The sequence below is a fragment of the Megascapheus bottae genome, chromosome 23 (assembly GCF_031878675.1).
Source record: "Megascapheus bottae isolate mThoBot1 chromosome 23, mThoBot2.hap1, whole genome shotgun sequence".
Classification (NCBI taxonomy): Eukaryota; Metazoa; Chordata; class Mammalia; order Rodentia; family Geomyidae; genus Megascapheus; species Megascapheus bottae.
The window spans coordinates 26,972,252-27,085,671 of record NC_143531.1 but is presented as its reverse complement, the minus strand read 5'-3'; the positions used below and the strand labels follow the sequence as shown (position 1 = coordinate 27,085,671).

The window sequence follows — 113,420 nt, the reverse complement described above, 5'->3', positions numbered from 1 at the left end:
TCCAGAGATGGTGCCAGGCATGAAAGCTGTCTGAAGATCTGACGAGGTTATCAGAGACAATCAATAGAAAAGATGTAGGAGGAACCGGGTTATATCTGTGACCCCTTGTGAGTACCATGGAAGTATAGCTACACATAAAAATCCATGTCTTTAACTGGCACCATCTAGACTTCACAAATGAGAAGCTTTCTTAATACCCATCCTAATGTTTTTCTACTTTTAAGAGCTACTTGGATTTATATGTATTTTTCTATGTGAAAATGGAGGAACTCTTTATTGTTGTTCCAGTGCTCACAAAATTGGTCCTAAACTGACTTCTCTGAGAACATTCAGTGCAACAGATTTTGGCCAGAGACTTGCTCAGGCTGGCCAGGCCTTGTGTGAGGGTGGTGAGGGGTGGCTTATTTCTAGAGCAGGAAGGATGGCGGCACTGGGCTCCAGAGGAGAGCTGCCCAGGACAAGGGCATTCACCGTCCTCCTCGGGGTGATAGAAGCCAGCAGGGAATTTCTCACGACAGATGCTCACCTGACTTCTCTGTGACAAGACCAGGGAAGCTTTCATTTCCTTTTTTTTTTAAATCTATGAACCTCTCCATGCAACAATGATTAAATGAGAGTTAATGGGATTGTTAGTACACTGAGGGAAACCATGAGTTGAGTTTTTGTTTTTTCCTTCTTTGGCTTTTGATGAGAAAAGCTGAAAGTATGTAGGTAAGACCCAACTGCCACATTCCTGTGAGAGGGCAGTCCTGTGCTTTTCTTAAAGTATTTCAGTATTCAAGCAGTAGTGCTCTCTGGAGGAAAACGTCTTGCCCAGTTGGCAACTTAAATTATTTTTTTGTCTACTTTGAATAAATGAGTTTTAAGTAAATGCGGTAGTGTGAAATGTGATGTCATTTTGTTTGTGATGTTAAGTGAGCAAATAAAAAAAAGACTGTTGAACGTGTGCAAGCCTTCCTGTCTTCCCTACACCTTGTTAAAGTCACTTCAGTTCTGTCATGCAACCAGAGGATAGAACGCGGTGAATGTCCACTTCATCCCTGGCAGATCCCACGACTAGACTAGCAGCAGCCACCACGCCTCACGCCATAGCCGCCATCGCACGTGCACAGCCACCCGGCCCTGGCGTATGCCCCGACGTGCATGCGCTGGGCACTGTCAAATCCAGGTACGCACCTCGAAAGACAGCCTGTAAAAGGTATTAGCAACCCTTCATCAAACAGCAACTGAAAACCGTGGTTAGTGAATAAAAGGAAATGGTAACATTTGATTCAGTTGTTCAGTTATAATTAACATTCTTCATATTCAGTCACACAGTTCTATCCCCAGACAGTCAAATGCAGTAACTTAATTGGGCATTACAGGATGAAATGCAGTGGGGTTTTGTTGATGGGCTGGTTGTCCCTGAGGCAGCATGATGGGTCTTCCCCTGGCCTGCTCCAGCGGCCTAGGTGGTACAGTCCACGGTCTGCCTGGATTTCATCAGCTGATGTTTCAGCTGCTCAAAGCACACAAACATGATGACGTTCCAGGATCCCAGGCGCAGGAAGGAGGGCACAAATCTAGAAAAGCACATGTCACCATTGGATGAGTGCGTTTGGAATGCTCTGTATGTGTGTGTGCACGTGCGTGTGTGTCAGTTCTGGGGCTTGATTGCCCTCAGGTTTAATATATAAAGCGGGACTTTAGCCCTTTCTAACTGCAGTTGCGCACACTGTGAAACAGATGCGAACATCGGATGCCCAGAACTTTCTCAGCACCTCACTCCCCACCCCACCCGGTTACGGCCACACAGCAATTCCTGTTTCCATGCCTTTGGCCAAATGGAGCCCTATCACATTTGTCTTTTTGTGTAGGGGTTATTTTATTTAGTGCACTGTTTTCAAGGTTAATCCAGAGTGTCGTATGTCCTTCTAGTTTGAAAATCAGTATAATTACTTCAATAATAAAAGATCTGATATATCCATTTTCTGTTAATTTCATCATGTATATCATTTGTATTGATATCAATAAGGGTTAGAAGCATAGCTCAAGTAGTAGAGCATCTGCCCTAGCAAATGCAGGACCCTGAGTTCAAACACTAGTACCTCCAATACATGCATACATACATATATACATAGTATATATGGTATTTTTTTGTATGGTGCGTTTGCACCTATTTTATAAGGTCTGAAGCATTGCCTTAGGATTTTAAAGGGGCTCAGAATTTTGCTGTTTTGCTACTAGTATAGTCCTGTTGACTATAATCCATGAATTGGCTCACACTGTATTTTCTCAGGAAGGTGGTTGCAGTATAACATTTCATTATGTAAAAATGCAATCCCTGCCCAATCCTAATTTCTCAGTGGGTCCAATGCTCACCTGCACTGCCTTCTGTATCATTTTTCTAGCTAAGCAGCAATGACTTTCTCTAGTTTTGCTTTGATATGATTTTTGAAAAGGAGGCGGGATAGAGAGCTACCCTGGCTTCAATAACAGCACCATCGAAACAAAGTCTAAATGGAATTTTTAAAATAGAGCCTATTGAAATAGGAAAATCAAGTCTTCTTCCTCACCACTTTCCCTCTGGCCATCGTCGGCCCAGAGGCCTGCCTTGTGAGCACTGGTGGAAAGGGCCCCGAGTTTTAAGAAGCCTCCAGACAAGGCCAACAAAGCGTCTCCATCACAGCTATTTCCCAACACAGAGGAGTTGGTGGACTGGAGCCACTCATGTTTAGACAAAGTCATCTGTTCACTGAGGTTGGTAAGCGAAATGCCAATTGTTACTGCAAGACAGCGCCCCCAAACACCGCACGACAAACACTGGAGATCATGTCCTACCCCTTGAAGAAGGCTGAGGGCCCTTCCTTAGTCAGCATGGTCATGGCACAGCTGGGCACGCTCACGTACTGTCCAGGTGGGGAATTAATGAATCTGGTTTTCACTACATCCGCAGGGGAGGACAGAAGCGTGGCGGAGAATCCCGCGATAAGAGCTGACAGCAAGTGGCAGGGGACGTCATCTAAGAGAGGAAGGAAAGAAGTCAGTGTCAGGCTTGGGGCAGGGGTGGGGGGGTCTGTCGTTCTCGCCACCTACTGTCTCCTGTCAGGTCCCTGTAAACCTGTTGACAACAAACAGGAGGCCAGCTGCATACATAAAATGTGGTAAGAGAGGTTTCACCTGTGCTGGGAAAAAAAGCAGCAGGAGAACATGGGTAATGGATGGCAAACCCTCTGGGAAACGAACAGGCTCCTTTGTGTTCTTGGGTCCTGGCGTAATGTCTACTACGTTGGCATCATGGGAAAATGTGGCCCACGGCCGGGTATGATTGCTAAGAGGCTGCACTGCTCCCCCCCCCCCCCCAGCATCTTCCCCACTTTTCTGAATCATTCCCAGTGACTCCGAGGAATGGGTGGGCTGCTTTAAAGCCATGCTTGAAACCCTGGATGATGGGGCTGGGGAGGAGAGGCAGCCCAGCAGTAAAGCACTGCCCTAGGTTCCATCTCAGCTCTGCCTGGACCAAGCAAATGGCATGATTGAACTTGAACTACATTAAAGTCATTGTCAAGGCAGAATTGCAATGTTGGTAGATGATGTAGATTCATCCATAGTTTGTTTTTTTTGGTAGGAGAAGTGGTGATGCGCTTGTTATATAATCAGCCTTTCGGGAAAGAAGGTGGGTGGACAGATTTCCTGAACTCTGCAGTGTGAAGAACAAGATTCTAAGGAAAATTCCTGTTCTTGTATTGAATGAGAATTTATGCTAATATAAAAATGCAGTCGTATGTGGTTTTTGTTTTTGTAGCAGCCAAAAATATTGTAGGAATACTATGGTTGAGCTTTTTGTTGTAGGTGGTGGTGGGGGTGGTCATGGGGCTTGAACTCTGGGCCTGGGCAGTGTCCCTGAGCTCTTCAACTCAAGGCTCGCACTCTACCACTTGAGCCACAGCACCACTTCTGGTATTCTGGTGATTAACTGAAAATTAGAATCTCACAGACTTTGGTGCCTGGACTGGCTTTGAACTGCAATCCTCAGATCTCAGCCTCCAGAAGTAGCTATGATAAAAAACGACAGCTACCGGTACCCAGCTGATTCAGCTTTTAAAGTTGCAGTGTTTTTGCTCATCTCAAAAAGTGATACTTCATATTCAAAATTTCTTCACTTAAAAAAACGACGTGGCTCCCCAAGATGAAGGTGTAAGTGCACAGACACCTTTGGGAGGCATCTACCCGGGGAAGTTACCTGCGAGGATTTTGTTTCTCACAAAGAAATCCTTCATCAGGTCGTAGGTTACCAGCTCTGTACAGTTGATGATGACACTTCTCAGCAGATTAGGCGTGGTCCCTGGAGAGAAAACACCACGTCGGCCCAGTCTGGTGTGTGACACATGTGTGGACTGGGTGTGCGTCCATCCACCTCACGGCGAGTTACCTTTCCAAAGCGTGGAGAAGCTTTCTTTGGTTGCGATGACCCTGTAGGCATTGTAAGTGCCGGTGTAGCGAGGCTTGAGGCCGTGGAGATGGCTCTGCGCTTGCATGCGGACCTTCACCACCTCGGTGGGCTGCCCGATGAGCACTGCCACGCCTCCAGTCATCAGGCCGGCCAGGATCTTGCCTCCCAGACTTGGTGGTTCTGCGCAGAGGAAGGGAAGCCTTATCAAAACAAAACAACCCACACCCCTACAGTTCCCACGTGTTAACTTTCAGTGGTTGGTATTTTCTACCTTTCTACTTCCCTAATGTCCAGTTCGAGGTAGAGTACTTCCTAGGTGGGCTGCAAAGCGTTGATTGAAGTGATTTGAACATCGTCTGTGGTTAGCTGTGGGACTCAGCCTCCCTTTGCCATGGCACCATGCCAGCTCCGCTCCCTCCTACACACCCTGGCAGTGTCCACTGGAGGAGTGGTCTTAGGGAGAGCCCGGGGAGGAATCACCTCCATAGGGGTTTCAAAAATTGGACTGGGAGTTTGGCCTAGTGGTAGAGTGCTTGCCTAGCATGCACAAAGACCAGGGTTCAAATCCTGGGTACCACATGCATAGAAAAAAGCCAGAAGTGGTGCTGAGGCTCAAGTGGTAGAACTGTAGCCTTGAGAAAGTCCAAGGACAGTGCTCAAGTCCTGAGCTCAAGGCCCAGGACTGGCACACACACACACACACACACACACACACACACACACACACACAAAGCAAAAATTAACTCGCACACTTCTTTTTCTTTCTAGACAGAAAGGCTCCAATTTGAGGAAGGGAACATCTCGAGGGCTGGTTTTGTTTTGTTTGTGCCAATTTGTGTGACAACTGGGAGATGGGGTTGGGGGCACTGGGGATGGAACCCAGGACCGTGTCCACATTAGGTAAGAGCTCTACCACTGAGCTACCACCCCGCCTGGCTCACTCTCCCCTCTGAGTCCCCTCTACCCCCGGTACTGGGGTTGAGCTCGAGGTCTAAGCACGTGCTCTCTCACTGGAGCCACTCAAGCTCTTCTCTGCGTTAGTAAAAATGGCCTGGCATACCCCTCTCCCCACACCACCACCCGCCAATTCCGTGCCCTCCATATAGCAGGGCTGAGGGGCAAGGACGCCTCACGACCTTCTGGTCCTGGGCGGCCTCCCTCGGGGACCCTCCCCGCCTCCCCGCCAAGTAAGCGGGCTCCAGGCAGGGTACAGTGTAGGCTGGGCTGGGGGCACAGGGCTGGGCTCAGGGGCGCAGGGCTGACCTGAAGGGCGCAAGGCTGGGCTGGAGGGCGCAAAGCTGGGCTGGGGGTGCAGGGCAGAGCTCGGGGGCGCAGGGCTGGGCTGGGGGCACAGGGCTGGGCTGGAGGGCGCAGGGCTGGTCTCAGGGGCGCAAGGCTGGGCTGATGGGCGCAAGGCTGGGCTGGATGGAGGGCGCAGGGCTGGGCTGAGGGCGCAGGGCAGAACTCGGGGGCGCAGGGCTGGGCTGGATGGAGGGCGCAGGGCTGGGCTGAGGGCGCAGGGCAGAGCTCGGGGGCGCAGGGCTGGGCTGGGGGGGCGCAGGGCTGGGCTGGGTCCGGGCGCGCTCACGGTCGGGGGAGGACGCGAAGTACTCCTGGGCCGTCTCGTAGAGGCCGATGCGCAGGGAGGCGGAGCTGATCTGCCGCTGGATGCCGGCCGGCAGCCCGCTGTACAGCTTCCCGGGGCCTTCCGTCCTGGCCAGCGTGGTGATCGTGCCCAGGACGCCCTTGTACTGGATGCCGCTGGACGTCGGGCTCTCGCCTTGGATCTGGGGGTGCAGCGGGAGCGGCCGTGGGGAGGAGGAGGCGCCTCGCCTTGCTCCTCTTCCTGACTCCCTCCTCCCCGGTCCTCCCGACCCTGCGGCTTATCTGGGGCAGGGGGAGGGGCAGCACTTTCCGGTCCCGTCCCGAGACCATCACACTCTTTAAAAAGAAGTATTCAAGTGGCCGCGGGCTCCCCGCGCTCGAGTGGCGAGACCGACGGCGGGACCGGTGGCTGGCGCGCGCGGCGCCCTCTGCGCCCAGGCCCCGCGCACCTGCAGGCGGACTTTGGCGGTGTCCAGCGGGAAGGTGACGATGTCCGCCAGGCAGGCGGACGCCCCGGCCGAGAAGATCTGGACGCCCATGGTCGCGTGCTCCTCGGGGGCCGCGGCCGGCGAGCCCGCCATCCTGGCTCGGGCGCGGAGTTCGCGTCCCCGCCCTGCGCTCTGCCCGGCCCGGGGCGCTCGGGTCGGTCCTCTCCCCACGCGGCGCCCTCGGCTGCGGAGTCCTTTATCTCCGGCGGGCGGGAGCGGGGCGTGGGAACGGCAGGGGCGGGTCCCGGGGCGGGATGGGGGGGCTCCTGTGAACCCCACGCCCTCCCCCGCCCCAGGCCAGGTCTGTGAACATTCAGCCGTCCAGGCCCTGTGAGCACTGTGAGCCTCTCAGCTCCCGGGCCCTGCTTCCCTGCAAGAAGGAGTCCTGGAGACCCAGCGCTGGGACAGAACTCCGGACCCACGACGTGGGGAGGAGGAAGGCAGTGCCCTCCGCAGGCGGAGAAGCGCAGCGCCACGGCGGGGCGAGGCACGGGTGGGAAGCGGGGTTCGCAGGTGGCAGCCATGCGTCCTGTGCGCCTCAGGTGCTGGGGTGGGTGATGGGAAGGGGACAGGGACACGGAGTGGGACGTTGGCAAGAAAACACACGAAGACCACCTCCTGAAAAGCCAGGCTGGGTGTGGGTTCGTGTGCTCACCGCCTCACTTTACACCCCGTCCCGGGGTCCCCCCCCCCCCCCGCCCCGCAATGGCACTTGTAACTTAACACAGCTTGAAAAAGGATTGCATGCAGACTCAGAGTTTGGGGCCGTGACTCTTCGTCTAGTTGCTGTCAGGGACGTGTTTCCACAGACAAGAAGACGACAGGTGTGAGCTTAGAATGAACTCGTCACAAACGTGAAGTTGGGGTTCCCAGGATGAGCTACCCCGACAGAGGCAAGCCCCTTGGGTTTGGTTCTGTTTGGGTGACTTCCGGGAATGCAGCTGTGGTGGGGTTACCAGGTTGTAGCTATGGCAGTGTGTTATAATATTATTCTATTATGGCTGCAGAGGTGGAGACTCAACGATGACAGGACCAGAATTTACAAGCGGCATCACTCCGTGCTGGCTCCAGCAGTCCTATGGCACGTTCACCCCTGATTGTCACCTGAACCCTTCTTCTTCAGCCCCCACAGTACTTCTGCCCGAAGTGGTTTTAATTTTATATTCTCCTTTCCCATTCCTTTTCAACTACTAAATTCAGACTGGACACAAAAGACAAGAATGATCTCAACTTTCAAGAGCAATAGTGTATTTTGGAATTACTTTTATTTTTGGTAAGAAAATGCCAGATGTGATGCATATAGACAGAAAGCAGATAGTAAATTGCTATGGTGCTTTACAAAAACAAGATATTCCTGTGGCGTTTCTAAGACTAAAATATTATCTTTAAGTAGTTGTACAAAGGAGGTACTATTTCACAAAGCAGTTTATGAATACAATATGCCTTCAACATGCTCAGCCCTTTGATCCACCCTTTTCTTTAAATTTCCCTTTTGGTCTATATACAATGAATTATTATTTTTTGCCAGTCCTGGGCTTGAGCTCAGGGCCTGAGCACTGTCCTTGGACTTTCTCAAGGCTAGAGTTCTACCACTTGAGCCACAGCACTACTTCTGGCTTTTTTTTTTTTTTTATGTATGTGGTACTGAGGAATTGAACCCAGGTCTTTGTACATGCTAGGCAAGCCCTCTACCACTAGGCCACACCCCCAGCCCTTACAATGAATTCTTGACCGCATTCTCTCCCCTGCTACTGATTTATCTATGCTTCTCCCCTTGGCCCCACTCTCCCTTTTACAAGTACCCATACCCTGGTGCTTATTTTATTGGCCTTTGACTTGGTCTTTTTAAATAATTGCACTGCTTGAGCTCCCTCTTGCTCTTAATTACAGAATCACTAAACATTCATACATTCATACTATCCCGTGCTCCTGGCAGACTCCCTCCTGCTGTGGCCAGCAGGACAAGGCACAGCTGATGCTTACCTGTCTTTCAAGGATGTGCCATAAAAGTCCTTGCAGCTGCTTCTGGGGCCACTGGAACGCTTGCACTTGGAGTCCCGTCCATCCCGTCCATCCCTCTTCACCAAGGTTTCAGTGCAGATAGCCTGTACAAGCACACCTCCCTCTATATTCCCACCGGCCACGGAAGAGCTAGCACTAAGTCATTCCCCTCAATGTCAGTGGGGCAGAACTAAGTCTTACCCAAGTTCCTCGGATGGGAGGCATGCATGCATGTTTGTATGTATCTGGAATCCCAGCACTTGGGATGCTTAGACAGAGAGATTTGGGAGGTGTAGAGGTTTTACATTTGTAGTGTAAGAGGAACATTTGTGAAGAAGCAGGGTGCACTAAGAGCTGTTTTTGTTTCCCGGTTTTAAAGGCAGAATATGACAACCTAGGGGAAGGAGAGGAGAACTATTAAACAGAGGAAGAAATAAAAGAAAAAACAACGCAGCTCAGTTACAAAATAGGCACGGCACTGTGTGTCTAGCTCAAGTGGTAGAGCACTTGCCTAGAGTGGACAAGGCCCTGGGTTTAACGTGAGTGAGACAGGGAGAGAGAGAAGGGAGAGAGAGAGGAAAAGAAGGAGGCAAGGGAGTGGAGAAGGGAGGAGAGAGGAAGAGAAATGGTTTCAGTCCAGAGCAGGTGTGGGCAGACTGGGAGTGAGGACGTGGGAAAGATGAAGACTTGCTTCAGAAAGTAAGGAAGAAGTGTAGCATGGCTGCTGGGGTATCATGTCAGCCTGGGTGTGGTCAGGACCGAGTTCTCTACAGCATGGCCAGCCTGCATTGGTGGCGGCTGGATGTGGCGATGTGCAAGATACAACGCTGTCCTTGAAAGGTCAGAGGAGGAGAGCATGGTGAAGGTCAGACAGAACCCAAGTTGAAGACAGAAAAGGCTGCGGACTACAAGGGGCCAGCTGACCTTGCAGGCGGGGAGGGACGCTGGGGAGTAGGAGAAAGTTTGTCTCAGGTTGGGGAGAGCAGTAGGGGAGACGGTGGCAGCCCCAAAGGGTCAGACTTCTGCTCTCCTGGCACAGAGAAGTAGAAAGGTGAGGCTGAGTGCAGTGTGAGCAAGGGTGACAGAGGAGGAGACCAGTGCACAAGTCCCGGCTTTCTCCTTTAAAATGTGGAATGACGTTTGCAGAAGCCTGCCCAAACTGTGGCCATTCAGGGATGCCTGAGGACACTGTCCTCAGTGGAACGCCATAGCCAGAGGGTGCCCTGTACTCTCCCACGTCTCCTTAGTCACAGGACGAGTGCTATGGTGTGGCTCTGCAGACAAATCCTCAAATGACAGAAGGAATGATTTCTGGGAAACACAATACAAACTTTAAAAAGTGGGAGGGGGAAATATAGTTAAATCACTCATGGAGAAGGATACATCTTTCACCTACCAAATTTATATCGGGGGGCCCTATCGCTGCTGTAGTTGTTACAATGGTTACCAATATTATTGCACATTTTAATGTAATATTATGCACATTATGAAATAAGCTATAAAAAGTATAAATTTAAACTCACGGATGTTAGAAATGTAATCATGCCATCTTACTGGTGCCATTATAAATTGGCACACTGAAAACAATCGGAAATATGCATGAGCTAAGAAAATGTCTACATCATTTGATCCCAAATTTCACTTCCAGATTTCTACTCAAAAAGAGGCACATGTGGTGGAATGCTTATTAGACCGTCCTGCTTCACTTAGAGGGAGCCATGGTCCGCCTGGTGGGCAGGCTGTCTGAGGAGCTTCACATTTAATGGTCCATGGATATCCAAGGTGAGGAACTGGGAAAGAGTGGGGGAAAGAGCAGGGGGAAGACTAGACCAGGTCCTGGGATCCAGCCCTTGTCCTGAGAAGAGGGACCAGTAAACCCCGCGTTAAAGAGAAAATCCTCCAATTTGCTTCTGAGTCAGAAACATATATATGTATGTAAATATATCTATATGTATTATATATAAAGGCTATTACGTAACATATAGGCAGTTTGTCTAGCCGCCTCAGACCTTGGTGGGAGAGATAAGAAGATTCATTTACTGTGCTTTGGGGATCTGAACTCGGAGCTTTGGGGCCCCTGTTGGGCAGATGCTTCACCGCTTGGCCCCCACCAGGCCTGGAATCATGGCTGCAGGCTGGCGGGGGGCAGGTAGAGACTGGAAGCGGAGAGGAGGTCGGCAGATGGCCGGGTGGACTGCGCTGCCCTCCAGTCCTGATTGGGGAAGCGTGGAGTGGACTGTGTGCCCGCCGCCCCGTGCGCAATGGGGAGCGAGCAGGGAAAGCAGGCCCGGCCATTGAGCCCCAACCCCCGACCGGCCACACGGGGAGGAGGCGCCTGGCCCCGGCCTGAGGCTTGTGTCCTGCGGGGCGGGGAGCGGGGGGCGGGGCTGGGATGGGGACATGGTGGCGGCCGGAGGTGGCGCAGACCGTGGGCGCATGGACGCCCAGCGCCCGGCCTGGCCGCGGGGCCGTGGTGAAAGGTGAGGGGCTGCAGCCAGCCATCGGGGCGGCACTGGGCGAGGGAGCAAAGGCCAGCGGGGTGACCTGGAAAGGCCTCGGGCCGGCTGCGTCCTGGCCCTGGCTGGGGTCCAGGCCCCGCGCACGGGTGAGGACGCAACTTCGCTCCCACGTTCCAAGCATTTGGAATTGTAATGTTGTTTCTAAAACAAAGCAGTGTCAAGAAAAAAAAAGTGTACACTCGTTCAGGAAAGTTCCCTAGGAAAATTTCTTCTTAAGAGGAACGTGTAGGAGCCAGTGGTGTTAAGGCTCTCCTGTAATCTCAGAGGCAGAAGAAGGTCATGAGTTTGAGATCAGAATGGAATATAACACACACACACACACACACACACACACACACACACACACACACACACAGTGAAAAATTGCACTTCAAACATAAGAATACCTTTATTTCATGTAGTTCACAAACTTTACCACTAAAGAAAATACTAAAATATAAACTACTAGACATATATACAAGATTGGTTGTTTTTTTTGGCAACTTGCAGACAAAGGAAAACGCTGATAGATTTTATAAGGCCAAAATCCAAAGCTTCTGAACCATACGAGTCACCGCACATAGTTACAAAGACAGTTATGATTGCTATGGGGAAGAGTTAAGGACTTTATGCGACACACCTCATTTTGCCTGAGCTGTGGGAGGAGACAAAGGCGGAGAGGAAGAGGAGAATGGGGCCAAGATGAGGGATGAGTAGTTAGTAAATGCTTCAGCAGTGGACGGGGTGGGGGTGGGGGGATCAGAGGCTAGGAATAGTTAGGGAGCTGTTTGTCCACCTGGAGACCTGTAGGTCTGGGTTCCCCCAAGGCTTCCAGACAGTGATCCCACTGTAGGCTGGTCTGCCCTTGACCTTGTGGGATCAAGTCCTCGGGTGACCTTCATGAGTGCTGGCTCTCTCACAGCCCGCCTGCTCCCTGCACGGAGATGGGAAGTGGAGGCCGTGGTCACCAGTCTCCAAGTGGTGTGGCAACCAGGGCTAAATTTCAAAATCCTTTGGGGATTTCTACTTGAACTTGCTAAGTAAGCACCATCCATGGTGACCTTGAAGAAAGGGTCAGGAGCCTGTGTTACCATGAGGGCTGGTAGACCAGCACCATTTATTAAGAACTTCCTTCCTCCAGGCCCTGCATTTTAAACCAAGCGTTTTATGGTTTCGTCTGTCTGTGAACTCTTCATCCTTCCCTCCATCTGTTTATCTCAGCAGTGCCTGTGGGTTCGGAATCACGTCCAGCTATAATGGGATTCTGTGTTCATGAGTTCTGTAACCCTGACCTTTGAAGTCAGGCTTGGTTATTCTCTACATTTAACAGGAAAACAACCCAAAATAAAAATCTTGATTGAGATTAGATTAATTAAATTGGAATCAGTTTAGGGAAATGGACTTTATTTTAATATTGAACTTATCAATCTATAACAGAACCTATGCTTTTATTTACCTAAGTTTTAGTACCTGTGCTTCAATCATGTTTTTGATGATCAGGATAGAGGTCTTAGGATGTCTTGTGGCATCTATGTTGAGGGTAAACTCTGGGTGTGGATTTCCCTGTAGGCTGGATGGCTGGTAAACTCTCCTTTCTCATTTACTAGAAGCTGCTCACTGGGCAGGCAGAACTAACACGAGCCGTCCCTGGCAGAGGCGGGAGGCAGGTCAGAGGTGGAAGGCCCCCGGCCCGCAGCCAGCTTGTTTGTGTGGAAGACAGGCTGTCCTGTCCTCTGCTCTCCGAGCTTCTCCGTGAGCTTCTGACAGGTGAGGTCCCCCAGGGAGTAGCCAGCCGTGGCTAGCTGTGATCATGAGACTGCGTGGCCAGGAAGACATGGGGCTTTGGCAGACCTTGGAATTGGATTTGCCAGCATAAGGCCATGACCCAGAGAGGTAACTTTATTTTAAGTAGAAATGGAAACCATTGGGAACACTTGATGTTAGGTAATGTGCATGTCATTACCTAATGCCTCCTGGTCCGGCGGTCACGCTCAAGGTCCCTGCAGATGCTCTGGCCCAGCTCCTGTGGAGAATATTGTTTCTATTACCCTCAGACTCAAGGTCCTGCTGGCTTCTCTGGCCTAATCGTCTCTAGCTTGGAGGGTTGGAGGGCAAGGAGTCTTTTTGTTCTGGTTGGAGAAACCTAACTTCAACCAGAATATTTTGAAGGTGGGCCTTTTCAGTGTCATCACAGGAACCGCTCTTTAGGCTAGCGTGGGCCCCTAGTGGGGTAAAGTAGAACAGGTTTTAATGAGCTTATGTGGGACACAAAGGCTATAAGTGGAGGATCTGGATTGGGTCTTTCTCCTGGCTAGTACAAAATAGCAAAAAAGAAATCCATTAAAAATATGCTTCCCACCTCCTGGTAAGCCACAACCCTCAATGGAAGAGAAGCACTTCATTTTGTTGACTAATTTCATTTTATTCTGTTGGAATCAGTGCATAGAAGCTTGGTGCTCAGGAAAAATGCACACTGTTATGTAAGGCGTGGGACTGAACTGTTAGAACAACGAATGAAAGGATCTATTGCTATGAGAAAGTTGCTCCATTGCTATGAGAAACACTCATTACTGTATGATATCTATATATTTTTTGCCAGTCCTGGGCCCTGAGGCCTGAGCACTGTCCTTGGACTTTCTCAAGGCTAGAGAGAAGTTTGAATGAAAACACCTTTCATCCATCAGATGAAAGTAGAATGAAACTAGAATGAAAGTAGAATGAAACTACAATGGGCTGACCTGGTGTCCAGTCTCAGCGTTCGAGGGGAGGGAGACAGCGCCACCTGTTGGATTGTGTTGGGAGTGGTCAGCATTACTGTGGTTTTTCAAGGGTCCTTGAATTCTTCCAGCAATTTTTACCTTTTCAACTCTGTTCCCCACAGCTTATCTCCAACCAAGATTTTATTTTTACAGTCATATCTATTGTCACAGTTTTCAGTCAGAAAATCCTCCGCACAGTAGTCTGGTTAGAATGTCCTTCCCCGTGGGCAGGGATTTGGGGTGTGGGGGGGTTGTCGTTGCTGTGTCTTCAATGAGAATGTACATGAACAGGCCTTCGGAGCTTATCCTTAAAACATGTTCTGGCACAGACGAGGTCATCCTGACAAAAAGAAGTCACTGCAAGCCTATCCTGGGGCTAGGTGGTGGTGGCATCAACCCAGCTGGTGCCTTTGCTCCGGAGTGTCCTGGGAGCTGCATGTGCTGGGGTTCTGGGCTTCCTGGAACATGCATGAGAGGCAGGTAATCTGAGCATGTGCATCTGAAGGTGCATAACTTGGGACCTGGCAGCAGCTTCTACTGTGTAGAACAGCAGCTACTCTCTGCAACCGAGCAAATGCACAGAGCTGCAGCTGGAGGCCTTCGAGACTCGCCCAGGGCCCATTTGTCCCTTGCTTTGGCCTGTAGCCTTCACTTTTTAAATACAATTAGATCATCAAAAATACGTTGAACCAAGACCCAGGGTCTTAAATAGTATGCGAAGGAATCACCACCATTCTTTCTTCCCTCTTGCAGATTTCTTAGTCAACCCACTGAATTTCAAAGATTTCTTCAGAAATAAGAACTCTCAAATGACTTGCCAGTAGCATTTGTCAAGAGATTAGCAAAACTCTATTAATATTTTACATATATTACATCTTGTAGCACCAGACTTAGAAATTATCTTGTCCCCATCCCTTGAATTTCTTCTAATAAAATCTCCAGAACTGTCTGCAAATTCCAATGTAATCCCTTTTTTAAGTTAGCAGCTATTACTAACTGTACAGAATGGGCTCCTGTGTGTCTCCCAATGCCCTCTCTCTTGTTACTCCCCCCAAGCCCCCAAGGAGTCATTCCAAGCCTGTTAGCTGCTAACTTTCTCAAGTCAGAAGGTCCTGCCCTAACAAGGCCTTTTTACCAGATGATTGGGAGAGTCCCCAGTCACAGGGGACCAACAGGGGGAGCAGAGATGAGCAGTGGCTGGCCAACCCCCAGCTGCCCCCCTCCCCGCCACCTTGGGTGTCACCTCCAAGTTCAGGAAGGATCTCAGTGCTTAACTCAGTTTATGCTTCCCAGCCCAGCTCAGGCATCTAACCTTCTGGGGATGGTCTGTGGGGATCTGAGGTCCCCGTAGAATATTTGAAGCCAGGAAAAAGAGAAGCCTAGCAACCTTCCCTGCAAGGGAGCTTGTCCTGGGCCCGGCTGCCGGAGTTTCTGGCCTGTTATGTTGGTGAGGAATGAAGACGCCAGGGTACCCACACTTCCCGCTTCCCAGTGGCAGGCCACTCCCTTCCCTGCAGGACCAGGCCAGAGGACCCCAAGGTCCTTGCATCCGTGAGTCCCTCTTCCGTCAGTCATTGCCTGGCACCCATGCGTACTGGCCACTTCCGAAAGCTACCCTGTTTGAAAGCTGCCCTGAGGACCCTGGGGCTGGAGGCTGGAAGTGCCCTGCGCCTCTGGATGGAGACCCTGGGCCTGCTGGTTCCCTGGGAGGGTTCTTCACAGAGCTGTGAAGAAACTAAGGCACAATAGGCAGGCACTGGCCCTCCACCCATAATCCTAGCCACAAAGAAGGCAGAGATCTGAGGATCATGGCCAAAAGCTAGTCTGGGCAGAAGTGTCCACCAGACTCTGCCAGGGTCAAATAAGAATTCACACCCTTGTTTCCTTAAATTCTCCTTAGTTCAAACACATTCCTTGCAATGCTACATGTTTTACTCCGTGTCTCACCGTATTTGCCTCTCAAGTTTACTTAGTCACAATGGTGTTAAAACCAGCAAAATTCTTGTCGAAATAATGTGATTGCCTTCGGCAGGAACTCAAAGACAACGATCAAAAGCCATATCTGAAGTACTTTATTTGCTCACGTTTATCCTACTTGAAGTTAACTCTACTTCATTTGACAGTTTAAAAAATCAATCTGTAGACAAAATAAAAAAAATGACAGCAGCAACAGTTAAAATAAGAACACAATAGATAATAAAATAATGTGTCAAGAGGAACATTCCAAACAAGCAAAGGAAATGAGACCCTGATTGTGACTTCAAGAAGGAAGAGAATGTCCAGTGTCTGTTCCAAACAAAACCACACAGGAATAATAAAATAATAATAATAGTAATAAAGCCAAGTTCAAAGTGCAGGTGTGCTAGTTTTCATTTCCACATCCTTGGAGGAAATAGACGGAACTATTCTTTTACATAAAGTGACAGGTTTTCTGTTGAAAACATTTTATTACCCTATCCTGTGGGATTTGTTTTGCATGTATATCATCTCTACATGAAGTCAGTGGGCAGAAGTCATGGGACCTGCTATGATTTCTGGTCTCCGTGCAGGAGATGGTAATGGCAAAGGGATTGCTTTATGGTTTGCTTATTTGCACAGACTCCCACACTGAAAATGCAGTTATCAGAAGCACCTGTAAGTTTAGTCGTTCAAAAACAAAAGCTAAACCCTCTGCACCCTCTGCCCTCCCTCCTGCCATGCTGAGAATCACTAACAGTCCTGGTCAGCTGATACAAACAACCTGAGCCATTTGCTAATGCAAAATCCTATTGTTCAAATTGATCAAATACAAGGGTTATGGCAACATGGTGCTAAAATCATAGACACTCTTCTAACAGCTAGGTAGGAACCCCAAATGTTGGCCCCCTGAAAGGGAACATGTATAGAATATGGTTTCTGAATGGTGGACCTGGATGAAATAGATATCAAACCTTAAAAAATAATATTTAGTGTGTGAGTGTATTTGCTGGTACCTGGGATTTTTGAACTCAGGGCTTTGAGCTCTTGCTTGGCTTTTTTTTACTCAAGGCTAGTGCTTTCCCACTTGAGCCACAACTCTACTTGTAGTTTTTTGCCAGTTCATTGGAAGATAGGCGTCTCACAGACTTTCTAGCCTAGGCTAACTTCAAACCATGATTCTCAGATCTCAGCCTTCTGAGTAGTTAGGATTACAGGTGTGAGCCACAAGCAACTGGGTTGTTTTTTTGTTTTTGTTTTTTTTTCTTTTCGTATTTGCAAGTTTGGGAGAGGACTTGCCTGAGTGAGGATGCCTTTTCCTTTCTAAGGACCATCTCCTACTTGGGCCCTTTGATTTCTCTTACTGCTCTGATTTAATTTAAAAGCCCAGATACACAGGTCACTGCTGCCTTCGTGAGAGTGAAACATTTCTGCTTGGAAACCATGGATACAGCTCAACAGAAGAGGAATAAGCTATAACACACATGTCACTGACGGAGTGGACTTGGGTGGGATTGTGGGGAGAGGATTCACGGAATAAACTGTCCTGGCAGAACCCCCGAACCCCACCCCCGCCCCCCGCCCTGAGGTCTTTAAATGCTGATCTCAACAATTTTTGGAGTATGACATTTATGAAAACACCTAGGCTTCAAGCCAAGTCCTAATAAATATTTAATTGAAAAGAAAAAGAAACCCCTGCACAGAAGAACATAAAAAAGCCCCGGGGACCCCGTGGCAAGCCCTCAGCCCGACATGGCGGAGATGTCGTAGTCACTGGCTGAGGGCAGCGGCTTGCCCATCAGCCGGACGTTCTTGGCACTGGTGATCTTGGCCATCACACACACGGGCTTGTCGAAGTACTTCACCAGGGCCGGCTCGGTGAGCAGCGAGGCCAGGAACTGCTCGAAGGTGATGGCCCAGTCCTGGTCCAGCCCGGTGCTCCCGACCAGGGCGGCGGCCGCCTGGCTGCTGCGGACCAGCACCGTGTCCTCTCCGATGTCCTCGCAGTGCAGCTTGTCCTCCTCGTGGGAGCCGGCGCTAAGCACCGAGTAGGAGGACATGGAGCTGTCGTCCTTGGTGTCGTCGTCGGAGATGAGCATGGAGGAGCAGGCGCCGTTGTCCCGTGGGGAGGAGTCCTCCAGCTTGATGTCCTCCATCTGCCCCCCGAGCGAGCGCTCCTCGCTGTCCCCGGCCAGCGTGGCGGGCAGGGGCTCCGTGGACTCCACCACGAAGGCCTGGCCAGGCCCTTTCTTGGGGAAGAGCATGCCAGGCATGGCCGGGGGGCAGGGGGGGGCGCTGGCCGGGCCCCTGGGCTCCTTGGCCGGTGGCGGGGAGACAAAGAGCTTGCCCACCTCCCCAATCTCCAGCAGCAGGCTGGTCACGGCGGCCGTGGCGTGGTACAGCTCCTGCTCGTGGGGGTCCTCGCTGAACAGGTTGTACATGGTCTTGCACAGCTCGATGAACTGGCCCTGGAAGGCGATGGGAGAATGACAGCGGAGAAGCCCCACCACCACCCCTCGGCCCCCCAGAAGTCCTCTATGGAGGCCAGGGGTGCGGGGTCCTACAGTCTCTCCATTGGGATTTCCAGCTCTTTTATTTTTCCCTTAATTATTTGAAGATTTCAAACATCCAGGAAAGTGGAGAGAATGAAAGAACGACTCTCATGATGGCATTCACCCCAAATCACTTTCTTTCCCTTCCTTTTTTTATCCCATTCCCCCCACTCCCATGTTCAAAACGATATCCCACATTCATTTCTTTTTATCTACCCACTCTCAAAGACCTTCTGCTTCCCCCCAAGATTCCCGTGGAACCCCTCTCCTGGTACAGCACCCAGACACAAGCACCACCTTCCTTCCTATCCGCAAACCTCCTCCCAGAAGTCACTAGTAATTATTTAAAATTCTCCCTCACTACGCTTCTGCTTTTTAAGGAAAACAAATGCCAGCCACTGTGATCTGAGCACAGATCATCTTTAAATACCTGAGAGTATTTTTGGTGATTGGTATAAGACGGGTAGATACTTAAATTTGAGTATTTTGTGACTCAAATTTTCTCTGAGGTCATTTTCTCACACTGGACACACATCTATTTTTACTTTGACAAATTTTTACTTAAAAGTAAATAATGTCTTGATACACAAAAAGAGATCCGAATAGGTCAAGGGAGAGTGCCTGAGTTACTCTGAGGAGTATTTATGCTACATTTGCGAAGGGCTGGAAAAAATAGCTTCAAGAGCCAGAAATGAGGGACACACACTCACCTGATTCAATTTGGGCAAATCTTTAGCATTCTTCGACTTAGCCTTATTTTCTGGAGTCCAGAGTCTCAGATAATTACGATTTTCTTGGGAGTTTGTTCTCTTCCCTAAAAGCCAAATGTCAACAGGTGAGCATGGATAGGAAGCTAAGCCTGAGGGAAGAGAGGTGAAGACAGAATGGCAGTACCTTTGTCTGGCTTCAGACTCACTGCGACAAAGCCATCATCCACACTCGGCTTGCTCCGGCCACCCAATCCAACCACTGGCGAAAGACATCAGAGGAAGAGTGAGCATGTTACACAACGTATTGGTAGAAAAACCAGAAGTTCTAGGCAGAGTGGCCCGATCCAGCAAATGAAGCACAAGTTAGTTTCAGACTAACTACATACGTACATACAGATAGCAGTCATTACATTTGAGTTTCAGATAAACTACATAGACAGACAGACAGACAGATAGATAGATGCTTCTTTTTTGGCCAAAGGCTTTTATCTCTCCTATTACTTGGAGCATACTTACACTGAGAAATTTTTTTTTTTTTTTGCCAGTCCTGGGCTGGAGCTCAGGGCCTGAGCACTGTCCTTGGACCTTCTCAAGGCTAGAGCTCTACCACTTGAGCCTCTGCACCACTTCCGGCTTTTTTCTATGTATGTGGTACCGAGGAATTGAACCCGAGTCTTCGTGCATGCTAGGCAAGCACTCTACCACTAGGCCAAACTCCTGGCCTGAAAATCATTTTTTAAAACTTGAAATTCAATTTTTACCAGCTATATTTTACTAGGCAACTTTATGTTGAAGTGACACACTCCCCGGATTTCTGTCTCACTGTTGGCTTCAGTGTACAATTAAAACTCAATGAGGCATAGGTGGCTTATGCCATAATCCTAACTACTCAGAGGCTGAAATTTTTGAAATGCTAAGTGATGAATCTTGAAGAACTTTAGAGCACATAACATTAAAGTGTTATAGCATATAACTTTATAGCACGACATTGTTTCTCACAACATGGATTTTAATTTTCCTGAAGGGCATCTCATTGCATAAAGGAGATGGGTTATTTTTGTCTTAAAAAAGATGCCTTTCAGGAAAGGAAAGGTGACATACTGGTCAGCCACACTTGTATTCTCATTTGAGTAACTAACTTTGCAGGCAAGGCTTTGTTCCCCCAATAGCAGATGCTCACTCTGTGGGAGAGAGGTTCCTTGCTCAGCAAAGAAGTCACCTACCATGCGTGCACTCAGGGGTGATGTCTTCAAAGAAGTACTGTGTGGCTTCAAAAGCAGAATCTGGCTCATCTGGATCCGAGGATGGCTCTGGAAAGGGAAGAGACAAGATTTCCGTATTGGTAGGGCTACAACTCGATGAAGTTGTGTCCTAACTACTTGTGAAAATGAGCAGAAGATGAAAACATACAGTTAGTAATGGGTAATGGCTATATCAGAGCCCCCTGGAGGATATCAAACTTGAGCTGAATGGGGGTACCTACTCCCCCTTTCCCCCTCTTCTTCCTCTTGCCCATCCTCCTCCCCTCCCTTCCCCTCTCTCTCTCCCTCCTCCTCCTTCTCCTCCTCTTCTATCTTCCTTTTGAACATCCCCACACCAAAGGCTCCTTTCAATGGAACATTTCCTGAAACGTTTGGAATCATACTTTAGAAACCAGCTTCAGGGCCTTGTGTGCTACAAAGACAATGTCTAAGCCTCTAGTTTTGCCATCTTCCAGTACCGACCTCTCCTCATTTTTACCATTGTTATAGTTGCTAGATCTAGCCCAGCCTCACTAAAAACTGAACTCAAACGCTCACCATACTGCCCACTGGCTCCGGCCAATGTGAAAGCAGTTCCCCAATATTCATACAGGGACTCCACCCTTACTTTCTCTCCTAATTCCTGCAGCTCACACGTGACCAACTAATCTTGATTTCTGCCTAATAGATGCTGAGCTGTTTTCTCCCTGTACAGTTCCTACTTGAGACAGGTTAGTGGTTCAGGGATGTGCAGACTCACTCATCCACACAAATAAGTCCCTGTTTGTCCTTAGAGGTACCATCGGTCATCTGGTCTACCAGAGCCAGGCAATCAGCTGACTCAGACAAGAGAATTCAAGGCATGCGCAGCGGAGCAGAGCCCTTCGCTTACCAGGTAAGACGTGCATTTTGTAGAGGAGCTCGAGTTTCTCAGTGAGGTCTCCATGACATGCAGCACCTAGAAGTACATAGGACACACGAGAAATGTGTCGTGCGTGCCAGTGACACCCCTCCAAAAGTCCACTTTTTACCAACTCAAACTAAGACTTGGCCATCACAAGAGCTGTGGCCTGGCCGTGTTAGGGTTAAGAGCTCTGGAATGGAGAGGCTCAGCTCGACGCTCACAGCCTACGAAGAGACTTCAGGAATAAAGCCAAAGCATGTTTTGAAATCACTCATTTTACATCCACTTTTCAGATGTTTCTGAGTTATAATATTAATCCTTTTTTTTTTTTTTTTTTAAATCAGACATGGAGTTTCAACTCTGTGCCTGGGCACTGTCCCTGAGCTCTTTTGTTCCAGGCTCACGCTCTTCCACTCTGAGCCACATCTCCCCTTGTGGTTTTCTGGTGGTTAATTGGAGATACAAGTCTCATGGACTCTCTTATCTTGGCTGGCTTTAAATCGTGATCCTCAGATCTCAGCCTCCCAGTTAACTAGGATTATAGATGTGAGCCACCAGCACCTGACCAATTTTAATCTATTCTAACTTATCTTCCATTACACTATCAAAGCTTCCATCAGAATACTGTTATTTTCTCAATCGCATATTTATGTCTGAAATCTAAAAGTCCTTTGTAAGTATACTGTGTCAGACTGCCTGAGTAAAGATAAACCCAATTTGGAACAAGAAGGGAATGAGGAAGCATAAAGGTGGTCGGAAGGGGTAAGAGGGGCCATCTATCTTGTCAGGTTTTCCAGCTTCCTGCCAGCCCTCAGATCCCACATCCATGAGGTCTCTTCTCTATGCCAGCGTTCTTGGACAGGGACCAGCTCTACGCAGAGACATCCTGCTCCACTGAAAGCTCTTTTCTAAAGTCCAAGAAGCCAGTAAGATGTGAAATTCTGTGTTTACATGCACGTGTGCTTTCTGGGGAGAAGAGGTCTACAGTAAGAATATTAAGATTTTTAAAGACTCCACAGCGTGGAAGCAGTTGGATGGCTCAGCGCTGCCTGCCATGTTAATTGAAAGGCAAAGAGGGTCCAGTGGCCCCTCCAGGGCTGTTCCCTCCTCAGCCTTACGGAGCAGGCATATTTCCTCATGTACACACCTCCAGAACCTTCCACGTTCTCGTGATGGCTTTCTACCCTCTTCTCTTAAAAAATTTTTTTCCCTTCCTTTTTCTTATTCTGTCTACCTTCTGGGCTAATTTCCAATCACTTTATCTCTGGACAGGGTTCCAGAAGGAAGCTCCCTTGAATGAATGTCTCAGAGACAGGCAGGCAGCAGGCAGGCAGCAGGCAGGCAGCAGTGCTCCACATCCTGGCTCCCACACATAGACACACCCCTGTTCTAGTTCACAGCACATGCTGACTGGCTGGTTCAACTTACTGATGTGGCGCTTTTACTTCAGCCATTTTTTTTACAGGAAATAAAAAAAAAGCAGACAGCCTGGTGCTGTGGTCTGAATGTTCATGGTGTCCACGAGTTCTACGTGGAATTAGGGGAGGGTATGGAGAGGGGGGATGATGTCCTCACAGGTGGCGGGAGGGGGCTGGAGCCCCCTATGAAGCGGCAGACCCCACAGAAGTGGAGTTGGCCGTGCTAACCGAAAGCTAACCTTGCCACCGGTTTATAATGGGGCACAGCACCGAGGATTGGGGGGTACCACTCCCCACCCCTGACCCTACTCATCCAGCAACCGGGTCCTTACTCAGGCCAGAGACAAACTCCCGGAAGTTAATGAGGGCATCCCCATTTTCATCCAGTAACTGGAAGAGACGGGAGGCCAGCACGTCAGAGTGAGCGCCGCAGGCCCAGGGGAAGAGCAGGGCGAACATGGCCTTGAACTGCTCCACGTCGATGCGGTACTGCTCCAGGTAGGGAAGGCTGGGGTCGTGCCGGTCCAGCGCGTGGCTGCTCCCGCCCCAGTAGCAGCTGGTGAGGTGTTCTGCCTGCCAACCAACACAGGGGATGGTTACCCCAGCTCCCCGTCACCCACGACCACAGCCACCCAGCCCACAAGCCTGTGCTCCTTTGTCATGTGTGTGCCACTCCTGGGGCTTGAACTCGGGGCTCCAGTGCAGCCCCTGAGCTTTCTTTGACTCAAGGCTAGTAGCTCTACCACGGGAGCACCACTCCCACCTTTCTGGTGGTTCAGTGGACTTGCCTGCTGGGCCACTGGCCACCGACTGCTATCTTTTTGGTAGTTAATTGGGGATAAGGACCCACACGGTTTTCCTGTGTGGGCAGGCTTCACACCACAAAACCTCAGAGCTCAGCTCTGTGAGTGGCTGGGATTAGGGGGGGGTAACCCAGCCCCTTCCTACTTCACCCGTCTTCAGACGGCACTGGACAAATCACCACCCAGGCGAGAGCAGGGCTGAGATCAGAGGGCAGCTCCCCATCCGCAGCCTGGAGCCACTGGACCCCGGGAGAGCCACACAGCCAGCCTCAGAAGCCCCCAGCACACATGGATAGGTGGAAAAGCCTGCATAGACAACCTGCCCCACACAGATACTTCAGTACCCATGGCAGGCCGGGAGAGCCCAGAGGAACAGGCACGGGTGGATTCTATTTCCATTCCCTGCAGTACTGTGCCAACATCTCACTTCAAGCATAAACCCTTGTTCCAGGAGAAACCCGGCTTTCTAAACCAGTCTTTCTCCTTGTCTGAGGGGTTATAAGAAAGAAAGGAGCACCTCAGTCCCACCCCAAGGAAAACGGCATAGGTCAGTGTTTCAAGGTCATTGTCTACTGGGCACTGTAGCCAAGGGCCAGGAGTGGGGAGTGGAAGAGGACAGCGGGGTGAGAGTCCTGGCCCTGGTTTTAGCGATGCAGTCCTGGCAGGGGAAAGGCGGTGGTGTTGGGGTGCACACCCCTGATGAAGCGGAAGCAATGGGTCCAGAGGACGGAGGTGGTTTGTGCCAGTGTGGATAGGGCTGTGCAGACTCTCGCCGAGCTCTGTCCCCAGAGTGTGAGCCAGGCCAGCGCCGGGCCCGAGCCCAGCAGCGTTCTTCTTACCACCAGGAGAAGACAATCCACACGCTCACCTCCTCGCTCCCGGTGAGCGGTCACCGACTATCATCCAGGGACAACGGGGGCCCACAGAGTTAGGCGGAAGGAGCAATATGGAGAGGCCAAGAAAAACAACAGAGACCCAGGCTGTTTTCTGCCCGTGCTACCTCAGTGTGGGGCCTGTCACCATTTTCTTTACGTTTACCTGGGTGTGTGTGTAAATACCACCAACTGACATTTTTAGGAGTCCTGACACATAATTGGGGCTCAACAACTGTTTGTGAAAACGAACTGAAGTCAAACTTTCCAAAAGACCCCAGAGAGAGTCCACAGCTGGACTTTTCACTTGGCATCCCGCAGTGCCAGACACCCCAGGTTCTCACCGGGAGTCTCAGGTTCTCTTTGGGGGGTTCCACAGACTCGGGGAAGGCAGGTTTGTCAACATGCCCTTGTGACAGGCTTGCTCTGGATAGGAAAAGCTTGTCTTCTTCAGGACAATCTCGGGGTTCAAGCTGGTGACCTCACTGACCTTCAGCCACCCTGCCCTGCCTCCTTGGGGGACCCCTTGTGGGGTCCCCCAAGACCTGCCTCCTCCTCCTACAGTTCTTTCTCTTGTCCGTTCATGGTGTTGTCGTTCTTCCGGGCTGTGCAGACTCTTAGCATCCTCTTTGCTTGACCCCATGGGAAGCAGGGTCCTCTGGACTCCAGTCTCCCTGTGAAGGCTGACCCTTGGTGGAGACATTATGTTTCCTTGAAACTTAAGTTCCGTCCTCATGCAACACAGCACAGCAATTGCATGTGCTTTGCAGAGGTAAACACCTGTAGGGACTCTCTCTCTCTCTCTCTCTCTCTCTCTCTCTCTCTCTCTCTCTCTCTCTCTCACACACACACACACACACACACACACACACACACACACACACACACACGTGTGAAAACCGGGCTGGCACATGACAGAGCTGCTCCTAGACATGCAGGACAGACGGAGGCTGATCTGTGGGCCTCTGCTCTGTGAAGAATGTGACTCTATGCAGCTAACAAGCCTCGAGGCTGAGACCTGAGGTGTGTCGGTCTCATCAGAAGCATGCAGGGCACACACTACATCTGTGGTTGATCACTACTGTGTCTATCAGTTCAATACATGCTGCTGGCACACCTACCAGGAGAGAGAACGTTCCCAGACACTGGTGACACAGGAATATGGTGGTGGTGCCCTCTAGTGGCCGATAGGGCCAAAGGCTTCGATGAAGTCAACACTGTCTGTCCTGAGGTGGGGATTCCACCCTGACCTTGATTCTTTCTGGTTTCCTGGACTGTCTTTGCTGGGCTCCAAAGAGCCACATTTATCTCAGACAGTGATTTGATAAAATGGTGCTTGTTATCAAAGACATCTTTTAAATCCCAACAAATTTCCTCTGCCAGTTGCCAGCCTTTTAACCTACAATGTGGCTAATGGTAGTTACAAGTAAATCTTCAGAAGAAAGAAATACACGAAATACACACGAATTGTGTTACTAATGTCTTATTAGAGACCCAGAATGGGAGACACTCAGCTAAAAGCAGACACTATTTTATACTTGATTTATACTATTTATACTTGATTTCTAGTCTTCTTTGTTCTTATTCCAACTAAGTACCACCTTTTCTTTCCTTTTGGTACCAATACTGGGGCTTGAGCTTCTTTTTGCTCAAGGCTACTGCTGTACCACTTGAGCCACAACTCTTCTGGCTTTTTTTGAGTTGTTTATGGAAGATAAAGGATTCTTGTGGACATTGCTGCCCCAGCAGACTTTGAACTGGTTCAAAGCCACTCTGATTCTGAGTAGCTAGGATTACAGGCAGGAGCCCCTGGCACCTGGCATAAACTTAAAAGGTCCCTTACAGCTTGTGATAGGAAATTAAAAATTATAAGAAGCTTGGCACCAGTGACTCATATCTGCAATCCAAACGACCCAGGAAGCCCAGCTCTGAGGATGGAAGCACGAAGCCAGCCTGACTTTTCTGACAGAAAAGTCTATGATATTCTTACCTCTAATTAATCAGAAAAAATGTCAGAAGGCAAAGGTGTGGTGAAGTGGTAGAGTAAAAGCCTTAAGTGGAAAAGCTACAGAAGAGTGCTCGGGCTTATGTTCAAGCCCCTGAACTGGTACAAAAAATGTTACCAGAATTTCTGGAAGAATTTAAACCTGTCAACCACTGTTCTAGTGAGCTTTAGAAAGCAATAGCCTGTTCTTCTTAAGTCTAAGAAAATGACTCCAGTACTGTCTAGAGAGACTAGAATAGAGAGAGCTAAAATATTTACTTAAATTGGTGATAAGAATATGCTTATTTTTATGCTATGTACTGCTTTCTCCTCTTCCTCTCTTCCTCCCTCCCATTTCTTCCTCTCTCCCTCTTCTTCCCTCTACCTTCTCTTGGTGGTTCTGAGGTTTGAATTTGTGGCCTCAAGCAGGCTTTCTATCACCCGAGCGATGCCGTCAGCTCTCTTATGCTTTATTTTTGAACACAGTCTCACATTTCTGCCAGAGGGTTGCCTTTGACCACACTTTCTGCTATCCACACTTCCATTCCACCGTCCTCCCAGTCTCCCCTTCCTGGGGGGCTGCGATTATAGGCATGCGCCACCATGTCTGGCCAAGTCCCTCTTACTAGTAATGCATGCTCTAGCCTAACAACCTCACAGAAAAACCAAGAACGCAATGAATAATGAGCTGCACTTCCATTCCTAAGGGAGGCCAGGCTTTCGTCTGAAACGCACCTTGAAGAGAGTGTAGAGTTCCTCCAGCTCATCAATGGTGAAGGACGTTTCTGTCACGATGGTTCGCACCTGTGGAGGAGAAGGAACATGAACTGCATCAACTTGCACGGCGTCAGGATTGGGGAAGCCCCTCGTTTCTTTCTTTGAAGCCCCCTTGGTTGGGTCTGGCCAGGGGGGGAGGGGTAAGCAAAGACCCCAAGCTGATGAGCAGAAGGACTTACCACGTTCCGCTTGGTGGTATCCTCTAAGGTCTGGATCACTTTCAGTCTCTGCTTGAATCTCATCTGCTCGATCAGATCTGCCCGGATAGTTCCAAATTTCTGAAAGGAGTAAAGTTGGTTCTTGTGAGAGAGACAAAAAGATCTGCAACTATGGTGGTGCCAAGATTGGCTGAGCTGTTCTTGATACACGGTAAAGTGACATCACACAACTACTGGATTCTTTGCTATTGTCTTAAAGTCACCAGGGACCCCAGATAAATAATCTGCAAGTCACCATGTATCCCAGGCATTTCCAGGCATTTCCAAGTCAAATACAGCTTCCTCCAGCCAACAGTTCATCAGGACAGAGGAGGCTTAAATTAGGCTGTTTGTGACAAGACCCTGAATAGAAAAGAATGAATGTAAGTTGGGTTCTGGTGTCTTATGTTCAGGAAGATGAGATCTGCCTATAAACCCAGTTACACAGGAAGTAAAGAAGAAGCACCATGCGCCCATCTCAACCAAAAAGCCAGACAGATGTGAGGGTGAACATATGTAGCCCTGTTACTTGGTATAAATAGGTGGATCGCAGTCCAAACCCAGCCCCAGGCAAAAATGGGAGACCCTATCAGGAAAATACCTTTCAAGTTACCAGCTACATCCTCTCCCTACTCAGCCTTCTCAGACCAAGCCCAATGACACAGGTCCCTCAACCACAAAGAAACAGGCAAGGCTGTCCTCTTCCTGGAAGACAAAATCAGACGAGCTGCCAGGGGGCCCCTGGTCTAGATGGTACATTTGAAGACTGGGACCTTGTAGTGCCACTTCTGCACAATCCTGTCAGCAGTGCGGGGCCTCACTCACAAGGTGCACCCAGAAAGAGCTGGGGCTTTCCAGACTGCAGTGGCCCTGGCGTTATGCTTTTGTTATTAGTGAAACAAAATAAATCATCCAAACTTTCTGATAAGAGTACCTGGCCAGAACAGTTTTCAAATGCATTGGGATAATAAACAGTGTTGAAGACAGTGAGTTGAAACTGAATTTCGTTTGCGGGTTTGTTTTTGTCTAGCTTTGGAGTTCAGATGGGTTTGGGAATCACCGCCAGCCTGGCCCACAAACTTCCCAGTTCTCCTGCTCCTCCCTGCCACATGCCTGCATCACAGACCACGTGTCCACACACCCAAAGAACAGTGGGGCTTAACCAAGGCATGTACATTTCTTGAGCTATTGCTACAAATTCACTTCTAAGATCCCAAGAAAATAACTGGGGATGTGCTGTGTGTGTATAAGGACATCCTTACATACAATATATCATGAAAGAAGCCAAATTAAGTGGCCTAATAAAAATGGCATCAGTTACATAGGTGATGCTAACTCTTTAAAAAACATGCTACGCAGCATTATTCACCATAGCAAAGATATGGAACCAACCTAGATGTCCCTCAGTTGATGAGTGGATCAACAAGTTGTGGTATCTGTACACAATGGAATTCTATGCTGCTGTCAGAAAGAATGACATCGCCCCATTTGTTAGAAAATGGAAAGACTTAGAAAAACTCATATTAAGTGAAGTAAGCCAGACTCAAAGGAACTTAGGCTCAATGGTTTCCCTCATTTGTCATAATCAGTAGAAACCTTGGGCTCTACTAGCAGAGATCTGCAATAGAGCAAAACCTTGACACATAAGGCCATATAGTATGAAGCTAATTGAAAGGACCTCCAGGATATTGAAACAAAAGCCATATAACGAATGATTGTTGTTCTTAATGTACTATGTTATCCCTCATCTCTTTTGCTGTCCCTTGGGTATCTCATATTGTTATAGTATCTCACTTTGTTATCTGATATATTGAATTTATCTGTATTTGGTTATCTGAAACTTGATAGGGAAGGGGGGAAAACCAATATGGGGAGTGGGTGGTGGGTGTGGGGGGGTAATGGGTACCAAGACATGTGAAAGGGTATCAATGTATGTGAATTAATACACCTTCTATCTGGCAAATATCATGTAACCCTTTTATTAATTACAATAAAATATATATTAAAAAACATGCTACAGAAACATATACTAAAGTCACGCCTTTCAAATACTTAAGGTATTAGAGCATTCTTGGAGTGTATTTTACAAGGAACATGGGTGTGATAGAGTAGTATCTAGTGGGTTCTTACTTTTTTTTTTTTTTTTTTGCCAGTCCTGGGCTTGAGCTCAGGGCCTGAGCACTGTCCTTGGACTTTCTCAAGGCTAGAGCTCTACCACTTGAGCCTCAGCACCACTTCCGGCTTTTTTCTATGTATGTGGGTACCGGGGAATTGAACCCGGGTATTCATGCATACTAGGCAAGCACTCTACCACTAGGCCAAACTCCTGGCCCTTCTTACTTTTTTTTAAAAATGTATCCTGCAAAAGTAATACATAGTTGATGGAAGTATAGTGAAATATTCATAGGATGCAGTTTATTTTTTCCTTTAGATATAGCTACAATTTCTACAATGATTATGTATCACATGACTCCTAAATGGAATGGAAGTAAACATGGTATCTTAATGAAGATTAAAAATGCAATTACCATTCTTTCTTACAGAGTGAGTTAAAGGCACATAGTCTGACTCTGTGTGTGTGTGTGTGTGTGTGTGTGTGTGTGTGTGTGTGTGTGTGTGTGTGTGTGTGAGAGAGAGACAGTACTGGGACTTGAACTCAGGGCCTCTTGCCATCATTTGGCTTTTTTACTCAAGGCTGGTGTTCAACCCACTTAAGCCATACATGTACTTCTAGATTTTTGCTGTTTAATTGGAGATACAAATCTCCCTCCCTCCCTCCCCCCCCACCCCCCCTCTCTCTCCTGGTTTAGAAACCTTGTTCTCAGATCTCAGCTCCCTTGAATAGCGAGGATAGCAGGTGTGAGACAGCAGGGCCTGGTGTTGTTTTGGCTTTGATTGAGGGTGGGCTACTTTCTGCCTTGCCCTCTGCTTCACCATCATTGCCTCCAGCCTGCTGCTGGGTCACTACTCTTAGAATCCCCAAAACACCCGGAGAAAGCATGACGGACTCAGAATGAGAATCTAGGGCCATTTCTATAAGTCTATAGAGCTAAGTATCAAGAAATATGAAAGCAGACAAGTGCCAGTGATTCATGAGTGTAACTGTAGCTTCTGGAGGCTGAGATTGGAGGGGATTGCAATTCGAAGCCCGCCCAGGCGGAAACATTTACAAGCCCTCTTCTCAACCTAGAGCTGGGCTCAGCGATGACAGAAAGCCTCAGGTTGTGACCATCGCTTCTCACAACTCAAAAGGCAGCAAGAAACCATGGTTTGAGTATTTTAATCCCCTTCCAAACTTCATCCCCAAGGCAACAGTATCAAGAGGCAGGGCCTGGGTTGGGGTGGGGGGAAGGGTGGAATTTGGGTTAAGAGGGTGCTGACTTTGTAGATTCTTTCTTCTGCTACGCAAAGTCATGGTCTTTCCCCCAACTAGAAAACACAGGCGTTCAAGGCACCATCTTGGAAGATCGAGACCTCAGTTGGCTGGTGCCTTGAATTTCCCAGCCATAATAAGGACTATGGGAAATAAACTTCAGTTCCTTATCAGTCACACAGTCCTGGTTGTGTGCTGGTGGCGAAGGCGGGCCAGACAGGCTGGCAGTGACCCACGGAGGGGGCCCCTTGTGAAGCTGAACTGTCAGCAAATCCCAGAGAGCTGCGACCACCCGGCCAGGGAGCCAGACTGACCTCGTAGGACGTCCCGATGAGTCTGAAGATGTCCACGGCGGGGTAGGGTTCCACGTCATCGCTGAGCAGCGAGTGGAGGTGCGGGATGGGCGGCAGGGTGCTATCTTTGTTGGTCACGCTGTCCAGGTACCTGAGGGAAGAAGAACGGGGGTCACGGGAGGTGGCCGAGGAACTGCCCCCCCACCATAATCATGCACTTACATTCTGCAAACTCTACATTTTACAATAAAAGAAAGAAATCCCCGAGACGGGTGAGGACAAAGCAGGTGAGCCCAGGTCCTCGGGACTGAGGGTCCCAGCCAGGCAGCAGGGACTCGTGCGGGGAAGGGGTGAGGGAGGAAGCCCGGGGGCTTCTCCACGGCGGGCCGGGCACGGTACCTTCCCAGCACGGTCATGGCCTCGCCATCGTCCTTGCAGCTCAGCAGCTTGTCCACGTTGGCATCTAGCACAGCCAGGGCCAGCTGGAATATCACTTTGATTCCTTCATAGAAGAAACAGTCCACCACCACCACGGCGCTCTCGAAGGGCATGACGCTGAGGAAGAGGGTGAGGAGCCAGGACAGGGAGATGGTGGAGATCACGCCCAGGGCTTGCATGCACTCGTACAGCTGCGGGACGTAGTCTCGCGCCAGCTCCTCAAAGACGCCTTGGTCCACCAGGGCTCCTGTGTGGGCACACACAGCGCGACCCTGCCTTACCCTCCACCAACCTGCGGGAGGGGGCAGAGCCACCCGGTCTCCAGTCTACTTCCTTGCTGCTTACTGTTCTGGGCCTCTGGGGACCAGTGCGGGCTGGCCCCAGTGCGGGCTGGCCCCAGTGCGGGCTGGACCCAGTGCGGGCTGGCCCCAGTGCGGGCTGGCCTTGGGGCACCCGCTGAGCCCGCTCTAGAATCACTTCCTCTCGAGACACCATCACCACCCCACATACCCACGACTCTGGTGTTGTAGTAATCCGGCAACATGCGCTCGCACAAAGCCACGAGCAGCCAGAAAGCCTCCTCCTCCTTGGCATACAGAAGTAGCACGGAAGTGACGATATTCATGGCCTACAGGAGGGAGAGAGGACAAAACTCAAAATTCACCAAGTGGTTCTCGTCCGAGCCGGTGACTTCGTAAGCCATGTGACTCCGTCTGGGCTCCTGGGTTCAGTCTGGCTGACGATGCTTTAAAGCCATCCGTCTTGGGTCCACAGCCGTGGGGACTCCCCCAGCACCACCTCAGCCCTAAGCCTGCACAAGCAGAGAACTCTCGTGTCAAACAGCCTGCCCCATGGCTGCTTGGCAAAGCTTCTGCCAGTGTCCCCAAATCTCTCCCTCATCTGAATCCTTCACTCAGGGAGGTACACATTTCCTTTTTAACTTTCCAGGCATGTTTTCTATAACCAAGTACATGGGGCTCCAGGCTCTCCAGAGAGAACAAAGACACCTTTGAAAGTCACAGGCCCCCCTCCCTTATCGCCATGGGGGTAACAGTAGACCCGGTGAGTAATGGTGATTTAAATTCTACAGTAGCCTTACTTTATTGGGAAATGGGGACCAAGACATGAGAAAGGGTATCAATGTATGTGAATTAATGCACCTTCTATCTGGCGAATATAATGTAACCCTTCTATTAAATTACAATAAAAAATATATGAAAGAAAAAAGATATTATCGAGTAACACAGAACTGCTACCTTAAAAGTTCCCTTAATTAAAAAAAGGATGATCAAAAGATATGAATTCTATTCTATTAGCAGTCTGCAAATCCCCTGATCTTCTTGAAAGTAACAATGATCCTTTCAGATTTCTGCAATATAAATTACCAAAAAAGGAAGAAAGAAAATAAGACCAAATTAGGTCCCTTGGCGTAAAAGGGTTTTTCTTAAATGTCTTAACACTTCCTTAAGCAAAATCATGATTAAAATTCTGATTGAAAATGAACCTGTTGCGTCTAGTTCGTGATTATGCTCGCCGTCAGTTCCTTAGGCATTCAGTCAAGACAGGTGTTTCAAGGCTTCACTGAACTGACACACCTGAACTAGGTGTCAGTGGGCAGGGGGCATTCAGGTGACAAGGCTCACGGGACTTAATGCTGCTACCAGACAGAAAAATACAGGCAGAAGGGTTAATTAATTGATCTGGGGGCCTGATTACATTGGGAGGGGTATGTGTTCATGTGTGTATCATCCGTGTGTGTGTGTGTGTGTGTGTGTATGTGCATTATGTCATCTAAGTACTATGTATATGCATGTGTTTGTGCCTCAGTGCATGTCTGCATGCGTGTGTATGCAGGACTTATGCTCCCTCCAGCTTTGTTGGAGGGTCAAGAAAGGTTTCTCTGACGACACGGAATTTAAGGCCACATTGCCTTGCAGTTTTACAAACTGTCCAAAGCAAGAACTGTTTTGCCCGGCTGAGTTAAACATTTATTTGAATGAGTATTAAAATGTGACCTTGGTTTATAAAAGCTGTGTGCTCAAGGACGTTGCTGTTCCACAGGACACAGACAAGGAACCCGCTCCAGCCCACTGGAAGGTCCTGCACTGGGTGCCCTGACCGCCAGCTCAAGAGGGGGAGGGCAGGTGGGGAGTGGTCACAGGCTCTGTCCTCTTTCATCCCCTAGGCAATGAGTGGCGTGGAAAGGGGACTCTCACTTTTGGCTCTGCTATCAGTGTAGAAATTCTCAACCCAGGGTGATTTTTGCTTCTCAGGGGACATCAAGTTCTAGAGACAACAGAGAGCCACACAAGGATATCAGAGGAGAGTGGGTTTTGGGGAGCCGGGAATATCATCACACCCCTCAAAGCACAGGCCAGGCCCCACGAGAACCTAGTCCACGATGCCAAAGCCACTGTCTAACAAAATAGAAGACGACTTCATGTTCTCCAAGCATAAACTCTGCGTGATGGTTACCTGACAATACCCTATGTTCGGGTTGCGGAAAGCATAGGCTGTGAGGACTCTCCTGAGAGCAGCAATCCCCATTTCATTCTGGAAAGCCGGGTGCTCAGGAAGGGAGCGGTGTAAGTCCCTCTCAATCTCCTCAGTGGCCAGGTTGTATTTCCCCATGGACTTTTCTACGAGGTCCTCATAGTATCCCGGATGTGTGGCCTTTTCATTGATGGCACCTGAGGGAAACACAATAGATTCAACATTAACAACAAAAGTGGCTTGATGTAAGGCTTGATGATGCCTTACATCTAAATATGCTAAAATTCTTACAGTTCAGTGATTGAAGAGCTAAAATCAAGCAGAGGTCTGAGGAGATATTTCTGTGCAGAAACATATGAAAACACACTCAACATCAGGGTCTTCAAGGAGATTAAATCAAAAGCTACTTCACACCTGATAGGATAAATGCAATAAGAAGGACATTAACAAGGTTTGGTGAAGGGGAAAGGGGTGAAATCTCCTACTTTGCTGGTGGAAATGGGAAGCGCTCTGAAAAGCAACTGGGAAGTTCTACAAAAGGTTAACCATGGTAGAGCCACAAATTCCACTCCAGAGAAATGAACATATGTATGTGTCCACCCTAAACCGTGTATGAACGTTCTTGGCAGCAGCAGTCCTAGTACTGAAAAAGCAGAATCAACTTAAATGTTCAAAGAACAAGAGGATAAACAAAGTATAAAACATGTGTACAATGGTATGGTGGCTGGCTATACAATGAATGGAAGAATCCAGGGGCAGTGACTCACACCTGCAATCCTCGCTATTCAGGAGGCTGAAATCTGAGGATCAAGGTTTGAAGCCAGACGGGGCAGAGAAAAGTTTCTGTGAGTCTCTCAAAGGAGTTCTGATGATTTAGATGCTAAAGCCAAGCTAGTGGAATAAGAGGAATGCTCTGCTTTAGAGGATGAACTACGCCACGGGACACACGGGATGTTCTGCAACGGCCACAGCACAGTAATGATGGGATAGACTACAGGACTGAAGTGTTACAATGGAGAATTCCAGAAAGAAATAGTCCACATGTTTTAAATAACAATTACAGTATATTGCTAGTCGTGTTTTACGATACATTATTGTTTCTTAATTTCCTCTGGGGTCTCATTTATCAGGTAAGCTCTACCATAGTATTTAAGTTTAAGTCAAACATGCCAGCTACCAGTAGCTCACACCTGTAATCCTAGCTACTCATGTGGCTAAGATCTGAGGATCATGGTGTGAAGCCAACCCAGGGAAGGAAAGTCTGTAAGGCTATACGGTCTCTAATTAACCACCACCAAGCCAGAAGCGGAACGGTGGCTTCGGCGGTAGAGCCCTAGACTTGAGCAGAAGAGCCAAAGGGCATCCTGGCCTTGGCCCTGAGTTCAGAATCCAATACCGGCAGCCATGCTCACAGAATCCTGATCTATCAAGGGTTCAGCACTACCCGTGGCTGCAGGCACTGTCACCTGAGGTGCAGGAATGGGTCCTCTAAGGTAAGGAGGAATTACTGTCCAAGGGTGGAGGGGTAACAGCTCCACAGCTCCGGGCTTGACCAAAGAGGACAAGGTTCTACTCCTCCACTTCCTTTCATCCCCTCAGCCCAGTGAAGACTGACCATGGACACACGACCACTCTCATGAGGTCAACATTGCCAGGAAAAATCCACTCATACAGCACTGCATTCTCTCACTCCAGGCTCCATCTCCCAGAACCCAAACAGCCTCACTGGCTGGAGAGCTGGGGACGTCTGCCTGTGATCTGCCGACCTCGGGCCCCAAGTTTGGGTGAAGTGAAGCGGAAGCAGCAGGCTTCATCACTCAGGTCCCGGCTGTGCCCTGGAGGGCGGGAAGGACGCAGCCATGGCGCCCGAGCTCCCGGCTGGGCATACCTGAAAGCAGCAGCCACAGCTCCCCACGCATGCTCTCAGGGATCCCCTTCAGCACCAGATCCCGCGTCTTCTCCGTGCGGTACATGCAGATCCCCTGTCCGTACTCGGCAAAGTGAATCTTCCAGGCCTGCTCCTTCAGAAACTCTTTGGCCTGCAAGACACAGTGAAACACAATTCCATTCTTAAGGCCTCTGGGGAAGGAGTGGATGGCAACGGAAAGCCAGAAAAATCTCCCCAGGGAAGGGAGGCCAAAGCTCTGGACAGAGCTCATGCAGACAGAGAATTCAGATTCCACGTGCGTATTGCCCGTGTCATGTGATGACCAGGCAGTCAAAGGCCAACTAGATTTGTGCTCTATGTCCACAGCCAGGAGGAAGAGTGAAATCATGCTTCCCATGATTCAACGTGGGCTGAGAAATCCTGTCCTTCCTTGTTGATTGATTTCCCAAATAGTTAAAACCTCCCAAAAGATAAAAAAGAAGTTCCCCGAACGCACCAGCTTGGGGTTGAACTCCTCGGGAGACCGGTGCCGGTACATGGCCATCAGGGTTTGAGTGGCTGTGGGGATGCTGTTGCCGTTCAGGTTAAACGGGCGCTCGCCATCTGCGTCCGAGCTGTTGCTCCTCTGGGGGCTGGAGGACACAAGGCTGCCGGGCCGAGAGTACACCTGTGGGCACACACAAGAGGCAGCCATTGGAAGAATCTAGACAACGGAACTCCATCCTCAGTGCTCAGCGTCGAGCCAGCCATAGCTATGTCACATGCTCCTTCATCTTGCTATGCGAATAGCCAGGAGAAGCACCGAGAGTTAATAGGGTGAGAGAGGATTCGGCAGTGGTATGGCCCATAGTTTAATATTCAACATAGATTTGCTTCGCATTTCAGGTGGGTTTCCGCAACGAAGCGGTTGGCTATTTGTTTCTTTGATTTGCATTGTATGCAAAGCATGCCACTGCGGAATCAGGAACTCTTGGGACTGTCCAGCTTCTCTAGTCTTCTGATTCCTTCAGAATGCTCACCTACGTGGACCAGGTGGATTGAGATGCGCCCTTACTGACCATCTTTAAGTATGCTTTAATGAAGGGTGACCTGCCACATCATCTCAGCAAGCTGTGCCCCTTCTCAGTGTTCCCAGCTTCACAGATGAGGTTCTGGATTTCATCTTTGAAAACTCAACATTGCATTGGTGCTGGGTTTAGATTAGAGACTCTGCCAACGTCACTTGACAGACAAGAGTCATATGCTACATTGTCAGGACAAGTCCTTTATTGGTATCTTCAACTGTAAGTCAGAGGGGTAGACCAGATGATCCCAAAGTCTCCTTTCGCTCTATGATTTCAGATACAAACTCATTGATATTTAAATGAGATTGTGTTGCAGATTCTGTTCCAGACTTCAGAGTAATGGGTTATGTTCCCTCAGTGGCAAAGCTTCACAATCAAACTAAAGGACAAAGGGAAAGGAACTCTCTCAAGAAGAGACTAAGTCACACTCACCCCCTGCCTGGAGCCTTCTACGCACCTCGTCGTCAGAACTGTAGTAGCTTCCCACAAACTCTCGGTCCAAGTATATCCGGGACGTAGTCTGCTGCAGGAAATCCGAGATCCTCTGCACCAGAAAGTCTCTGTCTTTCAGGTTGGCAAAGAGGAAGGTCATTCTGTTCCTGGTACTGATGGAGAGAGGACTTGGGAGCACGCTGGAGCTGTCCGCCTTTTCCACTATGGTCACCTGAGTTGTGGGAGAGAACCAGGAAGGGATAGTGGTCAGTCCCTCTGCAGGGATAGCAGGAATTTGACTCAGCCAGACACTCTTTGACTCTGTTCCCATAAAAGAGAAGAGCTCAAAACAAATCAAGCTGGACTTCGGGCCAGAAACTACAATTACCATCTGGTCTTTTTCTTAATCAACGAGGCTCTACCATGGGGGTAGCTTGGCTCCCAGTTTCAGTCCTAGAGAAATTCTGCAACATCTGGATGTGTTTCAGTCAAGGCGTCAGCCATGAAGTAGCAGAGCCAGGAGGCTAGAGGTCCTACAGGGTACCAGCCAGTCCCCAGGCAGCAGCCCTGGGCCCAAATGCTGACAGTGCCCAGACCAGAAAACTGTGACAGGGGTTCTCTGCTTTTCGTTATCGTTTCACGGGGCCATAGAAGACTCTGAGCTGTCACCTCACTCAGAAACACAGAAAAATGATTCAGGATGCCAGTTCCTTTAACTAAGCTTAATGTCAGCGTAATTTTCAAAATCGCACCAATCTGTCAAGTGTCTCACTTAGACTGCAGGGATCCCAAGTTTTCAAGGATCGGTTTTCCTGAGCAGACATGAGGTAAGCCGCTTAACTGCAACCCTGTCTGTGCTAGCCAACTCTGTGTGTGTGTGCGTGTGTGCGCGTGTGTGCGTGTGCGTGTGTGTGTGTGACAATGCACCAACTGATGTCTATTACAGTGAGAGAAGAGAAGTAGCATCTGTTCTGAACTGAAGACAGATATGGATGGTTTATAAATAGGATTTTCATCAACAGAAGCAGCCAAGACCAATGCACTAAAACTATTTTCTTGCTTTCTCAAAGCAAGCATTACACAAAGGACCCCTGCCCCGCATCCCCCTCTCTCTGCTTGGCTGTTGCTCAGAGCTCACACTCTATTATTTAAGCCACACTCGCAGTCCAGGTATTTTTATTGGCTCATTAGAGTTGGAGTCTTGTAGAACATTTTTCTGCCAGGCTGGCCTTGAACTAGGATCTTCAGATCTCAGCCTCCTGACTAGCTGGCCCGAGCCACCAGTACCCAGCTCAGCTCGTTAAATTCTAAACAAGATGGTCATATATTGACCTTCTCATTTATCCACTAAGATGACGGAATGGTCTCAGCCCTACTAGAAGAACACAGCAAACAGAAAGACAAGCTGAGAATAGGAACCATCTGCCTCTCCATCCCCCGGAGGGCTCGCTGAAATGGACCCGGAGGTACAGGCGGGGCAGGGCAGGGGGTTCTTCCTGGGTGGCTTGCTGGACACACAGTTCTCTCCCCAAAGCACTCATCCCTGACCTTACTCCCCATCATCCCTGAATGCTAACACTGACAAGACCAAGACGAGATGCCCAAAGTCTACAGTCACAGCTGTGAGGGCAAATGAAAAGGTTGCAAGGGTTCACCTAGGAACCATCGATGCTCACGGAGGGTTAAAAGCCAACCAACTCTTTTCTGGGTAAAAACAGTACTAGTTCAGACACAGGTCATCTTAACTACTCAGGAGGCTGAGATCTGAGGATCACTGTTCAAAACTAACCGAGGCAGGCAAGTCTGTGAGACTTATCTCCAATGAACCACCAGAAAACTGGAAGTGGAACTGCAGCTCAACGTGGGAAGAATGCTTAGATTCTGAGTTCAAGCCTCAGGACTAACACACACACACACACACACACACACACACACACACACACACACACACACTCCGGAGCTCCACTCCGATACGCAGCCAGCCGCGTGAACTCACCTCCCGGAGAGGGATGATGAGGCTGCACAGGTTTTCCTCCTTGCTGGTGAAGCAGATGTAGTTTGTGGAGACAAACATCTGCCCCAGAATGTGCATTTTGTTAAACGGCGTCCAGAGGGTGCAGTCAGTGTGGCCGTCTAACCTCTCGTCTTTGGGCAGTCGGAACAGAGCGCGGTACCGCTCACTCTTCGCCCGGGCATCCAGATCCCTGAAAAGCAGTGATGGTGATTTACCCATACAAGGAAACTATCACCACACCTCCTAAATAATGCCGCAGCGAGGAGACCCCAGCCACCATTCCCTCCTCGAGCTCTCCAGTCTTCTCTCTTCCCCTCAATTTACAGCGGTATTAACTCCAACCTCGTGATCTGAAAATACAGTGAGGTGACTTGAAATATATTTAGGTCTGTTGTGCAGCTAGTTTCCAATTAATATCTACAGTTTATGATGAAAGACATTTCTGGCTTAAAAAACATTCCCAAAGCCAGGCACTGGTGGCTCCCATCTGTAACTCCAGCTACTCAGGAGGCTGAGATTGAGGACTGCGATTCAAAACCAGCTCAGGCAGGAAAGTCTGTGAGACTCTTATTTCCAGTGAACTACCAGAAAACTAGAAGTGGTGCTGTGGCACAAAGTGGTACAATGCTAGCCTTGAGCATTGAGGAGCTCAGGGACAATGCCCAAGCCCTGAGTTCAAGCTCCATGACTGACAAGAAAATCAAACAAGATTTGCAAGCTGGATGCCAGTGACCCACACCTGTAATTCTAGCACTCAGAAGTTTGAGACAGGAGGATCATGAGTTCAAGGCCAACCTGGGTGAACAGAGAGGCTCTGTCTCAGAACAAAGACAATGAAACAAGATGTATGTACACACAACGCATCCTGAGAAGACCAGACCAGACAAGGAACCCATTATCTACCTACAAACACCACCAGCTCTAAGGAGGTCACTGCATTTACTCCCTCCAGAGCCACCGGGGACCTAGGAAGGCAGGCAGCCACACCACCTGCCAGATGCCACTGTCTACCTACACCTGACATGAGTGTAGGAAGAGACGTGAGGCAGTCTATTGCTTAGACAAACGACTCTGCTGTCCAGCAGCGGCTGGGTCTTCGGCTGACTTCAGTGATTTTCCTAGAGTGCTTCTTTTTCCTATCCAAACCTCTCCTCACACGCTCCACGCAGTACAGCCACGTGAGGCAGCCACGAGCGGCTAGTCCTGGCTTCACAGCGTAGACAGAGGGGACCACGACACTCCCTCCTCACTACTTATGAAGCCATCACCACCCTCATCAGCCACCCACACTTTCCAGGCTCCACAACATGTTGTTTTAAGATGCTGCGTTTTCTTATTATACCAGTGGTAATGTGCATCGTGCTAGCGGTTTGCAGAAACCCTTAGTGGGAATGGGTGAGTGGGTGGCGCCCTGTGTGTAGAGGTGTGAGAGACACCGTGGCTCTGGCACTCACCGTTTTAGAGCAGACACCTTCTTGGGAGACTTCTTTTTCAGCTTGGGCAGGGAGTGGTCCTGCTCAAAGCCCTCGTTGTCCAGGAGCTGTCTCATGGCTATGTTGGCAAGCTGCTCCATTAGCTTGAAGGTCTCGTTGATGTTGAGGAACACGGAGAAGAAGTGCTCACTGGACCGTGTGCTCACTTTGATCCCATCGGGCAGAAGCAGTGTGGCGTTCTTCTCCAGCTGCGTGATGTCCACCCACCGGACCACCAGCTTGGCTGACCACAGGGACAAGGCGGGTGAGCTCCTGGCTCCGAGAGACCTTGCAAGAGGCTGCCATCTCGCCAGCCAGCTCCCCAGTCCCACCCAACTCCTCATGTGGCCTGGCCCCATCCCCCCATTGGTTTCAGGCATATTCTGTGATCAGAATTAGCCATGGATTTACGTCCACACCTACGGAATCAATCAAGGCTTCAGTAAATCTGTTTTCTTTTTGTTTAGATACTAGAGACTTAAACTCAGGGTCTTGCACTCTCACTTGACTGTGCCCCACCAGGCTGGCACTCTACCACTTGAGCCACACCTCTACTTTCAGCTTTTCGGTGGCTAACTAGAGATCAGAGACTCAACAGACTTGTCTGCTTTGACGGGCTTCAACCACAATCCTCAGGTCTCAGCCTCCTGAGTAGCTAGGTTAACAGGCATGCTTCACTGGTGCTCGGGTAAGTGAATCTTAATAATCTTCCTTAATGATCAGTTTTTTTTTTTTTACAAATGCTGAATGAAATGCACTTGCTAAACAGTGAAAACGTAGCACAGACTCAGTTATACCCACAATGCATTATTTTGATTACTCTGGTCTGGTTTGGGAATTACAGGAAGACCTAGGCAGGTGGAACAAAGCCTCTCTGAGCAATTCTGGGTGGCTTACCTTCTCTTCCCATCAGGAAAGAATAGAAGCACAGGTGGTTGATGCTGAGGTACATCCAGCCCTGTCGGGGGACCCTCCCCTTCCAGTAGCTGCACGAGTAGTAGTTGACAAGTTTCTCTTCTTCAGGCATCCCGAACAGCCGGTGGAATTTCACGATGGCTTCCTTAAACTTCTCCGTGTCATCATCTTCCTTCACATCATTGATTTTGTTGTATTCTGCAATGATGCCCTAGTCAGGGATGAAATGCAGTCACACATGTATGTTAATATGTCTGGAACTGCGCATACTGAAAGACAGCAAGAAGCGCTAAGGCCAGAAATTTGTAAGTGACAAGGTGAATTTAGCCGGTGCTGGTGGCTCAGGGCTATAATCCTAGTTTCTCAGGATGCTGAGGCCTGAGGGTCGTGGTTTGAAGCCAGCCCATGCAGGAAATTCTTTGAGACTCTTATCTCGAAATAACCACCAAGAATCCAGGAGTGAAAAAAGGAAAAGCCAGGAGTGGATCAAGTGGTAGAGCGTTAGTTTTGATTGCAAAAGCTAAGGGATCGTGCCTGAGCCTTGAGTTCAAACCCTACCACTAGTGGCATATATGTGTACACACACACACACACACACACACACACACACAGACACACGTCCATGTGGGTTCTTATCTCTACCAGTCCAAGATTCTAGATCCCACCAACTCTACCACCCGTCCTACATAGAACCGTAGCCATGCCAGTGTGTGACCCCCTCATGCCCTGAAGATGTCATCTCTGAACTTTCCTACCTTTTGCCTGTGATCCTGCCACCATGTTGGTTTAGTATTCAGAAGGAGGATCTCTCCTGAGTAACCAGCCCCAAAGTCTGGTTTAACTAATCTGCATCTCCTGTGAGCCTTCTCCTAACTCATGCTTCTTTCTGCAGACTCTCTGCATCATGTCTTGAAACTACTTGCTGAAACTTTTTCCCCTGCCACACCTTCCTCTGTCTCTGCCAGCAGTTGGGAAAATGAGGAGTTGCAGAATCAGTCTTTCCAACCCCCATCATGATTAATTTCTGCTTAAACATAAAAATATAAACACCAGCTATAAAGGCCCAGTGGAGTGGCGCCGTTCACACAACCGTGTGATTGGGACTTCAATTGTCTCTCCTCGCAGGAAAACACTCCTAGGCCTCTGCTCGGCAGCCAGGATGGCCGTTGCTGGCCTTCCGTCAAGATTCTCTCCACACACCTGTTCTACACCCAGAGATCTGAGGACAGAATTCCCACTCAAAGCTCCCACAGACCAGTGGTGTGAAAGCAGGTGTGACACCTCCTCTCCACTGAACCGTGTCCACATCAACCTCGCCCTGTGACACCAAGCAGCCTGAATGAGCAACTGTATTTCCAAGCTCTTTTGATTTCGGTGTGGGTGGAAAATGCTGTTTATATGTCCTTCTACCACCAAGCAAATTCCAGAAAATATGACTCTACTCTTCATTTGGACTTTTTTCTCATGTTCCCCCATTGAGTCACAGCTCTGCTCTGGCTTTTTCTTCCTTCTTCTTCTTTTTTTATGGGTTAACTGGAGATAAGAGTCTCTCAGATTTGTCTGCCCAGGCTGACTTCATCTTGAGATTCTCAAATCTCAGCCTCCAGAACAGCTAGGCTTACAGTCATGAGCCAGGCATTGCTGGCTTGAGTATTTTGCATGAACAGTATCTAGCTCCTACAAAGCATTCTTTGAGGGAACTAGGCCGTCTTTCCAAATGACTATGGACCTGGAGGGCTGCATTTCAGCTGGTGTATTATGATTCAGAGCTGGGGATTTCCATTCAAGAAATTGTTAGGAGAGGTAGCAATTCTTAGGAAGTTAAGTTGCAAGTTGTTGACGACTGTTTTGTCATGACAATAGAGGGCAGCGTGGCTGCTGTGGGAAGCAGGATAGTCCTGTCCTGGGAGACTGAGAAAAGACTTATGACAACATGGCACTGATGGGCTGGTGGGGCTGCAGGCCACAGAGGCCAGGAGAGACCAGCACGGGATCCAGGCTTTGGTCTGGAGGAGCAGGGCGGGGGTGGAGTGATGTCAGAGGCCAGACAAACAGACCCACCACTGCAGGAGGAGGCAGAGGAGCTGGTTTTGAAGGATCAGGGGACAAAACACGCTTTCCCAGTGGTCAAAGACACTCACAGCCTGCATAGCACCTCAGACTCGCCATATACAGAGACACTTATGCAACACACACACACACATATGCAGATATACACATATACACACATCTGTACACACCTACACACAGAAATAAAACTCAGTGGTGGCACTCTCCTGGATTTTAGTGGGAAAACACTCAAGTTCACACTCTTCGGTCAAACAACCTGCTAAATACCTAATTTCCAAAACGTTCATTTAAATTATAAAAGAAAATGATTTTAAGTATGGGAAAGGTATGGCAAGGACACAAATAGTTATAAAAACTACCAGGGCCAAGGACAAGGAGTGTGGCTCAAGTGGCAGTGCCAGTACCCAGGCCCTGTGTTCACACCCTAGTATAGCCAAAAAAATAAAATATTGAAGCGTACAGTGCCTGATGATTAGTTTTTTCTTCTAGTGAGACTGGAATCTGAATTCTGGGCTTCTCGCTTCCTACACAGGCACTCAGCTGCTACAGCCACACTTCTGAGCCCTTGTTGTTCTGGCTACATTTGAGACGGGGTCTGGCTTTTTGCTCTAGCTTGGGTCAAGATCCTCTTGTTCATGCTCCCTGAATAGCTGGGATAAAGAATGTGTGCCCCCACGCCCCGCTTTTTCTATCTTGATGGGGTTCTGTGAACTTTTTTTAGTCTGAGTTGTCCTGGAGCCACAGTGCTCCTGACCTCCCCCATTCCAGAACAGTTAAGATTCACAGGCAGAGCCCACTGCCCCTGTGCGGGGCCTGAGACTCTCCCATCAACATGCCGGTCTAGTTTCAGCTTAAGGCTGATTAGAAGCCTCCACTGCCAACTTTCCCACCTTTAGGAAAAGTTCAGGTCCAGAATGCCACCTCTTAGCTTCTGCAATGTTCAGCCAGGAGACAGGCTGATGTAACAAAGCAGTGGAACACAGCCTTCCTTGGAGCTCTGGGGGTTCCACGCAACGCAGACCACTCTGGACCCAGACAACCGTGCTCATATATATGGGGAAAGTAACGCAATCCAAATAATGTAATCTATTGTTATAGGTAATAATATATAGTATTCATATAACACATTAATATACGTTGTGACTATGTGTATATGAATATTGTGCATGAATGTATATTCATGGGTATGTGAACATATAATATTCATTTAAATACCCAACAGGATGTTGATCAGTAATTTATAAAGAGGAAAATTAACTTGGAAAACATGAAAATATGTTCAGCCCAAGATAGAAAACTGAAATGGTACGTTGTTAAATTTTGAAACCCTCTGAATATCAATAAGCCTGAAAGAACACAATGACAGGGTTCTGATTCACCAAAAAATATTCACTAGGTTCCATTCATTGTCTTTTTTTTCTTGATTGGGACATAGTGGTGCCTGTTGTAATCTCAGCTTTGTTGGAGATAAAGGTAAAAAGCATTACGGTCCAAGGCCAGCCTAGGAAAAAGTTCGTGAGGCCCTATCTCAAAACCCAAACTAAATGGAACCCCATTCCAGGCAAAAATAGTAAGATCTAATCTAAAAAAAATCAAAAGGGCTGGAGATGTGGCTCAAGTGGCAGAGAGCTTAATGGCAAGGCCATGGGTTCAAACCCTACTACTGCAGGAAAAAAAAAAGGAAAGGCCATTAAAGCATTTTAACTATTTAATCTATTAATATATATAACATAATTTATCCCAAAGGGGATCCATAGTTTGTGGGAAAAGTGATTTGTACAAACGTGGTCATTGTACTTTTATGTCTGTGCCCTGCCCTATTAGAGGCTTGGGCCACTTCTAGACTCACTCAGACAATACTGGCTGAAGGAGAGAAAAATCCAAGTACCAAATTATATGTATACAGGGGCTATTACTAGAATCGATGTGCAGAGACATCTAGAAAGATGAACAGAATTTGGAGTATGATTGCCTCAATAACAAACGATAACATTTGAAATGTACCAAAGTTAATTAGAGCTCAAAACAAATAACCTTGTTGGTCCCCTAATTATCTGACAATCTGTCGAGGCAGAAACTATTCATCTGTTCATGAATGAAGCACTTTCATCATAATTGCATTCATAGCAATGCCTGCCTTCTAACTAGTTTCAGGAGAATTAAACCTGACATTTTCAGTGTAATACAAATGGTGAAAAAAAGACCCCTGGCCATTCTTATTCATTCATTCATTCGTTCATTCACTCATTCGTTCATGTCATTCCTAAGTTTCAGCTGCTTCCTATAGATCTTTCTTTGTGACAGCAGCAGTTGAAGCAGGATGGTGAGAGTCAAGAAGAATGTTCCATGACTGCTGTCTGTGGCATGTGCACCACTGTCTAGGGACATAGCCGCCTTCCTGTCTGTCACCCAGCCCCGCCCCCATGGGATTATAAACCCTTGGACTAGCTACTGACATATACACATGTGAGGCCTTCTGGGAAAGAATTAAGTGGCAGTGGAAACACACATCTGCTCATTTCTCCTCAAAGGAACAGAGGGTCAGCTGGGCAGCCAGGGAATTGATTTGCTCTAGGGACGTACAGAGGAACTGGTAGCAGAAATGTAAAAGGGAGAAATGTGGTTTTGTTTTTGTTTGTTTTTTACTTCTGGAAGCAGGTTCATTTCTTCCATAGTCAAAAACTTAGCAGGGCTGGGAAGGAAAAAGAATCTCAAGTGGACAGCAACCTGACAAGCGGGGCGAGGCAGGCACAAGATGGGCTGGGAACAAGCCATGACACACAGATAACCGGGCGCTCAGAAAAACAGTGAGTACAGAATCGACGTGATGTTTGTTTCTGATGATGAATGCAGGTGACAAGTGCAGTGGGCTTTGGTGGGGAATGCCTATGCTTGGAAATATGCACTGAGGTATACGGACTGTGTGTGTGGGGTGGGGACTCCTGCCCGCTGGAGCAAATGAACACAAAAAAGAGCAGGGGCCTCAACAGGCGGGTAAAGGGGTCACAGGGCGGGCCCTCGGTGCTTGCCGGGGAGCACTTTCGCACATTGGGTTTATTGTAACTTGGGATTTTGTAAAAGTGAATTCCCTACCTGCACTTTTCCTCTCACAAACGTAGTGATGTCATTCTCGTTTTCAAAGATGGAGAGCGTCTGCAGCAGGTTCTGCTCCAGCCATTCCCAGTGCTCTATAATCTCCTTCCTGGAACCACCTGCACGGATGGAGAAGAGGCAGCGTGAATGCCAGGTCTGCCGAGGCAGGGAAGAAACCGCCCTGTCTTCACCAGACTCATGCCCCCAAAGGGACACTGAGTCCTTGCAAGAGCTCTCTCCTCCTCCACAGGAGACAGCTTCGCTAAGCACCAGCTGGTTATGCCTGACTCGAGTCTGACTGTGTCCAGAAGTTCCAGGACTGGGGTTCAGCCCAGAACGCAGTGACCTGCCCCACACTGTCTCTCCTCCACAGAGGACTTGAACTTCACAGGGGGACACGGGCTCCTGTGAGGATGCAGAGCTTCCGTTGTGACAGTGACGATGGGAAAGCTGACGCTTGTATCTGTGCTACTGGAGAGCTGATGAAACCACTCACTGCATTTACCTCCAGCTCCAGCCTCGCGGGGATTACAGCAGGTACCGCCATGCTCCTTGCTTCACTTATGAATGGGACATGAAAATGGAGCATCGCTGGGGAGCAGATGCTCTCGCCAGCACAGCGCCTGGGAATGCAGGACACAGGGCTGCCTTCCTGGCTGGGTGACTAAGAACTTCCCCTGCAACTTCCAAACAGAAGCAGTTGTCACCTAGCACTATATATAACCAACACCTGGACTTCTGCTTGTACTCTAGGTGTGTCATCAGCTTGTGGTTACAAGATTCTAAAGTAAATTCTCTATATGGTAATTGGTGGTATTACAGAGAAGATCATGCGTGCGTGCATGCGTGTGTGCATGTGTGTGTGTGCGTGCGTGCATGTGTGTGTGTGTGTGTGTGTGTGTGTTGGTCTTGGGTGCTGTGCCTGAACTTTCATTGCTCAAGCCAGTCTCCACTTCAGCCACAACTCTGCTTCCAGTTAATTGGGGATGAGAGTCTCCTAGGCTTTCTTGCCTGAGCTGGCATCAAGCCACAATCCTCAGATTTCAGCCTCCTGAGCAGCTAGGATTACAGGTGTGAACCACCATCACTAAGCCAGAGAAGATTTTTGAAATAAATAATTCATAGGTATATATACGATCCATAGTACATATTTTACACACATGTGTACGTATGCATGTAAAATAAATGTGTATGTGTGTACGTAAAATATTCCTCCTATCACAGAATAATTTTGTGATTTCATTTATCATCCTTTTAGATGTCCAAATAAATCTTCCCATTTCTTTTTTAAGTGTCCTTTCTCTGTATCCATGGTCAATAATGACGCAAGGCTCCTTGGGACCTCACTCTGATTCCAGAAAGAGGAAGAAAGGCAGGAGACGTAAGGAATCTGCAGTTCACAGGACTGAAAGCTCCTACAGATGCCAGGCAAGCCTGAGGGCATCCGAGTGGTGTCACAAGCAAGGCCAGGCCACTTCCTCCTCCCTCACCACCAGGCAGTGAAGGCCCTGAAGAGCCACTGGTGAGCCAGGGCCCTCAGACAGCAGTGAACTTGGCCCACGTTCCATCCCCGCACTGCAAACTACACCAACAAAATGTAAACGTGATGTGTGTTGTGGACCTAGAGCAGATCTCTTGAGAGAGCAGTCCAGTAAAACACTTCAGAACAGACTGCTCCACGGAGGATTTTTCATTGATCATTCATTTGATGTCACTTCTGTGTGAAAGCCACAGGAAGACCCTGTACCACTGACCCATGGCGACATTCAGAACACCTGCAGCCCCCTTCCTGTCTCCCCCCAGCTGGCTGGATGACTTGAGAGTGTGTTTAATCTCCCTCAAAGTCTCTACATGGAAAATGGACATAACACAAGGGCACCCCTGGAATCCCAGCTACCTGTAAAACGGACATTGAGAGGGTTTGCGACCAGTGTGGGCAAAAAGTGAGACTTCCATGATCAAGAAACGAGCTGAGTGTGGTGACCCACTCAGGAGGAAGAGGTCGAGGGCTGTGGTCCAAGGCTGGTCTAGAGAAAAAGTGAGACCTCATGTGAAAAGTAACTACATGCAAGAAAGGGATGGAGGCATTAGTCAAGGGAAAAAGCACCTGGCCAGCAAGTGTAAGACCTTGAGCTCAAACCTCAGTCCTGACAAAAGAAGAGGAAGAGGGAAGAAGGAGAGATAGAGGGGGAAGGAGGAAGAGGAAGAGGGGGAGGGAGAAGAAGAGGGGGGGGAAGGAGAGGGGGAATAGGAAGAGGGAGAGAAGGAGGAAAAAGGGAGGAAGAACAACAACAACAACAACAACAGGAAGAAATAAAATGGACACAAGTAAAAAAAAATGAGGTCAATGTTACAAAAGCCACAAGGGAGTGTGTCTGCAGATACATTATTTTAGAAAGTAGGAAATTCTATTTGGAATAGGCATGAAATGAGTCACTAATGCGAGTTTGCCAGAGAACTTGAATCATGTTTAAAGTATACAATTTAAACAGAAATTCTAAGTGTTTCTTTAAAAAAATACGTGAGTGCGGCCTTGGCTGTAAAGAAGTCACTTCCTTCACAGGCTGGGGCAGTACCGATGCTGAGGGCCCCTCCAGAATGTGTGCCCGCAGGCGCCTTCACCAGCCCTGCGGTGCCATCTGTGCGGATGGCAGTGTCACACGGCCTGTTCCTCAGGCCATCCTGCCTATCCCCTAGACTAATTCCCCACCTCGGGCTTGCCTCTCACTCTGCCTCTGCCCACCTGGATCCCAAATGTGCCCTGTAGAGGCTGAGTCATGGCTGGCCCTGGAAAGACCCATGTCACGCTCTGCCCTCAACCAGGGAGATACCCTTCCAGACTCCCACACTGTCCGCGTATCCAGCTCACCCTCACTGTCCCTTGGTAGATGCACGGATGCATGTACACATTGCCCACACACGTGTCTGCAGCATTCAACCAACAAACAACGACACGTCCATGCATGAAGCTCTTCCCTTCCCTATTTTCAAACACAGCCAGGCGTCACTTACTTATGGGCATGCGACAACTATTAGGGAATTCTGTCATGTGAGCACACAGAGTGAACTTACATAAATCTGGATGGTAGGGCCTGCCACTGCCATAGGCTGCATGGTACAGTCCATTACCATAGGACCTACTCCTCCAGGCTACATGGTACACACAGCCCACTGATGCCAGGCTACGAGCTTGCACGGCCTGTCTCTGTACTCATTTCTACGGCAACTGCTATGCAATGCTAAACATATGCGCATCCACATGCATTTAAACAAGCCAAGTGCAATGTCTGTGTGACCCTTATCTACGGCAAATCACTCAGCTGGATTCAGCTCAGATTCCCACTGTCTACAGGGAACTGTTTACATCAACACATGGATAATTATTACGGAATTAAAACCTCTTTAATTTTATATACGAACTGGTGATGCGACCCAGGGCATATTTTTATAGTCCTATGAACTCCACAGAGCAATGAGTTAAACTCACCTAAGTTTGTACTCAAGTTCCCCTTACAGCGAACATTTCCCAGAATTAATAAGCTTTCAACATAATTTCCTACAGAAAACTGACTTTATGGAAAAAATAACATTAACATTAAAAACTGAAAGGTCAACATATTGAAGAAAGCTTTTTTTTTTTTAATGGTGGTAGTTTCCGCTCTTGAAATCTTTTCAAGAAAGGGAGCTAGTCCTTTGGATTTTAAACACAAATCGGAAATCATTAAGAACAATTAATGGGTGAGCCAGACTTTGCAATGGCTGTCACTTCCGCAGAGTCTCTTGTAAGGAAATTCTGGAGTTGTCTCTATGAGTAATCGATACACATGAAAGCTAAAACCGTTCTAGGTTTATTAGAATGAGATCATGCAGTGGGGCATGTATTATTTATAGGAAAAATAAAAAGCACAACTCATTGGGATATACATTATGCCACCAAACAATTGGAACCTACAGTTATTTAATCTTGGCTAGGTGTATAAATGAAAAGTATCCTAGCTTTGTTACTCTGGGTTTTACCCTCTACGAATGTTCATAGGAAGAATTTCTTGGCAGAACAGCAAAGCCCCAGAAATTGTACAAGAAAGTGAACAAGAAAGAAGATGGTGATGAGGAAGAAGAAATATCACGAAGACAAACCCCACTGTCAGCAACCGACACGAGAGGCTCGGGGGCCAAGAGGAAGACGGCTAGAGAGACCCTGGGCTCAGAAGACCCCTGCCTCCGGGTGATGAAATAAACCAGTGGAATTGTGGGAGTGAGTGAGAGGGAGATGGAGACATCCTTCTCATGCCCCCACCACGCCAAGCGACGCCAATCCTGCCTCTCCAGGATTTTTAATGATCTTCGTTCCTGTGTCATTACTGACTTGCTTTCACACTAAACTCACCTTTGTCGGTCTAAACTCATAGATGTTCATTTTATATATCCTGTGTTATGATCCGTTGCTACTGAGATGTGTTCCAATCAGGCACCACCACAGGCCACGTGACACTTCACCTTCCAGGTCCTCCTTGTGGAGAAAAAACCTGAAGGATGGAGGAATGCTCCCTCCCATGGGCTGGGGCTCACTGGTTAAATGGCTTCTTCACTGTGCCAGCTTCCCTGACCATTCACCCCCTTCCCGATGCTCAGTTCCCAACCTGGACTTCTCGGTGATCCTAACGGCCTGACACGACACCTTCTTCAACAGAAACATGGAAATGAAGCATAATTCAGAATTGTTTCCCATGGGGTTGCTTGCCTCAGAACCAGAATACTTTTAAAGAGACATGGTTTACCATGGTAAAATTTCTAGGCTCACTAAATCCTTGAGGGAATACAACTAGGTCACCTGAGCCTTCCAGAAGCCTGAAATCCCATCCAGCCACTTTCCTCATCAGCACAGAAGGCCTGCCTAGAATCCTGCACTCAGCCAGGCACTCAGCAGTGTCAGACCTCTGTACAGTGCGCATGTGCAGCTGGCTGTAAATGACTGCATCCCTGTACCTTCGTCACAGCGGTGACCCAATCTAATTGTCTGGATATCTTTGGATTCTAGCACAATGTTTCCCATAAAGCAAAGACCAATTAAAAACTGAATAAAGTCAACTGAAAGAGTTCCCAAGGGCCAAACGCAGGGACAAGTTGGGCGGTGGATCATCACACAGGGCATAAAATAATTTTTTTAAATAGTGATAATGGGGTTTGAACTGAGAGCCTAGCATTTCAAATTTACACTCCACAAAATACTGGAACTTACCACAGGCGATGGTCCAGTAGACCAGGGAGTCTGGAGTCTGGTACAGGATTCGGTAAGGTGCAACCCGGGCACTGGAGTCCAACACCACATCAAGCGTTCCCACCAGGAGGCCTGCAGGTGCAGGGGAAAGAGGTGAAGGTTTCCGCCAGAGACGAGTGCTGTACACCTTCTGCTTCAGCTTCCAACAGTTTTCACCTCCCCGGCCCAACCCTTAACAGCACTTCCATCTGAGACAGCATGGCGTGTGTGGGGCTAGACTGCGTGTTTCAGGAAGCTCCGAGAGAAACTGCACCAGATGGAAAAGGGTGGGTTTCAAAGCTACACCGTGTAACAGAGATGCCGCCGAATGATCCTGTGTACAGTGCTGTTTATAAATCTCTTCCATCAAAGTAAGTGACAAGCACCAAATAGGCTAGGGTTTCCCTTACCCCACCCTTTTGGGTGACGAAATAATTTAAGTCAGGAAACAATGTCACAGGAACCAAGCAGGTACTTCTGATTCACTGTGCCAGCCTGATACCTAAGTGGGACCTTAATCTGCCCGACTTGCATTAATCTGTAAGACACATCATGGGAAAATGGGCTTTGTCTGGCACGGGTAGAAGGCTGACCGCATTTGTTGACGCTCAGGCATCTGGGAATGTGGCCGATGTCAGTATGTTTTCTACGGCCTGGCCAGCTTTGGATAAGCGAACCACTGAGGCTCTGACCTCAAAGAAGTCAGCTTCACTCCACCATCTCCATATTCTGACCTTCAGCCTGCATCACCGGAGCACAAGGGAGCTCTGGGTATCTCTTGCAATTTTTCTGCCTAGTCCTCAGAGTGGTGCTATTGGGAAAGGTGGGAATCTGGGGTGGTGGGGCCCAAGGAGAAGTCCCTAGGTCACTGGAGGCAAACCAGAGACTCCGAGGGATGAATCCAGCTGCTAACTGACTGGAGACTTTAAGACTGTGAGCTGAACGAACCTTTTCTCTCATAAGTTGACTATGTCAGACATTTTGTTATAATAACGTGAAGCATACTTGAGCAATTTCTACAATGTAAACACCCACGATTAGTCTAAATCTTCACAGAACCCAGCACAGCACAGTGCTTAAACTCAGAAGAAACCTTGGAAGGACTCAAGAGTCAGCTGAATAATCTCAGGGTACAACTAGATTTCCATAGTCTTGGTTTTCTCACTTGCAAAACAGACACCATGTACTGGGGACTGGAGGAGTGGGTCGCAGGCGTGGGGCTGGCATCCCATTAGAACCTCCAATAACTCGTAGGCTTATGAGGATGGTTTTGAGTTACCATGCTGGATACTAATGCTAGAGGAGGAGAGAAAGGCCATCACTGCCCTCCACCCTCTGTAGAATACCTGCTGCAGAACCCACAGCATGGCTTTTTGCCATGTCTTGTTGAGTTTGAAACCATAGGCTCAGCTGAAAATGTCACCTTAACCTCCCCACCCAATTTCCCAACTCTCCCCCACCCCCCGCCTCTCTCTCTCTCTGACTAGGTTTGAACTCAAGAGCACCTTGCTCAACCCACTGAGAGCGGGGACTACAAGAGTGCCCCAGCTCATCTAGCTATCTGCCACTATCTCTTGATATGTTGTTTTGCAATAATATACTGAAATATGTGCATGGCATGGTGTTCCCATGCAGGGCGAGAGCTTGATATGCACAATTCCACTGGAATGCACTTCCCCAGTCTTGGGTGTGTGTGAGGAAGAGAGCCATGTAATGCATGGGGCGGTGAGTTCATGCTCAGAAAAGCTTAGCTTCCCGGCGTGGGGAGTGGACAGGCCATTTCCTTCCTTAGTCATGAAGTGATCGTAATAGCACTTGCCTTCCTGAACTAGGGTTATTCATCAGGCACCTAAGTGAGGCAGACCACAGGGAAGTCCTAAGATTGACCTTGGTTTTTGTACAAGGGCAAAGTATCCATTTAGCTTACCTCTAAAACACAGTGACCACTAGCTGACCTGAACATACCAGGACAAACAAAACACATACTTTTGCTAACGTAGAAATTAATTCACTTGCTCTGGCCTATTTATAAAATATATTACAAATAAAGGGTACACACAGACAGAATTTGTGCAAGGGGACACATTTTCATATAATGCCACATGCATTGTGAACCTTTTCTTTCTCCATGTGTTATTGTGGTTCAGATTTTCAATGATGGCATCTAATTACTCTGAGTATGGGAAAAGCAAGGAGGTCCTAAGTCTGTCACAGCTTCCAGAGCTTCCAGTTTCTCCATACTTGCTTGCTCACTTAATTTTTGTACTACTTGACACAAATGACAGTTTTCTGAAAAGATTCAACCCAATCCACACACCTTACAGGCCATCTCCACCACCATTCTTCTAATTAATATCCAGGTATGCATCCTGGCAGAAGTAAGGCCATATGTCCTAAAGATAACCAGTACAAAACAGGGCTGGATGACTTGCTCAGTTGCACTGCACCTGCCTAGGTGAGAGGCAAGCCTCTGAGTCCCAACCCCAGTACCATCGAATAAAACTTTTAGGAAAGAGAAAATACTCCTGCTATATCGATCCTCTATCCATGCTGAATACAGCGGATGGGAAAACCCCTAAAAAACCTTTTTAAACTCTAGAGAAAAGAAATGTTTTAAAGCAGCAACCAGGATTTTCTTAGAAGTCTTATTACTCACTGTGCTGGAATAGTTGTCAAAACACTGAACCTTTTCCTCATTCTCCACACAAAGCGCTGTTTGAACAGCTGTTCTAGTCAGCTGTTTCTGGTGTTAAACAGTCTTTGATCGCCTGAGAAAACTCAACCAAATTATGGCCCTCAAAATAACTCTTGTCAGCATCTACCTATTACATTCACTCAGCGGCAGCCTGCTAGACAGAAATGCGCTGATTTCAAGGAGATTCAGAAAACACACTGCAAAGCTAGCCTTCCCACTTGGTCATGGGCACAGCAGGTTGTGTGTAGCCTGCCTCACCCCCCCACACTCTGGGGCACAGGTTGAGACAGGTGCAGGCTGGAGACTCTGTGCTTGCAGGAAGACCTCACCAGCCCTCTGCAGCAGGTTTGTGTCAGATATGGGGACAAAGGAAGCCAACTCATGAAACCCAAGTCCACATGCTGATAGCTTGGATAATTTCATGTTAAGCCGGCCCTTGACCTCTCCCCTGTTTCTTCAGCCACAAAGCCAGTCAGAGATGAGGTTGAAGAATAAAATTCCATGGTTGGCAGAGCCCAGAAAAGGGAAGTTCTGAAGGTCCATGGGTTGCAAAACACAGGGAGAAGATGGGTGACCCTTGACTTGGCTGTGGAGGGGAATGGAGTAATCTGAGAACACTTTTCTTTGTCTCCGTAGCCTGTGTTCTACTCTGTCAGTCTCTTTAGGTAACCATTAGCTGCGTCTGGAATGTTGCTCTCAGAAGGACAGCGCCAGTTCCTTCCTCTGCATTCCATGTGCTTCCTCTGACCCTGGCAGGGTGCCTGCCTCGGGGCCTCAGGACAGACAGGGAAGGCATGCAGACAAACCACAGGCAAGGACCCCTTGGTGGGGAAATGAACCAGTGAGGAGTCTGGCGGCAAAGGCAAAGGTGCTGCTGGTTCTGCCAGTCAGGACAATGCTTCTCTCACTACTTGTCAAGAATCCGTCTTTGTGTTTCTAAGTCCCCAACCTGTCACAGATTGACACCTTTCTAAAACACACTGTATATAAAATACCAAAAGTATACGTGTATTATGAAAAAGACAAAAGCACAAGCTCCCATTATTATGACTAAATTCAACGGACACAGTGACATAGACAGATGTCTAATCCCAAGGGTTGGGTAGCCATTTTCTCAGGCTCTTATTTATTAGAATCTGGTGGGTTAATCATTTTAAAGAGCCCACCCAGTTCAAGCTCATAAGGTCTAGTTTAAGAAAAACAATTGTTTTCACAATGCTCACTAGAATCAAAGTCAACATATCTTTTCAACTGAAGGTGAGTTACATGAGCTCAGGAGACACAAAGCTTGTGCTAAGCCTTCGTCCTGTGGTGGTGGTGGGGAGAGGGAGGTGGCACTGGTTTCAGGGTGCATGCCGACCCCTCACTTCTTACAAAGTGGAAAGTGGGATCCAGGGGGGCAGAGTGACAGCCCACAAGAAACTGAGCCCCTGTCCTGCCACGTGGGATCTCAGAGTCAGTAGCATTCATTTTTCTATACGACCTTCAAAAGTGCAAGCACAGTAAAACCAAATTGTGACTTTCATGTTTTCTTCCTCAGGAGGTTGAGTCTAGGTCAGTTTCTAAGGCAACAAACAGGGGAGAAGGCTGAAATCTGGAGAGCCTCTAATCTGCAGCGCTTTGTGAGACGGCCAATTAGCTCCGTGTGGGTCCAGTCTCCAGAGCACCTGGAAGGAAAGTCTGGCCGAGCTGCTCCAATTCTCCAGGCAGGTCAAGCTCTTAAAGCCACACCCCGGCTCCTGCAGAAGGCAGCTGGGATGGACTTCTTCCCTTTGGGGTACCACCTGAGAAAACGCATGCAGATACCTCTCAGCGCTAGACCTTACTTGGTTTCCAGTGAGACCCTGCTACTTCGTAGATCCCAGGGCACAATGGGAATTGGGTCCCTCAGTCTAAAACTTCTTAAGAATTCTAGGATGGTTTCAACAGGACATCAAAGCCAGCTTGGGATGCTTCTAAGCTCAGGTGCCCCCCTGCGCTCAGGTGACACACCAAGGGAGTGGCCCTGACACCAGCAGTTGCTGGGCTCTCATCCTACAAAATATTTTTCTGTCCTCAGACGAAGTATTCTGCTCTTCTCAGACTTCCCTCTGGGGTTCGAGTCTGCCTCAGTGTAGGCCAGCGAGAGCAATGGGGTTGACCTTGCCGGGAAAACCTTGCACAAAACTTTGTGATCCAACTCCACAGCTGGAAAGGGGAGGCAGCTGCTGGTTCTCCTGACACTCGAGGTGTGGGAAGAGCAGGAGTGGGAATGCCCACTCCAGAGGCAGATCTGAAATCCCGAAGCCCACGGCCAGGACCAGCCACGGTGAGACTTGAGAGCACAGGTGCTGAGGACGGGTTCACTGCCACACAGCCGTCCGTTCCCGGAGTCTCACAAACGTTTCTACCCTGAGTAACTAGGATAGTACGCAGTGCATTTTAGAATGGGTAAGTTCGTTTGAAACGCAGGTATATGAAGTCCATGAACGTTAAAAATGGAGCAGATTCCAACAATTTAAAAATATCGGATGAGGGGCCGGGAGTCTGGCCTAGTGGTAGAGTGCTGGCCTAGCATGCAGGAAGACCCGGTTCTATTCCTCAGTACCACAAACATAGAAAAAAAGCCGGAAGTGGTGCTGAGGCTCAAGTGGTAGAGCTCTAGCCTTGAGAAAGTCCAAGGACAGTGCTCAGGCCCTGAGCTCCAGCCCAGGACTGGCAAAAAAAGAAAAAAAAATATCAGATGACAACCCTTTTAAAGTTGGGGTGGTGTATGTGGGGTTCCTATAGCTTTACTTGCTCCCAAGGAGTAATTTATATACTTAGATATGCTGACGGCCACATACAGACTTAGAGAATGTAGAATACTACAGTAATTAGTTGTGGAAAGTTTGGGTTCTTTTCATTTTGAAGGTAACAAATGCATAGATAAGGGGAACAGGAAACACTGAAACCCCTTTTGACAATTCAGAGTGGCTAGAGTATTGGGGGAAAATGCTTCATTTCATATCTATGTAAGCTTGAACAAAATTTTTCTGGTAATTTTTTTTTTGGTGGGTCACGGGGCTTGAATTCGCCTTGGGCATTGTCCCCGATCTCTTCAGCTCAAGGCTACCCTGCTACCCCTTGAGCCTCAGCCCCCACTTCCCCTTTTCTAGTGACTAATTGGAGGTAAGAGTCTCATGTTCTTTAGGGCTGGCTTTGAACCAAGATCCTCAGATCTCAGCCTCCTAAATAGCTAGGATTACAGGCGTTGGCCACGGTGCTGTCAGTTTTATATCTGTGTATAGACATTACATTTCAAAGATGTACACAAAAATATTCTTTTTTTTTTCCATTGTGACCTTGAACTCTGGACCTTGACTCTGTCCCTGAGCTCTTCAGCTCAAGGCTACCTACCTATTCCTTGAACCACAACATCACTTTCCTTTTTTTGGTGGTTAATTGGAGATAAGAGTCTCTCAGGCTTTAATGCCTGGCCTAGCTTTGAACTGTGATCCTCAGATCTCAGCTTCCTGAGTAGCTAGGATTATAGATGTGAGCCACAGGGCCAGCTTAGAATATTCCTTTTTTTTTCTTTTTTCTTTCTTGTGGGCCTTGGGGCCCTAGGCACTGGCTGTCCTTGAGCTCTTCAGCTCAAGACTACCGCCCTACCCCAGGGCCTGGGCCTTGTCCCTGAGCTCTTCAGCTCAAGGCTACCATTCTACCCTTGAGTTAAGCTTCATTTCAGTTTTCTAGGGGTTAGCTGGAGATAAGAGTCTCAGGTTTTTTTGTGCCCGGGCTGGCTTTAAACCTTAATCCTCAGATCTCAGCCTCCTGAGCAGCTAGGATTACAGGCGTGAACTACGAGGCTAGAATATTCCTTTTAAAAACCTTTTTTGTTGGAAAAGGCACATGGTATCCTTCATATGTGGCTATTAGATCCAAAGAGTACAAGAGCAAGGACTCAATAGTTGCATACCCAATGCTATGGACATGGTACTGGAAATATAAACATAACTACATGGACATAAAATCTATGACTCTATAGACATAATGTTTTATTACATAGATTAATATGTATCTATGACATACAAGCCCTCAGCCTAATTTTAATTATGTTCTAAAATCTAAGTGCCACTGATTGTATATAGATTCCCTTCTTGAATACTTGTTTGTTAAACACCCCATTTGAAATATGATGTAAAAATCAATGTTAATAAATTCTTTAATAAAAAATAAAGAGGAAATCAAAAAGAAAAAATGGAGCAGATTCACAGTGCTTAAGCACTTGTAGACACTGGATGCTTTAAAAAGTTGCTCATCTCAACTCAAATGCTATAAAAATTAAATGATCAAGTTAGTTTCGTCACCTTTCTCAATGTTCATTCAATCCACGAGCCGCCTTAGCATCTTTAATCAAAGCAAACTTGCGTATAAATTAAGTGCTTACGATGACATAGGATATACCTGGAAGGACTGACGCTTGATACTGGTTAAATCTGGGGAATTACATGTGATCCAGAAAAAATCACAGGCCTTTCTCGTTATTAGAATTTTAAATTTAAAGTAATTATTGTACTGCTGGGACTGCGTAAAACCTTAGGCCCACAATTATGCATCCTCTGAAGCGTGAGAATAAAGCAACAAAAAAGAAATAGTGATTCAGAAAACATTATGATGGAAATTCTGCCGTAAAAGTTTATAAATGATGAAACTAGGCAGGATTAACGGTCCATGAGCCTTGATAGCCAAATCCAAGTACTGAAGACAGCTTGAGTCTCTGTTCCTGTCACATGCAATGACCCAACTCGAGTGATAACGGACTGCCTTGGCTCCCTCCAGACGACAGCCTAGCACATATCCTAGAACAAGGTGCCAAGGCACAACCAGCCCTTGAGAATATGCTTTCCAGCTCTGCAGCCCGTATTCTTGAGCCAATAAAAACCGTGGCTGCAGAACTGTAATGAAGACAATCATGCTACGTGCCAGAGAGAGGGGCAGCAGGCTTGGCATGATGCAGGACTCTCGTCCTGCTTGGAGGCAGCCACCCCACCAACCGTCCCTCCCCAGAGGAATCCTGACCCTCGCTCTGCCTCCAGCCCCCTGGACAAGGCTGAGGGATGCTTCACAGAGAGACGTCAGGTCGTGCATCAAAGGTCCAGAGAAAGAGCTAACAAGGAAACTGAGCAGAGAAGACCTGAGAATAGAGATCCTGCCACCAGCATGTAGGACAAAGTAAATCAACAATCAAGAAAGCCAAGATGCTTTGCCTTTGCTGTGCCCCGTACACACTCTTTGTGTCTAGTGGAATATTATGTGTTTCCAGCATGGACTGATCAACTCATATGTAGGTGAGTCCCTTACGGAATACATTGGCTCCAGTTGAGATTTCCCTAGAAGTAGTCCAAGGATGGCCTAGAAACAGCTCGTTAGCTCTATTAAAAATATGGACAATAGAGGGAAAGGCAGATCACCAGCAACAGACCGGATTGAAGCATTTTTTGCAATGTGGTTGCACAATCATTCCCAAGAAAAAACTTTTTTTCCCCTTAACTATAACCCTGTTACCAACATGGAACAGTCTGACACCTAGAGTATGATACTGGCATCTTCAATGACAGACGAGCAATGGGAGATGAGCAAAGTTATTTCATACATCGCTGTTTTGTCTGTGAATGGGGCACTTAAAGTAATGAAGCTGTGTCCATTTTAATCCAGCTCCTTAAACTTTTATACACAGAGTCATTGCCAAGCTTCTATAGAGGATTGGTTCTAGGACTTTCCAAAGAGAGCAAGACCCACTGATGCTCACTGTCTTACGTGTCATTGCACAACATTTGGATGTAAGCTATGCCCCTTTGTTTTACAGAAGACAGTCAACATGCCTGTTTTCCAACCAGTATGCTCTTTGAATAAACAGGAGATTCACCTTCTCCCTGGGTCGCTGTGGCACCTTGAGTATTTGTTACCTTCCACAGAGATCAGTATGTCCCTGACACAGAAAATCAGACAAGATGCTACCAACTCTCCTTCCTGTCATGTGCGTAGAGAAAGATGGGGCAGAGATAGACAAACAGATGGAGGTGTTGATGGCCCGAAATGCTTATTCTCTGTGCTTGCCATAGCTCTGTGGTGGCCTGAAGACAAGGACGGTTGGGAGAGAGGGGTGCTTTGAACTCCTGGGGTTCCATCTAGGTGTGGCCTACCACTGTCATGACACCATGGGCCTGGTGACCCTTGCCCCAGTCTGAGCCCACCGGCCACAGCCACCCCGCGCTGCTCCGAGGTGGAGACAGGCTGGCAGCCCGCCGGCATCCTCTCGGCTTTATGGGCAGCCTTGGCCCCATCAGCCAGCACACAAAAACCTGAACACAGTGGGCAAGGAGGATGGTGAGATCCTGAGGGCCTCTGGGAAGAAGGGGGTCAGGGACGGTCTGGCACATGCTCCCTATTTCTACTACAAGTTTTCTTAGTTACAGAAAGGAGAGGGGAAAATCTCTATATGCTAAGCAAACTATATTTAAGTCGGTTCTAAAGAAAACAACATAAAATGTCAGCAGCAACCATGGCCAACCCGACCCCTCTGAATGAATTTCTTTTTAAAATTTTTCTGCTAGTCCTGGGGCTTGAACTCAAGGCCTAGATGCTTGTCCCTTAGCTCAAGACTGGTGTTTGACCTCTTGAGCTGCAGCTCCACATCAGGCTCTAGCTGGTTAATCGGAGATAACAATCTCAAGAATGTTCCTGTCTGGCCTTGCTTTGAATCACAACCCTCAGACCTCAGCCCCTCAGCTAGGATTACAGGCGTGAGCAAGAGGTACCCGGCTGATTTTCTTACTTGATCCTCACTATATTCCAGGACATACAGTGTTATCTCTGGGGGCTAGAAAAAGTTTAGCAAGTTAGACCACAAATAAAGAGCTCATGTACCAAATATATAAACAGTTTCTGAAAAAGTACAACCAACAAACACAAAGTGGGCGGGCAAGAGAAATAACAGAGTTAACAGAAAAGGAACTATAAATAGCTCACACACATGAAAAAATGTTCAATATCACTTAAAAATGCAAATTACAAATAACTGAGACACTACCTTCTGTGTCAGCATGGCAAAAATCCAAGTGTGGTAACAGATGCTGTTTGGTAAGACTGAGAAGTCAGGCTTTCCTCACACATTTGTGAGTTAGGAACTGGGTAAAATCCACAGGAAGGGCATAGGGGAAGTCTAAAAAATCCTAGCTAGGCACTAATGGTTCACGCCTATAATCCAAGCTACCCAGGAGGCTGAGGTCTGAGGCTCACAGTTCAAAGCCAGCCTGATCATGAAAGTCCATGCAACTCTTATCTCCAATTTAACCACCAGAAAACCAGAAATGGTGCTGTGGCTCAAGAGGTAGAGCACTAGCCTTGAGCTGAAGAGCTCAGGGACAGTGCCCAGGCCCAGAGTTCAAGCTCCATGACAAAAAAAAAAAAATGCACGCATCCAATATCCTACAGTTTCACTCAGGATTTCATGTTTGTACACTACCCAAATGACAATTATATACAAGGTTACTTCACTTCTGTCTTTTGTGCTGCTTCTGGGGCTCAAACTCAGCGCCTCATACTCTGGCTTAGTTTTTTCTACCCAAGTTGGAGCGCTACCCTTTTGAACCATACCTCCAGTTTCATCTTTTGCTGGTAAACTGGAAATAAGACTCTGATCTGCCCGTCTGGACTGAGGGCCTCAGATCTCAGTTTCCCAAATAGCTAGGATTTACAGGCATGAGTTCCTGGTGCCAGGAAGAGGTTACATGGAATAGAACCAAGCTGGTTATCCGCTGTCGTATGCAGAAAGCACGTGGGTGATGAAACATGACGTACAGCAGTGTGGTTACTCTACTATCACATTCTCTACTCAAATTCAGGAGGCTCTTCTTCCTAGTGCTGTAAAATCACCTGACATTCTTTGGCCCCAACGTATATTTGGCATATCCAAGCTGCCTCTGCCATCTTCCAGTGGCTCGTTACAACTGCAATGGAATGAACACAACCATGAATCTGTAGTGCCAAATCACACACTCAAACTGGACGTCCAACGGCAGTCAAAGGTAGCCATTAGTGCTATCAGCATCCTAGGAAGCGGAGCTGTGGCTAGGTAGAGCACTAGCTTTGAGCACAAAGAGGCTCAGGGGCAGTGCCCTGGACTGGCAGAAAACAATAATAATGATCATCAGTACTATTAACATCCTAATAAAACTAAGGACAGAAGGAACTTAGACCACAAGCCATTCAGAGCCTACTCACCATCCATGCTTCGTGTGAAAGGCAGTCAGAGCTTCTCTCCTCACTGCCACAGTGGAAAACTCTGTCCTTGGCCTATTCTGTTTAAGCCTTGAGGAGCTGACCCTGGGTCTCCTGAATTAACTTCACCTCGAATCCTTTGTATCACTGCCCATAGCCTGGACAGCCCAGGCCCCTTTCCTGTGCCTGCTCCAGGACCTCAAACCTCCCTCAGATTGGGACATAATCTCAAGCTGTCTAGAAGGAGAATGTGGACAGTTCTCAGTGATCGAATCCCACGTCAGCACACGGAACACCTGGCTCGGGGCCTGCAGACCTCAGAGTGCATTTCAAAGCCTCTTTTCATGAAATCTCAACCAAACCCAAGAAACTGGCTTCTTATTCAACATCTGTTCAGGGTGTTACCAAATTGAGTCTCTGTGGCATAGGGAAGATGCACACATGTTTTGCATCCTCAGTGTCTTCCTGTGATTACCCCCCAACATCTGTTTGGTGGGTGAAAAAGTGAATGAATGATGGGATGAATAAGTGATTGGTGAATTATTAAAATTGGAACCTGTTAAAGTGATGCACGCTGGTAGACTCTTGAGCACTTGGTAGTTCTGTAGCGTCTCTAAAGTCTCTCTTTAATTGTGCTGAGCCAGGATTACCTTTTACTAATTAAAATCTTTCTCCCCAGTTTAGGAGGAAATGAAGTGTTGAGTTTCCACGCATAATCATCTTGAAGCATCTGCAGGTGCAGTATGGGGAGATATTCTGGTGCCTGGCCAATGGCCAGGGCTAACGTTAAAACAAGTACCTGAAAGTAAATGAGGATGCAATGTGGCAACGCAGTGCACACAGCAAGTGCAAAGGTCACTGTGTGCACATCACATACGCTCGCCTGATGCCACACTCACCACCAGTCAGGAATGTAGACCACAACCCAACAGACGCGGGAAAGAAACAAGTGCTCTCTCAAGTTCAGACAGCTTCACACAGAAGAGACCATGGCGCTCGCAAGCAAAGCTGCCCATGAATCTTGGATAGCCACTTCAGAAAAAGCAGAAGACTACTTTCTGGAATGAAAATAAAACCCAAAGAATGCAAACACATTTTTTTTTCTTTTTCAGTGGTTTTCTGGAGCCTGTGGGAGATCTTTGGGGCCCTGTTTACTTCCCTTTCTAGCCTTGCTTCTTACTCCTTCTTCCCTTTTAGATTTTTGTCTGCTATGTAGTCTTCATTTGCCACAGTATTAATGGTATTAATTGGTTATCCTCTCTCCAGCTATAACAATACCTTTAAGGTTTCACATATAAATAAAACCATCTCCCTAGGTTTCAGAATGTCAAGTCCTTGTACAAGTAATGTGGGAAAGACATACACTAGCTCATCTGGTTTTTCAGAAATCTGAGGCACGGTTCCCAGCGCTGGAAGATTGAGGTGATATGCAAAAGAAACAGCAGCGGGCCACTGCAAGTGCATTCCCCGAATTCCATCGCCACAGCCAGGTGAGCTCGGAAGGCATTAGGCTCTTGGTTGAAGAACAAAACAATGCCTTCCACCTTTGATTCCCACTCTGATAAAGCACTGAAACGTTTTTTTTTTCTTTTTTTCTGAGACTTGAGCCCTTTACATACTTCAGCCTGCAGGGCAGCATCATGAGTGGCTTTCTCCTGCCAACCTAGTCCAGCAGCTACAGCCTGCCCCATAACCTCAGGTCTGTCACTGGTAACCAGGAGTCCAGTGGGGCCTGGCCAGAAAAATCCTCTTCTTCCAGTTGTTAGACAAATCAGACACCGCCTAAAACATTCTAAGGCCCTCTGACAAACAGAATCTAACAGCCGAGTGCTGGTGGCTCAAGCCTGTAATTCTAACTCAGGAGGCTTAGATCTGAAGATTGAAGCCAGCTTGGGCAGGAAAATCCTTAAAACTTTTTCCAGTCAGCCACCTAAAAATTCAGAAATGGAGCTGTGGTGCAAGCAGTTGAGTGCTAGGCGAGCAGAAAAGCTCAAAACCAATGTCCAGGTCCTAAGATCAAACCCCACAACCAGCACCTGAATCAAAATAAAAATTCAGGATGTAATAGCCATGTCCACCTGTAATATCAAGAGGACACACTCCTGTGTGCACGCCAATGCCACCCTCCAACCATGTACCAAAGTGTCACTGATGCACAGAAATGGCATGGATCTGACCCCACAGGAACAGATACTCTCCACTCCAAATACAATGCAACCAGACCTTCTTACTATCATAACAACCATGGGACACCCCAAGCACACTTAGAGCTGCTGTTCCAAACAACTCAACAGTTCTTACTTGTTATCAATGAACTTATTTAATAACACTTATCATGTATCCAACAATGACCAGCTACCTTCTCATGCAGACTACAAGCTTTTAATCTGGTATCTCCATTTGCAGATGTGCATGAGGGAAGGTAAGCAGGCCTTACAAGCACTGAATCATGAAGACAGCAGGTACACATATGGCCTCCCAGCTCCACGTATCACCACCTCCTCACAAACTGGCTGTGTAACCTCAGGTTCAGTTCCCTTTTCTGCGTGGAGAGATGGCGTGCTGGTCAAGTGAGAGGGCTCACAGAGCGGGGCTCTCAGGAGACGCCCAGCTAGCGGTGCATGTAATTAGGACTAAGACCAGTTCTCATTGTGTGGAGTCTCATGACAAAATTGGACTCACTACTGCAAAAAAAAAAAAAAATCTGGAACCATTAAAATGACTGATTCACAAAAGGGCAAACGGTTCCCAATCTGGTGCCTGTGTTGAACAATGAATATTTGGTTAAAATTCTATTTGACACCACAGTAAAAATCAACACACACACACACCAAACAGCCAGGTGGTACACACCTGTAACCCCAGTACTTTGGAGGCCGAGACAAAGAGAACCATGAGTTCAAAACCAAGTTGACCCGCATAGTGAGATTCTGCCTCAAGAAAACAAAAACCAACTACACAACAAGAAAAAAAAAGCTCACCAAATATCTGGAGAGTACTTAATGTGTTCAGATTCACTGCTTATTTTATATTCATCTGAGTCCCAGGAAACACGTATTTTTTTTTTCTTGCTTTGTATCATTACTGGGGCTTGAACTCGGAGCCTCATACTCTGACCTGGCTTCATCACCCAGGACAGGTGTTCTACCACTTGAGCTACACCTCCACTTCCAGATTCTTGTTGGTTAATTGGAACTAAGAGACAAACAGACTCGGTTCCACGATCCTCAGACCTCAGCGTCCTGAGCAGCTGGGATAACGGGCCTGAGCCACCAGCACTTGCTCTTCAGACCTATTTTCATCCTCACCTTACAGGTAAGGAGACAGGCAGGGAGATGTTGGGAGCCAAGTGTGGGGTCAGACTGACCTTGGACCTGCACTACCGATTAGAGCTAAGTACAGGAGGAGGAGATAAGCTGTTATCATGATGACTTTGGGCTCTGTCATCAGTATTGTGAATCTTCCTGGCTTTATTGATTTATTGCTTGATGGCTTTGTCACTTTCTGCTTAACTGATGTGAGATTTGATTACCATTTTGTATGAATGTAACCCTTGACAGTTTCCTCATTTTAAGAGAGTAGATAAGACTGGGGGCCAGGAGTTTGGCCTAGTGGTAGAGTGCTTGCCTAGCATGCACGAAGACCCGGGTTCAATTCCTCGGTACCCCACATACATAGCAAAAAGCCGGAAGTGGTGCTGAGGCTCAAGTGGTAGAGCTCTAGCCTTGAGAAAGTCCAAGGACAGTGCTCAGGCCCTGAGCCCAAGCCCAGGACTGGCAAAAAAAAAAAAAGACTGGAACTGGAAATAAACAGGGCTACAGTCTTAAGCTTAGGCTGCAGCCTTGGGCTGCTGACTTGAGCTGTAGACCTCCCGACCCCATCTGTTTCTTGTCTTTTTCTTTTCTTGTCCTCACCCCCTAAAATCAGGAATCCCGACTTGTCAGCTGGCTCCGGCAGGGAGACTCAATTCACACCAACTCACACCAGTTTGAAAATGAGAAGCTCATCTGAGATTAACGAGAGGGGTAGTGGTAAAATCTAGCCTGGGTTCTGGCTGGAGACTAAGCTTCCTGTGGCAAAACTCAGACACAATACCTTTTTCTCAGTACACTGTGCTCTGGACAGCACTGGCTCAGATCAGAGCTTTGAAACACAAACACAGCTTCACACTCGTTAACCACTATACTTCTGTCCCTCGGGCCAGTCCTAGCAGAAAATACAAACTCAACAGAGGACTGATAAACATATAAATAATGTATAATACGTAATGGACTGTGAGTTACTGAAGGGAAGTGGTTTAGCGGTACAGGGTACACAGTACCTGTAATCCTGCCGACTTCTGGGATAGCATGTCTCCATGGGCAGCTGTCAGCCCCCGTCACAGACCTCTCACAGGGGCTGCTCCAAAAGAAAGCCAAACAAGAATAGCTTTCTTTTTACAGTTGCAAATGTATGCAAATCTACCATTACAGTCCTGCCTGGATAATCAAAGACTAATATAATATCTCCCAAGAGCTGTCAGGGGACTTCTGGGAAATCAGACCCGCTTTCCCAATTAGAACAGTGATACTATTGAATCGCTAAGAACTGACATGTCCAGTTCTCATACCGGTCAGTTCTTATTTTCCATCAGTTGAAATCAGCTCATCAGCCACACCCTTACCAGCCAGCGAAAACCAGTTCACACACAGAGTTGACATGTTCGAGAGCCTTCCTTGGCAAGAGAGAGCCACGGGCCCACTCTTCACTGTTAGCAGGAAACCAGGTTTTCTGTAGCAAGTGTGATTATTTGAATCGGGAACATTTTAGAGCTAATTTCAGAGCTACTGGATGAATAAGATTTATAATGATACACTCCAGCCAACTGCAGACATTTATTTTGAAATTATAATCACCTGTATCAGGATGACCCGCTACCATGCATGCATTAGTAAATTATAATCACCTGTATCAGGATGACACCTGGTGTAACCCGTGGCCTCTCACAATATCCCCAGTTTCCCAGGCCCCTGTCTGTCATGGGAGCTAAGAGTTCTGTGCTTATCACCTGGATAAATAAGAATTCTTGTTGAGACACTGCCTATTTAAAAAACAGTTGAGGAGGAGCTTGGTCTGAAGCCAGGTTGGACAGAAGAGTATGCAAGATTCCCTCTCTAATTAGCCAGCACAAGAGCCAGACTGGAGGTATGGCTCAAGTGGCAGCTGTGAGCAAGTAAGTCACTTGAAAGAACGAGGTCCTGAATTCAAGCCTTCCTCCCTCCCTGTTCCTAAGGGCTGTCTGTTCCTGGGGACAGCAGCTCCCAGTATTTATACAACACTCATACAGGCCATGTGCTGTCACCCAGCTGCTGGCTGCTCAGTGGGTTTGGGGCCCTGCCACTGTCATGGGTGCTTTGTTTACTGGATATAGGAGGACATATAATCAAAGAGAGCCACATCTAATCCTGCTAATACACCAGAGCTGACAAGGGCCTCTTGCTTTCAACATCTTCTAGCACCTTTCTTGACCTTCAACACACACACACACACACACAATTACAACCACATCACATGCCTTAATTATAGTCTACAGGAGGAGTAGAGGAAGGAGGATAATAGTGGGACTTGAGACTCCATGTGAAAAATAGGGAGTCTGACTTAAGTGATAGAGTACGTGCCTAGCAAATGTGAGGCCTTGAGTTCAAATCCCAGTACTGCCAGAAAAAAATTACAATCATTGTTCATTGTGGACAATCATGCCTCTACTAACTGTAAATCAAGTCTCTAATGGAAAAACAAAGGATATCTTTCAGTATACTTGGAAAAGGTCTTTTGTGTGCAATAGAAATAGTCCTAAGTGTTTAATAATTCGGAAAACTGACCTTTACAATAGAGGCAGTACCCTTTTCTCCTACAGTCTCTCCTTTCTCATTCCCTTTCCAAATGATTATTTGATTTTTAAATACCAAGAGTTATTAAATACCTTAGTTTTAATCCTTCGTTTAGCTGGTGTGAGGTCTGGGCTTGTCCAGGGAAAACAAATGTTTTCAGTGAAATCTCTCAAGAGATTTTCCTGTATCCTTCAGTTTGGGGTGGATTGCAAGTCTGACACCATTCCATGACTGTTCATTTCAACAAACTGTGATAAACCATATCACTCAACTAAGTAGCATTCACTTATTGCTGCACCTGTTTGTACGCCTGCTTCTCTGGAGCCAGTGGGTGCCTGCTTGTACCGGGGCAGGCTACACAAATGGCCTGTACACCACACGTAGGCAGCTTTCTCTCCACTTCCTGCTCTGATTATCATAATGAAATCATAACAGAGGACATGGAGTAGAAAGGGACATGGCATCTGGGGACAAGCCAAAGCTTTCCATTTAGCCCTACATGTGACATAAATGTAATGCATCTGGGACCGCGAGTTTGGCCTAGTGGTAGAGTGCATGCACGAAGACCTGGGTTCGATTCCTCGGTACCACACACATAGAAAAAAGCCAGAAATGATGCTGTGGCTCAAGTGGTAGAGCTCTAGCCTTGAGAAAGTCTATGGACAGTGCTCAGACCCTGAGCTCAGGCCAAGGACTGGCAAAAAAAAAAATTTAACAATAATAATACTGCATCTTTTTATTTCCAAAGAAAGAAGCAGTTGTCCAGACAACTTACCATCCCAGATAGTTACTACAACCAACATTTTTTCCTCCCTCCCTGTTTCCTCCCAGCTTCCTAAAGGCTGTCTGTTCCTGGGGATAGCAGCTCCCAATATTTATACAATACCCATACAGGCCATGTGCTGTCACCTAGCTGCTCAGTGGGTTTGGGGCCCTGCCACTGTCATGGGTGCTTTGTTTACTGGATATAGGAGGACACATAATCAAAGAGAGCCACATCTGAGAACACAGAGTTGATCCTGCTAACACACCAGAGCTGACAAGGGCCTCTTGTTTTCAACATCTTCCAGAGCCTTTCTGGACCTTTTAAATAAGCCTGAGGGGGACTGTAGGAGGAACTCCCCACTTTCTGGAGGAAGCATTTTCTTTGCAAAGCAGGCTCAGACACATTAAGCAGCTCAGTTCCCCACACGAAGAGCTGAGATCCTTCCAGAAAAATGGCAACTAAGATAGCCATCACCACAAATGGCCCAATCATTGCACTACAGCTTTAATCCACAGTGACAGACACCCAGAATGTTTGATCTAGCTCCATCATAAAGGATTCCAAGTAGGGACACGTGTCCTCTCCAACATTTCTTTTGTGTTTGCAGACAATTCCCAAGGTCCTTTTGAAGACTGTCCTGTAGGAGATGGCCTCTGTTACTATGCTTAAGTACTCTCCCCCAGTCCCATAAGCATGCTGGGTCAGAAATGAACATTGAACTGATTTAAGTCAAGGGAGAAAAAACTTAGTCATCTATAAAATCCTCTGCTCGTGTAAACGTAAAATGTAAGTCAATTATGCGCACAATAGAAAGAAAGGTCTGAACCACAGAGAGATTTCAGCAGATGTCAGCAAGCCTGGCCTCATACCCCTCCCCCAATGCTTTTAAGACGACATTACGCATCCACAAAGCTGTTTTGAAATTTAGCTTTAGACCATATAGATGATTTGAAAATGTATTACAAGGATGCTTCCGGAAATAATGTATTTTACAATTTTCGTTGGGACAATGATATGTACATGTCAGGAACGAAGATTAATGAAAGTAAGAGATTTAATGAATGTGATTTCTTCACACACTTTGGTTGTGGCACATTACCTATGATGTTTATTTTTCATTAAACACTAATTCTTAGGCCATGAAAAAGAGTTCACAATTCATCTATACTACTGTGTTTTCTTCATACAGAAGCACTGGTTTGGGAGTAGCACAGCGGTACAGCCTCAGCCTCACAGACAACTACAAGGGCCTGGTTCAATGTCCAAAAAGTAACAGTGATAGCCACGTGTAAGAAGCCTCGTGCCTGTAACCCCAGCACTCTGGAGCCTGAGGTAAAAGGGATCATGAGTTCCAGGGAAGCCTGGGCTACACAGAGAGCCACACCCTGTTGCAAGAAATATGAAGGACGTGGAAGCATGGCTCAGGTGGTAGAGCACCAGCTGTGAGGAAACTGTCAAGTGAAAGTTTAAGGTTTGAAGTTCAAGTCCTGGTACCTACACAGAAAAAAAACAAAGGGAAGGAAAGGAAGGGCATTAAGGGCAAGTAAGCCACTAAAACAAACAAACAAACAAAAAACCACAAACACAGGACTAGATAGGCTAAGGGGAGATTACCTTTGTTTAAAGTGTAAGCTAAGATCAGCCATTGACTCTCACCTTCACTAGCAAATTCCTGCCAGGCAAGTTTTAGGGAAATGGGACTGTGGAGAAGACAGGAGCAGCTCTTTGTGCAGGCCAGAGAATTGATCACCCGCTCAGAGAGTCTCCTAGCTTTCTGCTCCCTACACCCAAACATTGCCCAAGTGCAAGTGTTTAGTGGAGTTCTGCAGTGGAGAGCAGGAGAAACAGTGGAGCTGAACTAGACAGTAAACAGCTAGAGCCACGCAATAAACTGATGCTGACAGGCAAAGCCAAAGCTGTGTGCCTCACACTTGTAATCCTAGCTCCTCAGGAGGCAGAGATCTCAGAATCCCAGTTCAAAGCCAGCTGAGGCAGGAAAGTCTGTGAGACTTTTACCTCCAGGTAGCCACCCCAAAGCCAGTAGTTCAAGCAATTTAGTGCCATCCTTGAACAAAAAAGCTTAAGGGACATCTCACCCAGGCCTTGTGTCCAAGCCATAATACTGGCACGAAAGAAGAAACAGAAAAAAGACAGCAACGACAATAACCACTGCTTTCTCTCCACCCCCTCCCCACCCCAGGGAGATCCTTGTTTGTGTAGTTACCAGACACAAACTTTTCCCAGTTCTGGAGTTCCCCAATGGGTGTAAAAAGTGAAATTCCCAGCTGGGTCAATGTTCTAGCTCAAATGAAACCATCCATTTCTATGCTCACTGGTCTGTGATCATATGAGTTCATTCTAAACTCTCATAAATTCACCCCCCAGGCTGGATCGCCAGGCTAGTTATGGCCCAGCAACAGAAATGTGCCTCTTCTCTCTTACATCTCCATGAAGTTCACAGTCTAAACACCACGGCATTCAAACGTATTTTTAACACCACAGCCTTCTTTTGAAGTTGACATTTCTAAGTATGCTGGAATCTAACAGCATATGAAGGAAATCGGACTTCGGATTTTGCACAACATGCAAAACCAATTCCATCTATAAAGTTTCTAGAAAACCATATAGAAGCAACCCTTAAACCTTTATAGTAGAGAAAGACCCTGCATAGGACAGCCAAGTCCTAACACTGGGAAAAAATCAAATCTTGGGTATAAGATTTGGATATGATCGTTATTTTTTAAAAACCCTCTCTTCTCAGTATGGAGAGGATCAGGCAAGTCAGCAAATGGAAATCCTTTTCATGAACAGTGGACTCCCCCAGCATACAAACCGACTTCACACTGGGTATTTCTATGATGCCAGCACAGAGGAGAAACTTACCGACACTCACGGCACTGGCCAAGGCATGGAGCGTGGCATACTGGACAACCACGTCAGAACCCGCCGGAGGTTATCTGCCCGCGCTCACCATGCGTGTCCTGCAGGCTTGCTTTCCTCCTGGATGTGGCCAAATAGAACCGCGAGGTTCCAGGCACTGTGAATCACGAAAGATCATAGCCACAGCATCCACGATATCCCGGATAGACAACCCAAAACTTCACCAAGGACATGGGATAAAGGGCAGATCAACGCACTCCGGCTTGTCGATAAATGTTCTCTATTACAAACTGAACAATGAGCTAAAGGATCCAGATAAGCAAATGCACTCAACGATTCCATCCCATTCCTTTGTCAGGAAACAAAACAAAACAAAATATCAAAGCCAAAATCTTGTGTTAGGAATATGGTGTTGGGGGGTGGGGAGAGGGAGGAACTGAGAGAAAAATCAAGAAAAGGTTTTACTGAATATCATTCAGGACAGTCTTTCCCCTCGGAGGAACGAGTATAGAAACCCTTCAGAGAGTGATAATATCGTCTGCTTTTTAAAAATAATCTTAGTGTGAGTTGCAAAGTGTTCATTTGTGATTATTATGGCAATCTGTACTCAATTTTTGCCAGTCCTGGGATTGAGCTCAGGGCCTGAGCACTGTCCTTGGACTTTCTCAAGGCTAGAGCTCTACCACTTGAGCCTCAGCACCACTTCTGTCTTTTTTCTATGTATGAGGAATCAACCCCGGGTCTTCATGCATGCTAGGCAGGCACTCTACCACTAGGCCAAACTCCCAGCCTCACTCTGCACCCCACTGTGTTCAACACACTTATCCATGCGTATGAAACCTCAGTGAAAAATGGTTAAACAAACCCAATACATAACTTCTTTCTGCATCGTGTCCATCATTTCGCACCGTTTCCGATGTCCACATCCACACCCCACACCACGAAGACCATCCACACTGCCGACCTTGGACAGGTTTCTTGATTGTCTGTCATCCTCCATTTGCTGACTGGGCACATATTGTACATTCTAGAAAAGTCCTGTGATCTCCCAGTCTCCCATAACCTTCTCTCTCACCGCCCATTTCTTCCTTTACTCCTCAGTCATTCCCTTGGCCCCCACGGCCACGCCCATCCCTGTGCTGGGTTCACAGCGAGTTTCTCTCCTCGGGAGATTGCACTGGCTATTTCAGTAAGCTGTTCCGACCAGGTCGGTCTTTGGGAGGCTGGTCTTGAGGGACCACCTGACAAAGGCTCCCTGCCCACCCGGCTTCCTCTAAGTTCTGTTGGTGGAAACGTAATGGCAGAAGGTGGAAGGGCAGAAGAAGAGAAGCCCGCAAGCGTATGTCCGCTCTGTGTGCTGAAGAAACTCTAGCCGTGGCCGCTTCTCCTGGGCTCCACCTTTTTTTTGGGATAACAGTAGTGATTTTCTGGCCTAGGCTGAAAATCCTCACGGCTATAACTTTCAATATTCCAAGAGCGCAGCCTCTGTCTTTTGAGTGGTCTTTCTCTAAACCCTCCCTGTGCACTAGGTAGGATTCTGGTTTAGAGGGCACCCATTGAAGCAGTACCTTTGTGTTCATGTAAGTGACCATTCTGACCACATCTGTCTTCTGCCAGGCTCTGAGCTCCATGACAGTGGCACTTGCAAAGCTGCCATCAAATCCTTATTAATGATTTAGCAAGTTATTGAGCAAATAAAGGAACTCTCACTGGGCCTGGAATACACTTAAACACAGCACAAGGCTTTGTACGATTTTCCTGCCGCATTTGACATGGTAGCCAATCTGTTGGTTGAAAATAGCTTTTGTTGATTGGAATATTTGCACCCAGGGAGCTAATTCCAATTGATCTAGAAAGAACAGTGGTGATTGCTGTGATATAATTTTACCCATCTTACAAGTCATCAATGACATGGAGTCTAAGTGAAATATGAAATAGGAAAAAGAGGCTCTGAAGCCCTGCTATTTCTACTTCCAATTGGAGACGAGAGAGAGAGAGAGAGAGAGAGAGAGAGAGAGAGAGAGAGAGAGAGAGAGAGAGAGAGAGAGAGGGGACACTCAATAGTTACTAGTATCAAAGGTGAACTCAAGCCGGAAATCTTTTCCACCGTGAACCTCGCCACTTCATACATTGTACTAGGTTTCAAGAAAGCCAAACTAGGTTGATCCCCAGTAGTGGAAATACAAGTTGTATATTATGGCTACATAACTTCTAAGAGAAAAGGAACAAGGAAATTCATCTTAAAAGGCAGGTAGCCTGATGTGCTATCAAAGCCTTTCTAAGGTGTCAGTACATTTCGCACTACATGACCCTTGACTTTTAATCCTGAGAAAACTAGTGTATAAACAATCACAATGACATGCATATCTTATCAAGAATGCTTCCCGGAGGCTCAGTGAAAACGTTTTCCCAGCAGGCCACAGCTCCTGGAGGCTGACATCATAAGCCTCACCTCCGAACAGGTCCAAAGCCCTCTATTTTCTGCAGTGTTTCCTCCTAACTTTCTTTTGTTGCTGCAACAACTATTTCAGTTTGTGTTCATCTGAACCGACACAAGGGAAGCGGAGGTCTGGTTTCTCTCCTATGCTGTGAGTTCAGGATCCCTTGAAATCTCCGGCCATGCAAGCTTGTTTAGTCAATAAAGAGAGCTCTTTCCAATATGGTGCTACTTGAGATGAGGGTTGGATGGATTTTCTAATCCAGGGTGAGAGGAGGTCTTGGCTACCTCGGGAGAAGGTTTAGGAAGCAACCCAGTAACTAGTTAAAATAGTTACACAGCCAATCCTTTTTTCTTTTTCTTTTTTTTAAGCAACCAGAGCCAGCTAAGTCGCTTTGCTTTAAGTCTAGCCCGGAGCCACGAGAGGATTCTTCTTTTTCACTTATTCATCCCCCGGTCCCTCCCAAGCTCGGTGGGAAATGACCACAGCAGCTCCTCTGCTGGGGAACAAAAGGCCTTGTGCCCAGAAAGGCAGCGAGGGGACTGAAGCCGCCCTCCTCCTCCCTTGCCCTCGTCCCCGCCAGGGCGCCCCGGGTTCCCGTCCACCCCGGCCGCGCGGGGCCGGGGCCTGGGCGCGGGCGGCGTCCCGGGCGGGCCCGGGGGCCGCGGGCTGCTCACCTGCCAGGCCGCCGCCGCCGCCGCCGTCGCCCGCGTGGCCCTTCCTCCGCTGCAGGATGAAGTAGGGGTTCGCCCGCTCGGTGACCCACAGCGCGTTGGCCAGCAGCACCTCCTCGGGGTTCACCCACATGGTCGCGGCCGCACAAAGGGGCCGCGCGGGCCCGGTCCCGCGCACGGCGCGCCCCGGCGCGCACTCCCGGGCGCACGCGCTCCCCGAGGCCCCGGCCGCTTCACCGGGCGCCCCAGGCCCGGGCGGAGCCGGGGCGCGCGGCGCGGGCGGCGGGGCGGGGCGCGGCCCGCAGCATCCTCCCCGTCCCCGCTCCCCGCGCGCCGACCCCGCGGGGGGATGACGACAGCGCGGCTCGCCCGGCCGGCCGCGGGCGGCGCGGACCCGGGCCGGGAGGGAGGGAGCCGCGCCAGCCTCGCCCCGCCTCTCCCCCGCCGCGATCGATCGACGCCCGGCGGGAAGCGGACGCGGCCAATGGTCGCGGGGGGGGGGGGGGTTCGTTCCCCTCCCCTCCCGCCGCGCGGTAACGGGGGGCCGGACCGAGGCCCCACAGCACGCACGCCCCACCTGCCCGCGGCGCGCCTCGCGGGGCGCCTTCCACTCCCGGCCCCCGAAGGCGCAGCACCGCTCCCCGCCACGGTGCTGGGGGGCCCGGGGCTCCGCCCTCGAGAGGCTGGGCACCCGGGGTGGCCGCACCACCGGTGGACGGGGGCCGCGGCCGGACGGCGTCGGGGGAACTGAGCGTCCACTCCAGTGAGGGACGACCTGCTAACCCGGCCGCCCTCTGCTCCGGACCCCGAGGGCCCCGAGGGCTCGCCAGGACCCCGAGGACCCCGGGGGGCTCGCCAGGACCCCCAGGGCCCCGAAGGCTCGCCAGGACCCCGGGGGCTCTTCAGGACCCCGAGGGCTCTCCAGGATCCCCAGGACCCCAAGGGCTCTCCAGGACCCCGGGGGCTCTCCAGGACCCCGAGGGCTCGCCAGGACCCCTAGGGCCCCGAGGACTCGCGAGGACCCCGAGTGCTCGCCAGGGCCCCGAGGACCCCGGGGGCTCACCAGGGCCCCGAGGGCTCCCCAGGACCCCAAGGGCTCTCCAGGATCCCCAGGACCCCAAGGGCTCTCCAGGACCCCGAGGGCTCGCCAGGACCCCGAGGACCCCGGGGGCTCACCAGGACCCCGAGGACCCCAAGGGCTCTCCAGGACCCCGGGGGCTCGCCAGGACCCCGAGGACCCCGAGGGCTCTCCAGGACACCGGGGGCTCCCCAGGGCCCCAAGGACCCGAGGGCTCTCCAGGACCCCGAGGACCCCAAGGGCTCTCCAGGACCCCGGGGGCTCGCCAGGACACCGAGGACCCCGGGGGCTCCCCATGGCCCCAAGGACCCGAGGGCTCTCCAGGACCCCGAGGACCCCAAGGGCTCTCCAGGACCCCGGGGGCTCGCCAGGACACCGAGGGCCCCGAGAGCTCGCCAGGACCCTGGGGGCTCCCCATGGCCCTCTGGACCCCGAGGGCTCTCCAGGGCCCCGAGGCTCCGTGTCCAGCACCGCGCTGACCAGTCGCATATTTTTGGGTCCTGGATGACGTGGCAGCAGACTCGCTGGGTGCGGTGGCCGCGATCCCGGGAGCAGAGCGCGCAGCACCGCGTGGCACCACGCTGGGCAAGGCCTCGAACTCCAGGCAGAGCCGGGGATCACACCACACAGTGCTCCTCACAAAATCTGCCAGCCAGAAACCACGAGGGTGCACGCCAACACGTGGAAGACGGTGCCAGCACGCCTGCGTGACTGGGGTGTTTTGGGGTGCCTCAGCAGAGAGCCTTTCCCTGTGGGAGCCGGGCAGGCTGCAGGAGGAGGCGGCGCAGTCCTCGGAAGCTGGGTTTTGGGGTTTTTTTGGGGGGGGGAGTAGTTTCAGGGCCTGAGCTTGGGGCCTGGACCCTGCCTATGAACTCTTTTGCACAAGGCTAGCACTTTACCATTTTGAGACTCAGCCTGCTTCTCGTTTTCTGGTGGCTCATTGGAGTCTCACAGACTTTGCTGTCTGGGCTGGCTTTGAACTGTGATCCTCACTCAGATCCCAGCCTTCTAAGGCAGCTAGGATTATGGCTGTGAGCGGCAATGTCCTGCATTGAGGGCTCTTCACCTGCTCACACTTGTGGCTGGACACCAGATCCTCCATGCTGGCTCTGCTTGGCAAATTTACCTCAGCGTCTTTGGATCCATGGACACCAAAATACCTTTTCCTGTACAATTCATCGGTTACTCTTCATTCATCCATTCATCATATAATATAGTCTGTCCGGGGTCCTGACCTGTCATGGTGAGACAGGATGGCGAGACACCCACTAATTGGCCAGGCCTGGTCACATACCTGTACCTTGTTGGGTGGTGGCAGAGGATTGGAATCTGTGTAGGGGAAAACACATAGAGGAAAATCAGAGAACTCCTAGAGTAAGGAACAGGACCTGGATGTCTTCGTGGCAGAGATCCACACAAGCTCCTACTGACAATTTGTTTAAGTTCTGCATCCTCTTGAGTATAACTGGGTATTGAATAAATGTAGCATTTTTCCTTTATTCCCTGCAAGCAAACCTAGTATCCTGCACATCCCTCATTCCAGGTCTCTCGGTGCTGCACTGCTTGGGTCTGGCTGCAGGAAGGAGATCATGTCCACAGGGCATCTGGCACTTCACCAATTCTTGCTAAAAGTTCATTTTTGTTACAAAGGGGCCTATTCTGAGTGTTATCCTCTACTTGATTGTCAACACTAAACTAACTGGACAATGCCCAACATGTCTCATATTTTATACAAGCCATACAACCATAATCAATAAAAGCAGGAAGTCTTCAATGTGGTCTAGAGTTCTAGGTTCTGGGACTGGTAGAATAGTCTTCTCATTCCTCTTAGGTAGACAAGTTGGTTTCTTTTGCATTTATGTAGTTCTTTTTTTTACCAAGGACTCAATTATCTATTTTCTCTCTCATTAAAAAACAAAAACAAAGCAAAAACAAAAAACATAAGAGTCTTTTATTTCTATTTCCCCGCACAGGATTTTTTTCTCTTTTTCTGTTTCTCCCCATTGTAACCTAGTTATACTAAAATAAATCCTTTCTAAATCTTAAACACACACATGCACAACTAGGCATGGTAGCTTATGGCTGTAATCTCAGCCACACAGTAGAGTTTCCACTCTCTTCCTTTGGGCATGGGCCACCGTCCTTTCTTTCACAGGACATGTTGTCTCAGTGATGTCTTCTCCTTTCAGACCTACATAGAAATGTCATCATAAAATCAAACTGGTAAACATTTTCCTTTCTTCTTTTTTCTCTCTTTTTGGTAGCTTGCAATTCTCTAGGATGTGAAATGTGATCTTCCATAAAAAGGGAAATGTGTTCAATCATACTGATTTCTATTTCAATGAAAATGACAATTTGCTTTTTTTTTTTTAATGGCTATGACTCTGTTCGACTGACATTCTGTCCCTGAATGGAACTTTCAGAAAGAAAACTTGTTTCTTCCTTTATGCATTGCCAACCCCCACTTACCCTTGAACACCAAAGGGAGAGGCTCACACTGAACCCAGAGACAAATAACCACTAAGTGCAGTCTGCGCCACACACTGGGGTCCTCGGAGTCTAATTGGAAGTCTCAGCGAAGGCACAGCAGCTCAGGCCTGTAATCCTTGTACTTAGAAGGAAGAGATTTGGGTGGGTATGGTGGAATGAAGCCAGCCCTGGCACAGAAGTCTGAGGGACTCCATCTTGAACCGTGGTTCATCCAGGGACATGGAGAAGCACATGTAGGAAAGTACCAAATTCACATTCTGGCCTCACACCTATGAAAAACAATGTAGTCTTTAAAAAGCTATTTCTCCCAGTGAAGGTGTATTTCTTACATAGGATACTGAGCCCCATGGATTCAGATATGAAATTTACTTACTACTCAAGAGCTATTTGTTACTATATATTATGTATATCCATCAGCTTTCCACTTCTGTGACAAAATAGCTAACATCATCTACTTCTGAGGAGGAAGTTCTATTTTGGCTTACAATCCCAGAGGTTTCAGTCCAGGGTCCCTGGTCACTTCATTCTGGGGCCTGTGGTGAGGCTGAGAAGCACAGCAGGCAGCTATGGTGGGGCAAAGTCACTCACCTCCTGGTGTCTAGAAAGCAAGGAGGAGAGAGAGGTAGGGCCAGGGTTCTAACATCCCTTTCAAGGACACAGCCCGGTGACCTAACTTCCTCTCCCTAGGCCCCACCTCCTGAGCATGACACCACTCTCCTGGAACCCATGAGGGGATACTTTATATCCAAGCTGCGACAGGCAGGATGGGCTCTGAGTATAGAAAGGAGACGACATGGCTGCCCCATTCTCCAGAGACTGAAGAATCAACAGTAGAGACAGATAAATATGCAACGAGTGTATGAAATGTTCCAGTATGAAGATAAACCAGAATAAAGGCTTTACCCCAGATCCATCCTTTGAAACTATGGCGGCAAAGTGTGTCACTGAACACAGAGTGACACATTGCTCCATCAGGGGTTTCCTGACAGACTTAGGAAGACAGTGGTAGAGGACAGAAGAAAGACAGGAAAATGGTAAAGAAGAGAAGCATACCCTATTTTCCTCCTGGAAAGACTCAGTTGCTAAAAGATTTCTGTATATATACCTAAGGTTTGACTTAAAATATAGATAAGCCAAAGATGCTAGAGTGATTTCTTCATGATTGTAAAGATGACTCCATCTCAGTGTAAAAAAGAAGTCAAGCAATCTTCTTCCTCAGCATGTACAGTATAGATGTCTCCAGGAGAATGAGCCAGAGGAGTGTCACTGGCTGTCTAAAGATACAGCAGGTGAAATCAAAACAACTCTAAGATTCCACCTCACTCCAGTTAGAATGGCCAGGATCAAGAAATCTAATAACAACAGACGCTGGAGGGGATGTGGCCAGGAGGGATCACTACTACACTGTTGGCAGGAGTGCAAATTCATTCAACCACTATGGAAAACAGTATGGCAGTGCCTCAAAAGACTAAACATAGAGCTCCCCTATGACCCAGCAATTCCACTACTTGACATTTACCCAACAGTCCAGAAACAAGGACATACTAAACCCACTAGCACAACAATGTTCATTGCAGCACTATTCACCGTAGCAAAGATATGGAACCAACCCAGATGTCCCTCAGTTGATGAGTGGATCAACAAGATGTGGTATTTATACACAATGGAATTCTATGTTGCTGTCAGAAAGAATGACATCGCCCCATTTGTTAGGAAATGGAAAGACTTAGAAAAAATCCTATTAAGTGAAGTAAGCCAGACTCAAAGGAACATAGGCTCAATGGTTTCCCTCATTTGTCATAATCAGTAGAAACCTTGGTCTCTCCTAGCAGAGATTTGCAATAGAGCAAAACCTAGATACATAAGGCTATATAGGATGATGCTAAATGAAAGGACCTCCAGGATATAGAAACCAAAGCCATATAATGAGTGATTGTTGTCCTTAATGTACTGTGTTATCCCTCATCTCTTTTTCTGTCCCTTGCTTATCTCATATGGTTACAGTCTTTCACCTTGTTATCTGATATATTGTATATATGCTCATTTGGTTATTTGAAGTCTGATAGGGAAGGGGGGAACACAAGATGTGGGGCGGGGGTGGGGAGAGGGAAATGGGGACCAAGACATGAGAAGGGGTATCAATGTATGTGAAGTAATGCACCTCCTCTCTGGTGAATGTAATGTAACCCTTCTATTAACTACAATAAAAATATATGACAAAAAATTTTAAAAAAAGATACAGCAGGTGGTTGCCAGCTTCTTTTAGAGTCAAAACTTGAAGGCTGGTAGTTAGAGCAAACATTGGCATTGCACAAGGAGAAGTATTGTCTCACTGCGTGTGTGAGTAATCTCCGCATTGTTTGACACGAGGCAGATGAGGCACCGTGACTAACCAGAGACACAGTTCCTCCTGGCAGCTTTAACAGAACGGAGCGCGGCACAGCCAGCAACAGGAGTCTAGTGTTTAAAGCTGTTTTCCATCCCCGTACGTACATTCTATCTACCACGCAAGCGGGACAAAGGCCGTATACAGAGTGAGACTGCATGGGGTTTCTCTTTTCAAAGTCCATCATTACCTTTCAGTAAGGAAATGCTCCCAGGCCTTGGCTTGTTCCTCTGTGCGGGCAAGGAAGGAGAAGTGGGAGACGAGGCAGACGTGAAGGAAGTGCTGGTTCCTGCGAGGCATGGTACGAGCGCGGTGTCCGCGCTGTCACTGGCTGGAGTGGGAGGGTGCAGTTCAGGGATGTTCCTGGTTGAAGCCAGGTCAGCTATTCCTCTGACTTGGAGGAGCCAGCAACCCTCCACAGCCGCTCACGATGGCCGGGCCCGAGGCACTGTGGCAAGCATTTTGATTCTTTCTTTTTTCTTTTCTTTTCTTTTGTTCCTGTCAGTTGTGGGGATTGAACTCTGGGCCTGGGCACTGTCCCTGAGCACTCAAGGCTAATGCTCTACCATTTTGAGACACAGCACCACTTCTGGTTTTCTGATGGTTAATTGGAGACAAAAGTCTCACGACGTTCCTGCCTTTGAACTTCAATCCTTAGACCTCAGCCTTCTGAGTGAGAAGCTAAGATTACAGGCACGAGCCATGGGTGTCTGGCTATTATTTCTTTTACTCTTCAAAATATCCTTTAAGTAAGGTATTATAAGCTTTATTTTAAGTATTCAGAGAGGCAAAGAATAATTAAGGCAGTGAGAATGGTGCAGATATTCAGGGCATGTGCATTCTAGAATGGTGGCAGGCCCTCGTCAGTGGTGTCACTTGAGAGAAATTGCCTCGCATGACATGCCTGGTAGGTCAGAAGAGCTGAGCCGATAGCAACTCTTGTTGTGACTCAGTGTGATGGCAGGTGTTCCAGCTTGTGAAGGACATCAGATATCTGCTCTGAGTCCTCAAGGCAATGAGCAGTGTGGGGCCTCAGGACATCGCTGTGAACTTACTAACTGTTCTGCACACAGAAGGGTCCCAAGCTGGGTGTTTAGGGCTGTGTGCACTTGCTCACTGGTCTGTAGGTTCCTCTTTCAGTTCTCCTTTGGTCAGGGTGGAGATAAGTGGGAACAGGAGGGCTGTGGTACCTCTGTAGCCTCTCTAACGAGAGACCAGTGTGTAATCAGACAGCTAAAACACACCCATGCCAAGAGTCCACTGGCAATTGATAAGGAACCGGCTGTGACATACAGCATACCCCACAGAAACACATTATTAACTTCCTTCTGCTTGTGAACTCTATATGTCTCTTATGTCTCCAGATGTTAACTTCTGTGTTTTAACTCTTAGAGAGCTCTTTAACCACTTTGTGAAAATGGCAAAAAGTAGTGGAAAAAGAAAAAAACCTGCTTATTAATGTAATGAAAAGGTAAAGTGTTTATTGGCCTAATAAAGTGATGAATTGCTTAAGCAAAAGTGCTTACGCTAATATTCCAATAGCAATTTGTGTGTGTGTGTGTGTGTGTGTGTGTGTGTGTGTGTGTGTGTGTGTAACAGGTTTTGTTATATAGTCTAAGGTAGCCTTGAATTCACACAGTCATGGATCACAGATGTGTTGCCACCCTGCTCTAATTCATGATCAGATCACTAAAGACTCACGAGCAAAGGGCAGTTAGCTGGGATTTGGTATTAGAATATAAATAAATACATTCATGGTTCTCCTCATAAAATTCTATCCTTTCTAAGCCTTGTTACTTTTGAAGGGCTGTCTGAGCATGGTCAGCCATGAAGAGCCCTGGGCTAAAGACCGCTTTTAGAACCAAATCAAATGACCGTGGAGATACCTTCCTCTCCAGTGAGAAAGGCCATCATCAAGAGTACAAACAAAAACGAATGTTGGCTGGGATGCAGGAAAAAGGAACCATATTACACTGTTGGTGGAAATCCAAATTAGTGCGACCACTATGGAAGTCAGTATGTAGAATCCTCTACAAAACGAAACACGGAACTTCCCTTTGGATCTAGCACTACCACTCTTGGGCATTTCTCCAAAGCATGGCACGTTAGGATGCAGTAAAGACACTTGTCTAGCCATGTCCATTGTTGCACAGCCAAGCTATGGAAATAGCCCAAATGCCCTACAACAAACAGATCAAGAAAATGTGATATATATATATATATATATATATATATATCCCAGCAACCGCAGCAATGATCAAAAACAACACATAAAAGTAAAATAAAGTAAAATCACTGCATAATATTTCAAACATCATGTATACATTACATATATCACTATATACATTATGTATACATTTATTATATGCATTATATATACAATATATAAATTATGATATAGTAGTACATATTACATACACCATGCATAGTGATATATTCCATATATCATGTACCATATTTATTTAAATGCATCTCTGAGTTACAATTTTCCATGCTTTTTCAAACGAGGCCACCATGACCATCTTTTTGTGAACATATTAAAAATGCCAAGGATAGTGTATGAAAAGTCATGCTAAATCCTGTAACAATGAACAGTTAAATTTTTAGTAGAATTTCCATTTTGGGGGAGTAGTGTGTGTGTGTGTTCTTGAAAAATGTTTTCTGGAAAACCATAATCCCCAAATAATAGCCCTCTGAGTCAAAACAGCTGGAGACAACACTCAAAATCTGTGCGTGGTTGTCTCCAGACCACTAACCATTGTAACTTGCTTTACCTTAGCCACTCCTGCCCTTGGCCTGACCTTCAGCTTGTTATGATGTACATTTGTCCTGGTTACAGAGATCCTTCTCCCAGTGAAGATCTTTGGACAGCCCGCAAGGAAGCTCATCAATGCTGGTTGCTCTCTCAAGGAGGTATTAAAAATGCATCTGAACCACTAGGATGGAAATCATAGAGTTAGGATGACGGCAGAGCAGATGGAGTGCAAGCGCTTGACCCCGTAGAGCTGCCTTTAGGGTGGACACTGTGGAAGGGCAGCCTGTGAGAGCCCCAGGCTGTGGAAGTGACACACCTGTCCAAAGGATGGAGGGACCCAGCTATCCTCTCTGGGTTCAAACAGTGCAGAAAGGACTCCGGTCTAGATGCAGCAGCCGGCCTGAGAACTTTCCTCTTCTTTGTAGACTACCAAATTCTATGCCCAATTTTACTGCTTCTGTTATCTAAGAAAAACTGTGTGTGGTTCAACCTAATTCCTATAACACAGGACTTCATGGCTCTGTTGATTGATCATGTGATACAAACATGCACATACACATACACAATCTGGCCCAAACATCAACTTCTCAGGCCCTCAGAGATGGGGAGGTCGCGAATGAGGGGCAGATTAATAAAAGTATAGACAACATACCTATTGTTTCCTGGAGTAGGTATATGTGTTCCAGAATTCAGGCACTACCTCTTTTCATTCCTCTTGTGATCTTGTCACTACAGGCAGCAGGTGTGTCACTTAATATGGTAATTAAGTTATAGTAAAATTTGAAGTTGTTTAGTAGACGTCTTAGACCCAACTGGTTGTGGTGAGGCCAACTGAAGAAGGACTTTCAGATTTTAGACATGTTCTGAAAGACAAACAAGAAAATGCAGCAGGGTAGAAGTTTAGCCAGGTGGCAGGCGGTGTGCTGGGAAATTCTAACACCACCCCTGTAGCGTCTTTGCTGGGGGCAGGGGACGCGGGGGAATGAGGTTTAGATTCATGTGTATTTGGGGATCTGTGGGAAAGGCTCTAACAAATCGGATACAATCAGCCAATGACAGCATGATCCTTTCTGCATATTTTCTTGAAATAATGAATCCTAATTCCTATAAATAATGAATCGTAATTCCAATAAGATTGATTTAGAGGTTTTGCAGTCTTGTTTTAAATTGTCTTCCTTTTTCTTTTTTAATGTCCAAGTTTCCTGTTCCTCCTTTCCAAACTAAAAGGAATCTCTTCAATAAAAAAAAAAAAAGAGTCAAACAGGACTTGGATATTTCTGCCATTTTTGGGACATCAACTTTATGTTGCCAAGGACAACTTTGATTTGTCTGATACCTTTCATAGGCAAAAGTAGGAGACAGATTAGTCATGTCCAGGGTAGGTTTCTCCTTGTAAGAGTGAATGAAACGCACAAAGGCAGGAGGATGTCCCCAGCAGTGTGTGATGCTGCACTCGAGTCGCAGCGCCTAGCAGAGCTCTTCCTCGCGTGATGGGAATTCACTATCTCTTGGCAGTGCTGCGTGGGTGTGATGACGTCGTAGCTGACTTTGTACCACAGGTATTATCTCTAAAACTAGAACCCCATGCCAGTGCCGGGAAGGAAAGACCAGCAGACAAAGAAGATCGCAGGACTTACAGTATGCACAGAAAGACATGACTAACAATTGAAATGGGCATTAGGTATTTCTGAAGAGATATGAGGGGATGGTTTGGAGACAATGATAACTGCCGCAGGCACCAGGGAGGGAAAATCGGTGGGTGTGAACTCATGGGCCCCTCTTGAACACTGCCTGATGGTTCAGAGTGAGGGTATTTGTTTCCAGGTTGTGGGACCCCTGTAAGCGGTTCTTCCTTCGTTACAACCAGGGTGCTTGGTACATTTAGAATCCTGGGATCTGGGAGGTGGGCGCTGTCTGCTTTCTTGTTCATGGCTGGCCATGTGCCTGCTCTCATGAGCTGTATCTCCAGATCTGTATATGAAGTCCTAACACCAGTACATCTATACACGACCTTATTTAGGAAAAGATAGGGTCTTTACAGAGATGCCCATCTTTAAACCGAGGCTATCTGGATGGGCCCTAACCCATAGATCTAGTATTTTCATAAACAGGGCAACGTTTAGGCAGAGATGCTCATAGAAGGGAGAAAACATGAAGAGACATCTACAAACCAAGGCAAGAAGCCTGGAACAGATTGTTTCCCAGAGCTCTCAGAAGGAATCCAGACATGAATTTTTGAGTAATGGTTGGAAGAGGCTTGGACTTTGAGAATCAAACTGTGAGGGCCTGCCTAGAAGAGTTAGCCCACGAGAGTTAGTATTTCCTTTATCAGGATAGAAAATGCGCAAGTTGATTCAGCTCCAAGCTAGGGATGCAGGTGAGGATGTGGCTCCAGAGAGGGCCTGGCTCCTTGGCCAGCTGAATACCTCTAATTTGTTTAAAGAGCAGCAGAAAGTCTGCTCCACGGTCTTCCTGCTTATTTACATCTGCCATCAGAGAGAGGAAGTGAAAGGCCAGGTCCTTGCCACCCTCCTGCCGCCAACGTCCTCCTTCCTCCCTGCAAAGTCAAGTGCCACGCCACCCTCTCTGCAAAGGCTGTTTGTCTAAGGCACACCAGTGCTTCTGTAGGCCACGTCTTTCTCGCCTGTTGGCAGGAAACTTACAGCCATTCCTTGTTTTTGAGACCCTGTCTCAAAAAAAGTCCAATAATGGAAAAAACTCTGTAAAATGGGTACACTATTTACTCCGTGTAGTGCTGTAATAATGCAATGATGTTAGAGAGGTACAGCCTTTATTGTAATAAATTATGCAGAAAATGTAACCTATTAAGTTCTCTTGTAGCCTGTAGTCTTATCTTAAAAGCTAAAGTAGGGGCCAGGAGTTTGGCCTAGTGGTAGAGTGCCTGCCTAGCATGCACGAAGAGCTGGGTTCGATTCCTCAGTACCACATACATAGAAAAAGCCAGAAGTGGTGCTGTGGCTCAAGGTAGAGCTCTCGCCTTGAGAAAGTCTAAGGACAGTGCTCAGGCCCTGAGTTCAAGCCCAGGACTGGCAGAAAAAGAAAAAAAAAAGCTAAAGTAAGCAAGTCCCAAGTACTATTGGTTTTCTTCTTATTTTTAAGCTTTATTGAAAGTACAATTTACAGATAAAAGTATATATATATATATGTCTATAAAGTATATACAGGTAGATAGATGTACAATGTGATGTTTTGATATACACTTACATGTTCATTGTGAAATAGGTACATGCATGCATGCATGCACATGTGTGTGTGAGCATGCACACACACAAACACACACACAGCTGTCCTGGGCTTTGGCCTCAGGGCTTGCAGCTTGCTAGGCAGATACGGTACCACATGAGCCCCCGCCCGCAGCCCTGATTGCTTTATTCTTCAGATGGGGTCTGGCTCCTGACTGGTGTCCATGCTTGTCATTAGCGAGGTCATAGATGAGCTCTCACCGCTCCACTCAGCCCCTTATTGGGCTATTTTCAGCACTTAGAATTGACTCACATCTTTGAAGAAGCTTGGATTTCAGAATCTCCTAGATTCAGTCAGCAAGCTGGAGCCCACAGGAGGGTTCTGTTCAAGTCCAAAGCCTGTGTGCTGTTTGGGGGAGGGGAGGCCCTCTCTGTCCTCTTCCTTCCTTCTGATGGAGCCCGGCCGTCCACTTCACAGAAGCCATGGGCTCCACTCCAAGACCACAGATGTAAATATGAAATGCATTGAGAGGACGCCAGGAAAACAGCCAGACGGATGGGTGGCCACAGAATGAACTGCCATGGTGAGGGCAAGAGGAGCGAGGGGAAGACATTTTAAAAAAGGGAAACCTCAGCACCTGCTAGACTAAGAATGAAGGCACCTCTTAGAATTATCTGCCAGGGAAACTAGAGAACAAAATAGTTCCCTCTGCGGGAAAGGTCAGAGGGAGAGACACAGGACGGCACAGCACATCAAATGGCCTGGTCGTGGGTTTTCTCAAGACGGGAACAGATGGGACCATCTTGCTGAGAACAGAAGGCTGGGCTCCCTGGAGGCCACCTGAGCTGAGCCAGCCCAGGAGGGGACAACAGTGTCCCCATAGCCCCAGTCCCAGCTGGCAGCTTCTCTTTGAGTGGACAGCTGTCCCCCCTGGTCTCACCCTGGGCACCAAGCCAGAGAAACTGCCTGGGGCTGTCAGAGGCCTTCTCTCCCCCAGGGGTCCACAGCCAAGCTCTCCTGGAGGAGGCAGAGCTCTCCCCTCCCGATCTGAGTGGACATCTGTCCTCACAAGCCTCCACTCTTGTTCATTTCTCCTGCACAGGACTGTTGTCAGAGTAACCGAATTCACCAGGCCTTACCCTGGCGTGGATGTCGGGTGACTGTGCATGTACAGTCCCCATGACAAAGTACCCCGGGCTGGTGACACCTGCCACACAGGCATGGGTTCTCTCATAGTCCTGGAGGCCGGACCTCAGGGCCAGGTTCTCTGAAGCCCCCCCCTTGCCCCCCCCTGCATCATGGCAATCCCTCTGCTCATATCTGGACCCCATTTCTCCTTCTTGTGAGGACACCTGGGCTATGCTGATGGATTCATCTCAGCGCAAGCCCCAGCAAGGCCACATCTGGATCTCACCCCAGGAATCTGAGGTGAGGCGTCTCTTGTTCCACCGTGGCCTGGAAGTATGTAGCTTCAGTGTCTGTGGCGGTGAAAGGAGAAATTAAGGGGTGACATCGATCAACGTGCTGGGACTCACAAACCGGCACGATCGATTGAGGCCCCTTTGTACAACTACTTAAAAAAATAAAATTCAAGACAAAATGATTATTCCCAGATATTCATTTTTTTCTGTCTCCTCCAGAGCTAGAGACCACATGCAGGGCCTCACACATGCCAGGCACGTGCTCTACCACTGGTCTGCCCCCACCTTCACCTCTCCATACATCTTTTTGCCTTTGATATACTGTCTCACTATGTAGCCCAAGCTGATCTCGAACTCATGATCCACCTTCCTCAGCATTCCCAGTGCTGGAATTCTAAGGTGTCTACTAACACATCTGACCCCTACTGTTCCTTTCAAAATAAAACGAATTAATTTATGTAAAGCAATGTTTAAAACAATTACCATCTGGTAGAGATTATTTCATAGGCAACAAAAATACTTTTGGAACAAAATAGTTATTTGGCCATTTAAAATACTTCTACTAAACGATTGTACGCATTCGGAGTTAACAAGGGGAAAAAGTCTGTTATGTCTATGTGGATAAATTCGGAGAACATTATGGTTAGTGAAATAAGCCAGGTATAGAAAAACCAGGACCACACACCCTCACCTCTGTGTAGAAATCTAAAAGAGAAAAGCCCAGACAAGTCAAGGGACTATGTGGATTTGCTGAGGAGAAGTTGGTTAAGTGATACAAGACTTGTGTCAGGAGGAATAACAATTGAAGAGCTCTGTGGCCGTAGCACAGAATGCCTTTAGTTATGAAGAAGAAGCAGGAAATATTTCTCCCTACTTTATCCTGCTATACTAAAATAAATATCAGGCTACTGGCTCTAGTCTTTACCTAGATGCATTCTAAAACACACAGTTGAATTTGTTATTTCCCTTTAAAGAGAATCCTGTGGCCTTCCCTGGCCATCAGGAGATGGTGTAAATGCAAGGTGGTCAATAATCACCCCCAGCCCGCTGCATTCCTGCAGTCTTCTCTTATGTGTTATGCAACCACAGTCCACCCTCTGCCTCCCGGGCATTGCTTGATGGAGTCCCACGTCTGTGTGTTTTGTCATGCTGGTCCCTCTAAGAAAACACACAAGAACATTAACAGGTGAGGAAGCAGAAGCGGTTGTCATTGCCCAGTGTCATTGTGAGAACGTCTGTCTGGGAGAGTGAGCTGCCTTCAGGGAGAACATGGCAGGTAAGGCTGGGTATTTATGGTGGGGAAGAGAGAAAATGGCACGGAACATCAAGTTTGCAAATCTAAACATGGCCGTTTCACCTTTAGACAAAGGCTTTCCTCTCCTGGAGCCATAGGCTATCCAGCTAAAAGTGGACATGCATCTTGGGAAAGACAAGATGATGAGACAAAGGACAAAGGAGGAGCTGGGGAAACAGTCATATTCACAAGACAGTAGGTTGGAAATGAACTTTACAACTTGGGAGGGCTGGGAGGAGGGAAAGTGGGAGAAAAACGTGGGGAGGGGTTCCCATGTTCAAGAAGAAAGGTGCTCACGACCTCACGAATGTAACTGTAACCCCTCTACACATCACCCTGAAAACTGACCCACTGGCAGACACGCATGTCTGAGCTGCCCAGCAGTGGTACCATGTTTTCTGAAGTGTAGTTCAGCCAGCTGCTTCCCTGTCTCTGCCTGGAGTCCTCTGCTTGCCTGAGTCGAAACCTCTCCCACTCTAAGTTGGTCTCAGACACCGGTCTAGCATGTTTGTGACCCAGAAACCCCTAACCTCAATGGTTTCCAGACTCTAAGCCTACAAGCTGTAGCTCCATTTCAAAGCCTGTCTGCCCACTGCTTTAGGAAACAATCAATATCAGCAGATCACAGTCCACCAGCCGCCCTAGATCCTTCAAGCCACTCAGGGAACGAGGTTGCTAGATGGGCCTGCCAACTGCGCAGCCCTCCCTCTTCCGCCACTGACGATAATCTGTCACCTGGGCCCTGGCATGGTACCCTCACCCTTTCTATCACCAAATGCCTCTTGATGCCCAGGCCCTCCAGTGGTGGCTCCATGGAAAAGCCGGCAGCTGCCAGCCAGCCAGCCATGTAAACTGACCCTTCTGTAATTGGAGCCCTCGTCTGCCAGAAGAAGCCACATCCTTTGTTTTCTGCTCTCACTCGGAGGGGCCTAAGAACTGGATGTGGACTGGACATCGTTTGGACATTGGCTGGATATCACAGATCCCATTGACCACAGACTTTTAATTGGTCTTCAGGTTCTCTGGCTCACTGCAGGCTGCTTTGACATCCCTACTTTAATCTGATAACTCAGAACCACTACCTTCAGTGGGGAGGAGGGGTCTTTCTGCAACATGGCACCACAGGGCAGCTCTCTAAGTATGAGGAGAAAACGGTGTCCTGTCTGGTGCTGGCCTGTGACACTGGGCAAGTCACTGCCCAGGCAGATCTCCGCCTTAGGGACTGATGCTTGCGGATGGGTGGTCTGGGCTCCCGGCTTGTCTGCTGGTTTGATTTCAGAGGTTGCCTGGCTTGTTTTGTGGCAGAGGTTTGGGCTTCCTCTGCTTCAAAGAGAAACGGGCCTGGGGCTGCAAACCACCTTCTAGTTTTCACTGCTGCCCTCTGCCTTGCCCTTGTCCAGGGGTCCTGTGGTTCTGAACACACTTCCTCAGGGTGGCTCATCACAACCACATTCTCTCCTTCACACGGGTGAACACGTCTCCCCAGCCATCTGGAGGTTCCTTTGGGCAGGTACAGTTTCCAGGACTGTGTATGAACTGGTCCTGCAGCTGCTTTAGCATACGGATGCCAAAGCTCTCTTCTCTTCCCTTTTCTCTCGTCTCCTCTCGTCTCCTCTCCTCTCCTCTCCTCCCCTCCCCTCCCTTTCCCTCCCTTCCCCTCCCTTCCCCTCCCCGCCCTTCTCCTCCATTCCCCTCCCCTCCCCTCTCCTCCTTCTCTCCCCCCCCCGCCCCCCCCCCCCGTCATGAGGCTTAAACTCTGGGCCTGGGTGTTGTCCTAGACCCCTTCAGCTCAAGGCTACCGCCCTACCCTTGGAGCCACAGTGCCACTTCCGGTATTCTGTGGTTAACTGGAGATAAGAGTCTCACGGACTTTAGGCCCAGGGTGGCTTTGAACCTCGATCCTCACAGTGCCTGGTCAAAGCTGTTTTCCTTAGCAGGGATTATAGACACATCACCTTTTCATGTTGGGGTGATCAGTGGTCAAGTACAGAAATAGAGAGCTGCACGTTGATCTTTTATCTTGTGACTTTGTTGAATTCTCTTGTCAATGCTGTGATTTTTTTTCTAGACTCCTTGGAATTTTCTATATTATATGTTGCTTGCAAATAGGAAGAATAATTTATTTTTCTGATCTCTCTGTGAAAAAATACTTTGAGTATTGGGAATATGCATAAAGAGTCAAAACAGACCAATGGGCTTTATTCAGGCTGCAAACCTGGGAAGGGAAACCAAGTCTCTTTCCACCCGGCTGGAGTACGGCGCCCCCTTATGGGCAGAAAGAGTGAAGTCAGGCAGGGCAGTAGAAGGGGTGAGATGGGGCGGGGTGGGATAGCATTCCTATTTTGAGCAATCTTAGCTTTATTTGGGGATTTCAAGGTCTCAGCAGCATCTGTGTCCACCAGGGGCAGTAGTGTTAGATGTGGCCACCCCTTTTGTCTCCACCAGCCTCTGGATTCACCTTGATGGGCTCAGCAGAAATTGGATTTCGTCTCGTTGGGAGAAGAGCATTCTGCAACCTGAGTGCTGTGCTTTCTGAGACTCTAGTGCAATGTGGTATGGATACATGAATAATTCGTGGTTACTGACATTCTGTTCTTCTGTCCCGGAGATTCACTATAGCATAAAGCAGATGCACACAAACACAGTAAGGGTATATTTATTTTAACAAACTTCATAGAACGCAATTGAAACTGTCAATATAAATTCACATGGGCTTATATCATCATCATCCTTTTCCTCTTTACCAATTATCACCTTATATTTTCTTTTTAAGTTTTAATTGAGACTCTTGCTAATCCAGGCTGGCATCGAACTTGTGCTCTTCCTGCTTTCGCCTCCTAAGTGCTGGAATGAAAAGAGCATACCACCGTGTCTGGCTGGCATTAAAAAAATAATAAAACATGTATGACCCGCTGAAGAGGCCTAGCAAGAACGAGCCGAGTTATTTCCCAGCTCAGGTCTTGACTTGTCACGTCTCAGATATCTGCTTTTTCCTGTGTTTGGAGCAGGAAATGCGATTGTGGACTACGTGGCTAGGCCACACAGCGAGGAAGCTCAGGCAGAGAAGCTGAGGCAGACACCAGCACTGGCCAGAGGCGGGGGCGTTCTGGAGAAGAAGGAACACTAAGTGCTGTCACCAGGCTCAACAGAGCCCTGCACGGAGGGTGTCTGGCAGGACCTGCGTCTACCCAGAAGAGACGGAGCCAAGTCAGGAGCTACAGCTTCCTGTCTTCTCCGGATCCATCTGCGGTTTGCGTTTTTTCTGCATCAACACAGAGAAGCGCTGCCTAGTTTGCTGTTAGCATGGTGGCTCAGCAGATGGCTTCCTGGATTTTCTCCTCTAATGATGTAGCTCATGCTACTTCCCCCCCCCCCAGTTATTACAATTAACTCCTACTCTTCGATATTACTTTTTTCCTCTGTACTGTACAAGTAATATTTTAGTACTTTGCTTTCTATATCCATTTTCTCCAAATCTGCTAGACAGCTTAATATAATACCCTTATATGACTAGATCTAATTCTTGTGTGGAAGTGTTTCATTCTTTCTGGGTGAGAACAGTAAAACGAATAGATGTGGGCCAGAATACATGTTCAATCCTTCAATTATTTATTCAACCAATATTTACTGAAAATCTCCCCTACACCAGGTGCTATGTGATGTACTGAGATGTACAGAGTACAACAATATGGACCTAATATTGTGTGATTATCAACCTAGAGAGGACTGATGTTGGTCTAACAATCAACTGAGTAAATTCCGGACGATAACTATTGTTCAGTCCTATGGAGAAGGACTGTCATTAGAGCTGTGAGGGCAAGCACATAACCCTGAGTTCATGAAGGGTGAGTTTTCCAAGGAAAAGTCGTTAGGCATGCTTTGCATGGAGGGATTTATCCCCAAGCCCACGCAGTGCAGTACGCCTTCCTGAATTCCCTTCCACAAATCCTCCTCCACCCCCACCACCTTGTGTGGGATCCGCTCTCCTGTTGCTGTTATATGAGATCCCTGGAGACCATTTTTGGATGATGATTCTTGCTCAAAGTGATCCCACAAGCTGTTCAACACGTCCAGAAGCTTTTCTATTTGGTGGGCAGCAGCGCCCCCTCCTGGGAGAAATGGCTCCCCTGCTTGAAAGCCAGCATAAGGGGCCAGCTGTGTTGTACAAGGCTTGGTACATGGGGCTCTGTGATGCGCTTGGCTGAGGTTAACTGAAGCCAGAGCCACCAGCTGTGGTGGTGACTCTTCTTCGCTCTTGAATAACGCACACATACTTATGAAGGCTAGACTGCACTGTTGCGTTTTCCACTCGCTGCATTCAAAAGTCATTGTCATTGTGAACTCAAATCACAAATACATAGCCTTAAAAATGGAGTTGATATCAAGAAATATTTTGGACTAATTTCTCATAATCCCAACACTTAGGGAACAGAGGAAGGCCTTCCTGAGATAAGTAGTGAGACTGTTTTAAAACAAAAGCCCAAACAAACCAGTCCAAAACAACCAACCAACCAACCAGCAACAGCAAACCAAAGGAGGAGGAGGAGGAAGGAGGAAGCAGAGAAAGGGAATGAGAAGGAGGGCAAAATGAGGAGGAGGGCGAAAGGGGCTAAACTCTTCAGACTATTGAAATGTTCTCTGTTCTGTTCCTAACATTTCTGAAAAAGGACATTCTGCAATAGCATTGGAAAACGACTTCCACATTTCAGCTAATTCAATGGATTCTTATGCTTAATAACAGCATCTTTAAAATAAAAATATTTATAATAATTGCAGGCTCATAGGAGTTCTATAAAGATGATACTGAGAACTATAGTGTATCCTTCACCTACTTGCCAACGTATGACATTACACAACACATTTATCACAATTAAGGAGTCACAGTGACAAATTACCATCAACTCTGCACCATTTTCACTTCATTATTTGTGACTTTCCTTACTGTACTCTTCCCAGGATTTTAACCAGGTCACCACATGACATTGCATTGCTTTGTCTTCCCAGGCTTCTTTGTTCTCTGCTTTTTTTTTTTTTTTTACGGTTCTACTTGTTTTGATAACGATAGTGGATTTCTTTTTTATAAGTGGAATTTAAATGTCTTTTTATTTGTATTTTACATGAGATAAAACGTGTCGAATGTCACCATGACTCAGTGGTAATGACCAGCTGTGCTTCTGTTTGTTGGCTTTTGAGATGGGGCCTTGTGACAGAACCCAGGCTGACGCTGAACTCATGATTCTCCTGCCTCAGCCTCTTCAGTGCTGAGGAGACAGACATGTTCCACGGTGCCTGGCTCAAGACCACTTTTAGCAGTCCTGGAGATGGGTGAGCCTTTGTCTTCCCCGGTCTGTATCTCAATTAGAACAAGGCTGCAGCAGCGACTCCTCCGGCAGCCGCACTGGCTAGCGCTTTCCCGTGGAGGGCTGGCGGCTTCTCCGCTCCATCACTTTGAACCAAGTCTCTGCTGCTGACTCTCAGCTTTATCTCTGTTCTGGACAGCAACAGAATAGTGGCTTGTCCAGTGGCTTGTTTGTGCATAGTCGTTGAGCTGAGCTGTTTGCTGTTTTTTTTTTTGGTGCCAGTCCTGGGCTTGAGCTCAGGGCCTGAGCACTGTCCTTGGACTTTCTCAAGGCTAGAGCTCTACCACTTGAGCCTCAGCACCACTTCCGGCTTTTTTCTATGTATGTGGTACCGAGGAATCGAACCCGGGTCTTCATGCATGCTAGGCAAGCACTTTAACCACTAGGCCAAACTCCTGGCCCTGCAGAGGCCTCCGTCCTTTTGTTCTTGTCATTTCTGGTGACCAAGAATTTCTCTTGTCTTTGCATGAGTGGAGCTGTTTCCCATGAGGGAGGTGTGGAGTGTGCTGTTGGCTAGTGTTAGTTGGGGGTCATTTCTGGTTGGTTATGTGTTACCTGGGGGAAGTTGTCTAGCTGGCTTGGCCCCCATAATACATGAGAAAGTTCTTGCTCCTCACTTTCTGCCACGCGAAGCTTGGTGTTAGAAGGGGAGCAGGCTCATTTGTGAGCCAATTTGGAGAGTATGGTGTAATAACAAGTGGTGTGTTGCAGCCGCGAGTCTAGGAGGTAATAACACACACTGGGATCTAACGTGTGAGCTGAAAAGCAATGTTCACTAGGGACCTGCAAGGTAGTGTGTGTGTAGCCTGGCTTCTACACTGTGTCTGTGTCTAGCTTTTTCTCCCCTAAATCAGCATTGTTCCTGTTTATTGGCAATAGTCTCTTTCCTTCTCTCTCTCTCTCTCTCTCTCTCTCTCTCTCTCTCTCTCTCTCTCTCTCTCTCTCTTCAGTAAATCTTAGTTTCCATTCCTGAGTTTGTCGAGCAAAGAGCAGCTACCTAACCATGTATGGAAATAGCAAGGAGCTGGCTGCTTTGGCAACCCTGGCATGGGGTCTGAAAACCCCAGTGGCAGCTGCAACGCTGCCAGCCTCCCTCTCCTCCTCTTCCTCTTCCTTACCAACAAAGGGAAGAGAGGGATAAGAAGCTGGGACTGCCTTGAGCTTTCACTGTTGTAAAGGAAGCCCCAGGTATTAGGTAGGTTTGGGCCCTGACATTTTACCTCCGTTCCGGGCACTTCTGTCTTCTGCAGTTAGACAGATCTGGTGGTCGTTTTGCTGGTGTACCAGGTGAATGATGGAATATCATTCTGTGGGCTGGGCCTGCTGTGTTCTTACACTATGACATTCGCTTCTCTCTGGTTTCCAGATTGTATAGATGCCATTTCCACTCTGTGAAGCAAGTTTGCGTTGTTAGGGATGGGAGGGAGACCCTGTACTCCCATCCAGCACGCAAGCTCAGTGACAGCTGTGTGGTGCACACATAGCCACCAAGGCATTTCGAAGCCACTGAAAACTGGCTGTGGTCTCTCTTGGTGGTTGAATACAAGGTCCTCAAGAACAAAGAATGTAGGGTGTTTCAGGAAGGCATAGAGGGGCGTTTGGTTTGGGATCCCTGACTCTGGTAAGAGCTTTGTGTTTTCCCAGAGGTATCTTCTACAACAACAAGGCCTAAGAGCAGTGTGTGTGTGTGTGTGTGTGTGTGTGTGTGTGTGTGTGTGTGTGTGTGTGTGTGTGTGTGGTGAACCTCCATAGTGCCAGCACAGACAAGATCAGACCCCTCTGAGACTCAGATGAAAGTCTCCATCCCAGTGTAAAGCAGGAGGGGAGACCCAGCCACCGAAAAGGAGCAGACATGCTCCCAACGGCTCCAAAGGATGAACGCGGTTCAGCACAAAGAGCCGTGGGTACTCCTGGGCCTTTTCAATAATCGTTTAGTTTATTCCCCTCCCCCTCCTCCCCACCTCCACCCCTTGGCAAAAGTCCCTTGGCAAAGCTGGCCTTGCTGGCTCATGCAAGGCTCTGGGGGGTTTTCAACCTTCCATTCGCAAAGGGATGGATTGCTCCATGGATCCCGCCCACCAATGACACAGGATGGAGCTCCTAGGTGGGACAGGAAATGTGGGTGGTCAGCCAGCCCACTGCCCAGTGCTCCCCGAGGGGCCCCCAGTCCTCTGGACACACTCGTTCCGGGTGACCCAGGCCCTGGGTGATTCTGTGCATACTGGGTGACTCTTTCCCCACTGAGCCCAAAGGGAGCAGATGGAGAAAAACATGGCCAAGAGCTTCTCGGGAGCCCGGATGTGTTCACACAGGGAGCCTGTGTGCCTTGCAGAGCCCAGCTCCACGGGGTTCAGGGGTGCAGGGAGGAGGCCCGACTCCTCTGCCAGCCACGGTGGCGGTGGCATCGGGACCTCAGGAAGGCCTGCTGACGTTTTAAACACCTGCTCTGGACCCCCTATGTCTCACCGTGTGACTTGAGGACTCTACTGTCACCTTGCAGGCCCCGCGTGGGTCTCCTGGGGGGTGGCCATGGTGTCTGGGTCCCTGGGGACAGCTTCAGGCCCTTGGGTAGGGGTGGGTGACACTGCCCCCCGTGGGTGTCTCTGTGTGAAATAAAGTGGGCCATGGCAGAATCCTCCGGTCCAAAGTGCCTTCCAGCATGGCCCAGGACTGGTTCCCAAGGACACCAGTGTCTTCCCTCGGCAAACCCAGCCTGGCCTGGGTGCAGTCACTGCAGCAAGACTCTGGCAGCTGGGCCAGGTGAGTCGGTGTGGCCAGGTGAGTCAGTACGGCCACGGAACCCCACCTCCTGGGCTGGGGGAGGCCTCGGAGGGGCCTCATGGAGGATTCCAGGCCCAGCAAGGCCAACCCTGTCCGGAGCACAGCCTCTCCCCCTCTGACCTTCCCACCCTGGAGACCCCATCGCTAGGAAGTGTTTCCTTCAAATCCTTGCTCCTCCCGGAGAACTGCTGTTTAAAATCCTTTAGAAACAGGATGTGACTGCTCTTTCCTGCGTGGAGGCCTCACACAGCCGTGCTCAGGAGGGAAATCTGGGGACAGGAGATGCCACAGGACCTGGGAAGACTGCGTGATGTCCACCCGCCATTCTGAGCAAAGCTTCCCAAATCATCGCACAATTCTGGAAAAGCAGCGCTCTGGGGAGCTCTAGTGGGACTCGATTTACCCCCGAGAAACGGTGACAGACCTGGGGCAATGGAAAACACTAAGGCAGGAATCCAGTTCCATTTTATTTAAAAAAGAAAAACAAAAACAACCAAAACAACCCCAAATGAACAACATTTTGCAGTGAAATTTCCTGTAACTCACAATCCTTGTGGTAAAACCTTTATAGTTGCAACATATTTTAAACCAGTATGTGAGAACACAATAGCGGGTACGTACATTCGTCTTCTATATAATAAAAATAGGCATGTTGTACACCTGTTTTCAATGATTGGCCAATGGTTCACCATCAGTCTTGTGTGAGACAACTGGAACTGTCCTCCTCACACACAGAAGAGAATACAGCCAATAATGTCTGTGTCTCCTAACAGAAGACAAATTCGTTCAAAGCCAGGGCTTTTTCTTTCCTCCCAATTTCTTTGTATTGCAAGAGACATAAAGTGCTTTGAAAGGAGGAGGGTGGTGGGTGACAAGAGAAAAACGGAAAGACAGGAACAAAGCAAACAAAAAAATGAAACCAAACCAGCTAATACAAATACCACTTTCATGAATCCTGCAGGATGCGCATGGCTTTGTACAGAATGAGATGTCTGGGCAAGATGGCTGTAGAATTCATGGCTTATCTTAGTCCAGCAGGTCAGAGCTAACTCAAAGCCCAAGGTCAAAGTTCTCAAATCACAAGGAAGCCAGAGAGCAAATAAATCAAGAAAGCCCATTCTCTTGATTTAAGGAATAACAGATGCATCATTGTGGAGACGGGGTGGGGAGGGGGGAGAGGGTCACCTGTCATCACCTCACTGTCCTGCAGCACGGCCACAGAGCCAAGATGTCACCTGTGGATGGTGACATCACAGTGAACTCATCCAGCTCCCAGTGAGGGGTGAGGGGGGGATAAACAAAGAAGCTTCCTTCTTGTGTGCTACTTATGATATCATATCTGGTTTTGTCATAACTGTAAATTTATTCTTGGAAGATTTAAATTTTTTTTTGCCAGTTGTGGGGCTTGAACTCAGGGCCTGAGCACTGTCGTTGGACTTCTCTCAAGGCTAGAGCTCTACCTTTGAGCCACAGCACCACTTCCAGCTTTTTTTCTATGTATGTGGTGCCGAGGAATCGAACCCAGGTCTTCGTGCATGCTAGGCAAGCACTCTACAACTAGGCCAAACTCCCAGCCCTGATTTTTTTTTTAATAAGAAAAAAATGGTGTGCTACACAAAGGGATTCGGAGAAGCTGGATTTTTTTTCACCCTGATTTAAATGAGCAATTTCTAGTTGTGGTGTGCATCCTGCAAAACAGAGTGCCAAGGCCCTATGGCTCAGGGAGCTCCCCCAGGGACAGAGTAACCTTCGTTCAAACCACAAACATTTTGAAGAGCAAAACCTTAAAAAAAATTGTTTTTAAGGCCGGGAGTTTGGCCTAGTGGTAGAGTGCTTGCCTAGCATGCACAAAGACCCAGGTTCGATTCCTCGGTACCACATACATAGAAAAAAGCCGGAAGTGGTGCTGAGGCTCAAGTGGTAGAGCTCTAACCTTGAGAAAGTCCAAGGACAGTGCTCAGGCCCTGAGCTCAAGCCCAGGACTGGCAAAAAACAAAAAAAGAAAAAAAAGAACAGCAAACAGCTCAGCTCAACGACTATGCACAAACAAGCCACTGGACAAGCCACTATTCCTTTGCTGTCCAGAACAGAGATAAAGCTGACAGTGCTCAGGCCCTGAGCTCAAGCCCAAGACTGGCAAAAAAAAAGTTTTTATTTCCCCCCAGGAATGGATGGAATGAAACTGGTCACAGATACGAAATGACTTCCAGTTCTGTAAAAAGAAGGGACACCCACTATGAAAATAACCGCTCCCCTCTCACGCATCCCCACACCCCTTCCTGCCTTTCGAGGTCCTCGCGTGGAACAGGGCGCAGATACACTACGCTCCTGTGCTAACCACATCAGTGCTGCATCCCACGGATGTTCGCTTGGAAGAAGTCCTTGATGGAAGATCTTCCTTCGCAGCTTCACATGGAGGAATCTGAACAAAGTTACCCGGCTGGCAACTTCTTTCCAACCGTGCCAACCACACGCTTCAACAGTGTGCCAACGGTGACATCTTCTCCTGTGATTTTGCAGCGTGCGGGACCATTTTTCCTCTTTCGATAAATGTAGACCAGCTTCTCAGCCATTGAGGAAACTGGGCAACGGCAAGGCCCAAAACAAGAGGAGGAAATGGAGATCCAAGTCCAGTGGACTTGCTGAATGAATAATGGTCTTATTCCAGCAGAGGGCGCTCTGCCCCCACACTAGCACACTGAACTCACACACCTTCAACACCAAGGCCAGGACGCAGACCAGCTAACTGCACTCACCCATCCTTCAAGGGCTCTGCTAGCCGAGGGTGCGGGCAAAGAGCAGGTTATCCTCTAATGAGCTAGCTCTGACACACGAAAATTCTTTGGCTGCTTATAAAATCTTCACATGCTTAAGGAACAATATTCTGAGTTCAATAAAGCGCTGGCTTGAAAGGTAAAGAGGAGATGACACATTAAGCTCTAAAAAGAATGTGGTACTAAGGCCACAGTTAATTTATTTTAGATTTCTGGACTTAATGAGGTCAATCAATGGCCTACGGAAAGTAAAGCTCCTATGGTTTCATGATGACTGATGTTGACTTTTTATTTCTGAGAACATTAGGAAAAGTTCAGCCAGTCCACCTGGTCTGTGATCAGTCTTTGGTTTATGTAACATTTCTCCAAGACTACCACACACAAAAACACAACAAACGCACAGACATTCTGCCATTGCCATTGCCATGTACACCTTATACTGTATCATTAACCACCAATCGAGAAATATGGACACATAACACATGGCTCTATAGTAAGCGCAGAAAGCAACTGCCACCCAGGATTAGAAAGTCTTTGATTTTGGAGGTTCCTGAAAAAAAAAGCCACTCGGTTATCAAGCATAGGAAAAGGGAGACACATGCTAGCCCCCTGTGACATACCCCTACAATCCTAGCTACTCAGGAGGCTGAGATCCGAGGATCCTAGTTTGAAGCCAGCCTGGGCAGAGAAAAGTCCCCATGAGACTCTTATCTTCAGTTACTCATCCCCAGACTGGACGAGGAGCTGTGGCTCTGGGTGGTAGAGCAGTGGTAGAGCAGAATGAGCTCAAGGACAGCTCCCAGGCCTGAGTTTAAGCCTTACAATGAGAGAGCAAGAAAGAAACGTAGAGTGGGGGGAGGGAGGAGGGGAGAGAGAGACCTCAACAGTTCCCTCTAGAACCGGCAGATTTTGCAGTGAAAGGACTTGGTAACTTCTGGGATCTAGATTTGCTTCGTTTGTTCTGAGATGATAACTCAGTGCCCTGCCCAACCCTCAAAATGGAAGGCTGTGATATTACTCTGAGTCTTTACACTTGACCATCCCTGATACAAAGGCGCTGGGTTTGTGTGGTGAGGAGAAAAAAATGGGGAGAGGGAAAGAGCCAGTGATGACGGGAATCTCAGATTGGCTTCTCAGACTTAATGAGCTCATAAACATCTAGTTCTCATCCCACAGGCCTGCCGTGAAGCATGAAGGTCACACAATCTGTTGGTGCAAGGTAATAGATCTAGAGAAACATTCCACAATTGTGACCTGTGGGTATTGGTTTTAGATAAAGAAACCTGAATAAAAGGCAATAGCGCCCGGTATCAGTGGCTCAGGCCTGCAATCCTAGCTACTCAGGAGGCAGAGATCTGAGGACTGCAGTTTGAAGCCAATCTGGGCAGGAAAGTCTGTGGGACTCTTATGTCCAATAAATTCCTCAGAAAAAGCCAGAAGTGGCGCTGTCACTCAAGTGGTGGAGCACGAGCCTTGAGCAAAAGGAGCTCAGGGACAGGGCACAGGCTACAAGTTCAAGGCCCAGAACTGGCAAAGACAAGTGAAAGACCCCAGCTGTCTTTAGAGTACATAGATTTCTTCATCAGAAGCAAAAATATAGCTATCACCACACAATACAAAGAAGAAAAACAACAAACAATGCCACAAGCAACAGTTACCACAGTATTGGTAGTGACCATACAGATAGCCAGTCTTTAGTGCTTTTGCTCTGACTGAAAGAAATGAAGAAATAAGGAAGATGGGGAGAATGTGTGTTTGTGTACACATGTATGCATGTGCATAGAGAGAGACAAAGACACAGAGAAATATGAAGAAAAGGGAAAGAAACCCAGGTAAGAGAACCTAAAAATGCTACTGGCTTCAATGCCATAAGAAGTAACTGTATTTCATATTTCCTGAACATTTTGATTCAGGGAAATTTCTTTGTATAGAGCAGAGACCATGCACTCAGAAATAACCTTTAAGGGACCGGGAATTTGGCCTAGTGGTGGAGTGCTTGCCTAGCATGTAGGAAAACCTATGCTCGATTCCTTGGTACCACATACATAGAAAATGCTGGAAGTAAAAAACCATAACCTTTTCAATTCTTATGCTATGTAAGGTTTACTGTCTGAAGACAGACTCCCAGGTTGAACTGTCACCACTTTGGGTTCATGAGGACGTTCAGGTGACAACTAAGGTGATTACTGGGCACCCCCATATTTGAGAGGACCACACCCAGGCTCATGAATATGCATGGTGACTCATGAATATGCATATGCAAGGAAAATGCTAAAACCAAGCAAGCATGGATGGTGTACTAGGGGCACAGCTGTAAGCCTGGCTATTCAGGAGGTTGAGAGTGGAGGGATGGTGGTTCAAGGCCAGTCTTGGCAGAAACAGGTTGAAGAGACTCTATTAAAAAAAATAAAATTACTAGCGTAGCTCGGTGCCTAGCTGGTCAGGAGGCTGAGATCTGAGGATGTCAGTTTCAAGCCAGCCCAGGCAGGAAAGTCTGTCAGACTCTTATCTCCCATTAAACTCAGAAAAAACAAAACAGAAGTGGCATTTGGCTCAGGTAGCCTTGAATCAAAAGGAGCTCCGGAACAGCTCTCAAGTCCAGGGTTCAAGCCCCAGGACTGGCAAAAAAAATGAACCAGCATAACACAGGTTGAGGTTTGACTCAGGTGGCAGGGTGCCTGCCTAGCATGGTGAGGCTATGACATCCAATTCCTAGTGCTGCCAAAATCAATCCGGCAATCAATGAACCAACCAACTAAAGAAGGAAGAAAAACACCCTCTTTGGACAGAGAGTAGGCTCCTTAACTCAGAGTGACCCTGCGAGCTGTGACAACAGCGATGTGTCTGCTCTCCCACCCACTGCTCTCCCAGCTGGATCACAGTGCAGCTTCCAGGGTGATCCCGGGACAATCAAGATTCGAACGCGTTGTTTAGAGTCAGCTCTTTCAACAAGTCTACTCACACCAAAGTAATCCCGGAAAGTGACCTGCAATCCTGAATAATGCAAGTCTTTGTCTTCTCTACAGGAGTGGGGTGATTGGCAGCTCTGACTTGTGTATAAAGCTGGCTGTTCACGAGGTCATAATCGCCACGGGAAGGCTGGCCAGCCACAAGCTCCTAAGATCCTTTGCCAATAAGACCCCCGAACTCTTGTATTTGGAACCAATACATAATTTCCCATCTGGCCTTCCAAACGTGTGAGTTATAGCTGGAGCAATAAGGCTAGGGAGTCTGGGACTGGTCAAAGGTCTTCTGCCAACCATGGAAAGGAAGAACCAGGGCTTGAGGTAAAGTCAGCCTGCAATTCTTTGGAGTTTAAGGGCTGTGTATCAGTGTAAGGTTTCTCACCAAAGTGAGAACTATAGTTTTGTTACAGCACCACATCAACATGCTTGATGTGAATTAGAAAGATTGATGAGAAGTAGCAATCAATGTTATTAGACATTGGTAGTTACAAAGTTTAAGCAGAGCATTTTTTTTAAAGTCTGCCTGATCTTTATTGATCCTAAAACAAATGGATCTCTGGGTCTTTCACGAGGCAGCTGGAACAGTGTCCAGCTCTGTCTGGAGGTATTTGAGTGTTAGCCTTTTTCTTCTGTGAGGATCAGGGAGTCTTGTAAGCATACTGGACCGATCTAGACCTGGTCTGACCAGGGGCTGGTGACTGCTGGCGATGTGGCTAGCCCAAGCCAAGGTGTGGCATGAGTGTACAAGACACAGCAAGGTTAGAAAAAGACAGGACAGACTGAGTAGAAACACAGAATGGAAAACATTTCACTGCCAGGTTCTTACATCAGACACGTGTTGAAACAGTAATATTGGCTTACATAAAAATAGGTTATTCAAACTACTTCACCCGTTCTTTTTTGAATTTCTTAAAATGTGGGTAGTAGAAAAAATATGATAAGTATTATACTTTTGTTGGACAGTGTTGGTGCAGACCTTTGCTACAGGGAAGCACGCCTCTGCAGCTGCAGAGTGCTTGCGGCGCTGCTTAGGTTCTGACACGCACGTGTGGGTCACCAGCTCACTGGATCTTTGGGGAAAGCAGCAAAGAAGATGGTGAGGATGATCCTTCTTCAATTATTTGAAAGGGTTCCCTCTTCTTGTTCCATTTGGACTGCCAAGGCCAGAGGAAATAGCTCCAAGTTCGCTTAGAGAATCTCCCAGGTTTGGGAATTTGTGGCAGGGCCTCGTTGGGGTCAAGTCCACAGGGCCCCCAGATGGGGCTGGGACCTGCCACCCTCTACCCAGCCTTCTGTGGGACAACTGGGCAGGGGCTGCTTCCACATCCTCACAATCTCCCATTTGCCTGGCTGCTGAAGAGGAGGAAACCCGAGCCCTGTTTGAGAAGAATGCAGTACAGTTTCTACTTCTTTTGCTCTTAAATTCTCTCAGATCTACTAAACGTAAGTTAAGACCAGTGTCTGTTTGGGGTGCAGCTGATGGGGGGTAGGGTGGGAATGGCACAGGTCAATGCCGACCGAGACAAAGAAACACCTTCGAGACGAGAAGTTCCAAGGCAGGACCTACAATTCAAGGCTGCAAACTCCTAACAGCAGTTTGGAAGCAAAGCAGAGCAAACCAAGGACCCCTTGGATTTTAAACTTGAAGCACTTTCATATTTTTTTTTCTCAGCACCATAAAAGTTCTATTTCCCAAAGGCCGTTACTACAGGTGCCACGCTAAGCGACTCTGCGGCCCCCAGCTCAGACGCCTGTTGCTACGTGGCACAATCATGTGCTCACCTGGGAATCCACGGGGGATCAGGTCAAACCACTTCACAGATGGGGTACACTTCCTCTCAGACCCCCATCTCTTGGCTCTGAGCCCTCCTTACACTGCCTTGCCTAATTTCTTGTCCCTAGAGACTGGAATTCGTCACAAGAAGCCCTAGGATCTTCGGAAGATGGGACCCTTCTGGAAAGTGGTGATCATTTCCCCTGCCCCTCTGTCTATTCAGAAACCCTCAAACAGAAAACCCCGGAAGGGAGGGAAAAGAAGAGCAAGCCCTGTTCCCTCTTGCCGGGCACGCATTCCAGCAGGCAGCGAGGGTTTACAGCAGAACCAAACGTTTTCTAAAGGAATGTCAGCGTGACCAGGTAGAAAAACGCCCATCAACGATATGAAAACAGCCCAGGTCCACAGTTAAGCTGTATAGGAAGCAAAAGCAATCCAGCTCTGATTGTCCAGCCTCTCAGGTCACTGCCTCAGTCCTCTCCTCGCAGGGAGAGCCTGGCTCATGACAAGATTGCCCGCGCTCTGTCACAGTTACTAAAAAATAGAAATCAAAGCAAGAAACAGCTACAAAGCCCAGGCAGGTCTTCAGACTTCCTGACAGTTCTTTTCTTTCCCTCTTCCTTGTCTCAGGATAGAGTTGATGCAGCAAATTCCCACACCGCCCTTTCTGACTCACCCACGCCTCATTCCTTCCCTTGGTACCTGGACTTTCTCAGGGAGCCAGGCCAGGTGAGCCATGAAGGAATCACCTACGTTCTCCCACGTGGTCTGCTCATCAAGGACCCGTGCTCCACAGCCTCCCCCTTCCGCTGAATCCACCATGGAGGGGTGAACTGCTCTCTTGGTGGGGAGTACTGCCTCCCTGGGAAGAAGATGCAGTACTGGGTTCATAGCTAGGATATAACTCACAAAGATCCTCAAGCCTGGCCCAGAGGGGACTTAAAAGGTCAGAAATTTAGCCGAAGACTTTAAGACTCCTCCAAACTGAAGTCTTCTTCTCTAGCCCTTCCTGTGCGGCAGTGACCCCGGGCAGAGGCCAGCCAGCAGAGGCCAGCATGGCTGACCTAGCTTACTGCAGCGGGCAGGGGGCCCTGAAGACTCAGAATCTAGTTTTGGGACCTCTGGCTGTCAGGACTCTCCAGACTCCCAGAGGAGAAGCTGGGTTCTGACGGACAGCTGGGCTCACACCGCCTCGGGTGACCCACACTTCTCAAAGCCACACACACCTCCCACCTGTGTGCCAGGTGGGTGTGCCAGGCCAGAGACCTCAAGTGCAATACAAGCGGACCATGGCAGCGACTGCTGTTCCTAGACTACGCTCCCCAACAGTGCTGGAGTGAATCAAAGGAGAGACAAAGGAGCCGTGCAAACGACAACACAGTCTTTTAAAAGAAATTTCTAAGGAAATCACACAATCCCCCCCCCAACCCCAAAAAAATACAATCTGGAGATAATGGAAACAAAACTAAGAACACCTGAGGGTTTCCTGCTTCGGAGCTTCTCATGTGCATTTGTCTACAAGGGCGTGGGAGGGCAAACTCAGCTCTCAACTTCCAAGCTGCGAGGCCTGTGGCCTGTTGGCGAGCCGGGAAAACTCAGTCCTGATGAGGAGACTTTGGATATTGCTTTCATTACCACCTTGGTGCGGGGCCACCCGGAGCGTCCAGGTCCCCGGTCTTGGAGCTCTTGTCCTTCTGTGGCCTCAGGTCCTGCCGTCTTTGTGTTCTATAGTCACCATTTCAGGATTTCACTTCTTCACAGTCTTGGTCAGTGGAAAGTTCTACATCAGAGAGTCCAGTCTCCATGGCCATGATTAGAGAGATGTCCGAGTCGCTGCTTACAGCTGGCTCCTGCTCACCTGGGAGAAGAGGGCAAACTCATTTTGTGTAGTTCACTAAAAGTGCTTCTAAAAGCCTTCCCTGTAATGCCCAGGGGAAGGTTGTGGAAAAACTGGTAACAGTGTGAGCTACATCTCATTCTGTAGCCAAGATAAATTCTAAATGTGCAAACATTAAATGTAAACAAGACAAACAAAACACTCTATAGAGCTAAGAAGAAAATAGGTCATGAAGCTATATCTCTAAGTAGGAAAATATGTAGTTGATATGAGGCCAAGGGAAATAAGTGATTCATGAAAGACTGATAATTGTATATCACACCTATAGAAGCACTAAACCTTTAAGCTAGTGTTAAAAGAGACATATATCAGACTGAAGAGTTAGCAAAAACAACTTATAAAGGATTGCATTCTTAATATGTCAAAAACGTCATCAGTAGAAAAACAGGCAAGTACTACCATTACAAGATTCATAGACTATGAGAACATAAACAGAAGGCAAACAAAGGAGAGATTCTTTTTGCCTTTCGTAGCCCTTAGTCTTAAAAAAAATAATGTCATAGTTAAGAGTAGCTTGAGATAAGCATGTTGGTGCCTTATATTTGAGACAGTATTGTGCATGATTACAGGGCACACACGGGAAAGCAATGCGTGTGTACCAAGAACAATAATCAGAGCACATTAATCAATACATGTACACCAGCAGCAGTACTCAAACCACACGAGTCGATACACACACATTAGGAACTATAGTCAGACCACACGAATCAATGCCCATGCCTCAGGAGCAGTAATCAGACCACACGAATCAATGCCCATGCCTCAGGAGCAGTACTCAGACCACACGAATCAATGCCCATGCCTCAGGTGCAGTACTCAGATCACACTTGTGACTTTTCACCTCAGCAACATTAATGACTCTTGTGCATTGGGAATTTCATACTTTTGCTTCTCTACTCATTTTGAAAAAATATCATGGATTGTTTTAACCAGTTATTGCACTCTGCCCCTACTCATCCTTCCCAGAACTGAAGAACACCAATTTGCTTTAAGCTTCTTCAAGGCAGACTTGTTAGAGCAGTGAAATTTTTACCTAATGATTTCATGTCCAGACTATATTATAAAGAAATAACTAGACATGCAGAAACAGTCATTTAAGCTGGGCATGGTGGCACCGTTTAGAAAGCTAAGTGAAGGGATTCATGAGTTTGAGGCCAGCCTGGACTACCTTGTAAGACTTTGTTGCAACAAACGAATTCATCTAAGCATTATTTATAGTAACAAGACTTTGCAAGAAACTTAAAAAAGTCCAACGACAGAGAGTATCTATATAAATTATGATCCCTAAAGCACAATGTTCTTATTATAACCACTGGAATGAATTTTCAAAGAATGTGTAGTTACACAAACAATATTTATTTTGTTCCTCTCCTCTCTTCCTTTCCCCTCCCCTCCCCTCCCCCTCCTTCCCCTCCCCTCCTCTCTTCTCTTTTCTGCAGTTCCTGAAGCTTGAGCCCTGGGTCTGGGTGCTGTCTCTGAGCAACTTTTGCTCAAGGCAGTATTCTAGCATTTGAGCCTCAGCACCGCTTCTGGCTTTTTGTGAGATTTAATTGAGATGAGAGCCTCCTAGACTTTCCTGCCCAGGCAGGCCGTGCACTGTGATCCTCAGATCTTAGCTCCTGAGGTGTTAGGGTTACAGCTGTGAGCCACTAGCGCCTGCCTTACAAACAATAACCTCATATGGAAATGTAGACTTAACTAAGAATTCATATTTACTTTCTTAAAACCCCCTTTTATAGTTCTACTCCTAAATAGTCTACAGAAATATACAACATACATTCACCTATGGATAGTGTTAGCTGGGGTCGATGGCACATTCCGGTGACCCCAAGACTCACAAGACTAGGGTGGGAGAAGAGTGTTCGAGGCCCTTCTAGTCTACTTACTGAGAACTTACCTCAACAAATTCAGCTAACCAGTCAACCAACCAACACACCTCTCACCTCTCTCTCCTCACAATACTATACAACGCCCCAAACATGGACAAAATCAACCAATCAGTCAAACAAAATACAAGTCAAAGGATGCACAATGTCTTCACCAGGGACAGCAGAGGGAGAGAAGGGGAAGGTTGTGTATCCACAGGCTGTGCCAAGGTGTCTTATCCGGTGTCACGTCCACACGGAATCTCGAAGGATGATCTGTATTGTTGCCAGACGAGTAAGATGATGAACCTCTTAGGAAATGGTGACAGCCTGTACACGTGGCTGGAGCTGCCTTCTCTGGGTGGGCAGATGTCAGAGATGTCTAAGTGAGGCGGGGATAAAGAGGCAAGCCAGGGAGTGTGGGCAGGAAGAGGAGCGCTAACTGCGTGGAGGCAGAGGCAGCTTGAAACCACAAAGCTCTTGTACATTGTATGACAAAGCCTGCAATCAAGACTCACAAACATGTCTAAGTAATAGAGAACAATGGTGGCTATACTTCCCTTCTGATTATCACTGGTGTGCGTGTGTGTGTGTGTGTGTGTGTGTGTGTGTGTGTGTGTGTGTGTGTGTGTTGCATTCAGGCACAGGGAAGGAAGATTTATGAATTTCATGAAGGGTGATGCATTCCTAAGATGCTCTGATGGAGAAAAATAAAAAGAACTAATAAAGAGTTACAGCCTCAAGAACCAGAAATGGGGTGAGTCACAAGGAAACAACATTAAAATGAGCTCTGTTTCCCAGATCAAGAAGTGCATAAAGCTCGCAACGATCTTTCATTCCAAGGACAGAATGCAACCAAAGCAATTCTGGGAAGAAAAGGGATAAGGGATATAGTACTTGACAATGATAGCACTCAAAAATACTCAATGAAACTAGGCATTTAGGAAACATATGAAATTGGATGCATGACTATCTTCTATAAGCTCTATAGATCACCTGTATTTATCATCAGTCTCTATTATGTATCTATTATCTCTATGTATCTATCATCTTTTATTTGCATCTATTAGCCCTACTATATCTGTTATCTACCATCAATCAATCGTTTATCATCTATATCATCTATCTGTTATTTGTGGACATTTTAATTATTATCACTATATATATCATCTATTGCTTATCAATTTTCTGCATCTATTATTGCTATCCTATCTGCCATCTAGTTATCTGTCTTCCATCTTTATTTTTTTTGTACGTGCCCTTCACTCAATCTTTCCTTTTCTCTGCAGTCATTCCAAGTGATGGGAAGTGTGCACAGAAGGATCAAGGTCTAAGGTGGCTCAGCCAAAAATGGTGAATCCTTGGAGGAGTGGGGGGTATGTCTTGGGGGAGGATACTGGGACCCTGTTCCCTTCCTCTCGTTTTTGTTATTGTTGTTTCTAGGTTGCCATGAAGGGAAATGGTCCTCCAGTTCTACAGGCTCTCAGTATGATGAAATGGTCCCTACAAGCCCAAAGCAACAGCGCCACATGACCAAGGACTGAAATCTCTAATCCTAGGAGCCCCGAACAAAAGCCTCTCTTATTAATTGATTTGTCTCAGGTAACATTAGCTACAGTTATAGCAGTGCAGAGCTGACAACTCCCCCTCCCCTCCCCTCTCCCCTCCTTCTTCTTAACCACACATGGATGAATTCAGATCACAAGAAGTCAAGCCATCAGTTCTCTATTAAATGGCACATCAGTCACAAGTCGAGATGCTGAATGTGTCTATTCTCTTCTTTTCCCCTGATCACCACCAAGTTCAGAGCTGTGACTTTTCTACAATGTCATTCTTTGCTGGTGGGAGGGTGACCCTGGTCAATGAATTCCGTGCACTTTTCTGTCTGGCTTCCACATATTTGGCTTTGTGTCACCAGCTTGTCTGGGTGCAGGAGCCCCTTACATGGTTTCTGCCTTTGTTATAAAGACAATTTCCATAGTTTCTTCTGAAGTCAGTTGGTATCTCCGTGGTGGACGACGCTGGTTCGAGTTAATGAGTCAGCAGTCTTGCTGATGAGACCCCAAAACTGTTTCTCAGCAAGGGTACACCATTTTCACTTGTAACAGCAGAGTGTAAGGAGTTCAGTGCCTCTGCGTTCTTGCTGACACTTGCTATTGTTGGCTTTTTTAGTGTCAACCACTCTAGCTGCTGCGTTGAAGGATCTGGTGGAGAGCTCATGTACATTTCCTCCATGACTAATAAAATGGAGCTTCTTGTCCCTGGCATTTTAAGCAGCATGTATATACATATATACATACATACATACATATATATATATTTTGTAACGTACCTAAGTAAGTACCTCACACTTCTTTCAATAGTAATAATTTATTTATTTATACTCTACATTTTTCCAGAGGAGGGTGTGTGTGTGTGTGTGTGTGTGTGTGTGTGTGTGTGTGTGTGTGCGTGCGTGTGTGTGTGTTGTATTTCTGTGGAGTTGGTGGGACAGAGGTTAAAAAGGAAGAATGATTAGCCAAAACAAGTACCCCGTGATACTTCCCTGGACCCTGACGCAGGCCAGTCACCTGCAACTTTGAAAATTTAAAAACTGGGCTGTATAAGTTGAAAGAGTCCTTCCATATTCTGATTAGGAGTTCTTTGTCAGATATATGTATTGCTAATATTTTCCTTCCGCCCGTGGTCTGACTTTTCTTTTCCTTAAATATACCCTTGAATGTGCAGGTAATTTAAATTTTGATAAAATCCAATATGTCAATTTTTCTATGGTTCCTGCTTGGTTTAAAAACATATTTGCTTACCCTAAAGATGCAGGCAGCTATTACCATTCTTTCATCTAGAAGTTTTACAACTTAGCTTTCACATTGGACTCTATACCCACTTAAAGCTATTTTGTACACACATTGCAAGGTAGAAGCTGAGACAACTCCCCCCCGCACCCCCAACTGCATCCTTTCTGTAATATAATTGTTCTATTGCATTCTCTCATTCGGAGATGCTAGAACATTCCCACTCTCCTGATGTGGCACAACTTTAAAGTACCTGGACAGAATTCTGTTGGCACTTGGGAGGCAATCGTTCAGGGGAGTGGCTGTAGCTCAGTAGGAGAACATGTCTGAGTTAGATAAAATGCTGAAAAATAAACAACCTCAACTTCATTATCAATAAAGCCTTGATAATACTTTTTTATAGTTTGTAACATGATTTGGCAAACAAGCACACAAACAAACGTGCACACACATACACACAGATACGCACATACACTCAGACTGCTAACGGTTGTGTCTGGTGCCTGCTCTACCGCCAATGTGACTGTTATTGTATTTAATTTATGTACAGAAATCCTGCTTTACTCTTTCCCCACTGGGCCCTCCTTCCTCATTAATGTGATGCATGAGAAGCCTTTCTCCTGGCTGCCATCCCACTGTTTCAGTAATGTTCTATTTCTTCACTCTTGCTGGATATAGGTCGGTGTATTCACATTCCATAAAGATCCCACCCCCCCTGCATCTTGTCTGTGTGTCAGTCTGTTACATGAGAGTCCAGAGAAATGAGCCAACAGAAAGGAGAGAACAGGCTCTGATGGAAACAGAAGGTCAACTTTAAAGATCAAGTCACAGAACACAACAAACCCGAGAATCCTTCCTTTGCTTAGGGAATGGTTGGGGAGGGAAAGACAGATGCAGGGCAAAACTCTCTTACCCAAGCCAAATGTTCTCAAAATAAGGAAAATACAGTGTTTAGGATGCATATAACCGAATGATAGGATGTGTTTCTCAACGCTGGAGACTGAGCACTGACCTGAG

General features: G+C 47.7%; 3 protein-coding genes across 3 annotated transcripts in view; all 3 read right to left on the bottom strand.

Moving 5' to 3' along the window:
• Nucleotides 1-1,275: 1,275 nt before the first annotated feature.
• On the bottom strand, nt 1,276-6,681 carry Ucp1 (uncoupling protein 1). The gene is made up of 6 exons (XM_090356924.1): nt 6,487-6,681; nt 6,021-6,219; nt 4,412-4,612; nt 4,223-4,324; nt 2,821-3,001; nt 1,276-1,562 (listed from the first exon to the last, which is right to left on the bottom strand). The coding sequence occupies exons 1-6, from the start codon at nt 6,616-6,618 to the stop codon at nt 1,448-1,450; spliced, it is 930 nt and encodes a 309-aa protein (XP_090213050.1). The 5' UTR covers nt 6,619-6,681; the 3' UTR covers nt 1,276-1,447.
• A 9,158-nt stretch (nt 6,682-15,839) lies between these two features.
• Tbc1d9 (TBC1 domain family member 9) lies at nt 15,840-75,768 on the bottom strand. Its single transcript, XM_090356916.1, has 21 exons — nt 75,570-75,768; nt 51,982-52,092; nt 46,743-46,861; nt 41,562-41,790; nt 40,647-40,908; nt 39,175-39,382; nt 37,204-37,410; nt 36,179-36,349; nt 35,683-35,833; nt 33,777-33,991; nt 31,812-31,929; nt 31,263-31,548; nt 30,885-31,014; nt 27,180-27,278; nt 26,959-27,027; nt 22,897-23,137; nt 21,135-21,200; nt 20,225-20,311; nt 19,186-19,260; nt 19,002-19,105; nt 15,840-18,207 (listed from the first exon to the last, which is right to left on the bottom strand). Exons 1-21 carry the CDS (start codon nt 75,697-75,699, stop codon nt 17,482-17,484), a joined length of 3,804 nt encoding a protein of 1,267 aa, XP_090213042.1. The 5' UTR covers nt 75,700-75,768; the 3' UTR covers nt 15,840-17,481.
• A 31,798-nt stretch (nt 75,769-107,566) lies between these two features.
• The window catches only part of Rnf150 (ring finger protein 150), a 98,126-nt gene continuing 92,272 nt past the window's right edge, over nt 107,567-113,420 (bottom strand). Inside the window, exon 7 of the mRNA XM_090356912.1 lies at nt 107,567-107,707. Within this exon, the coding sequence (XP_090213038.1) occupies nt 107,589-107,707 (119 nt within the window). The 3' untranslated portion in view covers nt 107,567-107,588. The remainder of the gene's footprint in view (nt 107,708-113,420) is intronic.

Bases quoted from the DNA above. Each gene is read 5' to 3' on its own strand.
- Tbc1d9 (XM_090356916.1), bottom strand. From the start codon at position 75,699: ATGTGGGTGAACCCCGAGGAGGTGCTGCTGGCCAACGCGCTGTGGGTC. The intron at 36,350-37,203 runs GTGCGTAGAAGG...GTGTGCCCACAG, and splicing joins ACTACAGTTCTGACGACGAG to GTGTACTCTCGGCCCGGCAG. The intron at 19,261-20,224 runs GTAGGTGACTTC...GTCTTTCGCCAG, and splicing joins CACCCCTGAGTGCACGCATG to TGGTTGGATTGGGTGGCCGG.
- Ucp1 (XM_090356924.1), bottom strand. From the start codon at position 6,618: ATGGCGGGCTCGCCGGCCGCGGCCCCCGAGGAGCACGCGACCATGGGC. The intron at 4,325-4,411 runs GTAACTCGCCGT...TTTTCTCTCCAG, and splicing joins CTTCTCCACGCTTTGGAAAG to GGACCACGCCTAATCTGCTG. The intron at 1,563-2,820 runs GTAGGACATGAT...GTGCTTTTCTAG, and splicing joins CCCTCAGCCTTCTTCAAGGG to ATTTGTGCCCTCCTTCCTGC.